This window comes from Bubalus bubalis, chromosome 8, assembly GCF_019923935.1.
Source record: "Bubalus bubalis isolate 160015118507 breed Murrah chromosome 8, NDDB_SH_1, whole genome shotgun sequence".
Taxonomy (NCBI): domain Eukaryota; kingdom Metazoa; phylum Chordata; class Mammalia; order Artiodactyla; family Bovidae; genus Bubalus; species Bubalus bubalis.
In genome coordinates this window covers 105,682,686-105,801,115 of record NC_059164.1, presented here as the reverse complement: position 1 = coordinate 105,801,115, position 118,430 = coordinate 105,682,686, and the positions used below count along the sequence as shown (strand labels likewise).

Here is a 118,430-nt window from a genome sequence, read left to right as displayed (position 1 = left end):
GAATGGATCTCAAGAAACCTGCCTTCACGTCCCAGTCCCCGCCCTGCCCGTTACCCTGCTGGGCACAGACCCGTTGGCAGTAATAGGTTGGGGCTAGCTGACATCTGCTTCCTGGAGCAGAGGGCTGGGGAGACGGGATGAAGGCCAGCTCTGGAAAACCAGAGTCAGATACAAGCCATGAGCCGGGTGCCAGGACCGTGAGCTCACATCACTCCCGGCATCCACACACGCACACCTGAATGAACCATCAAATGCGGGGGTGAGACACGTCCAGAAATCTGCGCTCTTCCTCAAAGGGGGCAGATGGCCGAACGGCAGGGCCGGCAGAGCCTCCTTCCGAAGGATGCCGCCCGTGCCAGCCGATAGGCTTACTGGGAGACTCTTTCCTGGACGGCCGACACAGCCTCCTGTATACTTCTGTGATCCAAGCCCGGTGACAGGGTGACTGGGGAACGGTACAGGAGGTCACCTGACGATGGGAGAGGCAAGTTTCAGTAAGCGGGTGACCCTGTTCACCCCTCCCTTGCACTCCTTGACCTGCAGGTCCAGGAAATGCTGCTTGCCTGGAAAGAAATCACTAACCTCCTCCTGGCTATTTGGGGGAGGAGCTTCTGTGTTCCTGGCTAACTGAGAAGCCATCCCCAACTCTGTGAGTTTGGATGGGGCAGGTGGTTGTGGTTGGGCCTGCCTTAGGGGAGCAGCTAGAGCCGAAAGGACCAACTGGCTGGCACTGACTACCACAACTCTAACTTCCTCACCAGACACCTGCCTGATGCCCTGTGCCTAGGAGATAAATCTTCATGGGAAACCAGGAATCCCTTCATGTTTTTTTTCTTATTACAAAAGTATATTTAAAAATTATGGAAAAAAGGCAAATAATTCCACCATCCAATGACAATTCTTCTTCATATTTTTAAAGATGGTATTCAAATTCTTTCCCTACAGAGGTGTGGGCAGGTAGGGTGCGAGTGTATGACCAAATATTGAAATCCAGGCTTACATGCTGTCCTCCTTTCTGGGCTCTCCTGGTGACTCAGATGGTAAAGAATCCGCCTGCAATGTGGGACACCTAGGTCTGATTCCTGGGTTGGGAAGATCCCCTGGAGAAGGGAATGGTTACCCACTCCAGTATGTATAGCCTGGAGAATTCCATGGACAGAGGAGCTTGGCGGGCTACAGTCCATAGGGATGCAAAGAGTCGGATACAACTGAGTGACTCACACTTTGCTCCTTATCATATCAGAATAAGAGGTCTGGTGCCTTTGATGCCAACAGGCTCTGAGATAAAACAGTGAGGTTTTATCAGGGGCCCTGGACCAACTCTTGTCTACTCTCACGAGACCCTGGCACATCACCATCATGCAGGGAAGCATCTGCCTGCAGGAGGGAGGTTGTAGCACTCCTGGTTTGCAGAAAGCTCCCAGAGGATGAAGACTGATGAGAGAAGGGAGGAGAGGGTGGCCATGCAGGACCTGGGGATGGAGGGGATGGAGGACTGGGGAGAGAAGCCAGAGGAGAGAAGAGGAGAGGGCTCCCCAAAGATAAGGAAGTGAAGTGAAAGTCACTCAGTTGTGTCTGACTCTTTGCGACCCCATGGACTATACAGAGCAGAAGGCAATGGCACCCCACTCCAGTACTCTTGCCTGGAAAATCCCATGGACGGAGGAGCCTGGTGGGCTGCAGTCCATGGGGTCACTAGGAGTCGGACACGACTGCGCGATTTCACTTTCACTTTTCGCTTTCATGCATCGGAGAAGGAAATGGCAACCCACTCCAGTGTTCTTGCCTGGAGAATCCCAGGGACGGGGGAGCCTGGTGGGCTGCCGTCTATGGGGTCGCACAGAGTCAGACACGACTGAAGTGACTTAGCAGCAGTAGCAGCAGCAGGACTATACAGTCCATGGAATTCTCCAGGCCAGAACACTGGAGTTGGTAGCCTTTGCCTTCTCCAGGGCATCTTCCCAACCCAGGGATCGAACCTAGGTCTCCTGCATTGCAGGTAGATTCTTTACCAGTTGAACAACCTGCTGCTACTGCTGCTAAGTCGCTTCAGTCGTGTCCGACTCTGTGCGACCCCATAGACGGCAGCCCACCAGGCTCCCCCGTCTCTGGGATTCTCCAGGCAAGAACACTGGAGTGGGTTGCCATTTTCTTCTCCAATGCATAAAAGTGAAAAGTGAAAGTGAGGTCGCGCAGTCGTGTCCGACTCTTCGTGATCCCATGGACTGCAGCCCACCAGGCTCCTCCGTCTATTGGATTTTCCAGGCAAGAGTACTGGAGTGGGGTGCCATTGCCTTCTCCAACTGAACCACCAGGGAAGCCCAAAGAAGCCCAAAGATTAGGAAGTCATTTCTAAATCTCCAGCCTGCCAGGTGGGATGAGGGGACAGTTTGGTCTCCTTCAGGAAGCTTGTTCCTGTTCTCCACCCCTCCACTGAAAAGAATAGTACAGACAAAGGCGTGTGCAAGTGGGAAGGGAAGACCCAGAGGTGGAGGGCGCCTTCCCTCCTCCGGCACCCAAGGACCGTGCCCTTGGTGCCAGCCTGCGCACCTGCTCTGTGCGGCTCGGACCGGGCCCTCCCGCCCCCACTCCCTCCAGCACTAGCATTATAGGCTGAGTATTACTGGGCAGGTGCTCCTTTCCTCTGTAGCCCTGCTTATCAGCATATCTACACCCCCACCTCACCCCTATCGCTCCCTCCATCTCCTTAGACTGGAAGTCTCAAGGCTTCGGAGATCATTACAGCCCCACACTGCCCCACCCCCAGCAAAGCAGAAAAATGTTCCGCAAGGTGACCCCTCCCCATTCCCAACCGGCATCTGCCCCCTCCCTGGGGGAGCCCATGCTTCCTGCTGTCTCAGGCACCTCCTCTTTTTTTCCTTACTTATTTTCCTTTCAGTTCTTATCCTTCTCGAAAGGTGGTTTTGTCCATCCTTCAGTCTCCAGAGAAGCGTTCTCTCTTTCCTACAGCAAAGGAAGTGAGGGGTCCCTGCCCCGGAAGACCCCCAGGGCGGAGGGTCCCCAGCCTATCTCCACCCACGCCTCTCATCTTTATAAGCAGAAGGTTCCCAAGGAGCAGTGAGGTCTGATGGGTGACTTGGACCTGAGGTTCCACCTGGCAAGTCAGCTCCAGTTTTGTCTCCCACCGGCCGTGGGGCGTCACACACATCTCTCTCTGCTCCATCTTCTCACTTAGGAGAGAGAGACGCTTCAGCCTGCACCCAGGGAACTTGGGGATCTCTTGAATGACTACAGTTCAGGAGATATATCTGAATATATCTCTTTGAAAACAATCAGGAAGAAAAATGGAAACTGTTATATCATAAAATAATTTAACACTGTCTTATCTTTACTCCTGCTCCTCCTGTTGACTCACTCCTGGAGGGAGTCCTGTGATTTCCTCCATCGCCACTCAGTCCCTGCTGCCCAGCCTCTGTGGACGTTCAGGGCTCGCTGGGGTCTCCTCTGCCTGGAAGGGAGGAACTGGAACGGAAGAGGAGGCCCTGGGCTTCTCCAGGAGGAGGGGCAGCCAGGAGACCTGCTGGCTGCAGGGCTGTGGGGTACTAGGCAGAGCAAGAAGTTCTGGGGGCTTTTGAGCCCCTCTGTGGAAGAAGAATCAACTGTCCTTGAGCTGTTATGACTATGCTTTACAGACTCAGCTGTGAGAGCATGTAAGTATCACCCCAATTTTACAGATGAGAAGACTGAGGCACAGAAAGCTCACCTAACTGACCTGCAAGGACAGAAACCCAGGATTCAAACCCAGACCTGCCTGACTGCAGAGCTGGAGGGCTTTGCTTCTCAACTCTCCTGCATCTGAGGTAATTGCTCAGCTGGCTTGTAGGACCCACCTTTGGGCTCTATCCCGGCTCCCAGGTCAGATTCCTGGGCCCCACCCCTCCCCTGGCCCGGTCTCAGCCGCCCTAGCTCACTGATAGGAATGAGCTCCCTCCCCCCGGCTCTGAGGCAGGCTGTGCGCCCCAGGGGCTTTCTCTAGAAAGAGCTCCTCCCCTCCAGGTAAAGTCTCTCTCTCCTGGCAGGGCCCCCAGTCCCCTCCATGCACGTGCACACCCCGCACAGTGCCACGCCAGATCCACTCGTGACCCATCCCTCCTCCTCGTCTCCACTTCAGCTGCCGGCTGCGTCCTAGCCCTGCTCCCTTGAACCACCTCCTCCCCGCGACTGGCTACTGCCCGGAAGGAGAAGACATGGGAGCGCCTCCATCCAAGGCCAGGGGTCTCTGGATCCAACTTCAGAAACTGCTGACCTCCTGGCTGGTGGGACAGCAAGACTGGGATCAGCGTCTGGACGAGATGTACATGCTGCAGCAGAAGAAGTAGGCTTTCCCCCTCTCCCTGAGCCTCAAGCCCTCAGCCCACTTGGGTCAGCCTGCCCTGCCCACCAGAGCACCCCAGAGTTCAGTGCCCACAGCTGGGATGGGCCCATGCATCTGTTATGGAAGCCGAGCTCCTATGTCAGCAGTGGAGGAGGGGTGTGGCATTGGGTCCTGGGAAGGCTGGGGCAGGGTGATGCTTGGGCTCTCACTTACTGAAGGTGGGGGGGTGGGTGCTGGGGACCCAAAGATACCAGACAGGAGAAGCCAGCATGTATGGCAGGGGTGAGTGGGGCAGGGTGGGTGCAGGCTAGTAAGGAACGGGGTGCTGGGGAAGGGTTAAGATCCTGTGGGTTTTAGGACACTCGTTGGGTGAAGAAAGAGTGAGGAGTTACTGTTAATGAAAATGAAATTGATGGCCTGGCAACAGGACAGCTCTGGTTTGTGCAATACCTGGAATGACCAGCTGACTGTGGAAACCAGATGACCCTGAGGAGTCCCAGTGGGGACTCCTAAAGCCCATCTGCGCTTCCCAAGTCTCCTGTGTGCAGGCTGTGCTAGATCTGGAGCAGACAGTGAGGCTTGAGCCTGTCCCTGGCACACCTCTGATGGGACTGGTGACTCCGAGGAGCAGAGCATTTTATGGTCAGCCCTGAGGTCTAGACCCCTGGACGACTAATGGGGGCAGGGACCCATCCTGAAGGCAGGCTTCTCCCTCGGGGTGTTCAGGGGACTTGGCTCCCATCAGAGAGCTGCCCTTAGCAGATCTGATCGGGCAGCCAGGGCTAGAATCACGGGCAGTGGCTTCTCCAGGCTAGAGGCCGGAGTATGGAGGCTGCGTGCAGAGCCTCTGGACTCTGCAGTCCTAGCCCTGGTTGCCCTGAGGTGGGCGGGCTCACATGGAGGATCTGGGTGAGATGGGCAGCAGGCTGGTCCCCACTCCACCCGTTCTCTCTGGAGAGAACTTCAGTGAGGGGCGGACCTGAGCCCTACCTTGAGATCAAAAGCTTCTTCAGATAAAAAGCTTCTTTCCCCTGGCTTGGGGGGACCATTGGAAGAGAGGAACTGGGGGCTAGGGATCATCACAGGAACCGCCCACCATCAGTCTGTTTACCGGCCTTTCACCTCTCCCCTCCTGACCCTCAACCTGCCATCCGTGTGTCCACCTTCAGAGCCAACACATACTTGCCCAGCAGGAACCGGCTTCGGCATTATCTCTTGTCCGGCTCACCCAGGCAGGGAACAGACAAAGATTAACCCGCAGGGGTACCACAGGAGGAGTATCTCCGTGGGGCTCCTCCCACCCACTCTGAGATGCACACACTCAGAGAAGCTCACAGCCACACTCTTGCAGACAGCGCGTTCAGACTCTTGAGTCGAAGGGTGACACTTAAGGAGGGATGGATCCTTCATAGTCCATCTCAGAACTCTCCCTCCCCACAGCAGGAATGTGCATCTGGACAGCCCCCAGGGAGTCAGAACAATAGCTGGCCTCTCTTTCAGCCCCCTCCCAGTCTCTCCGGCTCCTCTCAACTAAAGAGAGCCGGTTCAGCAGGCCTGGGAGCAGGGATGAAACCGGTCAGAAATTCCCTCTCCTCCACCTGCTACTGATTCCCAAGTTCCTGAAACATGGACTCAGCTAGAATGACTTGGCCAGGCCCACCAGGACCACCCATTCCCTCCCCCGGGCCCCCCTCCCTCAGGTACTCTGCTGCTTAGTCAGCTGAGCCAGGAGTCCCCCCACCACTGGTGGGAAGAGGTGGTAATGCCACCCCATGGGGACCCTGAGCTAGGGTCCAGGAGACAACCCTGCAACGTGTCACCACGCATTCCATGTGGCCGCTGTCCGTCCAGGCTGACAAGGACTCTCTTCCTCTCTGCTCTTGGCCTCTCTGCCATTCTGTCTCTGCCTGACTCCCGTTCATCCTCTGCCAGGATTCGAGAGTCTCCTCTGCTTCGGGCAGCCAAGGACAACGACCTGTGTGTCCTGAAGAAACTTCTGCTGGACCGAAACTGTGACTTCCGGCAACGAGGTGGGATCCGAATTAGAAGTGGTGGAGATGGGGCAGAGGCCCCGGCCATGCCCCACAAGGCACTCTGAGGGTTTCTGCCAAGGGGCGGTGGAGCGTGTCTCTGGAAAATGTTGATGTCCCTGTCTCCTCTGCTCCAGGGGCTGTCGGGGAGACGGCACTGCACGTGGCCGCCCTCTATGACAACCTGGAGGCCGCCATGGTGCTGATGGAGGCTGCCCCCGAGCTGGTCAAGGAGCCCGCCATCTGTGAGCCATTTGTAGGTGAGGTGTCTCCATGGTTTTTCAAGGTGGACCCAAGTAGGGGAGAGTCTGAAGTCACCTCTTACAGTGAGCCTCTGAGGGTAGGTCGGGGAAGGAGTGATGGGTGCTCAGGAGTGTGGGAGGAAGGCAGAGATCCTGGTCTTGGCTGTGAGTGTCTGGGACCTGCTTTAGCCATTTGTTATTTCCCTTCAACTCCTTTCACGTTCCGTGAAGAACAGAACTCTCTCTCTTTCATAGCTGCACTAGAGTGATTACCCTTATATGCCATCCGCAGTAGTCAAGAGGCGGAGACAGCTAAGTGGACCTGCCTGAGGGACATCTGGGGCTCAGTCTCACACCATTCTGCTGAGTCAAGGGAGGAAATCCATGCAAGGATGTCAGGGATCTCCTGGAAGCCAGGGGGGATGCCGTGTCTCCGAGAGAGCTGGGAACAGACACCCTGACGGACGGCTCTCTTGTCCAGGTCAGACGGCCCTGCACATAGCGGTCATGAACCGGAACGTGAACCTCGTGAAAGCCCTGCTCGCCCACGGGGCCAGCGTCTCTGCGAGGGCTATAGGCTCCGCCTTCGGCCTCACTCCTCACAACCTCATCTACTTTGGTGAGAGCAGGACCGGGGCTGGGAGGATGAGGCGGGGCACCAGTCAAGGGAGGGTGGGCTGAGGAGGCCCCGTGCCTGGGGAGACTAGGAGGGGTCAGCCCTCATAAGGCCAAAGGCCAGAGCCAAGCCTCCACCCACACCCCAGACCCCCTCCAGCATCCCCGCCTCTGGTCCTGCTGACAAGGGGCCCCAGGCCCAGAGCAGAGACAGGGGAGGGAGTGGCGGTTGCTTGGAGACACCGCCCCTCCCCGCCTGCATCTCAGGCCCGGGCCTCTGCCTCCCCAGGGGAGCACCCTCTGTCCTTTGCCGCCTGCATGGGCAGCGAGGAGATTGTGAGGCTGCTCATTGAGCACGGTGCTGACATCCGGGCCCAGGACTCCCTGGGTAAGAGCTGGGCTGGAGGGGGCGCTGGGAGGCTGGGGGTGGCAGGGAAGAGGGGAGGGGCTGGGACTGCCCTCAGGCCCCCCGGGGGTGGGGGGTGGTCCTGGGGAACAGCAGGGACTCTGGTCCTAGGGGTCACGTGACACCCCATGTCCTCTCCCAGGAAACACAGTGTTGCACATCCTCGTCCTCCAGCCCAACAAAACCTTTGCCTGCCAGATGTACAACCTGCTGCTGTCCTACGACAGGCGAGGGGACCACCTGCAGTCCCTGGACCTCATGCTCAATCACCAGGGCCTCACTCCCTTCAAGCTGGCCGGAGTGGAAGGCAACACTGTGGTGAGGGCCCTCCCCCAGGCCCACGGGGGTCCTTCTCCTGACCCTTCTTCCCAAACTCCCCAAAAGGGTGGTGGCCCCTTACCTCCATCTCCATCACTAAAATCCTCAGCCTTAGGAATTTCTGACTCAGGGGGATTACAGAATCTTACCTGAGAATATCTGCTATGGTAACCCAAAGGTCCATTCCCCTTGCCTGTTCTCTCCTTTCAGATCTTTATAGGATTTGTGGGAAGGAAAGACAGCCCCAAATTAAAGGTTCAAGTCAACAGAGGCTTATCAGTTCCCAGCTGTCCACCAGATTCAAGGAGTAAGCAACCGTGCTGTTGCCTTTGACCTGCTCCTTGCATGCTGACCCCCGTCTCACCCCTGTGTCCACCCAGATGTTCCAACACCTGATGCAGAAGCGAAAGTACATCCAGTGGACGTGCGGGCCGCTGACCTCCACTCTCTACGACCTCACAGAGATCGACTCCTGGGGAGAAGACGTGTCCTTTCTAGAGCTTGTGGTCTCCTCCAAGAAACGGGAGGTATGGACACCACGGAGGATTAGGGGCTGTCAGGAGTCTGTGCAGAGCCTGTCTGTTTACCAAGATCCTCGGCTCCAGAGGCTTCCCTGTAATAGATGGGGGTGAGGATAGATTCCTGGGACTTTGGGAGAAAATGCTGATCAATACCCCTTCCCTAACTCTGCTCTCTCTGCTTAGCTCTGGTCCCTCTGCTTACCTTTCTCATACTAACACTGCATATGAGTTCTCCAGATAGATGTTGCTTCCTATCACTTATTCATCCAGCATACTGAGCTTCTTGCTATGTCCCAGACACTGTACCAAGAACTGAGAATATAGAAACAAACTCAAAAACAGTTCCTTTCAGACAGCTTTGTCAGTTTCCCATCCCTGTTCTCAGTAACTGTTAATAGCCTTCAAGATAAACATTGAGGTCTATACTATGAATGGCACATAATGACGCAATGGTACTTAATGGTTCAACAGAATGGAGGTCCGCTTACATTGGCTTGGATGGACCAGAAAAGATGTCACAGGAGATGTGCTTGAGCTGGGGCTTCTAGAAGGAATTGGGAATCACCAGGCAGATGAGGAAAAAGAGAAATTTCCAGAGAGGGAAAAATGCATGGGTCATTCAGACAGTATTGGATTGGGTGACATGAGGGAAAGGAAAGTTTGAAGATTTATAAAGAGAAGAAAATACTGATGCTTTCTGGAACCTCCAAGATGGTGGCAAAATACAGTTCTTATTGTTTATCTGCCGCCCAACAATTTCCTAGGAACCCTCAAGAGCCACAAAACTCAGATGATCGCTGGTGCTAACAAACAGAGGATCTGGTTTATCAGAGGATCTGATGAACAAAGTGGCTGGTTGCTATGAACTTCTTCAGAGCAGGATTTCTTAGGGATTGGAAGCCCAGCCTTCACCTTCAGTTCTATCGGGCAACCAAGATTTGTTCATTATGATGAAAATAGAGGCTCTCTCACTGGAGCTTCTTCAACCTCCTGCCTTGTTCTGCCCAGCAGGTCTAGAAACGCCTCCCCCACCCCAAACCCATCTCTCTCCTACTCTGTAGGCTCAATGGGAAAAGGTACTTTTTCTGCTTGTGGGTAATCCCTCCAGCTAAACTCTGACCTTGCCTTTTCCTACTTTCTTAGATGCATCATGCCATCTATCATCCTCTTTCAGGAGCATCTTTAATGTCTCATTGGCCACTTAGATCTGAGCATTAACCTACCCAGCTTAGATTATGGCCACACCCGACTCTCCGAGTCCTCTGTTGTTCCTCTCATGTCCGTAATACTTGTAGAGCAAATCTGACTACATGCTTGCTTGAACTTTCCAACTGTTTTCCATTGCATTCAGATAACAAAGTCCAACTCCTTAGCTTGGCATTCATGAGGTACCATGATCTGGCCCTCAGCTACTTCATACAGGATAATCCCTGCACCCTCCAAAAGATTCTGCCACATCCCCCTCATATGCCAATGTCTTCTCACCTCTTCCTGCCTTGGCAACTGCTGCTACTATATAAAAGATCTCGCCTAACTCTCCATTCACTCAACTATCTCAGCCATCTATGTCTCATCCTTCAGAGTCTCTGATGAGCTCAGAGATCCTGGTATTTACTTCTGCCATGGTTTATCTGCAGCACTAGCCTGAGGCACCACATACAGTAGAAACTGACTAGTCATCTGTAAAAGAAATGAATGAAAAGATGAACTGAATGAATGACACTTGTGCTGATCATGACGCTGCCTGCCTGGGACCCTGTGGGGAACCTGGTGCTGCAACGCACTATGTTGGTCATCCCTGCTGCCCTCTTCTTCTATGGCAGGCTCGTCAGATCCTGGAGCAGACCCCAGTGAAGCAGCTGGTGAACTTCAAGTGGAGGAAGTATGGGCGGCCTTACTTCTGCATCCTGGGAGCCTTGTATGTGCTCTATATGATCTGCTTCACCATGTGCTGCATCCACCGCCCTCTCAAGGCCCGTAGTGGCAACCGCACAGATTCCCGAGACATCACCGTATTCCAGCAGAAGCTGCTCCAGGTGACTCTTAGAGGGGATAAGAGGGGCTGTTAGCATGGGGTGATGGCACTGGAAACCAGAGCCATGCTGCCCAGGAAATATGCCACTCCCTTGACTCTGGAAGGGGCAGGCTCCTGATTACCTGGACAGAAATTAGGCGGGAGTTAAGGGGACCAAAGCTGGGGCTTAATGAATACAAGTAGACTTGTCCAGGGAGTGATGGCTTTCTTGTGAACTTTGAAAGAATGCTTAGTTTACCTGTACCTTTGTAAAATCCCTGTTACTCACAAAGGTCTGTAGACCAGAACTTTGTAAATGTGACCTTCAACAGAAGCCTTGTTGTTCTAAAGGGAGGAAGAGTGTGCTCCAGGTCCATTTTCTGAGTCTGCCTGTGAGTAACACAGATGTTCTTCTGACCTTCATTTGCTTCTGAACACAGTCAGTATGAGTGCATTGAAAGTGAGGTATCAGCTGTCTGACCACCTGTCAAATGTGCTGCAGAGGATGCCTAGATTGGGTAGCAGTTAGAAGGAAATAGTCTCTGGGGTCCCTTTTACTCTGGTTAGCTTGCCATTCTGTGAGTCACCTTCAGAGACCTGGGGTAAGGATGGCTGAGTAGAGATGTGGAGTAGATGTCCAGGTCTGCTGTTGAAAGGAGGAGACTCCTTGGTGTAATAGAATGAGCAGGCTCTCATGAGTGCTTCTGGGCATGTACATTCAACACTGGGTTCATTTACTAGGTAACCAAAATTCTTGTCCTAGTGACCTGAAAATACCTAAAAGGGAGTACAGGCATGTGGGCAGAAAGCAAAAGACACAGGAGGAACAATTTTGCCAGGGAAGAGCTCAATGTCTAGAGATTTATGCTCAATGCAGAATGGGTCAGCTAGAGGTATAGCTCAACCTGGACTTGGAGAGGGGCAGTTTGGGGGAGTTAAAGAAAAAATAACCTAAGTTGAGTTAGCTCAAAGGCAGTGGATACTCAAAGAAAGGACAGGGCAAAGAGCCTTATTAAATGCTGAAGTAGGTCAAGTCACTCTAAGCTTTTAGAATTGCCTCTTGGTGTATATACAGTGTGGCCATGTGTCCAGAGCCTCTGACTGTCACAAAGCAGGCTTTGCTGCCTGCAGAACACAAGGCTGAGTGTGGTGGGGCGGCCTTATTCAAGGTGGGCATAGGTGTATTGGGAGGAAGCTGGGTTACCTGCATCTCAAATGGGACATGAAGGTTGTCCTTGGTGTGGAGACCATACACCAGGAAATAAGGACGTGGAAGGGATGGCCAACTGAGATGGGCCAGTGATAATGATGAAGGAAATGGATAAGCATGGGGGTGGCTGGACATTTCCAGTGCTCCTGACTCTGATTCCTCAGATGCATTCTTTGCCAGCCTTCCTTTGTTTCAGGCTGACTGGGGGGGATTTTCTGGATCTAGAATGCAGATCCAGAATGTAGATAGCCTTCTAGCCAAAGAGTTGGGTGATGCTGAGCAACTGACTACCACCAAGGCTCCTTCTTCTTTCTTACCTTCTTCTTACCACCGTGTCTCTTTCTCTCTAGGGGAGGACTAGTTATGTCCCTGTGAATATAATGTTCCTTTGACCCAGATAGTCTAGATAGCCTAAATTATTAGCAGCTACTTCCCCTTGCCTCAGGACTAGATGAAGCATAATTATAGCTAAGTGCTCTAACTTTCTTTCCATCTTCTCTCTTTTTCCTTTCTTTTCCCCCTTCAGCATTTTTACCCTTTTGCTCACTTTGATAAAATCTACATTAGCCCAAATAGAAGACTCATGACTTTCAAATATTCTTTTCTTGGTTGGGTAGGTGGGGCTTAAGAAAGCAGCTGTGAGCAGTTTGAATAGGGAAGAGCATCAGGGAAAGTCTGTGTTTTTTCGGCATGAGCCCTTGGGCCTTGGTCCTGAGTTGATGGGGCCCATATGTTCCTCTTAGTAGGAAGTCAATCGGGATTAGATCAGGAGCTCCCAAATTTATCACCATGACTTGAAAGATTCTGCTTTCATGATGCACCACATTTATTGAATAATATGGAATTCTTTTTTCCTACATTTCTATTACTTGAGAGTCTTAGAAATATGAAAATGTACCATCATAGGGTCTTGATTAGTGCAGTTGTTGCCATATTAATTAGCCTACAGAGCTTTCTCTTAGATAAATGAGTACTTTTATATTAAATTTTATTAATAAATCTGGACACACAGAGCTCTCAGTCACTGTAGGATTTTATCTGTGGGTCTCATGGGATCTAGAAAAGTCACTGGACTCCACGACAGTAGCCCAGAGCACCATCGCAAAACACTGGAAAGGAAAGAAAATACTCCTTTATTTATACAAGGTGGCATAAACTAGGCAAAAGCAGTCATAGGAAAGGGGGGCGTTTGGGAGATATTTTAAGAAATGTCTTCACTCTAGGATGCTTCATTGCTCAGCCATAAACGTTATGCCATTTCCAGACTTCCCAAGAACTCTCTTAATTAATGCGTTAATTTCTTGTCTTCATTCAATGTTTACTTGGTTTAGGCAGAACAAAGTGCATTATAATCCTAGTTGTCCTAGACTGCCAAGTGAGCAGAAAGTTCGAAGTCTGGGATTAGGTGCCTTAGATTTAAGCCCTAACTCTAAAACCAAATAGCTGTTTGACTTGAGCAGATCCTATGTCTTGCTAGATCAGTAGTTTTTTAACCAAGACTACTTATTAGGGCTTCTTTGGTGGCTCAGTGCTAAAGAAACTGCCTGTCAGTGTAGGAGATGCAGGTTTGATCCCTGGGTTGGGATGATCCCCTGGAGAAGGAAATGGCAACCCACTCCAGTATTTTTCCCTAGGAAATCCCATGGACAGAGGAGTCTGATGGGCTACAGTCCCTGGGGTCACAAAGAGTTGGACACAGCTTAGTGACTAAACAACAACATCGACAAATTAGAAACATGGAAATCTGGTAAAAAAAAAAAAAAAAAAATTATGGATCCCTAAGCTGCCCCATACCTGAGGCATCAGAATGTCTGAAATGGTGGCCCCCGGCAATGGTATTTTAAAGAAATTCCTTGATTGATCCTCATACTCAGCTTGGCTTGAGATCTGCTAAGCTTTCTAAGGTGAAACCGATCACTCTGATTATTTAGACCCCTGATTTGCTGTTCAGCAAGAGGGTATTGATCTCCCATCATCAGATTTCCTTTCTGTGTTTTGATGATTTTCCTTGATCTCTCCAATGCCCTTTGCTTCAAATTACTTTGCTAATTCATTCATTAGACAAACCTCTACTGAGAGCCTAAGCGTGCCCCAAGCATTTATTGTAGGTATTGGAAACTCAACCTGGTCTGAGCAAAACACACTTCACCTCTGCCTTTTGGCATTTGCAGACTGATTGACATTAATTAAATGAATAGATATTTCAATGCAAACTGTGATTGTTACAATTCACATGAGTTTTGCTTATGATCAGAAGACAGGATGCTGAGAGACTCCTTGAAGGAGGAAATGGCAACCCACTACAGTATTCTTGCCTGGAAATTTCTGTGGACAGAGGAGCCTGGCAGGCTACAGTCCATGGAGTCACAAAGAGTCAGACACAACTGAGCATGCGTGCACTGATGAATTCAAGGTGGAAAGTGAACTCTAGGCAGAGACAATGCATATACAAAGGCCCTGGGGCAGGAAGAGCCTTGTGAATGTCTAGGAACTGAAAGAAGACTGGCTAGAATAGAGGGAGCTGGGGCAGGAGCCTCCAGATTAGGTTGTCCGGGCAGATCTTTCCCAAATCATGTAGGACATTGCTGGCCATCCCAAGGATTTTGCTTTTTATCCTAAAATTAATGAGAGGCTCAGGATTTTAAACAGGGGAAACACTTGATAATATTTTTGTTTCAGAAAAATGTCTCTGTAGAGTGGAGAACAGGTTTGAGGGGGCCAAGGAAGATATGGGGGACCAGCTAAGAGGCTATTACAGTTCAGTGAAGGAAGAGAATAGTGGTGGATAGGCCTCAAGATGTGATGGGGAGACTTGAGAGAGAGGGTTGGCATCAGGGCACTTATCGAGGTAGAATCATCACTACTATATGATGGATGGGATGTAGGTAGTCAGGGAGAGGGCGTGGCAGGAGTGACTCATGGGTTCTTTTTATCTGAAATCATTCTCTACCTGTCATGGTCAGTGAGACTGCTTTTCCTACATGTCGCAATTCCTCACAAACTCCGCTATTCAAAGTGCCATAGTTATTTGAAACCCAGCTGTACACCAGCTCAACACTGTTTTACTTGAGGGTCCTACCCAACTCCCTTTGGAACAAGCACAGCAAATTAAAGAGAAGGCAGAGGTGGGAGAAACAGGGAGCCCGGGAGGTAAAAATAACATCTATTGGGCGCTGGCTTTGAGAACTTGCCATGCATTTTCCGGTGCTTCTGAGTTCTTGTGAAAAAGCAGATTCAGAGAGGAAAGCTGATGTGGGCCCTGAGTTTCTGCGTTTCTGATTCACTGCTGGGTGAGGCTGGTGTTGTGATTCTGTGGACCGCATTTTGGTTGCTAAAGAATTATACTGGGTGAGCCTCATAGATGCCCTCATAAGTAAATGAAATTCTTATAACCATTTTAAAGATGGTGAATCTGAAGTCGTGAGAGTACTTTGGTAAAGATGCTCGGCTAGTAAGGGCAGTACTGGTTGGGGTTCCGGTCTGCTTCACTTCAGAAGCTTCAACTTTAATACAAAGCCAGGTCATTTCTCCCTCCAGAGAAATATGCTGGATTCCAGGTTTCTTCCTCAGAGGGACCCACTGCTTGAGGAACTCCTGTTTCCAGGCTTTGATAGGTAGCCAGTGCCTGCCACACTCACCTGTACCTGGGCACACCTGATATTCCCCCCGCAAGATAAGAGGTGCTGTGCTGGAGTGCAGGAGTGGGGAGTCAGTCAGACGTGGAGTTGCCTCTGACCTCTAGCCACTGAGCTACTGCCTATGCTCCAGTGTTGATCATTGGTTCAGTTCAGTTCAGTTCAGGCGCTCAGTCGTGTCCGACTCTTTGTGACCCCATGCACTGCAGCACACCAAGCTTCCCTGTCCGTCACCAATTCCCAGAGCTTGCTCAAACTCATGTCCATCAAGTCGGTGATGCCATCCAACCATCTCATCCTCTGTCATCCCCTTCTCTTCCCGCCTTCAATTTTTCCCAGCATCAGAGTCTTTTCCAATGAGTCAGTTCTTCACATCAGGTGGCCAAAGTATTGGACTTTCCGCTTCAGCATCAGTCCTTCCAATGAATATTCAGGACTGATCTCCTTTAGGATTGACTGGTTTGATCACCTTACAGTCCAGGGGATTCTGAAGAGTCTTCTCCAGAACCACAGTTCAAAAGCATCAATTCTTCAGCTAGTTGTTGGTCAACGTGGGCCCCAGTTTTTTATGTGATTAACATTTTGGTGGCTAGGGGTAAGTCCTGCTTCTGTGGGAATGGATAAGGATGTCTCCATAGAGAAAAGACATCTGCTGGGTTAATCTTCCTGAGAAAACACAGAGACTAGGACACAAAATAAGCCCCTGGAAGGTAGACTTATAAGGTAACCATGAGATCTTCCTCCCTTTTTGGCCTAGTGGTTCTCACGTGGGGATCTGTAGTAGAAATATTTACATCTTAAAAAAAAAAAGATGCTTGATTCTTGTACCAAAATAGAGTCTCCAGGGTTGGCCCAGGCATATGTGTTGCGACAAAGCTTCCCAGCTGATTCTTGTATGTATGTATGTATATGTGTATGTGTGTATATGTATATGTATGTGTGTGTGAATGTATGTGTATGTGTGTGTGTGTCTGAATATTTGTGTATATGTATGTGTATGTGTGTGTGTGTGAATGTATGTGTATGTGTGTGTGTGTGTGAATATATGTGTATGTGTGTGTGTGTATGTATGTATTTTGGCTGCACTGAGTATTCGTTGTGGCACTCGGGCTTTTCTAGTTTTGCAGTGAGCAGGTGTGGGCTTAGTAGTTGTAGCGCGTGTGCTTGGTCGCAGTTGCTTAGTTCCCCAACCAGGGATCCAACCTGGACTCCCTGCATTGGGAGCATGGAGTCTCATCCATTAGATCACAAGTACCACCGCCCCCCCCTCCCCCACCAACCAGCTGATTCTGATGGGCAACCTGGTTAGGAATCCCCGCACAGTTTAGAGGATGAGAGAAATGATTGTATGAATGATGACCAAGCAGGTCTCTTTCTGGGAGCTTCACTGCTCTGCAAGAATCTTGGGGAGAAGGAGAGGGTCTCAGATGTGGTCTGACAACTGTCTCCAGTGCCTTCCCCCTCCTAGTGGTTGCACTTACTCCCCACCCTTCCCCACAGTGGTACCTGGGCCCTGCTAGGCCCACCCTTCTCTGGGCATTTCCTTCAAGACAATGAGCTCAACCAGCTGGTGAGCAGGACACTCTCTGTAAGCCAATTCTTAACAAAGTAAGGCCGGTCAGCCTCCAAGGGGCTCTGGCCATTGACAACTTCTGAAATTCTAAGCCATACAAAGAAGTTAAGAACTCTAGTCATTGTTGAAAGACGCTTATTTTTTAAAGGAGCTGGGGGGGGTAGGATTTTCTCAGTGCATCATTAACTAGCCTACTTAGGTGACCTTGAGCTAGGAATCTGGAAATTCCAGGTGAGCCCAGTTCGTCATCATCCTTTCTCCATTTACCTCCCTGCTCACGCTTCCTGGTTGCCCTCTGCCTCCCTCCAGCTCTTAGATCATGCTCAGCAAGCCCCTGTCTGTTTACCTGCTTCCTTCTCGCCTTCCTTCCTTGTGAATGCAGCATCCACTGTGTGTGCATTGTGGATAAAAAGGAGTTAGAGGTCCCTGCTTTAAGGGAGCTCTAAGATTCTGGGTGCGACAGAAAATGTCCAGATAACTGCAGTGTGCTGGGGAAGGGCTGTGACCAGAGACTGGCATCGTGTTCCTGCAGGGAGACAGCTGATCTGGACAGAGGGGCAGGGAAGGAGACCCAGGAGGAATGCCGTGACCTGGATCTTAAGGTTAATAGTGAACCAGAAAACCCTGCTAGAGGAAGGCATTCTAAGAATAGGGCACAGTTCATATGGAGACCTGTCTTACCAGTTGAGGACCCTAGTAATCAACATGGCTGGAGCTGACACAGAATATGGGGAACCAGGGCAGGAACCAGACCAGCAAAGCCATTGTGCTGAGTCTTATATTTTAAAAATAGAGGAAAAAGAAGAATAAAATATAAGACTTTTTTTTCTATTTTTTGACCTCACCTGATGGCATGTGGGATCTTGACTCCCAGACCAGGGATTGAACCTGCGCCCCCTGCAATCGAAGTGTGGAGTCTCAACCACTAAACTAGCAGCGAAGTCCCTCATCTCACAAAGCACAGTTCTAACTAAAAGAACACATGTGCAACCCCAGCAAGGGTTCTGGGCATCACGCTTGGTAGTCTGAATATTTTTCATTCCTGTTTCACAGTGAGCACTTCTAAGTAAAGAATACATGCCCATGACTTAAAAAATCCAGTGGCAGGTATAATGAAGACCACCAGCACACTGGCCTGCCCACCTCACTCATGCCTTACTTCTTGGAGGCAACCAGTTGTTACCTCTTTAGGCTCTTGGTCCCTGTTGTTACCTCTGTACCACTGAATAATACACTTCTATCTCTATTCATTAACTAAATTTAGACATTAGCTATTGAATTTCTACTATGATACAGATTTAGAGAATACTCATCACTCCCATCTCCCCTCCTCATTTTTATCCCAAAGACATGCTGGAACTAGGAAAGGTATTAAGCAGAGAAACCAGGTCGTGATATATGCATTTGAAAAGGTCAGTGCAAAAACAAGGTAAGGAGTGGGTTGAATGAGCGGGCAGTGGGTACAGGGTGCCACGGGTTTGCTTTAAGGCAGTGGTGCTATGGATTGAGAGCCAGGGGAGCATTTGAGAGAATTTGGGAGGCTAAATGAACAGGACTTCAGTAAAGTGAATTTACAGTTAATTTTGCTAAACATACCCTTGGTCCCCAAACCTTTTCATAAGAACCACAAATCTAGAGAGCTACAGATGGGTCTTTCCTTGTAGATAGGAAATCTTGAATGAAATCCCCAAAGAATAAAATTCTAAAAAATTCAAAGAAAAACTTATTACCACTTTGAGTTTAGAGTTTAATTCTAGAAGTGCAAGGGTGGTTGATGAAAAGGGGATTCTGATTGTCAGTTTAACAGACCTCAGAAAGTCATTCATTATAATTCAGTCCCCTTGTCCATGTTTAAAACACTAAAACCTTTCTCCACTTTTAAAAGAGTATCTCTTCCAAACAAGAGCCATATTACACATGAATGTGAAATACTAGAATTTATCTTGAAATCAAAGAAAAGGAAAATGTTTTAAAAGTTCACTACTATCATTATTTTTCAGCTTTACTGACATATAATTGACAATTGATATTGTAAGGTATTTAAAGTGTTCATCACAGGGATTTGATATACATTTCATTGTGAAAGGATTCCTATCATCTATTAACACATTCATCACCTCACATATTTATTTATTTTTATGAGAATAATTAAGTTCTGCTCTCCTAGCAAATTTCAGTTGTATAATGCAGTGTAATTAACTATTAGTCACCTTGTTTTACCATCAGACCTTATTCCCCTTATAGATGAAATTTTGTATCCTGTTACCAATCTCTCCTTATTTTATCTGTGCACCCAGCCCTTGGCAACCACTTTTCTACTCTCTTTTTCTAGGAGTTTGCCTTTTTTTTTTTTTTTATTCCACATGTAAGTGATATCATGCAGTACTTGTCTTAATCTGATGGGCTTATTTCACTTAGCTTAATGCCATCAAGTCATCCATATTGTTACAAATGACAAGATTTCCTCTTTTCTCATAGGTGAATAATATTCTGGTGTGTGTATGTATATATATACACACATATATATGTGTACCTGTATGTATACGTATGTATGTGTGTGTATGCATGCGTGCTAAGTCACTTCAGTCGTGTTGGACTCTTTGAGACCCTATGGACTGTAGCCCACCAGGCTCCTCTGTCCATGGGATTCTCCAGGCAGGAATACTGGAGTGGGTTGCCATTTCCTACTCCAGGGGATCTTCACAATCCAGGGATCAAATCTGCATCTCTCATGTCTCCTGCATTGGTAGGCGGGTTCTTGTCCACTCGCACCATCTGGGAAGCCCATGTGTATGTGTGTGTAATATATATATCACATCTCTATCCATTATTGATTGATGGACTCTTAGGTTGTTCCTAGAGCTTTGCTACTGTGACTAATGTTTTGCAATTTACACAGAAGTGCAGATATCTCTTCCAGATTCTGTTTTCGTTTCCTTTATTTTTTTATTTATTTTTAATTGGAGAATAATTGTTTTATGATGCAGTTCCTTTGGATACATACCTAGAAGCTGGATCATGTAGTAATTCCATTTTAACTTTTTGAGGGGCCACCCTTCTGTTTTCTATGGTGGCTGCACAAATTTATGTAGTGCACAATAGTGTGCAAGGATTCCTTCTTCTCTGCATCCTTGTCAACAATTGTGATTTCTTGTCTTTGTAATATTGGCCATCCTAGTCAGTCTGAGGTGATATTTCACTGTGGCTTTGATTTGCGTTTTCCTGATGATTAGCAATGCAGAGTATCTTTTCTGTACCTTTGGCATACAAATGCCAGCCCTTTGTATGTCTTCTCTGGAAAAAAGTCTGTTCAGGTGCTCTGTCTAGCTTTTAATCAGATTGTTTGGGTTTTTTGCTACTGAGTTGTATGAACTGCTATTCTTTTCATTGCAACTTTCACACATGCATGCTACCCTTTGTTTTCCAGAGAAAGCAATTTTATTAAAAAAAAAAAACAACCTTATGAAAGGGTCTGTGCGGTGGTCTTGGAGAGCAGCAAGGAAGGGGGCTTTCAGGAGAGTGTGGTGCTCTGCAGGCTACTTTAAGTGACAGAGAGATGGAGACAGCTACTTTAGGGCAGCCAGACACCAAGCGCGTGTGTGTGTCCAGTCGCTGAGTCATGTCCCACTCTTGCAACCACATGGACTGTAGCCCACCAGGCTCCTCTGTCCATGGGATTTTTCCAGGCAAGAATACTGTCGTGCGTTGCCATTTCCTCCTTCAGAGGATTTTCCCAACCAAGGTATCAAACCCACATTTCCCGGGTCTCCTGTATTGCAGGTCGATTCCTTACCAATGAGCCACCAGGGAAACCCCAAACCAAGTGGAACAGAGGCCAAAGCTTGGCATCTCTGGACACCTCTGTTACTAGTGAACTTGAGCAGGGGAACTCCTGCTCAGAAAGGAATCTGTTGAACAAGCAAAGCGGTGCTCATGAAGGGCAGACCCAGGAGGCGTAGATGGTAAACAAAACTGTCCCTCAGATCAGATCAGATCAGATCAGTCGCTCAGTCGTGTCCGACTCTTTGCGACCCCTTGAATTGCAGCTCGCCAGGCCTCCCTGTCCATCACCAACTCCCAGAGTTCACTGAGACTCACGTCCATCGAGTCAGTGATGCGATCCAGCCATCTCATCCTCTGTTGTCCCCTCTCCTCCTGCCCCCAATCCCTCCCAGCATCAGAGTCTTTTCCAATGAGTCAACTCTTCACATGAGGTGGCCAAAGTACTGGAGTTTCAGCTTTAGCATCATTCCTTCCAAAGAAATCCCAGGGCTGATCTCCTTCAGAATAGACTGGTTGGATCCCCTTGCAGTCCAAGGGACTCTCAAGAGTCTTCTCCAACACCACAGTTCAAAAGCATCAATTCTTCAGTGCTCAGCCTTCTTCACGGTCCAACTCTCACATCCATACATGACCACAGGAAAAACCATAGCCTTGACTAGACGAACCTTTGTTGGAAAAGTAATGTCTCTTCAAACTGTCCCTAGTATTCTTCATTTTTTACATTTTCATCCCGAGGAAGAGAGTTGATACCATTCTCCTGCTGTCCTCTAGGGGTGCTCTAATCACCACAAAGCTCCTGGCCAACAGGTATCCTCTTCCTCTTAGTAGAGCCAAAGAAAAATTTGGTGGTAATTTTCCAGCTATATGCAACCAAGGTCCTAGATTCCCTGGTGGTTCAGATGATAATAAAGAGTCTGCCCACAGTGTGGGAGACTCGAGTTCGACCCCTGGGTTGGGAAGATCCCCCGGAGAAGGAAATAGCAACCCACTCCAGTATTCTTGCCTGGAAATTCCCAAGGATGGAGGAGCCTGGTTGGCTATAGTCCATAGGGTTGCAAAGAGTCAGACAAAACTGAGCAACTTCACTTTCACGTTCATGCAACTAAGGTCCAAAGTTTTCTTAAAAATTGTGTATAGACACATATATGGCACAGATGCCATTATTTTATTTCTATATCTAGTGTTATTTTGTCCCTAAAATTAACAAACTTATTATTTATCCTACTCTCTGATTCTCGAAAGGAGTTTGCCTGTTTCACAGTGAAAGACATGCAACAGGAACATTAAGATAAAGAAAAAGAACAAGATCTATGATCTGAATCTTTGGATGGAGGAGAGGGTATTCAAAGACAGTTGCTAGAGCTGGAGATTAAAAAAAAAAAAGACCTCTGAGCTTCCTTGAGAGCAAAGCAAAAGGGAAACCACTCACTATATGATAAAATAAAATTGTCCAGTTTCTCAAGAGAAGTAAACATCAGAAAAGTTGGCAGGACATCAGTTCTTTAAGGTACAGCAACAGCAAAAGAACTGAACTCTAGTCACAGATGGTTAGAGAATGTTGTTTACTAAAGGTACACAGTCACCAATTCCTTTCCTGCTCTTCCCTGGTCCCATATGATTTATCTGAAACATTTCTACCATCTCTTAGTAACTCTGGTTCTACTCTTCCCTAAAGACTATATCCTTGACTTCTTCTGAGCTGACACACACCCTCTTAGAGGCCACAGGATATTTGATGGGTGCCTTCTTTATACCCTAGAGCACCTCCTGAGGTGGTGATTTAGTTGCTAAGTTGTATCTGATTCTTGTGACCCAAACCCCCGCCCGCCCCACATTGACTGCAGCTGTCCAGGCTGATCTGTCGATGGAATTCTTCAAGCAAGAGTACTGGAGTGGGTTGCCATTTCCTTCTCCAGGGAGTTTTCCTGACCCAAGGATCGAACCCAGGTCTCCTGCACTGCAGGCAGATTCTTTACTGACTGAGCCACCAGGGAAGCCATGAGCACCTCCTACTACGTAGCATCTCTTCCTGTTTCAAAAGTTATGCCTCTCACTGGACCAGTGAGTACACTACTGAAGTAGCCCATAGAGGTTCCGTTTATCAGTAGAACAGAGATGACTGGTGATTCTCATGCCTAACGAGGGATCCCATCCTCTTCAGTGGAGATCATCCCTAGGGACTCTCAAGTCCTGTCTTGTGTGCACAATTCAAAGACATGATCTTGGAGAACAGAATTCCCAAAAGTCTGAGGGGAACTTTTGGGAGTGTGTGTTGAAATTATTTGTATAATTTCATCTGGAGGTTATATATACATGATCAGTTTTCCAGAAAGAGGGCCTGTGGTCTTCATGATATTCTCAGATGGGCTCATAACTTCAAAAAAGTTAAGGAGCATTATTGTAGAATTTGATTGCTGCATCTGGGTAACACTGCAAGGTTTTAACTTTGAAGTAAGGTGTGCGGAGGAGGATGGTTTTTATTCATGTTGACCTTAGGCCTATACCTTTGACACTTAACATCCAGGATAAGATCAAGTTCTTCCTTAGAATTGAAAACCATAGAGTGTCTCTAGCCCTTTTCTCTGGAGAAGGAAATGGCAACCCACTCCGGTGTTCTTGCCTGGAGAATCCCAGGGACGGGGGAGCCTGGTGGTCTGCCGTCTATGGGGTCGCACAGAGTCGGACACAACTGAAGCGAGTTAGCAAGCAAGCAAGCCCTTTTCTATATTGCCAAAGCATAATAAAACCACAATGAATTTACCTATGGGGCTTCCCAGGTGGCGCTAGTGGTAAAGAACCCACCAGGAGATATAAGAGATATGTTTGATCCCTGGATCAGAAAGATCCCCTGGAGGAGGGCATGGCAACCCACTCCAGTATTCTTGCCTGGAGAATCCCATAGGCAGAGGAGCCTGGTGGGCTACAGTCCATGGGGTCACAAAGAGTCAGACACGACTCAAGTGACTTAACACAAAGCATGGATATATCTATAGTGCTCTGTGGCTTATAATACGTCCAAATACATCATCTGATTTGGTCTTCACAAAAACCCTAGGAGGTAACCATTATAGTCTCCATTTTACAGACGAGACATCCCAAGCTCAGGGAGTTTTAGTGACTGATTTAAGGTCTCACTGGAGCTAGAAGGTTCTGGGTCCATCCCAGAACCCGAGTTCTGTGGTGTGTTTATATTCTACCTGTGGTGAACCACAGCAAGGTTGGAAAAGCTGGCCTTTCAGCATAGCTGAACCCAGCCCAAGCCACTAATAACTCTTCCTGTTACTTTAACTTTCTTAACCTTATGCACTTAAATGTGACCTCAGCCCCTCAGTACACACATCATCGTAAGTTATAACTCAACAGCATAAGAAGTGAGATGTTAGGTGGTAACTCAAGTTGTTAGCATATGGAACATATATATTGTATTGGGTTGGCCAGAAAGTTCATTCAGATTTCCCGTAAGATGGTATGGAAAAACCCAGATGTATTTTTGGCCAACCCAGTATATTGCATCTTGGTTTACTTAGACTCATGCCCTGGTCACAGACTGAGCTGCCATGACAAATACAGTGGGGGTGGGTGGTGATGGTGGTGGTAAGGGGCGCTCTTATTCATCTTGGATAGAGTTGAGTTGCTTTAGACCACTTACTCAAAAAGATTTGCCTCTCAGTCCATCAGAAAGCACTTCTGACCCTGAATGTCTCACCACAGGAGGCCTACGTGACTCAGCAGGATAAAATCCGGCTGGTGGGGGAGCTGATGACGGTCATCGGGTCAGCAATCATCCTATTCCTAGAGGTGAGGTGCAGCTCAGCCCTCAGACTGAAGTCGTTTATCTTTTTTTTTTTTTTTAACACCAAAAACATTTTGTATTGAGATATAGCCAATTAACAATGTTGTAGTTTCAGGTGAACAGTGAAGGGACTCAGCCATACATAGACATGTATCCATTCTTCCCCAAACTCCCCTCCCATCCAGGCTGGCACATAACCTTGAGCAGAGTTCCCTGTGCTGTCCAGTAGATTCCCATTGGTTAGCCACTCTAAACACAGCAGTGCATTCATGACCTTCCTGAAGTCCCCAACCACCCCTCCACCCCCAGTGACCATGAGTTTGTTTTCTGAGTCTGTGAATCTCTTTCTGTTTTGCAAGTAAGTTCATTTGTATCATTTCTTTTTCAATTCCACATATAAGGGCTGTCATATGATAGTTCTCCTTCTCCATCTGACTCACTTTACTCAGAATGACACTCTCTAGGTCCATCCATGTTGCCACAAATGGCCTCATTTCATTCTTTATAATGGCTGAGTAATATTCCATTGTGTGTGTATATATATATATACACCGCATCTTCTTTATCCATTCCTCTGTTGACAGACATTTAGGTTGCTTCCATGTCTTGGCCATTGTAAACAGTGCTGCAATGAACAATGAGGTACATGTATCCCTTCAGATCCTGTTGTTCTCTGGATATATGCCCAGGAGTGGGATTGAGGGTCATATGGTAGTTCCGTTTTTGGTTTTTTAAGGAACCTCCATACTATTCTCCACAGTGGCTGGACCAGTTTACATTCCCACCAGCAGTGCAGGAGGGTTCCCTTCTTTCCATACGCTCTCCAGCATTCACTGTTTGTGGATTTTTTGATGATAGCCATTCTGATCAGTGTGAGATTATATCTCATTGTAGTTTTGATTTGAATTTCTCTAATAGCTAGCTATGTTGAACATCTTTTCATGTGCCTATTGTCCTCTTTAGAGAAATGTCTATTCAGGTCTTCTGCCCATTTTTTGAGTGAGTTGTTTGTTTTGATGCTCCTGCTGCTGCTGCTAAGTCGCTTCAGTCATGTCCAACTCTATGTGACCCCATAGACAGCAGCCCACCAGGCTCCTCTGTCCCTGGGATTCTCCAGGCAAGAATGCTGGAGTAGGTTGCCATTTCCTTCTCCAATGCATGCATGCATGCTAAGTTGCTTCAGTCGTGTCCGACTCTGTGCGACCCTATGGACAGCAGCCCTCCAGGCACCTCTGTCCACAGGATTCTCAAGGCAAGAATACTGGAGTGGGTTACCATTTCCTTCTCCATTTTGATGCTACTAAGTGTCATAAGCTGATTGTAAATTTTCAAGACCAATCCCTTATCAATCACATCATTTGCAAATATTTCCTCCCAATCTATGGATTGTCTTTTTGTTTTTTGTCCCCTTTTCTCTGCAAACGTTTTTGAGTTTAAGTAGGTCCCACCTGTTTATTTTTGCTTTTATTTCCATTATTCTGGGAAATGGATTTAAAAAGATGTTTCTGTGATTTATTGAACTGAAGTCTACAGTTTTCCTCCCCCATCCGGTCTTTTTCCAGATCCCAGATATCTTCAGGGTCGGTTTTTCCCGCTATTTTGGACAAACTGTCCTCGGGGGGCCATTCCATGTCATCACGTGAGTGTTCTTCCTTCTGGCCCTCTGCCTTCCCTTGCCAGAAACATTTCAGGTCTCCCTATCCCTCTCTGGGACTCTTGCTTCCAGGGACTTTTCTCCTCTGGGTTTGTGTGTGTGACTGTGTATGTGTTTAGGTGGTTGAGTGGTGGGTTCCGGGCAAGTCAGCACCACGCTAGAAGGGACCTAGAATATTCCCAGCCCCTCCTCTCATTAGCCCCCTCCCCTCTCTCCCCCCAGCATCACCTATTCCTTCCTGGTGTTGGTGACCATGGTGATGCGGCTCACCAACACCAGCGGGGAGGTGGTACCCATGTCCTTCGCCCTGGTGCTGGGCTGGTGCAGCGTCATGTACTTTGCGCGAGGATTCCAGATGCTGGGCCCCTTCACCATCATGATCCAGAAGGTCGGTGCTTTCTCCACTTTCTCTTGCTTTCAGACATCAGACTTTTCCCAGACCAAGGGAGGGAGTGGGAGCAAAAATTTAAAAAAAAAAAAAAAAGTGCTTTCCCCAAAGTTTCTCCTACTTTCAGACATTGGACTTTTCCCAGACCAAGGGAGGGAGTAGGAGCAACAACAACAACAAAAAAATGAGGCTCCTACTAGATCTGATGGAACTCTGGTGACTTCCGATCTAGCAGCAGTAGCTGCTGAGAGGCAGGTGGAGACATGGTCCCCCACCCTCCCTCCCCTCTCTGTTCTCTGTAGATGATTTTTGGAGACCTGTTGCGTTTCTGCTGGCTGATGGCTGTGGTTATTGTGGGATTCGCCTCAGGTGAGAACGTCACTCTCTTCTCCTCCAGAGCGTGGGATTCAGTTCTCCAGAAGGTTCTCTCTCACTCTTGCTCTCACTTGTTTCTCATTTGCACTCCCTTTTGCTTTTTTTTTTCCTCCTAGTGGAAAGTGAATTGAAAAACCTGCTCATATGCTCAGGATCAGGGTCACTCAGGTTGGCCTAGAGCATGAACTCATGTGCTCTAAAGCTCTGGTCAATCATGTTTATGTTGACTAACTGCCCTGCAGCATCTTTAAAGGAGAGATAAAGAAAGGGCTTTGAAGAGAGACAGATACGAAACAGGAAAGACAGGCCAGTTGTGAAAGGTGCCATAGGCAAACAGTTCAGTATTTAATTCTTCTATATTGACACTTCAGAAGAATAAATGAAAAGCATTCAATAACACATCAAGTGCCCCCCTTTTTTTTTCATTTATGTAGTCAAAATTTAAAGAAAAGAAAGGAATTTGGAGAAGGAGGTACAACAAAAGGGTTTGGAGGGTTTGAAGAATGAGAGAGGAAAACAGAACAGTTGTGAAGAGAGGCTTGAAGCACAACAGCCAGTCGGGACCCAGTCATGGCCCAAGGAGCAGGGAGAGGGTTCCAGGGAAAGGAGGAGAGGAAACATCCAGAGCAGGGTAGGTGAGACAGAGCAGAGGGAGGGAGAGCACAAGTGAACAGGAGAAGAAAGTTCTTCGGAGAAGGCAGAGAGAGGAAGGAAGAGCAAACATTGGTGCCTCTAATCCAGTTCTCCATGTCTGCGGCTGAACCTCTGGAAGGCAGGTGGATGTACAGGGTGACGTGTGAGGACCCCAACCCCGGGCTCTTAGTACAAAGGATGCCATTCCTTCTTAGGCATTTCCTTGCTTAATGGGGGTTCCCAGAAAACAGTAGACGGAAAAACTACACCAAGATGGGAACTCTGAGAGGGTAAAACTTGGTCTGTCCGTTTGGAGGATTCCTCATGTTCCCTTCCTCCCCACCCTCATCTATATTATGCAGAATGAGGGGATGTAGCAGAGCCATTTTCTACAGATCTCCCAAAGCATCTGTTCTTGGTTCTTGCAAAACCATGCTTTGTCATAGACCCTAGCTCTGCTCTTGGGGTCACCTTATTTAGATTTCCATTCCCCACACAGGGATGAGGCTTTCAGAGGTTCTGATGCTGTAGTAAAGTTTCCAGGATACCTAATACTATCCAGTAGTCTACACATCACATTTTTTGCAATGGTCCAAGAACACTCAGGAAATCTCAGAGTAATGGGTGACTATCTAGAGAACACTGAGATTTTTTTTTCCTAGGTTCTTTTCTTTTAGACTTTTCATGTGCTCAGTTCTTTAAAGCTGTTGGAGATTTCATGCATTCTTGTAACAATTTGCCTTTTAAATATTTGGTTCTAAAAATGTAAAATCCAGGTAGGTGACATATACTATATATATCTATTGATAGATAGATGATAGATGTTAGCTAAATTCTGAGTATTGCCATTATCCAGAGTGATAAACTTGGTCATAGTTTCAGGGTTATAGTCTCAGGTCATAGTCTCAGGGTTAGCCAAGTTCCCAGGGAAAATGTGACTTATATGATATGTATAATTTACACATCTACATTTGTGTGTGTGTGTGTGTGTGCATGTATGTGGCCTTCCCAGGTGGTAAAGAATCCACCTGCCAATGTAGGAGACATGGGTTCTATCCTTGGGTGGGGAAGATCCTCTGGAGTAGGAAATGGCAACCCACTCCAGTATTCTTGCCTGGGAAATTCCATGAACATAGGAGCCTGGCCTGGCATGCATGCATGTGTGTGTGTTTAATTGTATGGAGATATATATTGGAGGTAGAATGAATACTGACCAGGCCCAGGCTTATGGTGATAACTCCCTGTTTCCTGATCTCCATGCCCTCTTCCTGGGCGGAGCAGCGTTCTATATCATTTTCCAGACAGAGGACCCATCCGCTCTGGGGGAATTCTATGACTATCCCATGGCATTGTTCAGCACCTTTGAGCTTTTCCTCACCATCATCGATGGGCCCGCCAACTATCATGTGGACTTGCCCTTCATGTACAGCATCGTCTACTTTGCCTTCGCCATCATCGCCACACTGCTTATGATCAACCTGTTGGTCGCCATGATGGGCGACACACACTGGCGGGTGGCCCACGAACAGGACGAGCTCTGGAGGGCCCAGGTGAGTTTGTTAGTGTTAGTCTTACTGAGGGACAGGGGACAGAGAGAAAAATCAAAGTGGGATCTGTCAGGGTAGATGGCTCTTAGGAGTGTTATGGAACAACCCAATGCAGATGGTCATCTCAACAGAGGAATTTTTGAATAGATGGAGGAGAAGAAGTTGATAGGCTGGTAGCATAGGGTTAGGATCAACACCCAGGAACTGTGTGTTGACCACAGGAGCAGGGTAGATTCAGGAGTCATCCTTGACTCCAGAGGCAACTAGAAACTTTCTTCTTATGTATTCTATACTCTGATTTCTCTTCAGATCATATAAATCTTTCACCTTTTAACTTTCTTGTCCTTATCTGTTCTAGCTTTTCATTTGAACCTTATCTTGTATTTGCTTTTATAACTGTTCTTCTATTATCTTTTCTTTATATCACCATAGCCTAATTAAATCTTAGAGTTGGCAGTGTCTTTAGTGGTCTTCTAGTTGAGCTCCTACCCAGTGTATACTCATATACTCATTCATTGGTCAGAGGGTAATTCAGTGTCTACTTTAATGCTAAATAATCATCGAAAAAGCAAGAGAGTTCCAGAAAAACATCCATTTCTGCTTTATTGACCATGCCAAAGCCTTTGACTATGTGGATCACAATCAACTGGAAAATTCTGAAAGAGATGGGAATACCAGACCACCTGACCTGCCTCTTGAGAAACCTATATGCAGGTCAGGAAGCAACAGTTAGAACTGGACATGGAACAACAGACTGGTTCCAAACAGGAAAAGGAGTTCGTCAAGGCTGTATATTGTTACCCTGCTTATTTAACTTATATGCAGAGTACATCATGAGAAACGCTGGGCTGGAAGAAGCACAAGCTGGAATCAAGATTGCTGGGAGAAATATCAATAACCTCAGATATGCAGATGACACCACCCTTATGGCAGAAAGTGATGAGGAACTAAAAAGCCTCTTGATGAAAGTGAAAGTGGAGAGTGAAAAAGTTGGCTTAAAGCTCAACATTCAGAAAACGAAGATCATGGCATCTGGCCCCATCACGTCATGGGAAATAGATGGGGAAACAGTGGAAACAGTGTCAGACTTTATTTTGGGGGGCTCCAAAATCACTGCAGATGGTGACTGCAGCCATGAAATTAAAAGACGCTTACTCCTTGGAAGGAAGGTTATGACCAACCTAGATAGCATATTGAAAAGCAGAGACATTACTTTGCCAACAAAGGTCCGTCTAGTCAAGGCTGTGGTTTTTCCTGTGGTCATGTATGGATGTGAGAGTTGGACTGTGAAGAAAGCTGAGCACCGAAGAATTGATGCTTTTGAACTGTGGTGTTGGAGAAGACTCTTGAGAGTCCCTTGGACTGCAAGGAGATCCAACCAGTCCATCCTAAAGGAGATCAGCCCTGGGTGTTCTTTGGAGCTGAAACTCCAGTACTTTGGCCACCTCATGCAAAGAGTTGAGTCATTGGAAAAGACTCTGATGCTGGGAGGGATTGGGGGCAGGAGGAGAAGGGGACGACAGAGGATGCCAACTCTGGATGGCATCACCGACTCGATGCGTGTGAGTTTGAGTGACCTCTGGGAGCTGGTGATGGACAGGGAGGCCCAGTGTGCTGCAATTCATGGGGTCACAAAGAGTCGGACACGACTGAGCGACTGAACTGAACTGAACTGAATTGAAGACCTTATTATCATGTGGATTTGGGTAGAGGTTGGGAGGAGAGAGCTTTTTCATATTTCAAAAGTTTTTGTTATTAGAAAAGTCCATACTGTATTTAGCTGAAACCTATCTTTCTATAAGATAGAAAAACTGGGCCACCCTTTGACCCCCGTTTTTTCCTCTTATATAATGCACAACACATTCTCCCTTCTGTGTGCCATTAAAATATTTGAAGAGAGCCATTGTTTGTCCCCTCGGACTTTCCATTCATTAGCACTAATTATTTGGAGGCTTCTTCTGTGCTGGAAAATATCTGGGATCTGGCGGCACAAGCAAGATGATGTAGTCTGTGCCCTCATGGGGCTTACAGGCCAGTTGGAAAGACAGACATTAAAACTTCATAGAAAGCCATGTAATTAGAAGAGCAAATGTGTTGTAGAGAAATGAAGATGCTAAGAACAAGAGGCAAGAGAAGAGTTGGACTGGAAAGTTAGAAAGTTCTTTCCTGATAGACTAACATTTAAGATGAGCCTCTAAACATGGGTAATAATTCATCAATTATGAAGAATAAAGGGGTACTTCCTGGGTGGTCCAGTAGCTAAGACTCTGTGATCCCAATGTAGAGGGCCAGGGTTAGATACCCGGTCAGGGGACTAGATCCCACACACCAAAACTAAAACCTAGTGCAGTCAAATAAATATTTTTTAAAAAAGAAGAATAAGGGGAGGGAATGGGAGTTAGGATTTTTATCCATTGGGACACTTGGCTATGGGGACAGAAAACCAAACTCAAATAGACGGGAAAAAAGACAGTGGGAAGACGTGTTGATCCTCATAACTGGAACGTTTAAGATCTCCATCTCATCCATTACATGAGTTTCTCTGCTGTTCTCTTTTGTCCTGACTCCTCTAAGTCAGTCTCTTGCATCATGTTGCTGAGATAGCTTACAGAAGCTCTAAACTGACAAAGGAGTGAGCAGATACACCCATTCCAGTGGCCCCACTCTTTTTATTTATTCTTTTTCTTTTTTGCTGCACTGGATTTTTGTCCTGGCATGGGGGCTTCCTCTAGTTGTGGTGCATGGGGGCCTCTTTAGTTGCCAGAGCAAGGGTTCTAGAGCTCCAAGGCACAGTAGTTGCAGTGTCCTTAGCTGTTCTGCAGCATGCGGGATCTTACTTTCCTGACCAGGGATCCAACCTGAGTCTCCTGCACTGGAAAGCAGATTCTCAACCACTGGACCACCAGGAAAGTCTCAAGGGGCCCCATTCTTACTGTATTCTGGGTGACTCCTGATGCTGTGGATCTGTAGCCTTGAAAAGAGCATCACCTTCTGTCCACTGGACCCATTTCATTGCAACAAGTTTGGTCATAGGTGGATCCTTCCATTTAAGGTTAAGGCCAAGGATTGGAGAACTGGTGGTGGTGGTAGAGTTTGGGGGAGAATAGATGAACCAACCAGGACTGTGTGAGGTCCAGTCTGTTCTAACTGATGGACTGACAGCAGAGAAGAAGCAATTTTCTAAACATCAGATGGGCTCTGTTCCCAGAAGAAGATGGGGAAGCTGAATGATGGCGCAGGAAGAAATAATAAGTGTCCCTTTCAAGATAAAAAGAAAGCACTATCTAGGGAAAGGAAATAGAATGATTGAAAGCCCTGAGGGTGGGGGGAACTTGGCACAACTCAGGAGCAGAGAGAAGACCAAAAGAATCGTGGAGTGCTGAGAAAGACGGGAGCAGAAGATGAAGTAGAGAACTAAGTTATTTTAGGGATTCCTAGTTCGTTCCATCAATCAAGCTTCCTGGACCCAATCCATCCTGATGACCCTCTGTTCAGACCTAGATCCTGGCCCTTTCAAAGCTAGAACAATCTTGATGTGATTGGAGGAAAGCAACATAAAGAGGGATCATCCCTTTTCTGGCTTTGAACACTAAACTATAAATAGCACCTAATATGGAGTCAGGATTTTTGTAAATATGCAGTTGGCTCTTATCAAATATGCAATTGGCTCATGATCAAATAGAACCCTCACTTTGTTACATGATTGATTTGACTAAGCCCCTTTACCAGGTTTTCCTGTGCTTAACACTGACACTTTAGTCCTATAAATGTAGGACCTTGCATTGGGTTTACTTAAACTTCACGTTAGTGGTTTTTGACCAGCATTCCAATCTGGTAAGATCATTTTTATATTGCTTTGTCATCGTGCCTATTACATATCCCTCCCAGTTTTGTGTCACAGGCATATTTGATATTCTTGTCTTATGTTTCATCTAAGTTATTAATGAGGGCTGGGTAAAGGACAGGACACATGCCATGCCACTAGAATTTTCCTCGCCAAGTTTGGAGTCATTAACCCACTCTTTTCCTTCTTAGGATATGGGTGTATTTTTAATTTCACTGCAGATTTCCTCAACATCAGCAGTTATCATTTCATCCCCAAGATCACAGAAATTCTATTTAATCATTTTATTTAAATCCAAATAATTGGTCTATGGCTTTCCTATGAAAAAGGAAAAGATATTAGTTTGGAGAGGATGGCTCATTTTCCATGAATCTGAATGGTAATGCAGGGGTCACTGTTTTATTCAAAACTCTCATAAAATAGTCTCTCCTTTTGCGGTGAGTGATGAGGAAGGCAGTAGCATAGAGCCTCACAGGGCAAGGGGGTGGATGGTGGCTGTCACGCATCCCTTCTGATCTGGTGCCCTTCTTCCCCTCTGGGTTCCTTCTGTCAATAGCCCCAGGGTCCGCTCAGCCTCATGGCTCTTTCTGGGTTCTTCCCCGGTCTCTCGTCTCCTCCTAGGTTGTGGCCACCACGGTGATGCTGGAGAGGAAGATGCCTCGCACCCTGTGGCCGCGCTCTGGCATCTGTGGGTACAAGTACGGGATGGGGGACCGCTGGTTCCTGCGGTGAGTGACCATGGAGACCTGTGGACTGTCCACCCGTGTGAGGCTGTGGGAGCCAGGGGGCCCGGTTCTGCATGTATGACCCTCCTCTCCATTCTCGGGATGCCAAATTGGACCCGGAGGGGAAGTCATCAGACTCTGAAGTGAGGCTGTGTTAGCCTGTTTTGGGGGAGGGGTGCGGAGAGGTAGCGCCAGCCGTGAAGTCTGAAGGGCAGTGACGTGTGAACCGTGGTGAACACGTATCCACGCTCCACTGTGGGCATGCGCTCCTCAAACGGGTCTAGTCTTGTTCCCACCCGACCCCCACGTCCAGTAGATTTTTGTTGTTGTTTATTTTTTTCTGGCTGTGCTGGGTCTTCATTGCTGATGGGCTTTCCTCTAGTTGCGGCAAGCAGGGGGCTACTCTAGTGCAAGGGCTTCTCGCTGCGGGGGCGTCTCTTGTTTCGCAGCACGGGCTCTAGGGTGTGTGGGCTTCAGTAGCTCCAGCCCCGGCCTCTAGAGCACAGGCTCAGTAGTTGTGGCACACGGGCTTCCTTGTTCCGTGGCACGGGGGATTCTTCCCGGACCAGGGATCAAACCCATGTCTCCTGTGTTGGCCGGCGGATTCTTTACTGCTAAGCCAGCGAGGAAGCCCTCTAGTGTATTCTTAGAGCTTCTAGTCTAGCCTGCAAGCTAAGCTGCTTCTTCATACCCTACCTTCAACCTCCTGACGTGGCTTGCCTCTCTCGTTTATTACCTGACTTGCATCTCCTCATCCTTATGACACACTTATCTTTTGATTGGCTGCTTTCTTTTTTTTTTAATTTAATTTTATTTTATTTTTAAACTTTACATAATTGTATTAGTTTTGCCAAATATCAAAATGAATCCACCACAGGTATACATGTGTTCCCCATCCTGAACCCTCCTCCCTCCTTCCTCCCCATTCCATCCCTCTGGGTCGTCCCAGTGCACCAGCCCCAAGCATCCAGCTTTCATACTCACCCACATTCCTCCCATCATCACCACCACCACCTCCCCCGCCCCTGCCCACACACACACACACACACACACACACACACACACACAGGCCCTGCTACCCTCCAAATCCGGAAGGCGCAGCACTTCCGGTCTCTCTCCCAGTTTATCCTCCACTTCCCTTCATTTGATCCTAGCAGGTCTTCCGGCTTCAACGCTGCTCGCTTCCTCCCGCTCTGCTCTCATTGCCGGTTCCCACCTGTGCCGTGTTCACTTTGGCTTCTCCTCATGGCCCGGTCTCTCCCCAGATCAGCTGAGCCTTTCTCCTTTTTCACCTCTTCAGAGTTGAGACCAACCAAGATCAGAATACTTTGCGAGCACGTCGCTACGTGGAAGCTTTCAAGGGCTCAGACAAGGAGGAAGGACAAGGGCATCCCCCTGAGAAACGGCCCTCGGTGACTGAAAGCGGGCTTCTAGCCCGAGCCTCCCTGGCCCTCCCGACCCCTTCCCTGTCCAGGACCACCTCTCGAAGCAGCGGCAGTCACCGAGGCTGGGAGATCATTCGTCGCAACACCCTGGGACACGTGAATCTCGGACTGGACCTTGGGGAGGGGGATGGAGAGGATCGGGTTTATCATTTATGATCAGGACCCTTGTTACTCTCGTCCTGACTCCAGGTGGGCCTGGGTGAAGGCAGAGAGAGAGAGACACTGCTTGTGAAGCATCCGCCCTTCCTGCCTGTTAACCCTGTGAGGGGTAGACAGAAGAATTCTCCCAGGCCATCCATACCTCACCCATCACCTCAGCATTCCCAGGAATGAGTACCTTCTGGCTTCTTGGAAGTCCCACATCTTGGGAAAAGGGGTATCTGTTCAAGCAGAGTTAGGCTTGGCAACTAAAGATACCAGGTAGGGATGCTTGGCCAAAGGCTGGGTCATCATCTCGTTTTCTGCCCCATGAGGCGCTAGACTGTGAGCTGTGACGTCTCCCAGGGCTTCAGGAAGCACGAGTTGGGCATGGCCCTGAGGTTGTAAGCCTCACCTCTTCCTGTACCTCGTAGGACCCTCTCCCCACCTCACAGCCAAACCCACACTAGAAAACTGCAAGAAGAAAGGTTATTTATCCTCCCTTTATTAAAAAAAAATGTATTATGATATGCAGAACATAAAATTTACCATTTTAAGCATTTTTTAGCTGTACCATTCAGTGGTATTAAGTACATTCACATTGTTGGGCAACCATCACCACTATTCATCCGGGGAATTTTTTAAACCGAAAATCGTATACCCATTAAACACGAACTCCCCATCATTCCTTCCACATGGTCCCTGAAACCAATATCCTACTTTCTGTCTATGATTTTAAGTTTTCTAGTTACCTCGTATAAGTGGAATTATCCAACATTAGTCCCATTGTGCCTGACTTATTTGATGTAGCATAAGGTTTTCAAGATTCACCCATGCTATAGTGTGAGTCAGAATTTCATTCCTTTGAAAGGCAAATATAATAACATCTCATTGTATGTTTAGATCACTTTGTGTTTATCCATCCCTCCACTGATGGACAGTTGGGTTGTTCCACCTTTGGCTGTTGTCATACCGCAGTGAACATTGGTGTACAATTATCTTTCCAAGTTCCTGCTTTCAGTTTCTTTGGATACTGAAAACTTCCAAACTTCCATTGATCATCTAAGGATCAAATGAAGGGAAGTGGAGGGACGTGGAGGATAAACTGGCATAGAGACCCAAAGGGCTGCACATTCAGGATTTGGAGCAGCAGGGCTTGTGTGGGGGTGTGATGGTGGGAGGAATGTGGGTGAGTAGGAAAGAGAAAACAGCCAATTAAAAGATAAGTGAAAGCAGTTTTGTGAAACTTCTAGCAGTTCTCTGGAACTGGAATGGCTAGATCTAATGGCACGTCTTTATTAAATTTTTTGAGGGACTGCCATCCTGTTGCCGGCAGCAGCTGTACTGGTTTACATTTCCTGAAGCAATGCACAGAATTCCAATTTCTCCACATCCTCACCAATGTGATTTTCTGATTTATTTTTTTAATTTATAGTAGCCATCCTTTTGATTAGGCAATGGTATCTCTTTGTGGTTTTGTGCATTTCCCCAATGATTAACAGGGCTTCCCCGATAGCTCAGTTGGTAAAGAATCCACCTGCCATGCAGGAGACCCCAGTTCGATTCCTGGGTTGGGAAGATCCTCTGGAGAAGGGATAGGCTACCCACTCCGGTATTCTTGGGCTTTCCTGGTGGCTCAGCTGGTAAAGAATCCACCTGCCATGCCAGAGACTGGGTTCTATCCCTGGGTTGGGAAGATCCCCTGGAGAAAGGAAAGGCTACCCCCTCCAGTATTCTGGCCTGGAGAATTCCATGGACTATATAGTCCATGGGGTCGCAAAGAGCTGGACATGACTGAGTGACTTTCACTTTCACTTTCAATAAGTAACAACACTGAGCATCTTTTCAGTGCTCACTGGCATTTGTATATCTTTTTTTCTTGGAGAAATGCTTTTTCAAGTCCTTTGTCCACTTTGTTCTGGGGGTTTGAGGGTTGGTGTTTTTCAGTTGTCTTATCCTTGTTTTTTGAGACTTAGAGTCTAAAGTGTATCTCATTTGCATCCTGGTGTGTTTTGAAATATGGGTGGTAAAGTATTCCTTTCTCTGCATGGATGGCCCCATCAATTATTTTATGGGACCATCCCTGGCTTGTCGCTCAGGTTGCCTGTTAGCAGCTGTTCATCCTTTTGTCTGGAAGTAGCAGGCTTCCAGCTATGTTTCCTGCAACAGCTCCCCTCTGACCCCAGCTCCGTTGCCCCTGCACCGAGGTGTGGGGTGGACAGCAATCATAGGGCATGGGCCATCCCTTTCCAGGAAGGAGATTGGAAACTAGGTGTCTGGGGTACCCATCACAGCCTCGCTTCTGTCTCCAGCCCTTCTCATCCCAGCCCTGTCAACACCCTCACCACAAAGCCGTAGCAACTTTTTAAGAGGGCTGTGATCTGAAAGAGCAAAAAGGTAAGTGGGATTTGTGAAACTGCCCCTAGGTTCATCCAGATACACACGCAAGGCCCAGGTGAGTGTGGAATGGTGAGGGATAACCCTCTCACACACACACACACAGAGGTTCACAGGTGGTATAGTTTCTAAATGTGCTCAGTCAGCGTGATTGCGCCTATCTCCATTGACAATGGAAGCTCCCCCTCTCCTGCGTAAAACTAAACTCCCATCTGTATTCCAGATACAGTTTTCTTTCTGTCTCCTCAGGCAGCTCTGTCCACCACTGTATCCTGTAACTCCTCTCATTATTCTAACTTCAACCTCTCTCTCTCCCCAAGCGATGCTAGTCAGCAAATAACTGTGCTCTGCTCTTTCCTATCCTCAAAGAGATTGTAATTGCCTTCCTTCGCCTTCCAATTTCTCCTTTCGACTCCTGCACTATCTTTTTACTCCCTTTTCGGGGCCAAACTTCTTAAAAGGAGACTGTTGTCTGCTGAACTCACACTGAGTCCCCACCCCATTGTGGTTTGACCTTGCCCATCCAGCTACTGACAGGACTCTCATCAAGGTCATCTCCCCATAGCTGACCCTGCTGAAGCATCTGAGTCTTGTGCAAACTCTGTAGGGCTCAGTACCACTGGACCACTCACCCCCTCTCAGCATGCCCCTAGTGCCATGCTCGCCTCCCACTCTGCCTGCTTCTCTTCTCCCCATCTCTTAAATAGTTTTGGTCCATGAAGCTCTCTGTTTTCCTCACCACCTGGGAAGTTCCTGCTGCCTCCGTGGATGATATTGACACACACGTTTGTGATTCAAGACTTCTTATCTTGGCTTTGGTTCTGTCTCCTGAGCTCCAGGAGACAGCTCAGATGCCTCTGTATTAGACAGCTCTACCTGGATATTTTACAGATATCTGGAACTCGACATGTCCCAAACTGAACAGCTTTTCTTCCTCACCAAACCTGCTCCTCCACCAGCATTTCTAATCAAATAAAAGCAGGTGAAATTGCCTAAGCCCCAAACCTAGGCATCTTCCTCCGCACACCCATATCAACTCTCATTTGCAGTCAGTCTCAGGTCTGGTGGATTCTACTCCCTAAAACATCTCATTTGAAAAAGAATAACTTTTGAGTAGATGATACATCCCATGGCCTGAGATTCAAAGAGCACATAAGATATACAGAGAAAAAAGCATTCCTGCCTCTATTCCAGCCCCTCAGGTATCCACCTCCTTAGGGACATTCAGTAGTAAGTTAGTTCTTTATCCTTCCAAAAATACTTTATGTATGTCCAAGCCTACCTATGTATGGGCTTTCCTGCTGGCTCAGAAGGTAAAGAATCTGCCTGCAAAACTTGGGTTTGATCCTTGGGTTGGGAAGATCCCCTAGAGAAGGGAATGGCCACCCACTCCAGTATTCTTATGTATGCTGCTGCTGCTAAGTCACTTCAGTCGTGTCTGTGTGCCCCCATGGTACCCCACTCCAGTACTCTTGCCTAGAAAATCCCATGGACAGAGGAGCCTGGTAGGCTGCAGTCCATGAGGTCGCTAAGAGTCGGACACGACTGAGCGACTTCACTTTCACTTTTCACTTTCATGCAACCCACTCCAGTGTTCTTGCCTGGAGAATCCCAGGGACGGGGGAGCCTGGTGGGCTGCTGTCTATACATGCCTTTAAAAACACGTGCAATATAGTACAATGTAGTAAAAAGAACAGTTCTTGCTTTTTTCACTTCTTTGAAGACTGTTGCACTTGTCTCTACCCTTTTGCTAATCTTCCGAAACAGGCCTCTATGGTCTCCCCACTGCCTTCCAGGAGTGGGTTCCTGTAATCTTGTTTTTTTCCCACTGTAGTCTTGGTTTTTTCCACTCCACCATCCACACTGGAGCTACATTGATCTTTCTCAGATGCAAGTCCTGCCTAACCTGTGGTCTGGAAGCCCTTCCCTGAGCTGACACCTGGCAACCTCCCTAGCCTCTTAACCCTTGTCTTCTCTGGGCCTCTCTTTCATCATGATAATCATTATTGGTTCCTCCTCTTTTTTCCTCCTTTTCAGCATTCACAGTTTCTGGATCTTTCTACCTCTCTGCACCCATCCTCCCTTCCATCTTTGGAACTTCTGCTCCTCCTATGAGTCTCAACAATTGTATATTGTGTTTGTGTGTGTGTGTGTGTTGGTGGGCAGGGGGTGAGCATGGGGGACTGGCCCATAGGCTAGATTGGAGTCTACCTGTTCAATTTCCAAGCCACATATATTTTCTTTTTATTATACATCCTGAACTTTGGGTGCTCACTTTTTTAAACATCTGTTTTCCTTAACAGACTGTAAGCTCCACGGAGGATAATGTGATGCCCATATTATTAAGTATTGTGTTCCCAATGCTTGGCATAATTTCTGGCACAATGTAGTGTGTAATAAATAGTCATTAATCAAATCTATGAATGAGTGACCTGTTTTTATTCTAAGTTCTTCTATGGACATATTTCAGGTATTTCTTTCACCTGTTAAAGGTAGTAGAGAGAAAAATACTGGCCTTTGTGTAGGATTGTAATAGTTAAAGACATCATAGGGGTGGAAGCACATTGCAAAGGATAAAAAAAAAATGCTTATGTCAGTCATCACTGGGAAATTTTCTCTGCTTATATATGCTTTTGTGTGTTCAAGAGACAGACAGAGAGAAAGGGAGTGGGGGTAAGGAGAGGATGTGGAATATTATGAAGAAGGAGAAAAAGAGGGAAGGATTCCAGAAGCAACACTCTGAGGCAAAGGTTGGGAAACCTGAGGCATGTGGTACCCACTGTAAGAAGTACTCAAGGCATGAGATTCTTGAGATTCTACATCTATGGGATTCTATTCTACGAGCTTCTGCATCTACCTGTGGGAGTCCTACTATGACATGAAAAAAGAAAGACACCCAGGCATTGCTGTGCAGCAAGATAGATGCGGTAAGAGAATCCCCTGGGTGCTGGAGGGTTAAAGGAGTGTTTTAGAGCCAACATGACGGGGGTGAAGCTGCCAGGCTCATGGGCTACAGAGACCACAGACACTGGACGAGCTGGGGGACAGAGGAGAGGAAATACCGGGGTCCCTGCTTTGGGAAACCTTCTACTACTACAACTACTAAGTCGCTTCAGTTGTATCCGACTCTGTGCGACCACACAGACAACAGCCCACCAGGCTCCCCCGTCCCTGGGATTCTCCAGGCAAGAACACTGGAGTGGGTTGCCATTTCCTTCTCCAATGCATGAAAGTAAAGAGTGAAAGTGAAGTCGCTCAGTCGTGTCCGACTCTTAGAGATTCCATGGACTGCAGTCCACCAGGCTCCTCTGTCCATGGGATTTTCTAGGCAAGAGTACTGGAGTGGGGTGCCATCGCCTTCTCCATTGGGAAGTCTTCCGGTCCCCCCATAAACACTTACCATGTCCCTCCTTCTCTCCCCCTGCCCTGAATAGAGAAGCGGAACAGTCTGGCTCCCGTGTACCTGACCTGCCAGAGGCGGGCAGCTTATGGGAGGACATGTAGCTCTGGATTCCAAAAACGTATCACCTCTCAGCTGTTTGCTAAGTATTTGATTGACAGGGTTCTGAGTTCTGGTGACATGGTGGCACAACCCTGAGGAAGGACAGTGCCTGCAGCCAGAGAAGAGTGGGTAGGGTCCAGGCTTCCCACCCCCATGCTGGGCTGCCTCTGTGGGCCCTGTGAGCACAGATCAGAGGCACAGGGGGCAGCACACAAGGCCCCTCCTGCCTCGAGATCACTCCACGAAGTTGGAGAAAATGCCTTGACTTTGGCATGGGAGCTAGCATCATTGACCTCTTTGGGCTGGGCCCACCTGTTTCTGTTCAGTTCAGTTCAGTCACTCAGTCGTATCCGACTCTTTGCAACCCCGTGGACTGCAGCACGCTAGGCCTGCCTGTCCATCACCAATTCCCGGAGTTTACTCAAACTCATGCCCATCGAGTTGGTGATGCCAACCAACCATCTCATCCTCTGTCGTCCCCTTCTCCTCCTGCCCTCAACCTTTCCCAGCATCAGGGTCTTTTCAAATGAGTCAGCTCTTCATATCAGGTGGCCAAAGTTTTGGAGTTTCAGCTTCAACATATCCAATGAACATTCATGACTGATTTCCTTTAGGATAGACTAATTGGATTTCCTTGCAGTCCAAGGGACTCTCAAGAGTCTTCTCCAACACCACAGTTCAGAAGCATCAGTTCTTCGGTACTCAGCTTTCTTCACAGTCCAACTCTCACATCTATACATGACTACTGGAAAAACAATAGCCTTGACAGACCTTTGTTGACAAAGTAATGTCTCTGCTTTTTAATATGTTGTCTAGGGTGGTCATAACTTTCCTTCCAAGGAGTGTCTTTTAATTTCATGGCTGTAGTCACCATCTGCAGTTTCTTAAGGCTAAAAAAAAAATAGGACAATGTGCCAGGAAAGAACTCCTTTGACACACTGAGTGGTGTCACATCAATGGGAGTTTAGGTCAAGGGGCCCCTCTCTCTGCCCCCAGGAGGGCAGCCAAGAGGGAGCCGCCTGGGCGGGACTGGACACACTTGTCTCCCATGGCCTGCACCACTTCCCTGTTGTCTGTGGCATCGAGGAGCTGGCTGTGGGGCCAGGGCGGGGCTGTGCGAGGCCAGGCTGCCATCCAGGGTGGGGCCCAGGGTGGGGGTCCCACTCACCTGTGCAGTGTGGCAGGCATCTGAGGAGGGGTCTGCCACGTGCACACAGGTGCCAGTGTTTGCTTTTCTTCCTCCTGCTTGTTGCTTGCCTGACCCCTTCCTGATCAAGCGCTGGAGTTGACTTGAGTGGGACCAGCACAAGTTTCCTCTAAGAAACACCACCTCTGCCGCCTCCCTGCCCCCCACCACCTCCGCCTCCATTGACCAGGGCTGGCCTGCCTTGGGTTCTGAGCTAACCTAGGGCCACTCCACTGTCCTCTGCCGACTTCCTCATCCCCACTGGAGAGCCAGAGCCCCTTCAGGGTGATGGGTGCAGGTCAAAACCCAGTCTCAGGGGCCCACTCCACCATGGGGCTAGCTGATGGCTTCTTTATTGACTTTAATTTTGGGCTGTGCTCGGTCTTCACCGTTGCACAAGGGCTTTCTCTAGTTGCAGTGGGTTGGCTTGTCATTGCAATGCTTCCCTTTTTTGGCCCCTGGGGCTCTAGAACACAGGCTCTGTAGTTGTGGTGCATGGGCTTTGTTGCCCAATGGCATGTGGAATCTTCCCGGACCAGGCATCGAAACCCATGTCCCCTGCATTGGCAGGAGGATTCTTAACCACTGGACCACCAGGGAAGTTCTGCTGATGGCTTCTGACTTGTCTGCCTGCCATGATGGGGACCATGACACAGCAGCACACACGTGGAGGCACGAGCATTTCAGTAATGGAGGCAGCCATGATCGCACTATCTTTGCCTCCCTAGGCCTACGTCTCTTTCAGGCCTTCGCTCTTCATCTCTCTCTGGTCAAGGCCCCCAGATTCAGAAATAAGAAGGTAAGGGAGCCACACAGATGCTTCAGAGAGTGGTATGAAGCTGACCTCTGACCCAGGCCTTACGGACTGTTTCCTGCCCCTGGCCCCAGTGGGTGACTATGGTGGATGTCTAGTTTCTCCTCCCAGGGACTCTCAGGCTTCCACCACCCTGGTCTCACAGGTCTGGAGGAAACAGCTGCCAAGTGGTCCTCCTTTTCCCAGAAGTCTCTGCCTTTCATCTTCTCTCTCCCACCGAGTGTGAATCTGGTAGGCAAAACGGGGGTGGCTCCCAGGCCCCATGACTTTGGTCAGCTGTCAGCACCCCCGGTCCCAGGCTCACAACTGGCAGGCTGCACGCATGCCACACCCTTCCTTCCTCCCAGCTGCTGCCCACTGCCCACCTTCTGTGGGTCCGTCACCCTCTGAGGGGGCTCATTCATGTCCGACTCTTTGCAACCTCTTAGACTGTAGCCCTCCAGGCTCCTCTCTCCATGGAATTCTCCAAGCAAGAATACTGGAGTGGGTTGCCATTTCCTTCTCCAGGGGATCTTCCTGACCCAGGGATCAAACTCAGGTCTCCCACATTGCTGGCACATTCTGACCCCCAGGGAAGCCCCTCTGGGGGAGCAGAGGCTGTTTCCTCTGTGTTTGGCTGGGGTCTGATGTACCCTACTCACACACTCAGTCCCCTGGCAACTTTCCTTGTTCCCCTGTCACCTCTGGCCCTGTCTCTTGCACACTGAGCCCAACACTAGCCTTTGGGGCCTGAGAAATGAAATAGTTTGCAATTTCCTTGGTACCAGTCACTGTCTATAAAACAGTCCAACATATACTCGAGTGGGGCGAGAGAAGAGCATGGTGTAATTTAACCTCTTCCTCCGAGGATCTGCAAGCAATAAGCAGGGCATGGCCAGGTCAAGAGATGGTTTTAATTCAGTGCACTTCTTTGCAAGAAAGGCATGAAGAAGAAAACATGGGCTGGGACTTGCCTGACAGCGTGAGGATGGATACAGAGAGAAGAAAAGGGAGAATATGACATTGGAGTTGAGCTTCAAGCCATAAGCTAGAGTTTAAGAATCAGATAATTCCTAATGTGATAGAGTTTAAGATCAGATAACTCCTAATGTGATGTGAGAGTTGGACTATAAAGAAAGCTGAGTGCCATAAATGGATGCTTTTGAACTGTGGTGTTGAAGACTCTTGAGAGTCCCTTGGACTGCAAGGAAATCCAACCAGTCCATCCTAAAGGAAATCAGTCATGAATATTCATTGGAAGGACTGATGTTGCAGCTGAAACTCCAATACTTTGGCCACTTGGTGCGAAGAACTGACTCATTGGAAAAGACCCTGATGCTGGGAAAGATTGAAGGCAGGAGGAGAAGGAGATGACAGAGGATGAGATGGTTGGATGGCATCACTGACTCAATGGACATGAGTTTGAGCAAGCTCCGGGAGTTGGTGATGGACAGGGAAGACTGGTGCGCTGCAGTCCATGGGGTCTCGAAGAGTCGGACACGACTGAGCAACTGAACTGACTGAATTCTTAACGTACGGCATCTTCCTGAACTGGGGCAGGATTGACATGGTTACAGAGATGGTGAGGGAATGCCACAGACCCTAATTCCTCCCTATGTAGTTCATCGGTGAGCAAGAGAGTTTGAGGCAATCAGTCTCTCTTTAGAAGTATTCTATTTATTTATTTTGACTATCCTGGGAGGCACGTGGAATCTTAGCTCCCCAACTGAGGATTGAATGCACTCTTAACCACAGGACTGCCAGGGAGGGCCTGATTACACAGTCTCTTGGGAGGAGAAGGGATGAGGTTCATCGGATGAATGATACAGAAAGCTCACTGTGTGGGGGAAACAGGCAGCAATTGGCTGGGCTCTGATCCCAGGAGGGAATGTGGCCACAGAAGGGTAAGCTGGTCACCGAAAGGGCTCCAGGACACAGAGACAACAGCAGATGAGAGGAGTGAGAGGATAAAAATAGAGGCTGTGACTGTACATTTGCCTCTGGCCAGGCATCCCCCACGGCTGCCCCGCTGAGTCTCCTAACCTGTTAGCTGCTGCTGTTCCTCTACAGAAGGTCACAAAAGCCCAGAGGGGCATCCCTGACAGTAAACAGTTCATCCACCCGCCACCTGCCATGGTGGGCACAACCTTGGCCACAGACCACACACCAGCCCCTCCAATGTGCACTCCTACGCGCACTCCAACGGCAGCCCAGGGCTCTGTGGTTTCCTGCACTCCGGCTCCTGTGCAAAGATTTCCAGGACAGCCCGGACTGCCTGCTGGTTTCTGGACTTTTTCCTGTGGCTTGGGGATGCATCAGATTTAGCTCTTGGAGCTGGAAATCAGCCTGTCCTAGAGAAGTGGGGAGGGGCCAGGGAGGGAACCAGTGGCCTGAGAACTGCCCCCAGGGCAGCCTGCTGATGCTAGACTGATGCCCCCTGGCCTGTGAACTGATTGTATCAGGAGCTCACTGGATACTCTGCCAGGGCCTCTAGCGGACGCCAAACTGGGAGGAGATTGCCAATAAAATGTGCCCCTGAAGGACTGCTGGGAAGGCTACCATTCTCGGTAAAGGAAAGGGTTTGGCTTTAGGCTTGGGTTTTCTACTGCTCTTTTTTAAAAATTGTTATTGGAATACAGTTGATTTACAATGTTGTATTAGTTTCTGCTGAACAGCAAAGTGAATCAGTTATACGTATACATGTGTGCGTGCCTCGTCACTTGTCGTCTTTGACTCTTTGCCACCCCGTGGACTGTAGTCTGCCAGTCTGGATCCCCTCTCACATGTGCTGATGCAGAGCCCATGGCCACCCTCTACGGGTGGGGCCGGTGGGGCTCTACCCACTCAGGGCACTAGGTCCTTGAAGCCTAGGCATTTGGGCAGGGGAATGGAGGAAGGTGAGGTGGTGAAAGTCATTTTCTCTGTTTTCTAGTTCTTCTTACAGCTGTGGCCTGACCAGGGGACCTGCCTACAGAGGGTCAGAATTGCTCAAGAGCCGTCTGTCTAGACAAGGCACTGTTTGGCTTCCATCCATCCACAGTAGCCGCTGGCTACCTCCGGGCCCCTGGTCTGGCCTCTCCCTCTTTCTCTTAGCCTCCCACTGCACCCTGCCCCACCCCCACCCCGGGTCACTCAAGTATTTGCCTTAGAATCTTCCCAGTTCCTAGTGCCCCTGCCAGGCGCTGCCCTGAAGTCCCTAAGGGGAGCCCCACCCCCTCTCCTGACTGCCTCTCCATCAAGGGGTGAAGAGGAGGCCCAGAGCTCCCTCCCCACGGGTCAGGCCTGCCTTTCGGATGGGGTCTTCAGGCACTGGTCCCCAGGGCCCTCCCTCCATACCTGTCCCGACTCAGGCAACAGAGTGCCCGCCTGCTCCCACTGTTCCTCCCTCGTCTTCAATGCAGTCCCTACTTTTATAACCAGTCTGGCATTTCGCTTGGTTTTTCTGACAGATGGAGAAGGAAATGGCAACCCACTCCAATCCTCTTGCCTAAAAATTCCATGGATGGAGGAACCTGGTGGGCCACAGTCCATGGGGTTGCAAAGAGTTGGACATGATGGAACAACTTCACTTTCATGAAAGTCAAAAGATACAGGTGGTAGGGTGTTTGGGTGCGTGATCAAGCTAAACAAATAGAATCTGAGCATTCTTATCATCACCGTGTTTGCTGTTTCCCTGGGTTTGCTTTTGGGTGGGGAGAGAAAGAGACCAAAAAGTGCAGGTGGGGACAAGTTGGGGGAAGATTGCCAATAAAATGTGCCCCTGAAGGACTGCGGGAAAAGGCTACCGTTTCTGGTAAAGGAAAGGGTTTTGCTTTAGGCTTGGGTTTTTTATTGTCTTTTTTTAAAATTTTTATTGAAATATAGTTGATTTACAGTGTTGTGTTCGTTTCTGTTGTACAGCAAAGTGAATCAGCTATACATGTGTGTGTGCTCCGTCGCTTGTCGTGTACAACTTGGTGACCCCGTGGACTGCACCCTGCCAGGCTCCTCTGTCCATGGGATTCTCCAGGCAAGAATACTGGAGTGTGTCGCCATGCCCTCCCCCAGAGGATCTTCCCAACCCAGGGATCCAGCTTGCGACTCTTGTGGCTCCTGCATTGAAGGCAGATTCTTTACCCACTGAACCACCTGGGAAGCCCATAGATATACATATATCCACTGTTTTTTAGATTCTTTTCCCATGTAGGTCATTACAGAGTATTGAGTAGAGTTCCCTGTGCTATACAGTAGGTTCTTATTCATTATCTATTTTATACGTAGTAGCAACTTTCCTGGTGGCTCAGATGATAAAGCGTCTGCCTACAATGCGGGAGACCTGGGTTCAATCCCTGGGTCGGGAAGATCTCCTGGAGAAGGAAATGGCAACCCACTCTAGTACTCTTGCCTGGAAAATCCCATGGATGGAGGAGCCTGGTAGGCTACAGTCCATGGGGTGACAAAGAGTTGGACAGGACTGAGTGACTTCACTCACTCACTCAGTGTGTATGTGTCAATCTCAATCACTCATGGGCTTGGGTTTTTAATAGCAATGATCTGATCAGAGATATTGGCTAGATACCACCTTTTGGGCCCCAAACAAGTGCTGTTTCCTCGAAACTTATTGGTTTCGTGGCTCCTTTTCCCATACACCCTGAGCCCAGCATCTCTGGGACTCTGCCCAGAGCAGAGAGGTCAGAAGAACCATACACCTGGCCCCCAGCCCCACCTCTGGCTGTCCACAGCCCTGGGAGTCCTGGAGTTGGGAGAGCTTCACCTTCTCCCCGCTCAAGACCACAGAATCCTGCCACAGATCAGGCTAAGGGTGATCAGAAGCCATGTGTCCCCATGTTCTGCCTCCCTCTCCTCTCTGCTCTCTGCTCAGTGGAGCATCTGGCCCTGAGATTCAGAGTCAGATCTCACCTGAGACACAAGAGCCTTTTCTGAAAAGGGGTCCCTTCTGACTTCTATTCTCTCTGCATGTGGAAGTTGAGAGGGGTTTCCTGGGGCAGCAGAGAGGTTTGAAAGGAACAGGAGATCTTAAAAACTCAAGTGCTTAGTTTTGCAGATCAGGACACTAAAAAGGTTAAGTGACTTGGCCAAGGTCCCACCGTGATTTCTGGTCGAACAGGAGCTGGAGCACAGCAGTTCTGATTACACATCAGTTTCTCTTTCAGAAGCCAGGCATTCTCGGGCACATTTGGAAGGTCGTTTGCGAGAGGCACACACTTCAGTGGCTTCATTCCTGGGTGACTTCTGGGTCTGCAGGCAGGGTACCTCTGATCAGGTAAAGTGGGTGAGAACAGATAGAGGGAGATGACAGAGCAGAGGGGTCTGGCTGTGGAGGGCAGAGGCCTTGGGGTCTGGATAAGAAGAGAGGGAGGAAAAAAAGGCTCCAGGAAACCAGGCCAGCAGGACTAGAGGCATTGCTCCAGGAAGGCTCTAGACACACTTCTGCATCCTTCTCAGTTTCCAGAGGAGCCACACTGTGACTATGAGTCCTGACTCCAGCCTGCAGAGACCTCCAGAGAGAGCTGGGTTTGGGTCAGAGCTCTGCAGGGCTCCCTCTAAAGCTCCAGACCTCTTACAAACCATGAGAGCCAGAAACTACTTCTCCCCAAACTAGCACCCACTTCCTGGATGGGTGGTTTAGGAAACAAGACATTCAGAATCACTGAGGGGCAGGAGGAGGTTGCAAATCAGGTGAGAACTTTCAAGACTGAACAATCTTCCTGCAGAGGTGGGCAGGAAGGAAGAGAACTGACCCATGCTGGAGGGAAATAGAAAGGAGAGGAGAGCAGGCTTATGTCCATGTCGCTACCTATGCTTTTTGGGCACCTTCTGCAAAGGGGTGAGAGTCCAGGAGGATTAATGCCTGTGAATTTTTAAATCTATGATTTCAAGGAAGCCAGGAAACAGACATATCAGTTCAGTTCAGTCCAGTCACTCAGTTGCGTCCAACTCTTTGCTACCCCATGGACTGCAGCACGCCAGGCCTCCCTGTTCATCATCAACCCCTGGAGCTTGCTCAAAATCATGTCCATTGAGTCAGTGATGCCACCCAACCACTTCATCCTCTGTCGTCCCCTTCTCCTCCTGCCCTAAGTCTTTCCCAGCATCAGGGTCTTTTCCAATGAGGCAGTTCTTCGCAGCAGGTGGCCAAAGTATTGGAGTTTCAGCTTCAGCATCAGGGACATGTGCACATGTGCACACATAAACGACTATTGTGAAACATTGCTATGACATATTGATTTAGTTAATGTATAACACGGGCTTCCCAGGTGGTGCTAGTGGTAAAGAATCTGCCTACCAATGCAGGAGACCTGGGTTTGATCCCTGGAAGAGGGCATGCCACCCACTCCAGTATTCTTGCCTGGAGAATCCCCATGGACAGAGAAGCCTGGTGGGGTACTGTCCATAGGGTTGCAAAGAGTCAGATATCACTGAAGAGACTTAGTTCACACGCATACACGCACACACGCAAGCATGTAAAACATGTCCTGCAGAAACGTGTCATAATGTGCACATTCCTATCTGGGAAGGTGGGACCAGCTGCAAGTCCTTCCCCAGGTCCCTACAAGAGAGCAGATGGTCAGCAGGTCCTACATGATGACCCCATGTTATGAGCACGCAGATGGCTCTGAGGAGGGAGGGGTTGTGAGAGGGACAGGCAAAGAGATGGAGCCGCAATCAGCAACTGGAATGAAAAGAGAGCACCAGGGATTAAGGTCACTAAGTAGGGAAAAGTGCATGAGGGCTCTGCCGCAATTCAGACCCCTTAACCTGTGGAGGCCAAAGTGGCCGTGTGTACACACTGAAGCCCACTTGATTCACTTTTCTTCAGAATCACAGGATGTTTGAATTGAAAAGGACCTTGGAGGGTTATTAGCACAAACTCCCATCCAGGCAGCCAGAGAGATTCAGCACTAGAGCCCGGCTCACCTGGTTCTCAGTTAAGACACCAGATCTGAACACCATCCTGGCCTGGGTGGAGTTTCTGACGTGTGTGCGTGTGTGTGTGTGTATGTGTTCACCTGCTGACATATCATCTGCTGCCGGTTTTATGAGCTGGCACACAGGGGGGCTTGTGAACCCAGTGACTGGAACAAACTCCAAGCTGAGTGAGCGGTGGCTTTGATCTCCATGCCCCAGCCCGGCTCCATCCTCGCAGCCTCTTGGTCTGCCCTGCCAGCCTCCCGCTTGACAACTCAGCTAAGGAGACGCCCCTGAAAGGACTCAGGGGGCAAGGATGCGCTGACGCAGTAAGCTGGACGGGGAAACAAACACAGGGGCAGAGGTCGAGAGAAAGAGAAAGAAACCCAGGGTCCCACAGAGAGATCACTCAGGGTCACGGCCACAGACACACACACCCCATAGCATCCACCACAACCCCCACCCCCCCACACACACACAAGCACACAAACCCCACACTCACCAGCACAGAGATGGAGACAGCAGACCCAATTGCAGAAAGAACAGGAGCAGCAAGAGAGGGAAAACCAGACGGAAACACGGAAAATAAAATGCTATGTAGACATTTTGGGGCCCTAAATCAGTTGTTCTCAAGGGAACATGACTTTGCTTCCTGCCGGGGGAGGGGGGGCCTCAGGCAATGCCTAGAGACGCTCTTGAGGGTCACAGCTCAGCAGAGCGGGTTCTGCTGTCGGCCCGTGCATGGACCCTATGACATGCGGGACAGCCCCCACACTAAAGGACTAGTTGTTCCAAAATATCAGTCGTGCCAGTCTGAGGACCCGTGTGCCCAAGAGAGAACCCCATACCCACGTTGCCCATGCTCCCACTCAGGTCAGGTCAGGGCCGGGCCACAGCCTTCCACACCTGTTTAGAGTCTGTTCTGGAGTCCCATTGGCCCTGGTGACCCTACAGAGTTGGCACTGGGTGGCGGGAGGTGAGAAAGGAAAGAAAAGTTGGTAACTGCAGCCACGTCTTCCTGCAACCCCCCCCAACCCCGCCCCCACTCCATCCCATGAGACAAATACCTCAACGCCTTATCGTGAATGAGGGTCTCTGCCTGCAGCCTGGTGGGACAGAGAAGGTGGGTGGGTCAGCAGGCAGGCAAACACTGGCTTAATGGGCACAAAGGTCTGGGGTTCAAGGTTTGGGTTCCAGCGTCTTCCCCCGCCACCCAGCCTGAAACTGCTGACCCCGGGGTGGGTGGGGAACTCAACTAATCAGCTGTACTGTTTGCTCAGGCACCGCCGCCTGGCGCAACTGCTTTCTCTCGAGATTTGAGGGTGGCCCTCCTCCAGTCCTCTCCATGGAGACACCCCAGACCTGCACCCGAGCTTGCCTTCTCCCCTACACGTAGCATGCGTGTGCACACACAGTGCACACACACACACACACACACACACACACACACTCTTTGCTGCTCCCTCCAGCTCTCTGAATCAGAGACAGGTAAGGAAAGACTCCAAAGCCTGGGAGGGATCCACACATACCTCTCCGTCTCCGAGCCTGCCACCCATGCCCCAGGCCACTGGGTCCTGGCTCGCTGTGGGCTGGGCTGAGGCCAGGGCCTCCGTTCCTCTTCTGTGGGAAGAGGATCTTCCCAGGGCACTCAGCTTGCTCTGGTCAGAGTTCTGGCAGGACCAAGGGAGGCTGGGCTTCCTGTCACCACTCTCCAGTGCGACTGTGCAGGTCCCTTCCTTCTGGAACATTCTTTGCCAGCTGTGGTCGGAAAGAAAGACAGGGGGCTCCAGCGTCAGGGGAGTGGGCTTGAATCTGGCCTTGGCTATAAAGTTGGCTCTATGACCTTGGGGAACTTACTTTACCACTTTGAGCTTTTTTTTTTTTTTTTTTTTCCTTTGGAAAAATGCAGATGCTAATGCTTGCCTCACAGGTCTGATGTGAGGTGATGTGGGAAGACTTGGTTAAGGGCCCCTGCCAGGCAGTAGTGGGTAAATAAATGCTGTCTCCACTGGAGGCTGCCAGGGAAAATATTTGCGACATAATTATCCTAAAAAAAATGTTTGCTGTTTATCTGAAACTCAAATTGAATCAACCATCCTGTCTTCTACTTGGCAACCCACTCCTTGCGAGTGTGCTAAGTCGTTTCAGTCGTGTCCAGCTCTTTGCCACCCCATGGACTGTAGCCTGCCAGGCTCCTCTGTCCATGGGATTCTCCAGGCAAGAGGACTGGAGTGGGTAGCCATTCCCTTCTTGAGGGGATCTTACCAACACAGGGATCGAACCCAAGTTGCCTGCGTTGCAGGCAGATTCTTTACCGCTGAGCCATCAGTGTGGTGCTGGGCACAGTCTCTAGAATTCTGGAGTAGGGATCTGAGAACTGTGTTCAGGGGGCCACACACAGTCTAGGGGTGCCATTTTATGCTCTAGTTTGTGAGTTCAGAATGGATTTTTCACCTCTTAAGGGCTATAAACGCAAGCAAAGAAGAATGTATATCAGATGCTGTATGCCCGTGTGCAGCTTGCAAAGGCCAGAATATTTGCATTTACTATCTGGCCTTTTATAGGAGAAGTTGCTGACCCACAGTTGCTGAGGGGGCTGAGAGTTTTCAATATTTATGCACCTGTTGTGGGCCAGGGGAGAGACGAAGCAAAATCACACCTGCGGGGCAGAGAGGTCCAGAGACACCCTGCGAGGAAGGTGGGCATCCTGGCCCTTCAGACCCAGCGCCCTGCCCAGCTCTGCCCCCTTCTCCCACACTGACTGGAATACCTGAGACTCAACTGACCGGTCCAGGCCTTTCTATAAAAGATTGCCAGGTGTCCCAAAGTCCAGGGAGTCCTGTCCCTTCTCTCAGAAGGCCTCCCCTCCCTGGACTGGCTGTGGGGAAGCTGAGAGAGGGAGCTTTCCCAGGCCCCCACAGCTGCTGGCCTGTCTCTTTAAATCGCAGGTAATTTGGGAGGAGTGAGGGAGTGTCTTCAGGGCTCCTGCGTCTCCCAGGAGGAGAGATCCTGCCCAGGGAGCTTAGTGGCGGAGTCCCAGCTCTGCCAAGTGTAACAAACTCCTCCGAGGGAGGCCTCTTGTGTCTGGCTGCTTACACCTCGGGGAGACTCCGCCGGGCCTGGAAGGCCCCAAGACGGCACCTCTCCGGGAAGAGGGCGGGCTGGCCCTTGGGGCTGCCCATGTGGCCCCCAGGCTGAGTCCAGGTGGGGTCTGGCCTTGGCCCCAGCCCCCCAGGGAGCTGGCCCTCTGCTCCATGGGGTTGCCACTGCCCAAGGAGAAGGGGCACATTCTCTGCCTGTGGAGGAAGCTCTGCAGATGGTTCCAGAGGCAGGAGCCATGGGCCCAGAGGCGGGATGAACAGAACCTGCTGCAGCAGAGGAGGTAAGCCTCAGAGCTGCTGCCCCCACCCCTCCCTTCCTCCACCCCCCCACAGGAGCTCCCCCTCCCCTTGAGGGCACCTCTGCTGGGAAGACCTTTCTTCCAGGGCTGGCCCCTCTGGAGCATTTTGTCTCAAGAGTCTGGGCCTGTGGGGTTAGCGCCAGGAGAAAAGGGAAGGGGCTGGCATGGGTAACACAGGTGCTCCCTATGTTTAAGAGCCCATCAATTAGGCAGCCTTTCTCGTAAGTACTTTCCTGGAGCCCAGACAACTTGTCAGGCTGTGGAAGGATTAGGGCATCACAGACCTGCACCCCAGAGGTGCTGCTGCTGTGTGAGTGTGTATTCAGTTGTTCAGTCGTGTCTGACTCTTTGGGACCCCCTGGACTGTAGCCGCCAGGCTCCTCTGTCCACAGGATTCTCCCGGCAAGAATACTGGAGTGGGTTGCTGTGCCCTCCTCTAGGGGATCTTCCCGACCCTGGAAATAGAACCCAAGTCTCCTGTGCCTCCTGCATTGCAGGTGGGTTGTTTACAGCTGAGCCACCGGGGAGGCCCAGAGGTGGTGCTGGGTTAGGACAATTCTTTACATCTCTACTCCCTGCTCCTAGAACAGTCTCTTGGGCAGAAACACACAGTACATATATGTGCCCATGTGGGAATGAATCAATGAATGGGTCAGGGAGGGAATGCAGACATCAGTAACCACAAAAAAAGGCAAAATATGATAATCATTCTTGTGCATTTATCGCATCAGCCATTGATGGAGTCCGAGTCTTGGAGTGGGGGAGTCGGAGAGGGGTGCTGTTTGTGAAGACGACAAAGCTGGGACTCAGCCCTGGAATTTATAACCCTCCATTGCAGGAGAGGGCCATGGGCAATGGGCCAAAATACCAGGTGCTTAGAATTCGCTGCCGAAGGCAGGCTGAGGAATTTGAGAGGCTCTAGAGTTTGAGCCCGAAGTACATCTCACTTAAGGCTTCCAGCCCCTGAAAACTGCCCCAGACTCATGCGATGGTCCCCCCCACCTCCATCGGTGCTCAGGGCTAGGAGTTGGGAGGAGGTAGGAGGAAGCTTGAGGTCATCCCTGTGTGTGGTTTCTCCTCCAGAACCTCTGCGGGTCTCCCCACCCAGGGCCGGCAGACTAGCAGGAAGTCCTCCTCCTGGGACTTTCCTGGGTCCCTAAGAGGCAGATAATACGTCTGTTCACAAGGGAAAGTCCAAAGCGTGTGTGTCTGAGGGTCTCTCTCCATCTCAAAGTGCGGGGGCCTGCCTGAGCCTGACTGGGAGGCTGGGGGTTAGCTGGAATTCCTGTTGTTTCCCTTCCTCTTGCTCAAGGATTCAGGGCTGGGGAGTGTACTCCGTTTTTTTCTTTTTTTTTTTGAGGTCTGGCTCCCCGGCTCTCACAGCTGCCGCCCACCTCTCTCCCCCTGGGCCTGGGAGAGTGGGGGCTGAGCACATGTTTGGCTGATGACATCTTGAGGCAACAGAACGTTATTGTTGTTGGAGACTGGGACCATCAGTGGTTCCACTCATCCCCGTCCAGTCTCGGGACCCTGGGGCTGGGGGAGCTGGGCAGGAGCACAGAGAGGCCCCTGGGGCTTGGAAGTCATGGCGGAGGCAGAGGGGAGGACCTGGGCTGGAGCCAGGGCTGCTCCCCGGTATCTTCTCTGTCCCTATGTCTTAGCAACGTCTTATGGGCCTTCTCTCACAGCCTTGGGCTAGGAAAGCCTGATTCACCACTCAGAGGGCTACTCTCCCCTCTTCCTGATGTCCCCTGTCAGATTTCACAGTTTTCTGGATCCTCTTTTTCCGGGACACCAGGGCCCTGGAACCTTGATTCCCCTACTGGGTGGCTACTCCCCGGAAGGACCTTAAAGTGTCGGAAGGGGAGTGTCCAAAGCAGTGTGATCACTCAGCTTTAAGGGGAAATCTGTGGGCGGCTGGACATACATGCGCTGACCATGTAAGTGAGGACAACATGGCCAGGTGAGCAGGGCTGTTACCACCCCCCACCCCCGGGAATGAGGCAGACCCAGAGTGGGGGCTCCGGGTGGGGTGGAGGGACTTCAGGAGAAGGGAGGCGCTCAAGTCTCTCCAGGAACATAGGGGAACCCAGCATTCTTCTCTCTCAGGTTGACTTTTCTTGGGTCTTCATTGCCTTTGCCTCCGCTTAAACCCGTGTTGGTGGGATCCAAGTTGAACCATCATCTTTCTCTCATTTCCTCTGTATCATCTCGGGGCTTTGTGTATGTGTGTGCGTACTAAGCTGCTCAGCCGTGTCTGACTCTTTGCGACCCTGTAGACTGTAGACCGCCAGGCTCCTCTGTCCATGGGATTCTCTAGGCAAGAATACCAGAGTCGGTTGCCATGCCGTCCTCCAGGGGATCTTCCTGACCCGTCTTAATTCCTGAGATGCGATGTACTAGGTGTGGACTATAAAACGCTCAGCTAAGTTTGCGAAGAATGAACGTGACGCGTTCTCTGCTCTCCAGAAGCTCACGTTCTTAGGGGCCAAGCACACCGGTCGACATCAACTTGGGTTAAAAGTGAGCTTGGCGACTGTGCTAAGAAGGCTGTGAACAAGTAGCATGGGAGCCTTGAGGAGGACAGTGCAGGCCCCGATTCTGATTGGTGTGGACTGTGCTGGGCAGCTTCCCGGGTCTGCCTAAACGTGATCCTCACCCTGAGCCCCTTGCTGGCAGGCTCATCCTCCCGGTAGTTGGCAGGAGGCAGTGAGCACCAGGGATTCTTTTCTGTTTAGATAGATCCCTGTATTAGTACCTGTGGGCTGGCATGGCATGCCTGTCAGAAGTGAGGGCTGGGACCTTGGATCGCCCTGGAACTTCCTGCTTCAGTAAACACGTGCAGGTCCATGCATCTTGTACTTGAAAGATGCAGCTTGGGCACTTAGAAGGGCAGCAAGGTCCGGAATTAGCCACTTTCCTGAGCTTTGGCTTCTTCATCCCATTGCCCAGAACCTGAGCTGGAGGGAGGTTGCCCCAGGTAGCCAGTGCACACCTCCCCCCCTCTGTGGTCACCACTCTAGCTGCTCCCTGCAACCTCACCCCAACACAAGAAAAATTGGGAAGAGCCAGAGAACTAGAAGAACCACATAATTGAGTAGTGAGAGCCTTGGGGCTAGGTTCTTGGCCAAGCATTCCATCTTGAACTCTGTCTGATCTTCTGGATCTAGCTTGTCTTCCTTTGCAGAAAAATAAGGGAATTATTCATCCCGTGTCACAGGGTTGTAAGGAGCAAACGTGATCGTATGTGAGATGCTGCTTTGGAAGCTGAAAAGCACATTTAACACCTGGGACCACTGTGATTGAAAAGAACACAAGAACAGTCAAAAGGCAGCTTCCATTGACAGCAGGAGTTAGAGGGACTGTGAACTCCCTCCCATCAGAGCTGGAGCCATCCAAGAACCAGACTCTGAGCCCCAAGGGGTGTGTGTGACATGCTTCTCTGAGAGGGGTTGGTGGAGAAACCAGTGGGACCCACACGCATGGATCCACCTCCCATGCCTCCTCTGACCCCTCTTCAGATCCTGATGAACATGGAGAATAGGAACAGGGAAATGACCAGAGGAGTCCCAATGCTGCCTCCGACTTCTTTGAACAGACCACCGCAGGGCTCCAGGCCTCTTTCTCCATATGGACAGATTAGACTGGGTTTCCAGGGCTTTCTAAAATTCAGATTTGAATTCTTCCCTAGACACGCTTGATCCTGCCCATTTCCCAGCAACCAAATGCAAAACTTCACACGTGCAGGTCCACACACGCGAGTGTACACACATAGACGTGTACACATCCACAAGAACGTGAAGCAAGAGGATGGGGTGGAGGAAACAGGTAGAGAAGACAAGTGGCAGATCCTTGGGGCCGGAGGGAACCTCAAGGTGATCAATGACTTGTTTGCTCTGTAAAAAGTGTGCTAGGGTTTATGCCAGAAATCCTATAGCAGTGTTTCTACTAGTCCAGTATTGAACTAGACTGTTCAATTTTATAATAGTCAAGCAAAATAAGACATTCTAAATTCTGGAAACAACTTTCACATTTTTATCATTTCAGATCTTCTAATTTCTTTCATTGTCTTTTATTAATTAATCTGCAGGTGCTTAAAAGGCTTCATTTTTTGTTTCTTAGTTGCGCATTTAATGATTTGTAAGAAAACATGGACGGAATTTCTCATTCTATTTAATGTGAAAAATCCCTTCTTAAAAAATAGATTATGAACACTTACACATTGAGGTCCAGAGAAGGCAATGGCACCCCACTCCAGTACTCTTGCCTGGAGAATCCCATGGGCAGAGGAGGCTGCAGTCCATGGGGTCGCTAAGAGTCGGACACAACTGAGCGACTTCACTTTCACTTTTCACTTTCATGCATTGGAGAAGGAAATGGCAACCCACTCCAGTGTTCTTGCCTGGAGAATCCCAGGGACGGCGGAGCCTGGTGGGCTGCCGTCTATGGGGTCACACAGAGTTGGACACGACTGAAGTGACTTAGCAGCAGTATACATTGAGATCAGGGCTTCTCTGCCTTGACCCTTTTGACATGTTGGGCAGATAATTCTCTGTTACAAGAGGCTGCCTTGTTTAAGAAGCTTAGCAGCACCCCTGCCCTCTGCCAAATGTCTCCAGACTCTGCCAAATCCTTTGGAAGGAGGCAGGGAGTTATCTCTGGTTAAGGTGTGTGCGCTCAGTTGTATCCAGCTCTTTGCGACCTCATGGACTGTAGCCCACCAGGCTCCTCTGTCCATGGGATTCTCCAGGCGAGAATACTGGAGTGGGTTACCATTTCCTCCTCTAGGAGATCTTCCCCACACAAGGACCTAACCCACATCTTTTGCATCTCCTGCATTGGCAGAGATGCCAATTGGAGATGCATTGGCAGGAGGATTCTTTACCACAGAGCCACCTGGGAAAGACCACTGCTCTAAATCACTGTTTGTAAATAAGAGATTCTGGTAGTAAAGTTACGCCTGCTTCTAAATAAAATGAAACTGTCCCTTGGAACAGAGTGAGTATAATTTAACCATTAAAATCAGAAGACATTTTGGCAGTATCTCCTCTTCTTCGTGCCCTAGGGAGATGTCTGGTGAAGATGTGTAGATTTTACTCCAGATCTAAACTTCTGTGTTGGGTTTCTTTGGAACAAACTATTTATTTACCAGGCACAAGAATCTTTGGATGGGTCTGCTATTTTCACTTTCATGCATTGGAGAAGGAAATGGCAACCCACTCCAGTGTTCTTGCCTGGAGAATTCCAGGGACAGGGGGAGCCTGGGTGAACTGCCATCTATGGGGTCGCACAGAGTCGGACACGACTGAAGTGACTTAGTAGCAGCAGCAGCTCTTTTTTATGGGGTTCGTCTTTTTTATGGGGTGTAAGTGTAGGCAGCTGTTTGGGAGGAGTTCTCCCTTACGAAAATGGCAACCCACTCCAGTATTCTTGCCTGGAGAACCCCATGGACAGAGGAGCCTGGCGGGCTACAGTTCATGGGATCGCAAGTGTCGGACACGACTTAGTGCTCTCCCAGGATATTAGCAAGGGCTTTCTTGGCCTCCCCCTTGTGGCCATGTGATGCTATTGCAAGTCACGCCTCTGCCTGACTCCCTGGGAACCATGCAGACTCTACCCTCCCTTCTTGCTGGATCCTCGAGTTTGCCACCTAGAGGAGACCAGGTCTCTACGAACCTCGCTGGTTTGGGTCATAAGCCTTTTCTTCATCCAGAGTGTGATCTGATTGAGGTTCCCAAATAAAATACAAAACAGAGTTAAATGTGAATTTCAGATAAACAATGAATAGATTGTCAGTTTCAGTTTGCCCTAAATATTGCACGGACATACTTATCTTAAAAACTTATTTGGGGGGAATTCCCTGGCAGTCCAGGGGTTAGGCCTCTGTGCTTTCACTGCCGAGGGCCCAGGTTTGATCCCTGGTTGGGGAACTAAGATAACAATTGGCCACATGGCACAGCCAAGAAAAACACAAGAACTTATTTGTTGTGTATCTAAAATTCAACTCTGAGCATCCCCATGTTTTTAGTTTGTAAATCTAGCCATCCCAGTTCAAATGGTAGCTTCCTGCCCTTACCAGGCCACTAGGGCAGGCAGCGGAGGCCAGAAACAGAACGTGTGGGGACTGGAGGTTTGAGAGGGACATTTATGGTCATCAGAGATATGTCAGAGAACCAAGAGTGGTGTCTTTGGGGCTGCCACTGACTGGCCTCCCCACTTATGTCCTAGGAAGCAGGGAGTGGACTCTGAACTCAGGTTAGAAGCCCCTTTGGACCCATTTCTAGCTTCGCCATTAACCCTTGGCCAAACAGGGCACAGAACTAGTAGCAAAACAAAGCAACAACAACAAAAAGTAGAAGCTAACCGGAGGAGGGCAGAGAAAGGATAAAATTTGAGAAAGTGGCTGGCCTCTGACCTCCAAGTGCCCTTAGAAGAGAAAGAGACAGATACTAATCACAGCACCCGAGGTAAAAGTAAGGCCAGAGGAGAGGGCGGAAAACTTCCTGCCGTGTGTGTGTGTGTGTGTGTGTGTGTGTGTTGGGGAATAGTGCTTACTCTCAAATATCTATAAAAGAGGAATTTGCACAAATTGTTGGAAAAGGTAATGGTGGTGGGAGGGGTGGTGATGGTGGTGGGGGTGATGGGCTGATGGGGATGATGGGCTGATCATGGTGATGGTGGTGGAGGTGATGGTGGTGGTGAGGGTCATGGTGGTGGTGGGGGTGATGGGCTGATGGGGGTGATGGTGGGGGGGTGGTGGGCTGGGGGTGTTGATGGTGGGGGGGGTGATGGTGGTGGTGAGGGTCATGGTGGTGATGGGGGTGATGGGCTGGGGGTGGTGGTGGTGGGGGTCATGGTGGTGGGGGTGATGGGCTGATGGGGGTGATGGGCTGATGGGGGGGTGGTGGGCTGGGGGTGGTGGTGGGGGTGGTGGTGGTGGTGGGGGTCATGGTGGTGGTGGGGGTGATGGGCTGATGGGGGTGATGGTAGGGGGGTGATGGGCTGGGGGTGGTGATGGTGGGGGGTGATGGTGGTGATGGGGGTCGTGGTGGTGGGGGTGATGGGCTGGGGGTGGTGATGGTGGTGGTGGGGGTCATGGTGGTGGCGGGGGTCATGGTGGTGGTGGGGGTGATGGTGGTGGGGGTGGTGATGGTGGTGGGGGTCATGGTCATGGTCGGGTGATGGGGTAAGGGTGGAGGGTGTGGGGGTGATGGTGGCTGGGGTGATAGGGGTGATGAGGAAAGTGGTGGGAGGTGCTGCAAACTTGTTTTGCAGCTGTGTGAGCACACCAAGCATGCTATTTTTTACTTAGATTATATGTTTGCCTAAGGTTGGCTTAGGGGGTGGCTGATGGAGCTAATAAAGGGGGGACAGTAAAGCCAAACCACCTTCTGGCATTGCTACAGTTCATTCCTTCTACAGAGAGTGGTAATGAGCCTCTGCCATCACGCCGGGCATATTCCCAGGCACTGGGAGCGCAGCATAGAGAGTAACTAGGGTGGGGTGGGGGCTAGACTCCAGGTGAAAAGGAGAGAGACAGCACAGCCACGGGGGCGGGGAATGGTGTGCCCTGGGGTGCTGAGGCCGAACTGCTGGGTGTCAGGGGCCAGCAGGAGGAAGAAAGCATGGAAAAATAGTTGCACAAAGTCCGGAGAGGACTTCTGAGTTTCTTCTCCTTGGGCATTTAAGGTCACACAAGACTTCTGTAAATGATGCTTGCATTTGCTGTTTAGAGAGAATGTCTTGGGAGCATCCAGAAGGATGGATTGGGGGTAAATAGGGTATAGGGAAACTAGTCAGAAGAAGATTTTACTAATCTTGGCCCAGAGAATGAGGATATGGATTAATAGGGATCAGTGGGAATGAGGAGGCAGGGACTGAGTGGGGAGAGCCGTTGAATTGACAGGTGGCTGCCCCTACAGCTGATTCGGGGGCCTGGGGCCAGCATTTGGGGAGACAGAAAAGCCATGCTCTCTCCTCTCCCAATCACCCCTCCACCCCAAGTTCTTGGAGTCAGTTTCCTGCTACTATGGCCTTTTTGGTGGATGAGCTCCTGTTCACATAACTGACCCTCTGTGGATAAATAGTGTTATTTCATTCACTCCTGTAGAAGGACCAAGTAGCTCTGGGCCAGCAGGGAAAAGTAAATAAAGGGACCCCATGTGTCTCAGTTGGAGTCAGTTTTGATCTTTCAAAAAGTGTGCAGTTCATTGTAGGCATAAAACTGGAAAGTCAGAGATGATTTGCCTAAAACAGAGATACAGACAGGAAGCAGGGAGAGACTATAACTTGACACAGGGGCCAGAGGAAAGAAAGGACCCATGGCTGCTTTTGGACTGAGCCCCAAAGATGCCATCATAGGGAAGAAAGTGCCAGAATCAAGGGGCTTTCCTGAGGAAGGGGAGCATCACACAACAGGAGAAATACCCGCCAGCCTCTGCATGTCGGCCACCTCCGTAAAGATAAGGGAGGCATTTCTTCATACCCTCAGTCCATGAAAATAAGGCTTATCTTGGAGGGTAACCTCAGGACTTCAAGGGAAGCTGCAAAGGGGTTGCTCCAGTGGCCAAATAGGTCAGGAGGTAAACAAGCATTTAGCTGAAACTCCTTCCTCTCCACCTGATGTGCAAAGATCACATACACACACACACACACACACACACACACACAGGACAGGAAAGCTGTCTTGACACTTAACACACACAAACTATGGAAAGTCGTCTTGGATTTAGCTCATGGAAACTATGGAAAAGTTGTCTTGGATTTAGCTCACACAGACTATGAAAAAGTTGCCTTCGATTTAACTCACGCAAACTATGAAAAAGTTGCCTTGGATTAACCACTTGGTCAGAGAAAGCGAGCTGAGCACTCAGGCAGCCCCTCCCCTGATAGAGGCCCCACCTCTCTGGATGAGGGACCTCCGGGTTCGGGGTTCATTGCCACTGAAGTGTGAGACTGAGCAAAGCCGCCCACCTTTCTTCCCAACCGGGCCCGCTCCCCTCCCTTATAGGATCTGGGAGTCTCCGCTCTTGCTAGCCGCCAAAGAGAACGACATCCAGGCTCTGAGCAAGCTGCTCAAGTATGAGGCCTGTGATGTCCACCAGAAAGGTAAGGAGAGTTTCCGGCTGGGTCAGCCCTGTGCCCATGGCCCTCCTCCCCCTCCTCCTGCTGGTATAGCCCAGGGCCTTCTGCTGTGGGCCCCCAATTCTCTATGGGCCCCCTTCCCCTGCTCCAGAGAGGCCACGTGACTCTGCTTTTTGTCAATGCCAGGAGCCATGGGGGAGACGGCATTGCACGTAGCCGCCCTCTATGACAACCTGGAGGCCGCCACGGTGCTGATGGAGGCTGCCCCGGAGCTGGTCAAGGAGCCCATGACATCTGAGCTGTATGAAGGTGAGGGGCTGAGGGTCTGGGATGGAGGGAAGCATGACCTTGGTGGTGGACCTGGAAAATCCCATGGATGGAGGAACCTGGTAGGCTGCAGTCCATGGGGTTGCTAAGAGTCAGACACGACTGAGTGACTTCACGTTCACTTTTCACTTTTATGCATTGGAGAAGGAAATGGCAACCCACTCCAGTGTTCTTGCCTGGAGAATCCCAGGGATTGGGGAGCCTGGTGGGCTGCCATCTATGGGGTCGCACAGAGTCGGACACGACTGAAGTGACTTAGCAGCAGCAGCAGCAGCAGTCTGGGGAAACCAAGAGGGAATCTGGGCCCCCTTCTCTTCACCTCCCTCTTCTGTCTGTTCTTCCTCGGCATTCTCGGTGCCCCTTGTTTGAGCACTAACCTCTGAAATGGAGAGACCTAGGGTAGGAAGGATTCCCTTGTCATTCAGTAGGTAAAGAATCTGCCTGCAATGCAGGAGACCCATGTTTGATTCCTGGATCGGGAAGCTCCCCTAGAGAAGGAAACGGCAACCCACTCCAGTCTTCTTGCCTGGAGAATCCCATGGACAGAGGAGCCTGGTGCGCTACAGTGCATGGGGTTGCAAGAGTCAGACACGACTTGGTGACTAAACCACTAAAGTAGGAAGAGGCAGGCAGCACCGGGGGCCCCTGGGAGTCCCACCAGGCCCGCTCCCCCCCTCCGCCCCCCATCTCATCCTCCCCCAGAAAGGCTGACCTGGTAGAGACAGGAGGGTCCCCCTGCAGGATTCTGTGAAGATAGGAGGGACACCTGGCTGGATCCTGGGGCAGAGCCCAAGCCAAGAGCTCTCTTGTCCAGGTCAGACGGCCCTGCACATAGCGGTCATGAACCGGAACGTGAACCTCGTGAAAGCCCTGCTCGCCCAAGGGGCCAGCGTCTCTGCGAGGGCTATAGGCTCCGCCTTCCGCCTCACTCCTCACAACCTCATCTACTTTGGTGAGAGCAGGACCGGGGCTGGGAGGATGAGGCGGGGCACCAGTCAAGGGAGGGTGGGCTGAGGAGGCCCCGTGCCTGGGGAGACTAGGAGGGGTCGGCCCTCATAAGGCCAAAGGCCAGAGCCAAGCCTCCACCCACATCCCAGGCCGCCTCCAGCATCCCCGCCTCTGGTCCTGCTGACAAGGGGCCCTAGGCCCAGAGCGGAGACAGGGGAGGGAGTGGCGGTTGCTTGGAGACACCACCCCTCCCCGCCTGCATCTCAGGCCCGGGCCTCTGCCTCCCCAGGGGAGCACCCTCTGTCCTTTGCCGCCTGCATGGGCAGCGAGGAGATTGTGAGGCTGCTCATTGAGCACGGTGCTGACATCCGGGCCCAGGACTCCCTGGGTAAGAGCTGGGCTGGAGGGGGCGCTGGGAGGCTGGGGGTGGCAGGGAAGAGGGGAGGGGCTGGGACTGCCCTCAGGCCCCCCGGGGGTGGGGGGTGGTCCTGGGGAACAGCAGGGACTCTGGTCCTAGGGGTCACGTGACACCCCGTGTCCTCTCCCAGGAAACACAGTGTTGCACATCCTCGTCCTCCAGCCCAACAAAACCTTTGCCTGCCAGATGTACAACCTGCTGCTGTCCTACGACAGGCAAGGGGACCACCTGCAGTCCCTGGACCTCATGCTCAATCACCAGGGCCTCACCCCCTTCAAGCTGGCCGGAGTGGAAGGCAACACTGTGGTGAGGGCCCTCCCCCAGGCCCACGGGGGTCCTTCTCCTGACCCTTCTTCTTACACTTCTGGCCCTTTGAGGAAGTAGATGTGAATGGTCCTCCCTGATGCTGAGGCCCTATTTTCAGCTTCGATTGGAATTTCCTTCTCTGCCCCTGTGTCGCATCTTCTTTCTCTCCCACTTTCTCTGCCCCGAGTCGTTAGGGGCTGCAAGGGTCTAGATCCCGTCCCCAGGGTGGTCTGTAACGCCCATGTTCCCCTGCCCTGCCCCCTTGCACCTCCTCTTTCCAAGCTCTAGAGGTAGTTATGGGGGGAGAGGATGAACTAAGAGGCTGATATGGAGAAGGGTTCTTTTGTCCACAAGGCTGCGGTCTTTGAGTGAAGAGCGAGCCCCCTTTCAGGGGTGCAGCGGTCCTTCTGGGCAAGCGTCCCATCCACACCCCAGGACGGTCCCCTTGGCTTGCTTCTCCTCACTCGCTTGCTCCCCCATCCCCAACTTTAGATGTTCCAGAACCTGGTGCAGAAGCAGAAGTACATCCAGTGGACATGTGGACCGCTGACTTCCACTCTCTATGACCTCACGGAAATCGACTCCTCAGGGGAGGAGCTATCCCTGCTGGAACTTATCGTCACCTCCAAGAAGCGGGAGGTACGGTGGGTGGGTGGGTCGGGGGGGCTGGTCCTCAGGCTAGGGAGCCACTAGGGACGGGAAGCAGGGGCTCTGAGCTGCTTGCTGCCTTCTCTTTCTGCTGCAGGCTCGCCAGATCCTAGACCAGACGCCAGTGAAGGAGCTGGTGACCCTCAAGTGGAAGAGATATGGGCGGCCGTACTTCTGCATGCTGGCAGCCATGTACCTGCTGTACATCGTCTGCTTCACCATGTGCTGTGTGTACCGCCCCCTCAAGCCCAGGACTGACAATGAAACTGACCCCCGGGACAACACCATCTGGGAGCAGAAGCTACTTCAGGTGACCCCCAAGGACTAGCAGAGCTTTGGGGTGGCGGGTATCCAGCCCTCTGCCATTTTTCAGACATGTGTCACATTCCTAGCTCACCACCTACGTTTCTCTCCTTGCCCAGATCTCAACTACATAGGCACAAACTCAAAGACATGCACACGGAAACATACCGGTGCTCTAAGAGCAGAGTTTGAGAGAGCCACACCCCACAGGTTGAAAAGAATCTGAGCGACTGGTGTCCCTAGACAAGGAGGCGGGCTTGCACCCAAGGGTGGGTAGGGCAGATGGAGGGAAGCCCTGAGTCCTCTGACCATGCCGCTCCTTGCAGGAGGCCTATGTGACCCACCAGGACCACCTCCGACTGGTGGGGGAGCTGGTGAGCGTCTTTGGAGCTGTCGTCATCCTGTTCATAGAGGTGAGAGCAGTGGGGATCTGGGGGTGAGCTGTGTGCCCCAGGGATCCAGTCAGAGCTTCAGTTTACAAGTGCTTGGTGTCTTCCCGGCCTCTCCCCAGATTACAGACATCTTCCGAGTGGGGCTCAGTCGCGTCTTCGGACAGACCATCCTTGGAGGACCATTCCACGTCCTCTTGTGAGTCTATTTTCCTCTCACCCCCTACCCCTTTCTCACTAAGACTCCAGTTTAACTCCCTGGATCCCTGGCCTCTGGAGAACCCCAGCTCCTGAGGCCTCGCTGTGATGTGTGTGTGACCCTGTGTATGGAGCTTGAAGCTGAGTGTGTGGGAGCACTTCCATCACCCCCTCACTCTTGGATCCTCAGGATCACCCCAGTCTCCCTCTCATGGCCCCCTCCCCACTCTCCCCCCAGCATCACCTATTCCTGCATGGTGCTGGTGACCATGGTGATGCGGCTCACCAACACCAGCGGGGAGGTGGTACCCATGTCCTTCGCCCTGGTGCTGGGCTGGTGCAGCGTCATGTACTTTGCGCGAGGATTCCAGATGCTGGGCCCCTTCACCATCATGATCCAGAAGGTCAGTGCCTCCTCCCAAACGTTCTATAGAAAGGTCCCAGAGCAGGGGCTGCAAACATTTCTGAAAAGCATCAGATCAGAGAGACCTCAGGCTTGCAGTGGTGCTTTAGTCTATAAGTCATGTCTGACTCTTTGCGACCCCATGGACTATAGCCTGCCAGGCTCCTCTGATCATGGGATTTCCCAGGCAAGAACACTGGAGTGGGTTGCCATTTCCTTCTCCAGGGAATCCTCCCTACCAGGCTTGCAAGGCCAACATGTATATAATCTCTTTGATTTTCTTCTTCTCTTCCCCCTTTTAAATTTTTTTTCAATCATCTAAAAAATGTAAAATTCTCACTCAAGGGCCATACCAAAATTGATTCAGTAGATTTGGCCGGCAGGCCATAATTGGCCAGCCCCTCCCCTATGCTAGAGGGCAGAGCTGTTGGACTTCTCAGGGTTAGACCTCATAGAGGCTATAAGGGGCGGTTGCTCAAAAGACTGGTGTGCAGCTGGTCTCCCTTCTCTTCCTTCCCTCTAGATGATTTTTGGCGATCTGATGAGATTCTGCTGGCTGATGGCCGTGGTCATCCTGGGCTTTGCCTCGGGTAAATCATCTGAGATAGGGGCCTTGGGCTGGAGGAAACCAGAAAGCACAGGATGCCTCTAGATAAACCTGGGGGGAGAGGCGGGCAGGAGGGAAGGCAGAGGCAGGAGGAGGCCACGGTGTCGGAGGATGGGATGTGTTAAGGGGGAGAGCTGCTCTTGGGATCAGGAGGGTGAATCATATGGAAAATAGGGGAATGTAAGAACCCACAGGACGGAGTGATGGAGGGCTGGGATGGTGACACTGGAGAGGAAGCAGACAGGATCGAAGTGGGCAGCAGAGAGTGGGCTAAGGTTTAATCACATGGAACTCTCACCCCTTTGGGTGAGAGCAGCCTTCTTTATCATCTTCCAGACAGAGGACCCCAATGAGCTGGGCCATTTCTACAGTTACCCCATGGCGCTGTTCAGCACCTTTGAGCTGTTCCTCACCATCATCGACGGCCCCGCCAACTACGACGTGGATCTGCCCTTCATGTACAGCATCACCTACGCTGCCTTCGCCATCATCGCTGCTTTGCTCATGCTCAACCTCCTCATTGCTATGATGGGTGACACTCACTGGCGTGTAGCCCATGAGCGGGATGAGCTCTGGAGAGCACAGGTGAGCGCCCTCGTGGCCGGGAGGGTTAGTGCAAGTCATTCTCTTCCTGCCAAGGGCCAGGCCAAACTCAGAAGCAGGATATTTCACCTCCCCTCCCTCCCACCACCCCGCCCCAGTATATCTGGAGGGTTATTGCACAGGCGAAATGGATGCAAAGTGTACAGAACTGGATCAGCAATACAATCAAGCAATCCTGGAACAGCTGGAAAGAATTCCTGTTTTCTCAAAAAAGTCAAATCTGTCTTTTCTAGAATCATCAGTAAGAAATGAACCTCAGGAGTAGCGACAGTGGGCTTCCCAGGTGGTGCTAGTGGTAAAGAACCTGACTGCCAATGCAGGAGACACAAGAGATGCGGGTTGGGTTTCTGGGTCAGGAAGATCCCCTGGAGGAGGGAACGCAACCCATTCCAGTATTCTTGCCTGGAGAATCCCATGGACAGAAGAGCCTGAAGGGCTATACAGTCCATGGGGTTGCAAACAGGAGGACACAACTGAACCAACTTAGCACACAAGCACAGTAGCTACAACTGCATTCATGAACTTTTGTTACTGAATAAAAACTGAAGTATCAACTTTTGGGCAATATTTAAGTCTTCAAAATTTGACCCAGAAAAACTGGATGTGTTAAAAATAATGCCACACAAACTCCCTATAGTCACAGAAACTATCTTCAGTCAGATAATTGTGATGGGGTCAAAAGCACGAATTAACCGGATCAAATCATCATTTTAAAATGTTCTTACAAAAGAATTTATCTCAACAAAAATAATTTCAGCAACATAAATGGGAAATCCTCCAACTAGATGGCATTTAACTGTGTTGTGTAGAAAGTAGAGTTAAAAAAAAAACCCTAAGCTGGCGACATAGGGTTTGCTCATGAAAATATTTCTTCAATGTAAATGTATTGGTAGGAAATTTCTCCGCAGGATGTTTGTGTTTCTAAGTAGCCTTTACATCTGTAGGGTCAAAATATTTTGTAGCCCCGAGGACCCTTGCTCTTTGCTCTGCCCACCTTCCTGATCCTCAGAGCGAGGTCTCCCCACCTGCTGCAGGACTGGCCTGGCCTGGACGCCAGGTCATTGGGTGAGCATCGTGGGGCTCAAGACCCATCACTCTCTCCTGCAGAAAAGCAGTGACGAAGCTGACGCCACCAACCTCTGCTCAGCAGTGTGGTCCCCTCTGGGAAACCATGAGTTTCCCAGCTGTTGCTACACTGTGGTCCCTCTGCCCAGAGTCTTCTCCACTCTTCCAGTGGCCTGCACTCCATCTCTGGTTTCATCCTCTTCTGTCCACCCCCCACACCCACAGGTGGTAGCCACCACTGTGATGCTAGAGAAGAAGCTGCCGCGTTGCCTGTGGCCTCGCTCGGGGATCTGCGGGCACAAGTTTGGGCTGGGGGACCGCTGGTTCCTGCGGTGAGTGACAGCATGGGCTGGCAGGCTTGTTGTACAGGCCTGTGCGCTCCCTGGGCTTCCAGTCTCACTGGGGGAAGGGAAATTGCCAGGTGCCAGGGGTGGAGAGCGGCCCTGAAAGCATCCACATTGTTCCTGGACCGAGCTCTGTGTTGCTTCCCAAAGCCTGGCATCCCCTGTGCCCACTCAGGTTGCAGACAAGGAGAAAGGCCACCAGCAGGAGGGCTGGACGAGGCCCAGAGACGAGGGCTGGTCCAAGGTCAGCCATTCCATCACCTCCTCTGTACTCCCCCTCCCCCAACAGGGTGGAAGAGAAACAGGATATCAACCAGCAGCGTGTCCGGCGCTATGCCCAGGCCTTCTGCCATCCAGGCTCAGAGGACGACACGGAAAGACTGTGGCTGGGTGGCCCCTTCGGCACCCACCTGTCGCTTCTTACCCCCTCAGTGTCTCGAAGTACCTCCCGCAGCAGCATCAACTGGGAGAGGCTGCGGCAAGGGACCCTGAAGAGAGAGCTGAGGGGGGTGGTCAACAAGGCTCTGGAGGACGGGGAGGGCTGGGAGTACCAGATCTGAGCTCTCTTCCCGCCTCCCGCCTCCCACCAAAGTCCAGATCTCTCACCTGCCAGGTCAGGGGCGGGGTGGGGGGGGGGTAGAAGAGAATAGAGGGGAAACCGAGGAGCAGGCTCACACCTCACCCCAAGCACAGGGCCCAGCGCGAATAGGGACCCAGCTTCACCCACCCTGGCCTTACCGCCCTGTCTGAGCAAAGCACTTTACAAAAGGCCGGGATGCCACCTCGGGCACCAGCCTCCATCCAGGGTCACAGCTGCAGACAGCCGCGGAGGTTCGGGAGGTGTACCGAGCAGATGGGTACTGCTGGGAGGGTGTGGGGTGTGATACCGCCTTCCACCTTCCAATAAAGTCACTTCCTGTTCGCCTCTCCTCTCCTCCTGCAGCCTTCTCTGTGGTGGGGTCTCCCACCCCTTCCATTCAGACCACAGGGCCTCACCACTACTCCGATGTGCAAAATCCCTTCTTTCCCTTTAATGTGGGGAGGGCAGTGGAGGACCAGGCAGGGCGGTGCCCCAAGGGTTGGGTTTAGTGTGTGGCTGGCGGGCGTGGAGCCGGGCTCACATCTCCCTTGGCCCCCCTGGGACCCTCATCCAGGACTTGGTTACAGGCATCCTCATGTCGTAGCTTCCCGCCCAGACCTCAGACCTCCACGGGGCCCGGCGGCCTCAAGTGCTGCTGCAGGAGCTGAATGTGGTGTAACAGCTTCTTCTGGTGGCCGGCCAGGGTGACCCCCAGGGCGGGCAGGTCTCTAGAGGGGGACAGAGGGGAAAAAAAATCGGGGCCCGTGTCTCCAAGACCCCAGGCCCCACCCCTGGCCCTGGGCCGAGGCTCCCCTCCCAGACCCTCCCGGCTTACTCCAGGCTGAGCTGAGCCACATCACCGAAGGTGCAGAGGCCAGACTGGGAGAAGTTGTCCTGGTAGCACTCCAGGCCAATGGCCGAGAGCCAGGCCTGAGGGGAGTCCAGAGACGGAAAGTCCAGGGCTACAGGATTCAGCAGGGCCTGGGAAGGTCTGGGAGGGAGGGGCAGGCAGGTCAAAGTCTCCTCTTCACCCTTGTCCCCTCTCCTCAGTTTCCTTTGTGGGTCTGCATCAACCCTCCCTGGCTCTCCCGGGCTCTAACGCCAAAGCTCCAGACCTGTCCCCGGGGCTCCCGCCAGCCTGCAGAGTGTCTGGCTTGCGGATCATCTTGTCAAATGCGGCCACCAGCTGGTCAAAGTGAGGTCGCTGGGTACGATCCTTCTGCCAAGTGTCCAGCATAAGCAGGTGCAGTCCAGGTGGACAGCCTGGAGGCGGGGGCAGCCGGAATTCCTGCTCTATTGCATTTAGCACCTGGGGATTAGAGGAAGAAGATGGTGCTTAGAGGCTATTGCTAGTGGAAAGGAATGTATCGTTAGGTAAGTATGAGGTTGGAAAGGAACTATGAGACCCATGAGATTTTAGAACATGAATGTATTCCAGGATGGAGGGCTTAGAATGTTTGAGTCTGTGAGGCTGGGTCGGACGGACAGGGGTGGGGAATCATCACTGTCCAGGTCATGAGCTCACCTCCTGGTCACTCATGTCCCAGTAGGGCCGCTCTCCATAACTCATTACTTCCCACATCACTATCCCGAAGCTCCAGACATCACTGGATGTTGTATGTTTCCCGTGTGCGATGACCTCTGGGGCCGCCCAGCGAAGCATACAACTTGGGCCCTGAGGGGTAGGGTTGAAAGTAACAATAGCAATAATCAGAGCAGTGGTCCTAGTTACTGATCAACTACTACGTGCTCAGATGTGTATCAGGGGTTTCACAGCAAGCATCTCGTTTAATCCCGTAATGACCCTGTATCACGGATGGCATTGTCTGCATTTTGCAGGTACAGAGGCTGAGACATAGAGAAATACAAACTTGTGCAAAGTCACAGAGCTTGAAGGTGGTGTGTGGATTGGTACCCAGGGATTCTGACACTGGTCAGCATTAGGGAAGGGCAGGAAGTGGTTCTAGGAGGACTCCCCTCTCTCCCTCAGTGTCCTCAGTCCATTCCTGATGTCCAGCTCTGCCCCTTCGCCCGGGGTTTGCTCCACCACCCAGGTGAGCTCCGCCCCTTCAGACTCTAAGGTACGCCACCTGAGGCATCCACCGCCCTTGGTCCCAGCTTGTCCTCCGGCAACCCCCTCCCCCGCCCCTGAGAGGCCGGGCCCCCGGGGCTGTGCTCTCACCTGAGGACTGCGGCCGAGACGAGCCACTTTGCACTCCAGGTGGCTGTTCACCAGCACGCTGTGGGCAGAGAGTGCGCGGTGCACGTAGCCGAAGCTGGATAGGTACTGCATAGCAGCGGCCACACCCCGCTGCATGGCCACCAACTGCAGGCTGCTGAACTGGCCCTCCCGCTGCTAGGGGACGGTGGGGGGTACAGAGGTCAGCAAAAGCAGGGGGGGTACCTAGACACATCACACAGACACACTGGCACCCAAGGGCAAGGGCCATTTGGAATCAGAATCGCCTGAGAATGAAGGCTGAAGACCCCAGAGGCAGGGGCAGGAGGGAGCTGAGGGATGGAGCTGTGGGTCCCGGACAGCTAAGAACTGCCCACTTTCCCGGCCCAAGCCTCCCCCCCCAGCACCGCCTCACCACCAGCCTGACTGACCCTCAAGAAGCTGTCCAGGGGGCCCAGCTCCATGAGTTCCGTCAGCACCATGAAGGGCCGACTCCTGGTGACCACGCCTTCCAGCCGCAAGATATTGGGGTGCTGAAACTGGCCCAGCATGGCAGCCTGACCGAGAAAGGCCATCTGCAAACTCTCGGCGCCTCCGGTCCACAGGGCCTGGATGGCCACGGCCTGCTCCCGCCGTCCCCGGGGCTGCAGACGGCCCCGGCGCACCTCCCCGAAGGACCCTGCGGGAGCAGGTGCAGGCTGAGGGGGATCCCCAGGAAGGACTCAAGGTGTACTACCCTGTTCAGAAGGGACCCTCCTGGGACCCCCTTCCATGCCCTCCTCTGCCCCCATGCAGTACCTGCCCCAATGACCTCCTCGATCTTGATGTATGTGGGGTCGACCTCCCGGGCAAATTCTCGGATGGCCTGACAGGGGTCCTCGTAGGTGGAGGGATCGATGTAGTACTTCACCCCGAGCCCTGCAGGCGTAGGGGTGGTCCATGAAGAGGGGACGTGTTCACACACCCCAGGCTTGCTCTCTCACTTCCAAAGACGGCGCCAAGGAGCTGCCCGCAACCCGGGGGGCCGGGCCCCGCCTGGGGGTACCCCTGGACAGTTCTCAGCTGTCCCAGACTCACTGCTCCATTCCTCCGCCCCCTCCTGCCCCACTTCTGGGGTCTTCATCCTTCTCAAGCCGTTCTGATTCCAACTCCCGCGCCCCCCACTTCCCGGCCCCACCCCCACCTGGGCTGCTGTACTGCTGCAGTTGTTCCATGTAGCCGGTTCCACGCCGCTTCCTGGGGCACAAAAACCACAGTCCTGCAATCACACTCCCATCTGTCCCCTCCCCAGTCCACCCCGCAGAGGCCAAGGTCCTGCCAGGGCTCGGGGGCGGGAGACAGCCAGACCCAGGGGCTGGGGGCTGCTGGGGGTAGAGGATGCTGGTGGGGGTTTCCCTGGGGAACTCCAGGGCTGTTAGGACTTGGGGCCGTGTGGCGGGAGTGGTACCTGGCCGTGGCGGGGAGGGCCTCACCTCTGGAAGACGAGAGCCAGCACGGTGATGGCCGCCAGCAGAAGGAAGGCCAGCGCCCCCAGGATGGACCCAACCACCAAGGAAAGCCTCTCAGGAAGTTGAGCGGACAGCTCGCCTGGAGAACCAGCCACCCAGGGGCACAGGTGAGTAAGATCTCACATGCCGGAGCATCCTTCCCTCATGCAACCACCTACCTGCACCGCCCCCCACCCCACCATGGAACTGAAGATCAAGGGGCAGACACTCATCTGGCCTGGAGGGTCGGGGTGAAGGTTCAAGGTCTGGATGGGCCCCAAGCCCCTCCTCACCATCCCTTTGGGCTGCCCCCACCCCACCCAGGCCTCCCCTCACCTTGAGGCAGCGTCTGGAAGTAGACCTTGCCCCCATAGGGGCCGTGGCCTGCGGCTGTCCGCGCCCGCACCTGGAAGCCATAGATGTGGCCGGGGCTCAGCTTGGTCACGGTGGCTGTGTTGGTCTCGCTGGTCAGGGTGAAGGAGTGGGATTCATCTTCTGCCTGGAGAGGGGTGACAGCCACTCACTCCCTGCCGGCTGTGGGGTCCTGTTCCCCCCTGCCTGCCTCCCACATTCCTCACTCCCCTGCTGCAGGGTCCTGAGGCACCCCTCCAGTCCCCCCACCTCTCGCCCCACTGTGGGGCCCCTGGAACCTCCCACCAGCCCCACCAGGGGCGCCCTCTGCTCCCTACCTGGTCATAGTAGCGGAGCTGATAGTCCAGGATGTTTCCGTTGGTCTGGTCAGGCTGTGGCCAGGACACAGTTATGCTGTTGGAGGCGCGACTCACCTGGTGCACGGCAGGGACTGCGGAGGGAACTGGCGTGGGGGTGACATTAGTGGGGTTTCCACGGGCTGGAGAGCAGGAGTGGGGCACGGGGGCATTCTAAGGAGGAGACTGGAAGCTTGGGGTGGCTGAGGCTCACCTGCGTGGCTGGTGCTTACATTGATGGCTGCAGCCTGGGGAGGGTCAGGGCTGAGCTCCGACACCCCGTTGACAGCTTGCACCTCCAGGATGTAGGGTACGTGTGGCCGTAGCCCCCCGATGAGCACGCGGCTCTCGGTCAAGCCCCTCTGGCGGGGGTCGAAATGCACCTCGTCCCTACAGCGGCGACAAGGGCCCTGGCCCCCGGCCCCTCCACACTCCTTGCACACCACGTTGAAGAGCAGGTCCCCGCGGCCCCCAAGCTCCCGAGGCAGGCGCCAGTGCAGCATGAGGGCGGAGCCCTGCACCTCGAACCACAGCTCCTGGGGGGCTGACGGGGGGCCTGGGGAGACCGCGCGCGTGAGGCGGACAAGGGCCAGGGAGTAGGGAGTTGTGGGGTGGAGGTGATGGGGGAAGGAAAAAGGAAGGAGACAGCGGAGGGAGGAACCAAGGTGGGCCGGGAGGGGAGCAGCAGGGAAAGGTGGTGGGGAAGGAAAGCAAGGACAGAGGAGGAAAAAGTCACTGCAAATGCCAACCAGCCACCCCATGTGCCCTCAGGATCACCCTCTCCTGGCCCCACTGCATCCCGATTCCATCCCTGGGGTGGGTTGGGAACTCACCAGTGCAGGGAGCCTCTGCGGGGTCTGAACTGGCCCGGAAGAAGCCCTCCAGGCAGGGGCACACAGGGGCCGCAGGGGCCAGGGCGTGGCTGCGGGCAGGGCATGGTGAGCAGGGGGCATTCCCAGCCAAGGCTTTGTAGGACCCCCGAGGGCAGGCTAAGGGGCAGAGGAGGGAGTGGCCTCAGGTCCACTCTCCATCCTGAGCACCCCCAACACTGGCACTGCCATTCCCCCAGGCCTGCTGTTCCTCCCGAGATCTGCCTCTCCTCCTCACCCCTCTCCTCCCTCTCTGACTCCTTTGGGCAGACCCTGACACGACTTCTGCCATTTTTCTGGGGGCAGAATTACATTTCCATTGATGGAAAAAGTCCTGTGTGGTGGGGGCTGCAGCAGGCCAGGCACTAGAGGCCTGCCTTCACAACCTCCGTCTGCAGAGGCCGCCTGCAGCCTGCACTCACAGCAGAATCACCCTGTTCGGTTGTACCCAATGCCTCCCAGGACGATCCTGGCCATGGGATGATCCATCCCTAGCTAGACAGCAAATACAGACAAAGGGCCCCATCCCACCACAGCCCAGGAGTTCAATGCCTTTCATCGCCATCCCTTCAGAGGCCTGTAGCCCTGGGAGCCCCAGCAAGTGCTGTGGAATTCTCCAGAATGTTCCAGAAGTTTCAGATGAGTGGATGAAAGCAAGCCTGGGTGCTTTAGGAAATAAATCCGGAGAAAACAAGGGTCCTTTCCTAAAACAGCTTATTGTTGACCTTTGTGTGTGTCCGGCGGGGGGGGGGGGGTTGGGTACAAAATGAAGTGTGGACCCGTTCAGGAGCGATCTCAAGTGCAAGGGAGCGGGGGTCTCACCTTGGCAGGCCTTGTCTCCCCGCGCAGGCTGGTGCCCTGGCTGGCAGCGGCAGCCCCCGACGGCAACCATCCACTTGCCCTCCCCGTTGCAGTGCAGCCTGGGGGGGCTGCCCGCTGCCTGGCCCCCTGCTCCATCCTCCTCCGGCTCCGCGTGTGCCACACAGGTGCCCACGGCCGCCACCAGGGAGGCGCCCCCGGCCCCACTGGCCTGCGTCTCAGGAAAGGAGGCGAAGGCGCGGAGCACAGAGGGGCAGGCGTAGGAGAAGAGCTTGACCGCCACGAGGGCCAGGCAGGCCCCCGTGTCCTGGAAAGCCACGTAGAAGCCGCGCTGGGTTAAGGGCCCGAAGCTCCGCTCCTTGACGTTCAGCTGCAGCCCCGCCCTTTGCCCGGCCCGCGGGGGGCCCACCGCCCAGGCCGAGGAGGCAGGAAAACTCTCATCCGCGGCTATCGTGTCCACCTTGGTCCAGCGTTTGAGGTGCCAGGACGAGATGCTGTCAGGGCCGTCGGGCTCCTCGGCCTGGCGGTAGTAAAGCGTGAAGGTCTCCCGGCAGGTGCCCCCCGCCACGCCCAGGCTGGAGCAGGCCCGCACTGAGAAGTGCAGTCGGATGTGCGCCCGCTGGGCCCCTCGCCGCTCCACAAAGTGTGTCTGCAGCCAGTTGTCCTGCCCCGGGCCCGGAGCGGCCCCGGCCACGTGGCATGCCTCGAAGGTCCGAGTCAGGCGTCGCTGGTCGTCCAGAACGCTCACTTCGTCCCACTGCAGGGAGGAACCACAGAGGTGCGGTTAGCGGCTTCTGGGTCCGTAGAGAGCAGGGAGGCGGGGCATATCCCTTCCAGCCCATCTTAGAATTAAGCACATGCAAAGCCACTGAAGATGCCTAGAAGTCCTGTTCCTCTGGAGGGCAGACCTCTTAGCCCAGCCATCTCCACTGAGGGTTTCCTCCCCAGAATCACGGAGCTTCTGATTGGAGCATGGGGAGGGGCGGCCGGCTCAGAATGCAAGAGTGATACTCACCCCACCTGGTGGGTAGGTGAGCCAGCCAATCTCAGATGTCTCTCCAGTGGTGTCCAGCAACACCTCTGCCCAGAGACAAGAAGGGACACTCAGTGGCCAGGCCTTCAGCCGGCAGGGCTAAGCCCACCCCAGCCCCATTGGGAAGAGAATTTTCCTCCCAGATTCATTTAACTGACCAACAGGAGCCTGATTGTCTCTTGGGAGCCCTTCTCTGAAACTTTCCCCATCCCTTTTCCTCTCTTGATGTCTCACTCTTTTCTGAATCTTTCCTACTTCCCACATGTGCTGGGTCTCTACTGGCAGGTGGGACTTCTTCCGTCTCCCCTCCCTGCTTACCTTCCAGAGCCAGGACTGAGGAGGACACCAGGGCTAGAACCCACAGGCTGCCGACCATGCCCGCCGCTCTGCTCCCTGACAGGGCAGCCCCCTCAGCAGCCATGAGGCATCTTCAGGGCTCCCACCATGGCCCTGACACCACCCTGCTCCCAAGTGGGGCTGCTGCTTTGCAAGGCTGGAGTCTGCAGCCAAGCCTGCTTCCAGATACAAAGGAAAGAAGAGGCCAGTGAGAAGTAACCACATTGCTTCACAGTTGGTACAGCCTCCAAAACCTGGCCCTGGGTCTCCCCCTGAAGCTCTCAAAGTGCCCCAGCACCAACCACGGGTGGGGCCAGCAGGAAGCCGAATCTCTCCTGACCTGTGTTGAGTCCACCATCTTGGGGGACCATGTGCCCAGTCGGTCTACCTCCTACACTGTGCAGGCGACACATCTCTGAGCATCTGTTGCTCATGGCCCTCCCTGATCCAGGTGGCACAGTGATAAAGAATCTGCCTGCAAGGCAGGAGACGCGGGTTTGATTCCTGGGTCAGCAAGATCCCCCAGAGAAGGAAATGGCAACCCATGCCAGTATTCTTGCCTGGGAAATCTCCATGGACAGAGGAGCCTGGTGGGCTACAGTCCATGGGGTTGCAAAAAAGTTGGACATGACTGAGCTAGACAACAAAAGAACTTAGAGCACAGGGTAGCTCTGAGCCAGTTGTACCCCTTTTCTTCTGGAAGGAGCTATTCAAGTTCTTTCTCTTCATTTATTCTCCTCTCTTCCTCCTAAGGCCGCCCTGTATAGAAAAAGTCAGAAGATGCTTCTCATTAAAAGCAGGGGAGTTACAAGCTACTCCTTCCCTGGGGGGACATGCGGTCCCCTCTCCCCAACACCTCCCAACCCCCATCAGACTTGGACACTCTAGGACATTTCAGAGAGGCAGTGAAGCGAGAGGGACCGCAGAAGGAGAGCTGTGGGGTATGAAGGGAGGGAGGGTGCAAGAGCAGACACGAAAATGAACAAAAGCAGAAAGATTCTGCCTGTTAAAGCAGCCAGGATAGAGAAGGGACAGAGCTATTTAGGTCCTCTCTCTCCAAGCGGCATGTTTTTTCTCTGGCTTACAGAAAAATAAATGCATGCCCTTATATGTATATAAAGATGCTCCCTACTTACTCATAATGAAAGGGAGGCATGTCATTTGTTCTATGAAATTAACAATGCCTGAGTAGGAGGTGGTGTGAGAAATAGGCTCTCTTGTATTCGCTGTGGGTTCGAGTTGGTGTATACTCTTGTGGGCTTGAGTTGGTGTATACTCTTATGGGTTCGAGTTGGTGTATACTCTTAGAAGGACCATTGGTGACGTCTATCTAGCAGGTTCACGTCTAAGAATTTGTCCTTCAGGTATCTATACCTGGATTCCTTTGCACAGATGTTCGAACAAGAATATTTATTGCATCATTGTTGGTAAGGGAAAATACAGCAAAGTAACTGTTCATCAATAGAAAGATGACTAAAAAAACTATGGCACAGCTTCCAAAAGGAATAAGGGCTAGTGTTTATGTACTGATATGGAAATAATGTCCAAGTGAAAGTACATAGTCCATTGCAGAGTCATATACAGTATGCTCCTGATTGGTAACCTAAGAAGGCCCTACATATATAATACGTAGGTTTATAAAGGGGTTTCCCAGATGGCACTAGTGGTAAAGAACCCATCTGCTAATATAGGAGATGCAGGTTCAGTCCCTGGGTTGGGAAGATCCCCTGGAGGAGGGCATGGCAACCCACTCCAGTAGTCTTGCCTAGAGAATCCAATGGACAGGGAAGGCAAGTGGGCTATGGTTGCAAAGAGTTAGACATGACTGAAGTGACTTAGCATACACACATGTATGTAAGGATCTTAAAGAAAGGCAGACAAAAGCTGGGAAGAAAGGGAGAGGGAAAGCATGAGGAATAATGCAAGAAGCATTTACTCTCATATCCTCTTTATTTTTTTTCTTGTCCTTCTTCAGTTTTTACAAATTTACTTTTAATTGGAGGATAATTCCTTTACAATATTGTGCTGATTTCTGCCTGAATGAATCAGCCATAAGTAGACACATGTACTCTCCCTCTAGAAACCACCCCATCCCACCCCTCTAGCTTGTCACAGAGTACCATGTCAAAAAATGGTACTGATGAACCTGTTTGCAGGGCAGGAATAGAGATGCAGACATAGAGAACAGACTTTGGACACACAGGGGTAAGGAGAGGGTGGGAGGAAGCACTGAAGCATACACATTACCATATGTAAAATAGATAGCTAATGGGAAGTTGCTATATAAATCTTTAGTTTTTACAGTTTAAAATCTTGGGACTTCCCTGGCGGTCCAGTGCTTAAGACTCCTTGGTCCCAATTCAGGGGGTGTGGGTTTGATCCCTGGTGGGGGAACTAAGATCCCACATGCCAAAGGAAATGGCCATAAATAAATTGATTAATTAAGAAAAAACTATTAATGATAAAAATCTTGCATGCATATTATTTTTCAGTGAAATCTTCAAAATTTCAAATCTGTAAATAATAACTGTTTAATGAAAAGTGGAAGTGTTAGTTGCCCAGTCGAGTCCGACTCTTTGTGACCCCATGACTATAGCCTGCCAGGCTCCTCTGCCCGTGGAATTCTCCAGGCAAGAATACTGGAGTAGGTTGCCATTCCTTTCTCCAAGGCATCTTCCCTGACCCAGAGATTGAACCCCGGTCTCCCATATTGCACAGAGATTCTTTACCATCTGAGCCACCAGGGAAGCCCTGCTGCTGCTGCTGCTGCTAAGTGGCTTCAGTCGTGTCCGACTCTGTGACCCCATAGATGGCAGCCCACCAGGCTCCCCTGTCCCTGGGATTCTCCAGGCAAGAACACTGGAGTGGGTTGCCATTTCCTTCTCCAATTATTACCTAAAAATAATAACTGTTCAGTAAAATGAGTCAAAATAGTGTTCATGCCCTCAAAATGGTTTGTCAGGACTATGTGATAAGCTATGTTTTTATATAAAACATTCTCCAGCCTTTAGAAGCACAACGCTGCAGCTCACAAACACAGGACCAAGAGCCGTGGCTGCCTCCAGGGTCACGGTGAAGGAAAACGGGCTCAGACCTTTCTTTGCTCATTGGTCTAAGGTCAGTTGGTCTAAGGTGAGCTCTCTCTCTTCCTGTGACTGAGTCTCAAAAGCCCGTGAGTTGCATGGACAAGAGAAGTAGAGGCCATTGATTTCTCTTGAGAAGAAAACAAGAGGCACGTTGCTCAAAAGATCGAGAGCAAAAATAAAAGCCAATTGGAAGTTGGAACCAAAAAAATTACACATTTACAACGAAACTGAGACCAAACTACTAAACGACATTTTACTTTGACAAAGGTGAAAATCATGATTTGATTCCTACCAGTCTCATTTTTTTCAGTTAATGCTGGGTATGCCATAGGCTGAAGCCTTCAGCGTTATCTCCAGGTGATTTTCATGAAAAGACACCATTTGTGCATCTGCATGGCCTGACATGAGTGGATGTCTGCCAAGTGGCCACTAAAATTTACCTTTCAGGCCTCTAGAACACCATATGAGAAATAAAGAGTTCAGTTTATGGCATATGGAGACAAGTAAGGAGCATCTGGAAATTTCCACCTTGTATACCTTGGACTTACACAATATTATATGTCAATTGTATCTCAGTATGGCTCAGATGGTAAAGTGTCTGCCTGCAATGCAGGAGACCTGGGTTTGATCCCTGGGTCAGAAAGATCCCCTGGAGAAGGAAATGGCAACCCACTCCAGTACTCTTGCCTAGAAAATTCCATGGATGGAGGAGGCTGGTGGGCTACAGTCTATGGGGTCGCAAAGAGTCAGACATGACTGAGCGACTTCACTTTCTTAAAGCTGGGGTGGGGGTGGGGAAGAATCATTTCCATATGGGAGAAGGCAATGGCACCCCACTCCAGTACTCTTGCCTGGAGAGTCCCATGGACGGAGGAGCCTGGTGGGCTGCAGTCCATGGGGTCACGAAGAGTCAGACACGACTGAGCGACTTCCCTTTCACTTTTCACTTTCATGCATTGGAGAAGGAAATGGCAACCCACTCCAGTGTTCTTGCCTGGAGAATCCCAGGGACGGGGAAGCCTGGTGGGCTGCCGTCTATGGGGTCGCACAGAGCCGGACACGACTGAAGTGACTTAGCAGCAGTAGCAGCAAATTATTACTAAGAAGCAGAAGTTCCTTGCAAATACTGTCCCAAATGCTACAAAAATCATTCACAGATTATATTAATGTTTCAAAGAAGAACCAGGAGATGGTAAAGTAAAAAGCATGGTCCCATCAACAATGGCTGTTTAATGATAGTTTCTGTATTTCAGTCCTCTTACATAATCCAAACATAAAACTAATAAATGACAATTTTGCACCAAAAAAAAAAAAGAATTTAAAAAATACAATGCCTGCTTAAGAAATGTCCTAAAGTAATTTAATTCATGTTGTGGTTACACCACCACCCCACCCCCAATCTTAATGGCTAAAGTTGAAGACATGCTTCACACACTAGAGCAGACCAGACTCTGTCCCACTCTCTGTCACAGAGTCTTTAGGAAAGCTGTTATCAAGAACTGAAAATGCCAGCAAGACGTCTTTAAACAGTGAAGGCTATTATACCATTCGGCCAGCAGATATTCTTTAAAATAGCCTCTTTCAGTCAGAACACGGATGGAATCTGGAATCTGTACAAAGAAGAAACTATAAGCACCGTGCCTTCTTAAACTTATAGCTAGACAAATAATCATGGAGAAGGAATAATGAACATTTTGGATATGTCCCAGGGAATTTTTGGAGAGACAGCGAAACATGAGAGAAAAAGATGCACACTGCCAATCACATCAGCTGTGAAACATGGAACATACTAGAAGATGAATGGCCAAGCATTTGCTTTGATGACCCACAATACAAGTAAATGGCTTGTGGCTACAATAGGGTGTCTGCATAGCTTTAGTATGCATCTAGATGACAACATGAAGCTGGCCTCTCTCCAGAAGATCCAGAAAAGAACAGAAGCAATTATAAAACATGCTAAAGCCACTCAGTTGCTAATGTCAAGAGAAATCAGGAAAAAACAAAAACAAAACAATGAAGTGGAGACATCACATGTAGATTGCCGCAAGTAATTTTTTGAAATGTTACAAAGAACAAAGGTATTCATTAAAAAGAAATGGTTGAGGACTTGCAAGTACCCAGAAGTGTACTTTTGCTGTTTGATGAGGACCTCTGTTAGGTTCGGATCCAGAAGACGGATGGTTATAAATAAGTTTCTTCAGAAAAAAATTGTTGCTGAGTGAGACTAGGAAGTTAGGTCAACTCTTATGTATCCAACCAATCAGATAAATCCAAGTCTTATTTTTTAATGTATAAAAAGAAACTGAGTCTATCTCTATGGCAAGGATAAAAATAAGGATAGAGGTAACATTATCAAGATATGGAGAAACTGCTGTCAACTAATTCCTGCCACTGCAGATTCTTTTGAAACAAGATTCAAAGGCAGAAATGTAAGTGACAAGAACACGCAGCTCCATCACATGCCTGGAATACGAAACAGGCAGGACTTAGAACTTCATGTTCAAAGGTGCCTTCAATGGCTGAGGACAAGGACATCTTTCAGCATTTGGTCCAGGAGGGTGCCCTGGGAGCAGCCGATCACATCCAGGCTGCCACACAGAGGGAGACAGGCCTCCGTAAGATCAGGTCCCGTCATTCTCTTCCCTTCAACCTGTTTGAGATTTCTCTGTCTTCTCCAGCTCAGGAGAGGAATCGGTCAGGGTTTAGAAATCCTCTAACCTCTGAAAAAGCAGAAGACTTATCTCCATCAGGAAAACATTCACATTTCAGATGTGTACTGGCTTTAAAAATAAAAACAGCAGGAGCAGCAGGAATGTGGATGTAAAATGATAGCTCAGAAAATGAGACTGATTAGACCAAGTTTCTTGTGATAAAAATTGCATTCCATGACCAGATCCTTTTTTTTTGTCTCAGCTCCTTTTCTGGTTATACCATTTTCTATCTTTTGGATACAGTAGGAACACTATAGCCACAAGCTTGCTACATTTTTTTTAGTTTACAAAAAACACGGCAGTTTCGTAACATCGGGATTGTATTTTGTTTTCACAAACTGGCAAAGATTAAAGATGTGTAGAGTCTTAGCTTATAAATCATAGCTTACTAGAGTTGTTTTCTATAAAAATGAAAGATTTAAAAATACATGAGTAAACCTGTAAGAATTTAAAAAGTTAACTGTGCTCACATTAAAATGCTAAATGTGAAAATTTATGAACAAACCAAGCTGACTTAAATAGAATTTATGCACCTGGATTCATAAAGCAAATTTGTAAAAATTAAGTAATATAAGGCCAATGAGCTTGGAGGAAGGTATGGCAAATGATATATCGGGCCATTAAAACTGGTTACTGTAGGAGGCAGAAATGGAGGATGGGAGTGTGGGGGGCTCTTATGAACTGTCTCTTATACATACTTGAATTGTTTTTCTTGTTACAATGAGCATATCTTATTTCTATAATTAAAGCAAAATCTCACAGTTAGAATCTAAACAAAAAAGGAAAATATTTATAAAACCTCGATTAGTATAACATCTTTACAGGTTATCTCCCCGCCTTTGGCCTTTAAGTTTCAAAATATCTAGAAATTTTCAGATATCTGGTGAAAGCAGATCTAGAGAGGCAGTAGGATCTGGGAACGAATGAGCGAAAGGATGTCAACAATAAAAGCAAAATAACTTTTATCCCTTTAAGCTTCTCTCCCAAGAAATTGAAACTGTCCCATGATAATGCCATGTCTGTCAGTGATGCCAAGCACTGATGACATCAGCGATGTCTCAGTGATGTCAAGGCCTGCAACTTCAAAGAGAAAGAGAGGCTCAGAACACACGCGGGGCATGAACAGTGAACCCAGGGAGGCAGAGCAGCCTGCCTGCCAGCAGGGTGAGACGAGGTCCTGAGGGCAAAGAGGCCAATGGTTTTAAGTGGCTGGTGTGTCTTCTGCGGTTGCTGAGCTGGTCTGCACACCTGTTAGTCGCAGGGCCGGCGTGGGAGGGCTCAGCACCACGGGCCCTGTCCTCTGTCCTGTTCTGCAGCTGTTAAACGCCCAGGAAATTCCAGGATAATCCTTGCTCAGCTTACTACTGCAGCCTTTGCCCTTAATCTCCACCTTGGATATGGGCTCGGTAGCTGTCTCTCCGAGCTCCGGCCACCCGCCTTGAAAAGGATCCCGGTGGCCTTTAAGGAGACATCTAGAGCTCACAGTGAGGAGGTGGCTTTCCTCCGGTGCCTCTAGCCCCTGCCGCCCGGGGCTGGAGAAACTGATGCATGGATTACCTAGCAGAGGACAGTGCTGGGTCCCCGGAGGCCTGCAGCCCCAGAGAATGTCCCCCAGAGCACGTAGATGCAGAGAAATGTGCCTCCCACTCCCTGGCTGGCTGTGGAGCTGGGGGAGGATTTTAAGATGCAGGCAGTGTCTGGGTCTAGCCAGACAGCCACTTAGAATGAGCCACTCAGGCTTGTACCATGCCGGGGCGGGGGCGGGGGGAGGGTGGCGAGGGGACACGCGTGGCCCCGGGAAAAGGGCATGAAGGAGGGTGTTGGGGCCATTGGTACATATGCAGGAGAGATGAGTAAGTGGAAGATGGTGGAAGAAAGCCCATGAGTGCCAGGACCAGTGCCTGTGAGCGCAAGTGTGAGAGTGTGTAATGGAGTGTATATGAGGTGAGATGGGTGTGGAGCAGGAGAGTACGTGCTAGGTGTGTGTGTGTGTGTGTGACAGCAAGCACATCCCTGAGGATCCCAAGTGGTCCTCATGCTGGTGGCAGACACCCATGAGCCCTACCCTCTCACCCTGGGTCTGTCCCTGCTCCGCCCCTAGTCAGGGTCTCAACTGTGTTTTGTCCCAGGAGCTGCTTCTGTGGAAACACCTGGACTAGGAGAGGAAGGTAAAAGGGGAGCGAGGAGAAAGAGAAACCTCAGGCTCAAAGCCCCCCCAGACTTCAGCATCCCCTTTCCACCTAGTGAGGAGTGCGCTGGGGACCCAGGGCCCAGGGCCCAGGTCTGGAGACAGTGATTAGCAGGGAGGGGAAGGAGGGGTGGTCCTACCCTTCCCACACTCAGCCCAACACAGCCTGTTGCTCCCTTGCACTCTGATGAGAGCGGCCAGTGCTGGCCATCTTCTTGCGCCCCTCGTGAACCAATAGACTCTGAAGGAGTCCTCTTCCCTAGGCCACTAGGTGGGTACATAGGAGCCCTCACTCTGGTCTTTCTGCACCAAAAATGTGCAGTGCCCTGAATAAGCCCAGCCGCCCTTCTGAACAGTACCTGGCAAATCTGAGCACCCCAGCGCCCATGACTTGGGCAGTTGCCCTTTGCTGCCCATGTCCCACGGCTCCTTTCCCACTGAACCAGCATCTCCCCTTTCTAGCGCCTGAGTCAAGTTGCCCAGGCGGGCGCAGGGCCCGGGGTTAACTGATTGGCAACAGGCCCAGCCGCTTCTCTCCCTGGGCACTGCCAGGGACATTACAACATCAGCTAGGCTGGGCCCCTGCCAGCTCCCCCAGGGATGGGAGGAGAGAGGGTGCCAGACAGCCAAGATTGGTGGGTGCGGGTGCTGGGCAGGCAGGGCCACGCACCCAGATGTAAAGCGAGGGGGTGGAGTCCGGGAGCAGCGAGCAGTGACTTTGGTTGCAAGTTGGGGTTCAGGGCTGGGGAGCAGGAACCCAGCCTTCCCTCCACTCCAGGGCTCCTGGGTGGTGAGGGCCGTGGGGGGCAGGATAGGCTGCGGGGAGCTGGGGGCAGGTGCCCGTTCAACCTCCATGCTCCTCCCAGCTCCACTGGGATTGGAGAGATGCCATCGGAGTCAGAGGGGGTGGGCAAGCCTCTTCAGAAGGCTGGGAGCCGCCTCCTCCAGGACCCCTAACTCAGGACCCCCGATGTCAGAACCAACCAAGTGCCTCTAGAAACACAGTGGGGGACAGCAGCAGCAGGGTTATGGGGGTGTCACTACGGCTGGGCACAGGCAGGGGTGGGGTGGGGTGGGAGCTAGGTGGGCCAGTTACGCACCCATCACAAACCTCGCTCTCGCGTGGGGTGGGGGATACTCAGCGCTCCCGCCAGGAGGACCCTGGGATCTGTAGAGGCCCTGTCCGGAGGGGCCCTCGACTTCTGCATCCCTGTCCCCCGGGACGCCGGCCCCCGCCCCCCAACGCCGCCTGCAACCCCCAGGCTCACCTTCGCGCCGGCTGCAGGCTCCGCAGGTCTGCGCCCTCCCCGAGGCCCCGCACTGGAGCCGCGGCTCTGGGCGCTCTCCCGGCGCCTTCCGGGTCTCCGCTCGGGCGCGGGGACCCCCACCCCTCTCGGCGGCCAGGATCCACACGGCGCCGAGCGTCTCAGGGCTGCGAGGCGGCCGGGGGGCGGCGGCCGGCGGCAAGGGCTGCTCCGGAGGCGGGGCGCCGGGGATGGTACGGAGCCCGCGTCGCGCTCGTCGTAGCCGCGCTGGGTCGCGGGGCTCGCCGCCCGCTGCTCTGAGCCCGAGCGGCGGCTGGAGCGAGCGCAGCCCGGCCCGCCCCCTCCGCGTCCCTCCCAGCCCCGCCCGCCCCTCTCCGGCCCCTCCGGCCGCCCTCCCTCTCCCCTCTTCCGGGGCTCCCAGCCCGCCCTCCCGGGCCTCGGCAGCGAGTGCGCGGCCCGGGCGCGCGGGGGAGAGCGGGGTGGCGGCGCAGGGCTCGCCCGGGGCCCTCCCGTGCGCCCGGCCGGTGGACGTGGGCGCGGAGGATGAAAACCGGCCGGGCCTGGAACAGGCGGTCGGGAGCTGGGTGTTAAGACCCCGGGGCGGGCGTGCGGGCTCCGGCTGCCGAAGAGCAACGCAACTGGTACCCAGGGCAGGGCAGGGGCCCCCTCGCCCCCTCGCCTCCCCTGCTCTTCTGCTTCAACTCTAGGAACTAAACCCACTGTTTTAGTTCCCACTCAGATTTGAATTAAGGTGGGCGTGAGCTGAGAAAAAGAGAAGAAAGTGGGTGGAGGGAAAGACAAACTGAGAATCTGGAGGGTGCGGGGGCGGGCGCGGGGTGGGGAGCGCTGGATCGGCAGGCAGGGCTGACAGTGGCTCTGATTGAGCCTTCTTCTGGGCGCCGGTGACCCCGGGTCTTGCTCGGCGTTGGGGCTTCTGACTCCACTCTCCCTCCCTCCATCCTCCCCCCAGGGCAGGGAAGCCTGGGTCTGGAAGGGGAGGTCCTGAAGTCGCTGCCAGGCGCTTACACGGCCGGGGCAAGTCGCTGCACCTCTGGGTGCCTCCTCCCTGGTCCGCTCCCTAGAGAGAGCCTCCCCACGCAATGAGAGGCCGTGGGAGGTCCTCGTTGCGGGTGCCTGGAAACGTTGAGGAACCGAGGAGGGCACCGCGAGGAAAAAAATGTTCGTGCCCATCGGTAGCCTCCTCTCAAACCCGGGATGGGATTGGGGGGAGGCGGGGGTCCATTGTTCCTGTCCTCACAAGCCAAAGCCGAGGTCCTCCAGCGAAGTGTTGCTACCACCTGCTGGCTCGTTCAAAGAACACAAGCGTCAGGGGGAGTCTAGCCTCCCCCGCCTCAACTCTTCTTCTTATTACCCCGTCCTTCGCCAGTCGCCTATTCCCCGTTTATTCAAGACCCCTTTATTAAAGCACTAGCTGCAAATGGGCTGGTCAAAACTGGTACTCAAGGAGCCTTCAGAAACGCAGGAAAATTGTGAAAGAGGTCTGTGAGCCAACAAGTACAATAGGCAGAACAATGAAACTCTTCAGGACGCACCTGGGAGAAACAGGCTTTAATGAACTGGGTGAATGAGTGAGAGAGAGAGAAAGATAAAGGCGGCTGAACAAGTGTTTGCTGGGCAAGGGGCTTGTTCACTTGCAGTATCTGAGTCAATTAACAAGCCCAATGCTGTTGAGGGATTCTGCGTTTGAACATCCAGACAGTAAGTCCCCTTACACTGGTGAGTTTATCTGTTTCCTCTCTTTGCTCTGAAACTCTGTGGCCTTTATTTCCAAATCAGTTCTCTCCAAGGCCTTGAGAGACTTTTGTGAAGAAACTTACCTTCACATGCTGTGCAATATTACATAACTCATGATCCTAGATACAGTAATAATTTGATTGTCAGATAGTTATGGGTATCTTGGAAACTTAAAAAGGCAGATGATTAAATTATGTTAAAAATAAAAGTATCAATCAAACCAAAACATAGAAGTAACTTTAAAAAGCCCAGAAATTCCAGTAGTGATTTGCAATCCATCGTGTATTAACATTATAGCAAAAGTATCTCTATTCTATTCCTTTCTATTGTCTGGCATAGCTCATTGTTTATACTGCCTGTTAGTTGCCTGTAATGTGAAATTAAGTTTTTGTTATTTGAGGTTTATGTAATTAGTTATTTTTCTTTTGTTAATAAAGCATGAGAGGCATTCAGATTTCAAAGAAAGCTTCATTGTACCCTGGAGGCAAAGAGGTTTAATTCTGTGATGACAATTCGCCCTGTATCATAGTCTCCTATGTGTTATCAAACTGCATTTTAAAAGCAGGTGGATGGCATACAAGGTATGGTTAAGTCGTGCTGCCGCCTGCAGCTATTAGAAAGAAAAGTAATAAATTCTTTAAGTTGGACATAAATCCTTTCTAAAATATATATTCAGTGCCTTGCCTGGCACACATTAGGTGCTTAGAAGTATTTTAGTATAAGTGAATAAAAAATAATAGTATTTAAATTTGCTCCATCTGGAAGGCCAGGACCTAGTAAAGTCTGTGGCTGACAGAATTCAGTATCTTGGGACACAATCATCTACAATGTAAGTGAGGTGAAAGTCACTCAGTTGTGTCTGACTTTGCGACCCCATGCAGTCCATGGAATTCTCCAGGCCAGAATACTGGAGTGGGTAGCCTGTCCCTTCTCCAGGGGATCTTCCTGACCCAGGAATTGAACCTGGGTCTCCTGCATTGCAGGTGGCTTCTTCACCAACTGGAGAAGGAAATGGCAACCCACTCCAGTACTCTTGCCTAGAAAAATCCCATGGATGGAGAAGGCTGGTGGGCTACATATAGTCCATGGGGTCACAAAGAGTCGGACACGACTGAGTGACTTCACTTTCTATCAGGGAAGCCCTCTACAACGTAAATTTGGAGCCAAAAGAAGGTCCTGAGTAGAAGGTAGTTTGAGATGGTTTTTTGGTCAGTTCTGCTTGTTTGTTTGTTTTTTCCTGTTTTAGCCTCCTTCTTGGGTTTTTCTCTCTCCCACTCTCTCTCTACCACTCCCCAAGGATGTGCAGTTTTCTCCTTTTATATTTCCCTTCAGAATGGCTAGTGTAAGCTGATGTTATTATAAACAAAGAGCTGTGTAAGTCATTTCAGTGATAATAATTCTCGTGAAAAGCAATAAAGGAATTTGCTGAGCCCCTGGACCTCTTATCCAAGACAGGTGTTACATTGCTCCAGACACACAAGCTCACAGGGTCTCTGGCTCCCCTGAACTTCAGGCCTCTGGGGGCAGTCTTCCCAAAAGCTGGAGTCTGATCTCCAAGCATTTTGTCCAATAAAAATGTCAAAAACTCAATTAATTTATACCTTGGGTTTTTTTTATGTTTAGAAACTTCTAGAGTAAACCTGCAGGACTGGTTTGTTTGAAAGACGAATCTAGTTTCAATTGATTTGTACACCAATGGTGATTGATAACCAAATGCTCATTGGATGTGAGTGATCTTCAAAGTTTACCCATCAGAGTCTTACACTTTGACATCACTTTAACTGAAAAATAATAAAAAGACATTCAGGTGTTAGTGCACAGAAAAAAGAGAAAGGCTCTTCTTTCCTGATAGGCTGGGTGATCAGTTAGAGATTGGTGTCAGCTGCATGTCAGGGGAAGTTGTACAGCTGTGCTTTAGACAAACCGAGGAATCTGGGGGTGCTATGGAAGCCCCAGGTCAATGAGACTTAGGTTTCTGCTCCTCCATCTTTAGGGGGCTTCCAGGTGTCTCAAGTGGTTAAAGAATCTGCCTACCAATGCAGGAGACACAGGCAGGAGATGTGAGTTCAATCCCCAGGTCGGGAAGATCCCCTGGAGGAGGAAATGGCAACCCACTCCAGTATTCTTGCCTGGAAAATCCCATGAACAGAGGAGCCTGGCATGCTGCAGACTATGGGGTCACAAAGAGTCGGACATGACTGAGCAACTGAATGACCCACACGCATTTGTTCTCAGGTTATTGGCCCCTCAGCCAGAGTTCCAGTTATGTCTATTAGTTTCAGTCAAGAAATAGAAGATGGGCACAGAATAAAGGGCATAGTTTCAGCTGAGTTAAGACTCTTTAAAGATCCTTTCTGGGCATTCCACCCACTGACTTCTTGTGTATTATTATCCAGGGAGTGTACGTGTACCAAATAAAATTAAAGATCTATTAGTGAGGGAGGAGAAGGGGATGCATGGTAGACCAGCAACCAGCAGTTGCCATCACAAATGAGCTGATATGATCACAATTACCTACTTTTCCGGTAATCTATGAAGAGGACAGCTTTCCGTAAGACATTCTTGAAGCCCCATCCTTCCAAAGCACAATCTTTGATACATACTTTTAATGTTCAAAGATGACTTCTAGGAAGTTAATGGAGTGAATGGAATGCTAGGCTCCTCTTCTTGCTAAAATAAATATGACACCATCTCAAAAGAAATGTCCTCTGCAGTTACTCAGATTTACATCCAGTTAAGGGATTTCCCTGGGTGTCCAATGGTTAGATCTCTGTGCTTCCACTGCAGGAGGCATGGGTTCGATTTCTGCTTAGGAAACTAAGATCCCACATCACATATACCGAATGATGTGGCCAAAAAAGATAGTAGTTGAAGTTGAAAACATCTCAGATTTTAATAAGAATTAGGCAGTCCCCATGTGCAGGACAGGGTTTACAAGTGCACCACACCGCTCTGTCCCTTCCCTTGCATGGGCTGTGTTCTTCTCCCTTTGGATCCAGATAAGATGCAGTGATCAGCAACCTGGAGCAGATGGTCCCACTGTCGACTCTTCCAGCCAAACTCAGTCTTGTCCTCTAACTCTGGTCCTAGATTGTTTTCTGAAAACATCCTCATCCCCCCAGATAGGAAGGGTGACCTGTGTTGCTTCAGAACCTGCCTATAGCTCTGGATGTGGCTGGGGCATTTTCTGGTTCTCAAGATGTTCCCTTGTCTTAGACCATAGCTCTTTCTCCATACATGGGCTTCCCTGATACCTCAGCTGGTAAAGAATCCACCTGCAATGCAGGAGTCCCTGGTTCAGTTCCTGGATCAAGAAGATCCACTGGAGAAGGGATAGGGTACCCTCTTCAGTATTCTGGCCTGGAGAATTTACAGTCCATGGCGTCGCAAGGAGTCAGACACAACTGAACGACTTTCACTTTCCTTCTCTCTCCATACATACGGGATTCTGGAATCATCACACCAGACCTTTAAGCACCGGTAACAGTGGGAGCCGGAGAAGGTGATGGCACCCCACTCCAGTACTCTTGCCTGGAAAATCCCATGGACGGAGGAGCCTGGTAGGCTGCAGTCCACGGGGTTGCGAAGCGTCAGACCCGACTGAGCTCTTCACTTTCACTTTTCACTTTCACACATTGGAGAAGGAAATGGCAACCCACTCCAGTGTTCTTGCCTGGAGAATCCCAGGGATGGGGAAGCCTGGTGGGCTGCCGTCTATGGGGTCGCACAGAGTCGGACACGACTGAAGCGACTTAGCAGCAGCAGCAGCAACAATGGGAGCAAGTCAGTGTTAAGAACAAGTAAACAACAAAACTTGAGATATTTTAAAAATCTGAGGCAAAATGAAAAAGGAGTAATGATGTAAGAGTTTAAAGAAAAAGTTTTCACTTTATATTCTTAGTGAGTTAAAAGCAGATACAGAACCTATTTTTAAAGGTTGGGATGAAAAGGGAGTGTGAAAAAAAAAAAAAGAAAGAAAGGCACAATAGCTGAAATAACATCTCAGTCATGCAGAAAAAAAAGAAAAATTACTTAAAACTCCAGAAAACAAGCTAGTGAAATATAACATGAAGCTAGGAAGACATGCCATGTGAGACATAGTTCTCTTTTAAATAACAGAGAAGGTAAGATGTCTGAAAAATACAAGAGGGAATTCTACCCTTAAAATGACAATAATGCCAGAATGAGAAGACAGATCAAAAACACAAGAGAAAGAAAAAGACTAATGTAACAAAACTTATTTTAGTATCTGGCACATGCTAAGTTCTTAATGAGTATTTATGACAGAGTTGAATTAACTTCAAAGAGTCATGAGACTGAAAGAGATTTTGCCATCTTTTAAGCAAAACTAATGGGCAGAAGTCAATACCAAGATATATTCTGGTAAAAGTTTTTCAGTGAGTACCTTATAAATTTATACACAGAATTCATTTCTAACAAGAGTCAAAGTTAAGATACATTCATATTTCTTTTCTGGGGCATTGATTAATGAGAAGGTCCATAGTTGTAGCATAATACCTTCAGAGTGTTCAGAAGAAAAGGATAAAACACAATTGGTCATCTTCTAAAAAGCCATTTCCAACTCTTCTCCTTAGCTACCTGAAATGTAGAGGCTGAAAATCTTCAGTAATTGCCCTCCTAGTCTTTCTTACAGTTAGGAGCAGATTCCCAAACTGAATTCTGCTTCATGAAAAGGAACTGGGGGCACTTCTGAGAAAGCCTTTGAATTTCGGATAAAAAGACAAAGATCTGGCCAATGTGGCCCTTTCCCCTCTGTCTTGCTTTGAAATCATTCCTTGGACATTGGCCTGGTTTCCTACCAAATGCCACACACACACACACACACACAACTCCCCAAAACAAAAAATAACTTAGTGACTGAAAACAACTCAAAGGTATTATCTTATAGTTCTGGAGGCCAGAGGTCTGAAATAGGTGTAGCTGGGTTTAAAAAAGAAAAAAAAATCAAGATGTAGGCAGGTCTGTGTTCCTTTTGGAGGCACTGTTTCCTTGCCTTTTCTAGTGCCATTTCTAGATATGACTGCATTCCATAACTCATATCGTTCTCTATCTTTATAGCCAGCAATGTTGGGCTGTGTTTTCATTGACTCTCTACGCTCTCCCTCTTCCACTTATAATCACGGATTATATTGGATCCACCCAGATAATTCTTTCTATCTCCAGGTAGGAATTAGCAACCTTGATTCCCTGTTGCCAAGGATTAGGATGTGGATATCTTTGGGGACTTTTATTCTGGTACCGCAGACATGACGGCTGTAGCAACGGCGTCCACACTGGCAGCTGAGCCAAAGTCAAAACCACAAACACTTCTTGTTACACAAAATAAAATAAACGCCTATAATTGTGATTTTTATCACCTGCAACTTCGTACTTTATTGAATATAGACTCAAGTATTATATCCCCAGCTAAGGAACTATTCTTTTCAAGAGGCAAAATGAGGTCAATTCTCAAATCTGGAAATTCTTGGAACATTTACTACTCAAGTCTGTTTTCCAGCAAGACATACAGCAAGTGTACTCTGAACAATTAAGAGATGAATAAGCAATTGCATTCTTCATTAGGGAAACTGTGATTGAGGAAAAAGTGGTTATAATCATTGAAACTAAAATTGTAGGATAAATAACATACAAAACAAAGTACAAACTTGCAAATCACTAAGCAATAAGAAGAGGAACATTAGGTAATTGAGAGTAATTATGTGGAAAATTCTGAAAGAGATGGGAATACCAGACCACCTGACCTGCCTCTTGAGAAACCTATATGCAGGTCAGGAAGCAACAGTCAGAACTGGACATGGAACAACAGACTGGTTCCAAATAGGAAAAGGAGGACGTCAAGGCTGTATATTGTCACCCTGCTTATTTAATTTATATGCAGAGTACATCATGAGAAACGCTGGGCTGGAAGAAGCACAAGCTGGAATCAAGATTGCCAGGAGAAATATCAATAATCTCAGATATGCAGATGACACCACCCTTATGGCAGAAAGTGAAGAGGAAATAAAAAGCCTCTCGATGAAGGTGAAAAAGGAGAGTGAAAAAGTTAGCTTAAAGCTCAACATTCAGAAAACTAAGATCATGGCATCTGGTCCCATCAGTTCATGGGAAATAGATGGGGAAACAGTGGAAACAGTGGCAGACTTTATTTTGGGGGGCTCCAAAATCACTGCAGATGGTGAGTGCAGCCATGAAATTAAAAGACACTTGCTCCTTGGAAGGAAAGTTATGACCAACCTAGATAGCATATTCAAAAGCAGAGACATTACTTTGCCAACAAAGGTCTGTCTAGTCAAGGCTATGGTTTTTCCAGTGGTCATGTATGGATGTGACAGTTGGACTGTGAAGAAGGCTGAGCGCCAAAGAATTGATGCTTTTGAAGTGTGGTGTTGGGGAAGACTCTTGAGAGTCCCCTGGACTGCAAGGAGCTCCAATCAGTCCATCCTAAAGGAGATCAGTCCTGGGTGTTCATTGGAAGGCCTGATGCTAAAGCTGAAACTCCAATACTTTGGCCACCTCATGAGAAGAGTTGACTCATGGAAAAGACTCTGATGCTGGGAGGGATTGGGGGCAGGAAGAGAAGGGGACGACAGAGGATGAGATGGCTGGATGGCATCACTGACTCGATGGACGTGAGTCTGGGTGAACTCCGGGAGTTGGTGATGGACAGGGAGGCCTGGCGTGCTGCGATTCATGGGGTCGCAAAGAGTTGGACATGACTGAGCGACTGAACTGAACTGAACTGATGGGAACAAAAGTAAAATAGTCAATTTAAATGTAAAAAGAAAAATTTCTGAAATGAGATTTTTAAACTCCAGATTAACATAATCCAAAGTATAAAAGGGAAATAGCAAAAATGGGCATGTCTTCAGTGTTCACTTCCTTGACGTCATCAAAGGAAGTCAATTATTGTTGACATAATTAGTTAAAAAGAATTTTAATATTTTAAGATAATCATGTAAGATTACCTTTATAATAGAGTGTTAACCTACAAACCATCGATAAAAGCTAAAAGTAAATCGACACCAAGGAAATCAATACATCTTTGCAAAGGTGAAATATACAAAAGATAAGAAGCAAGCATTAAAATAGAGAAAACATAATTAAAATGACAGATGTCAAACCAAATACAATGTCCTAATAAGCATAATATTCTAGAACAATCTCTACGGTAAATCAGTGGAATAAGTACATTGTGAAATTTCTTCGTGTAGTAAGTAACAAAAAGTCTCTTTCACGTTTTGTAATATACTTCAATGAATTGCTGTCTTTTGCATTTCTGGAAATGTTTATATATATAAATAGATGGTACTTGGGGGGCCCTTGGCCCCAGGTGGCACTAGTGGTAAAGAATCTGCCTGCAAAGTGGGAAACCCAGGTTTGATCCCTGGGTCAGGAAGATCCCCTGAGTAAGGCAGGGCAACCCACTCCAGTATTTTTGCCTGGAGGATCCCATAGACAGAGGAGCCTGGGCTATAGTCCATAGGGTCGCAAAGAGTTGGACAAGACTGCAGTGACTTAGCAGGCATGCATGGCCCTTTAATTTCTCAAATAGAAATGGAGCCATCAGTAACAGTACAAAATAATACTGTTAAAATTAAATACATAATTTTGAAATATTTAAAACTTGGAATTTAAATGTACACAGATTCTTTCCCACCCCAGCCCGCACAGAGAAGGGGAACATTGCTGTCCTTCTTGTTGCCCACCTCTCCTCTTCCTCTACCCTTCTCTTTCCCTGCACCTTCACAACCCAAAGAGAAATACCAAATGATGTCAACTTATCTGCAAAATTTATTAGGCTCTTACAAGCAATAATTTCAAACTTCATCTGAGGCTTTATGTAGCTAAAGCAATAATCATGAAAAAGGATAAAGCTTAGAAATGAGCTCACTTTTTATTTATTATAAACCCAACAGAAAGGGGGAGAGGGAAAAGGGGGAGATGATTTAAAAAATCATGGAATAGTTATATTCAAATTCAACAAAAATAGAGGCTTAAGACTTTAATCACTTTCAATGAAAACATGAGATTGTTTCCATACTGGAAAATAGAGTCCATTTCCTAACTGGATTATATTCATTCACTTCATTCAAAATAGATTAATGAAGTAGAGACATTTGACAGATCACATAAAATGTTTAATAAAACTAGTGTAAATTACAGAAATTTACCATGTTAACACTCATCAGCTTCCCCTTCCATCAACTTCCTCTTTCTCCCCTCCCATGAATGTTTCAATTGCCTAGAAGGGCCTTTTCTAACACTGCTCTTCAAAATGAGGTAATTACTAATTCTATTATGGGCAAGGTGGGCTTTACTAATTGTTAGATAATTAGGTTCTTTCTCCTTATAATTTTGTTCTGTGTTTTTATGAGAATTAATGTTTGGTCTTGTGAACTGTGCTTTTCTGAATCACTACTACCTATTGGATACTGGAAGAAAAATCAAAGTGGCACATTTATGACTCATTTTGTTTGCAAGATGAAGTGGAGGGTGGATTTAGTGCTACCCTGTATTATTCTGTTGACGACCCCAGAGTAAAGTAAATAACTCAGCATATCTCCCCAAAGAAATGTTAGATATCAGATTAATTTAATGCAGTCTATGTAAGAGGAACAGAAAAATGAGATATCAATGCTACATTCCTTGGTGGGGAAAGGTAATATTTACCGTTGCTCAGACTAATCTTTCAACTTAGAGAGATTTTTTTTCTCTCTCTTTTGTCATCTAGATAACTCCTATTTATTCTTAAAAGTCTCAGCTTTGAGCTGAATGTAAATGTAAAAAATGGAAAAAATATTTGCAAATTAAATATTTGATGTGTTTATTATCCATATTATATAAAGGACTCCTCAAACTCAACGACAAAAACCCAACAGTCCAATTCAAAAATGGGCAAAGGACTTGTACAGACATTTATCCAAAGAAGATATACAAATGTCCAATAAGCACATGAAAAAAATATTCATTATCATTCATTATTAGGGAAATGCAAATAAAAACAACAATCAGATACCACTTCATATTTCCTAAGATGGCTATAATTTTAAAAATGAAAAATAGAAAGTGTTGCTTGAGGAGAAATTGGACTGCTTGTGTATTGCTGGTAGGGAATGTAAAATGATATAGCAGCTGTGGCAAACAATTTTGTGATTTTATAAAAAGTGACATGTAGAACTACCACATGCCCCAGCAATTTAACTTCTAAGAATATATCCCCCAAAATTGAAAGCAGGAACTAGAATAGATATTTGCACACCAATGTTCATAGCAGCATTATTCACAATAGCTAAAAGGTTGGAACAATTCCAGTGTCCATCAACTAATGAACAGATAAACAAAACGTGGTATACGCATATAATGAAATATTGCTCAACCAGTGAAGAGAATGACTCTGTGATATATGCTACATGGATGGACCTTGGAAACATTAAGCCAGTTATAGAAGGACAAATACTGTACAGTTTTTTGTTGTTCAGTTGCTCAGTCGTGTCTGACTCTTTGCAGCCCCATGGACTGCAGCACACCAGGCTTCCCTGTCCTTCCCCATCTCCTGGAACTTGCTCAGACTCATGCCACTGAGTCAGTGATGCCATCCAACCATCTCATCCTCTGTTGTCCCCTTCTCCTCCAGTTTTTTGAGGTAGCTAGAAAAAGCAAATTCATAGAGACAGAAAATAAAACAGAGGCTGCCAGGGGCTCGGAGAGAGGGAGGGAGAATTATTGCTTAATGGGTAGGGAGTTTTGTTGGGGAAAATGAACAAGTTTTAGATATAGATAGCGGTGATGGTTACATAGCACGGTGCATGTATTTAATGCTACTGAATTGTGATTAAAACGATAAATGTGAAGTTACATATATTTTATAACAATATAACAACCTTAGCTCACAGATGGTTGGTTTAGGGAAAACTTCTGAAATCCTATTATTTTCACACACTGATGATTATGCTTTTTCTACCATCACATTATCCTGGTTTGTAAATATGTATTTATTTGTGGGGGGTTTAAGGAATGCTTTTCTCTTCCCTGGGACTGTATGACCCATAATGATTTCCCTGTCAGGTTTGCTTATCTCCAGTGGTGTCTAGCTCATTGAAATAATTTGGTGTAAAAATTTTTATTGAATTATTTTTTCTAGTATTATGGAAGAAAACTAAAATACAATCTTGAGTACCACATGCTTTGCAATTATCTAAATCTTTTCTAGCCATGACATTTATAAAGCTGACTAATTTTAATAGGTCTTTTAAAAATATAATTTAGCAAATGTGGCATGACTAGGCCACACAGAAACACCGAGAAACAAGTCCAATTATTCTATTGTTACATCACATAATTATTCATGATCAAATTATAGGTTGTAGAAAGTGTGATTATTCCTAATGCTCTCTGAGACACATCATTTTCTTTAATTTGAACTTGATAGGGATTGAGTGATTTAGGAAGGGGTATGGCCACACATTTTGATTTTAGGCGATTCATCTGAAGACTGAGAACCGTGGTAAATAAACAAAGTTTACTCTGAAAATACACATATTTTGTTGTTGTTCAGTCGCTAAGTTGTGTCCAACTCTTCGACTCCATGAACTGCAGCTGGCCAGGCTTCCCTGTCCTTCACTATCTCCCTGAGTTTGCTTAAACTCATGTTCATTGAGTCTGTAATGGCATCCAACCATCTCATCCTCTTTCACCCTCTTCTCTTGTCCTCAATCTTTCCCAGCATCAGGGTCTTTTCCAGTGAGTCGGTTCTGCATCAGGTGGTCAAAGTATTGAAGCTTCAGTTTCAACACCAGTCCTTCCAATGAATATTCAGGACTAATTTCCTTTAGAATTGACTGGTTTGATCACTTTGCTGTGCAAGAGAGTCTCGCGAGTCTTCTCCAGCACCACAGTTTGAAAGCATCGATTCTTTTGTGCTCAGCCTTCTTTATGGTCTAACTCTCACATCCATACATGGCTACTGGAAAAACCATACCTTTGACTATACAGACCTTTGTTGGCAAAGGGATGTCTCTGCTTTTTAATACACTGTCTAGGTTTAAATTAACAGCGTGGGAAGTATTATGGATATATACACCTAATAACTTGCAAAAAACTTTTCAAGCAGTTTTTAACTGTTCAAGGGATAAACAACAAAGAAAAGTGAGACTTGTTCTGATTTTTTTTCTTTTCTCTTTTGACTAGAGTTTAAGATTTAAGAATAGTTTCTTTGCTGGATGCTTTAGATTCTGAATACCTGGCAGAATATTGACAAACATTCTGTAAGCATATTTAAAAATCAAATCTCCTTCTAGTCAAATGCTTTTTTCTCTTTTTTTAGTAGTAATGATAATGCTGGTGAGGCTGGTAGATTCAGTGCTGCTTAAAATGGGGAATTTCTCTAGTTCACATTAACTATATTGAAGTTATTTTACTGTGCGCCTATTCTTTCTTAATCTGCTTTGTTATTAAGAAGTGCATTCTCTGGTTGTGCCGCTTAGTCTGTTTTTCCAAATAGAAACAATTTCATGTTTTTGTAAATAAATGATTAAGACTGTTTCTGTTGGGGCTCTAATAAGTTTGTGTATGCTTATGATGTATGTCTTTCTCCATGATCTAGGGTTTTCCCATCTGCTAAATGCCATTGAATAGTTTCACAAAAAGGCTGCTGAGAAACTGGTTGGCAGAGAAACAACATTCAAGCAATAGAAGTTAGTATAATATGATAGAGAATGTTTGGGGGTTTTTTTCCTCTTGGCAGCTGGTTTGAAAATTCTCTTTGGGGAAAGTTTTGTTTTGTTGTGTTTGGAGGAAATGTGTTGGTGAGCTACTTGGGGGAAGAGCAACTGCATCGTGTATACTCAGATACAGCAAATTGCTCCCAAGCTGCGTTCTGAATCCAATTCTTACATCAGGGCGGCTGTCACTTTGAATTTTTTGGCTGAAGGCTAAGCGTCAAAGAATTGATGTTTTCAAACTGTGGTGCTAGAGAAGACTCTTGAGAGTCCCTTGGATAGCAAGGAGATCCAACCAGTCAATTCTAAAGGAAATCAACCCTGGCTATTCGTTGGAAGGACTGATGCTGAAGCTCCAAGACTTTGGCCACTTGATGCGAAGAGCCAACTCATTGGAAAAGACCCTGGTGGTGGGAAAGACTGAGGGCAGGAGGAGAAGGGGGCGACAGAGGATGAGATGATAGGCTGGCGTCATTGACTCAATGGACAAGAGTTTGAGCAAACTCCTGGAAATAGTGAAGGGCAGGGAAGCATGGCATGCTGCAGTCCTTGAGATTGCAGAGTTGGACATGACTTAACAACTGAACAACAGCAACAATTATATGCTTATGTAAATTCGGGTATAGCAGCAGGAGCAGGGCTAAATTGCTTTACATAATAAAGGGGTGAGTGTTTAGGGGGTTGTATTTAATTACTTCTAAAATAGCAATTAGGTGGAAATTTCATGATACCACACTTTCTTCTCAATAAAATGTACTGGTCAAGGATGCAGCTGTCAGAAACGCTACTTCCTGTTTCTGGGGTTATCGGTCTGAGGCAGGGCAGGGGGTGCCAGTGGGTGGATAATGACAGCAGAGGTGTTGGTGGTGGCCTCACAGCTCTATCTCCTCAGATTCCTGTTCTACCAAAAGGCGGATGTATCATGGTAATAAAGGCTACTGTCCCTGGGGCAGGACACTTACGTTTTTTTCCCAGGAGTCTTATGGGGAAATCCCTTAACAATTTTTTTTTTTTTAATTTTAATGCCCTGAGGCACATGGGCTCTTAGTTCCTGGGCCAGGGATTGATCCAGCACCCTCTCCATCGGAAGCACAGAGTCTTAACCACTGGACGGCCCAGGGATGTCCTAACAATTATTTTTGTCTTGTTTAAGATATTAAAGAATAATTTTATTTCTAATTTACTAATGAAGCAAAAGTGTAAGCAAACCAGGTCCCTTAAGAAAGCATTGGCAGATAAGGCTTATTGCTCTCAGTACAAGCAGACATGTATCTTTAAAAAAGGATGCAAAGACCCCTGAGTTACCTTTCTTTAGATAATGGTCATATCTGTTAATACCCGTGTTCCTTTTCCCTAAAATGTAAAAATCACCATATAACTTTGCCTGGAAGGCCACTTGAAGACTTTAATGTGCACTCTGAGATAAAAGGAGGAGGATCTGGGGAAATAAAAAAGAGACGGTAAAACCGAAGGGAGAGAATTCAGAGGGGAGGGACCATGTGCTGAGTTTGCAACTCATCATGTTTGCAACTAGATATAACCTGTGTCACCTCCTGTGAAGAAGCTTAATAGACAGCTTAATACCACAGGCACAGTGGTAAAAAATCTGCCTGCCAATGCAGGAGATTCAGGAGACCTGGGTCAGGAAGATTCCCTGGAGGAGGCAATGGCAACCCACTCCAATATTCTTGCCTGGAAAATCCCATGGACAGAGGAGCCTGATGGGCTACAGTCCAAAGGGTTGCACTGAGTTAGACACAACGGAGCATGCACACAACAACAAAATTCTTTATCTGTGGTCTCTTTTTTTGTTCAGTCACTAAGTCATGTCTGACTCTTTGTGACGGTATGGACTGCAACAAGCCAGGCTTCTCTGTCCTTCACTATCTCCTGGAATTTGTTCAAATTCATGTCCATTGAGTTGGTGATGCCATTTTACTGACCTGATATAAATGAATAGAAGGATCTTGGGAAACACATTTTTTAAAAGAGGAAGATGAGAAAAATAACAACACCCCAGTCTCTGAATTATTCCTTTGAGAGGTGCTAGCCATCAACCAGGAATACCCATTTAAGGCTTTTGTTGTTTAGTCACTGTCATATCCAACTCTTTTGCAATGCCATGGACTGTAGCCTACTGGATTCCTCTGTCCATGGGATTTCCCACTGGAATGGGTTGCCATTTCCATTTCCAGGGGATCTTCCCAACCCAGGAACTGAACCCACATCTTCTGCATTGCAGGTGGATTCTTTACCACTGAGCCACCTGGAAAGCCCATTTAGGAGTTTCCCTGAGTAAGAAAGAAACTTCTACCAGGGATGTGCCATTATCAAGTTTAGAGTTTGCCTGTTACAGCCAGGAATGTTATCCTAACTGATATACTCTGCTTGTCTATGGAGAAATTAGCAATTGTTCATGTGTATGCCAGAGTCCAAGGATCAGAGAAGACAGTTATCTTATTGTTAGCGTATGGAGCAGTGGTTTGAGTGGGACGTGCTTGAAAACCAACATGTCAGCCCCTATTCCAGAGCTCTTCCTCTCATGAGTATGTTGCAGGGAAGGAAGGAAAAGAAAGCATTGAATAACCCAAAACGTGGCTGCCTCAGTCCTTGCTTCTATAGCTGGTCATGAGGTCTAAACGAATAGTCATTGCACCCTTCTTATACACTCCCCACTCAATTCTACTTTCACTTTACCCTCCACCAGCACTTTAGCAAGACAGAGTTCTTTTTTGGTTGGATGAATCACACCTTCATTCCCAGGGGATCTGAGCCTGTAGGGTCCTGGATGCTGCAGCTTCCACTGTCTATGAGTACTGGACAGAGAAACACTAGAGGCACTCCAGTGTTGCTTTGGGTTCTAGGCACAGTCCTGGTCAACGTCATTATGTAACAACCCCCAGACTTCTCTTTGGTCATGGGGACCATTCACTCAAGCTAACACAGGGACCACTTTATGAATATATGTCAAAATATGTACCCATTACTGCTTAACTTTCACCCTCATGCTTTTCATCTTTTTTTATATGCTTGTTTACTTTTTGGAGGGCCAACATTTTTCAATTTTTCTCCTGAAATTTTCATTTAAGTAAAAGTTTTTCACTTCTAATGACTCTCTCTTGTTGATTTTTTTTTCTGTTTTATCCTTTTGTTAACCAGTGGACATAATATATGCTCAAATATTTCTGAAAAGAAATAAAAGAGACTTGGATTTCAGTTAAGGTCCTAGTCTTTGCCCTTGATGTAAGAAATTTTGAGATATGGAGACGTCATTGTGGCTTATACATAATTTGGTTTGTACTTAATGCTAACTAAAGCAGCCTGTCTTATGGCCCAATAAACATACCTTATGCATCTACTTTAATGTTAAAGGAAAGATTGTCACTCATCCAGTTTTACAAAGAGTTGTGTTGCGATCCACTGCAGTCACTCACCAGCAGTGTGCCTTGAGGGAAATTCAGGCTCGGAGAAACAGGATGAAGCATTCTCTGCTTTGAATTTATAGACTCTGGCTCCTACATAGTTAAGATGCATATCTAATGAAGAATTTCAGTGATCTCAGATTCTTGCTTCTTCCCATACTTGGAAAAACACTAAAATCATTCACTTGAGATATCTATTCTTTGCGATCAGCAGTAATCTTTTACCAGGATGTATATTAGACTATGGATTGTTATGGTTTAGTCACTAAGTTGTGTCTGATTCTTTTGCGACACTATGGACTGTATTCCACTAGGCTCCTCTGTCCTTAGGATTTCCCAGGCAAGAATACTGGAATGGGTTTCCATTTCCTTCTCCAGGGGACCTTCTTGACCCAGGGATCAGACTCATGTCTCTTGCACTGGCAGGTGGATTCTTTACATCTGAATAACCTGGGAAGTCCCAGAATATGGGTATTTACAGCCAAAGGATTTCACGTATATACTGGCTCTTTCCCTACCTCTTTGGAGCAGCCCCTTCAGAGCTGCTAAGAGGCTGTTTCCCAAACTGTAGTCCTCAGTTTAGCTTGAATAAAACTCTCTTCCTAAGAAGGCAATGGCACCCCACTCCAGTACTTTTGCCTAGAAAATCTCATGGACAGAGGAGCCTGGTAGGCTGCAGTCCATGGGGTTGCTAGAGTCGGACGAGACTGAGAGACTTCACTTTCACTTTTCACTTTCATGCATTGGAGAAGGAAATGGCAACCCACTCCAGTGTTCTTGCCTGGAGAATCCCAGGGACGGGGGAGCCTGGTGGGCTGCCGTCTATGGGGTCGCACAGAGTCAGACACGACTGAAGCGACTTAGCAGCAGCAGCAGCAGCAGCAAAACTCTCTTCTGTTCTTATTATAGAGTGTTTGTTGGATGTTTGTGCAAACAGCCTGAATTATCTCTGTCTCCTCTGGAGTTAATATTCTGTTTTGACTTGGTCTTTTCCTTTATGTCCTTCAGTCCATGGGGTCACAAAAAGTCGGACATAACTGACTAACACTTTCCCTTGCCTTTATGTTACTACATAAGTAAGAGTAATTGATAACACCTGTGACACAATCCCCCAGTTCTTAGTGTTTTAACCCTGTAGACGTTTGTGTGTGTCTGCTTAGTTCCCTCTTCATGTAATGTCCAAGGCATATCTTCCCGGTCGGGAAGCTCACCTGGACAGCTCTTCTAATGAAAGATGATTCTGAGACCCAGGACATGGCCACATAAACCTTCCCACTGATGTCACAACAGTGAGAGAGGAGGACCACATGTGGGAGATTTGATGTTTGGGACCAAGCCTGGAAATGGCACGTTTCTGCTCACACTCCATATTCAGAATTAGTTGGCTGGCTGGATCTGGAGGCAAGGGATCTGGGAAACATTATTTTCCTATACTTCCAAGAGGTTAATAAAATGATATGATAAATCTATAGCATAGTCATTGCCACAGCTGTTTTTCTTGGAAAACCAAGTATCTACTGATACTGAGCACACAGACGCACACGCTGATACTCCATCATCCAATCATGTTCATGAAATAAGCATAAGTGACCTGTAACTGACAACATTTCTCCTGATAGTGTGGTCTTTCCCCTGCACGAGAAGATTGACTGCACATGCTCTTTGTGGGTGTGGTATGTGGACTACCAGGCTTTACTGTAAGATAAGCAAGCTGGCAACCTCTTCTCTTGAAGTCATTGCCCCTCTTTTAAGTTTGATTAAACTTAAGTTTAATTCCTCTGATAGGTATTTTTCCAGCTTTATGTTACAGACATTTTCCTTAAACACATTCATATGTGCAGAGGTCTGAAAGGAGGCTCTGACTCAGCAGTCATTGAGTATACAGCTTTGACACCAATTGTCTTGTATTAAGTTCTTTCTCAAGCTCTGACTACCTCCATCCCTGTGGACTTTAAGGATGGACTTAAGTCCATCCGTGTGGACTCTGTCCACAGCTGCTGTGGTTCTGCCTCAGCTGTGACTTGCTCCTTTACCTGTGCTGAACTGTGTCTCTCTTTACTCTCATATCTCAATTTGGCTGTAGCCATCTTTGCTCTTAGGCTTCCCAGGTGGAACTCATGGTAAAGAACCCACCTGCCAATGCAGGAGATGTAAGAGACATGGGTTTGATCCCTGAGTTGGGAAGATCCCTTGGAGGAAGGCATGGCAACCAACTCCAGTATTCTTGCTGGGAGAATCCCATGGACAGAGGAACCTGGAGAGCTACAGTCCAGGGAGTCACATAGAGTTGGACAAGACTGAAGCAACTTAGCATGCATGCATATCTTTGATTTTTCACAAACTCATAAAATCTTGATTTGCTAGTATTTTCCTTATATTTCCAGTATTCAGCAAGCATATTAATTTCTTCTCTTTTATGCTCATTACCAAAACTTATATTTCAATAGCTTGTTGCTCTTTTCGGGGTGTGGAGTGCAAAAAAATATTTTGTTCAAACTGTTATCTTGTGTGCTCATTTCTTAAACTGTAGTTTAGGAAATCTAAAAGTGCTCATTTCCTCAACTGTAAAATGGTCTAGGTATCAGTCTTATAAAGATTAAACATATACTTTGTACATGTCTGGGCTTCCCTGGTGGCACTTGTGGTAAAGAATCCACCTGCCAATGCAGGAGATGTAAGAGACACAGGTTTGATCCCTGGATTGGGAAGATCCCCTGGAGGAGGGCGTGACAAGTCACTCCAGTATTATTGCCTGGAAAATCCCATGGACAGAGGAGCCTGGTGGGCTACAGTCTGCTGCTGCTGCTAAGTTGCCTCAGTCATGTCTGACTCTGTGCATCCCCATAGACGGCAGCCCACCAGGCTCCCCGGGCCCTGGACTACGGTCTATAGGATCACAAAGAGTCGAACACGGCTGAAGTGACTTAGCATTAACATTAGCGTTCATACATGTCCACGACAATCTAAATATGCAGTTAATTTTAAAAATAATGAATTTTTTAAAAAATTAAACGTACCAGATAGCTGCCTTTCAGAATCATTATGAGGATTAAAGGAGACACTATATGTAAAATTACACAGAGGTGACTTCAGGGGGAGTGGATTATGTGACCCCAAAATATACTACTTTGTCATGTGGATTGTTATGAGCTGATGACAAGCAAGGCCTCACAGACTCAGGAAGAGGTATATTTGTTTGTTTTCCTTTCCACTTATTGCCTAAAAGAATTTAGATAGAGGGCCTGTAGCAGGAAGAGAGCTAGTATAAGAGAGAGCTTTTTTATTGGTTGTGCTGGGCTGGGCTTCTCTCTAGTTGAAGTGCACGTGTTCCTCTTTGTGAGGGGCTTCTCTTGTTTCAGAGCACAAGCTCTAGGGTACATGGGCTTCGGAAGTCATCACTCGCAGGCTCTAGAGCACAGGCTTAATAGTTGTGGCCCAAGGACTTAGTTGCTCCACGGCGTGTGGGATCTTCCCAGACCAGGGATCAAACCTGGGTCTCCTGCATCGGCAGGTGGATTCTTTATCACTGAGCCACCAGGGAAGCCCCAGGGCTAACTTTTTAGATCAGAAAGACTTAGCTGCAGAGCATAGCAAACTTCTGCTCTCCCCATCTCCCTAAATTGTCTTCCTCCCCTTTGAAGTCCCCAAACCCTTACCCTCTTCTTCTTTGCTCAGAATGGCATGTAAACTTCAGTTGCCTGTTTTAGAGCCTCCTATCTTTGGGATTCCCATATGTATGAAATTTATTTTTTTCTTCTGTTGATCTGTCTGATGCCAATTTAATTGCTAGACCAGCTAAAGAACCTAGAATAGAAGAAGGGAAAAGATTTCCTTCCCTATGTGGTATTTATGTAGTATTTAAGTGTTAAGTGTTGTTGCACTCTCTCTTTCTAATCCAGGCCTCTTGAATGCAAGAGTGATCTGAACCCCCAGGCCCTAGTGAGGACACAGGGGAAGGAACCACATCACATGGGCAGAATCTTAGCTTTAGGCAAGTGGTCTGATTGACCCATTACTGTAGAAGATCAAAGAGACCAGCAAAGAATTGGCCTCGGGAAATTTATTTCCCCTGGCCTAAGCATTCACATTTCCTTTTAATTACAGATTTATCTGAACATCTGTGTGTGAGCAATTTATCCACAAGACTGCCATTGTCTCCTCCCTGTACACCATCCCTGTGGCTAAGTGATTTTCTGTTCCCCACCCCCACCGAAGCTTTTTATGAATACCTTCTGAGTGCTGAGAGGGCATGTTTCTGGTTCCGGTTTACTCAAAAGCTCTGAGGGTTTTGGTAATGAGTTGGCAGGAAGGAAGGGACAGAGCTTTGAAAATGTTAGGTAGGTAGAATAGGGAAAAGGAGTCCAAAACGGCGGTGGCTAAAAGACAAGGGAAAAGCCCGAGAAAATAGAACAAAAGAAGGTCCGAGGACCTGAGTGAGGACCTCAGGTAAAACAAACAACACTCCTGGCTGGCCCAATTTACATAGGACAGGCCCAGGGGGAGATAAACATATAAAAAGAGGAGCCAAAGCTAGCTCTCTCTCTCTCTCTGTCTCTCCTCCACGCGCTGGGGTGCTCTTCTCTTCATGTCTTTGGATCGACGTGCCCTCACGCCTCAAAGATGGATTTTCCTGCTATCTTCTAAATAAAATAGAGCTGTAACACTGAGCTGTAACACTGATTTGTCTAAGCTATAACATGGTCCTTTTGAGATCTGAGAGCTATAACACGGTCTGTCCAAGATCCGAGAGCTGTGACATGCCGAGGGGGCTTTAATGTCCGTCACTCCAAATCTTTGTTGTGATGAGACAAAGAACCGAGGAACATACACTCGCATGACAAAAAGAATAAAGAGGAAAGAACTAGCTTAATAAACATGGAGGGTATTTAAAAGGATAGCTGTGAGTATGAAAATGTGAATGTTATGATTATTAGAAAGCTAGGTCCGGAAATCAGAGGACAAAGAGAACATGGGTTGAACAAGTAAACCAATTGTCCAGGTATGCCTCCGCCTTGACTTTTTCTATACGTTCAGGATCTTTGGGATGAAACATTGGCTACACGGAACATCTTACGTTAGCAGATTGATTCTCTTCTTTTCTTTTCCATCTGTTCTTCCTGTCCTGGAGTGCACCCTCGTCTGTTAAAGGCAGCCATTGTTTTGCACTGAGATTCAGCTCTGTAACATGTCTGATGATGAATCACTGGCACCAGACCCTCCAGCAGTCCTTGTGTTCCTCTGTGTTTCCTACATCTGTGCCCTGAAATTAACTGTGAGCACCATCCATGTGTTGTCTTATACAGTCAATGAGCAAGTGTCTAAAACAAAGATGTCCTTTCTGAGTTTACATCAGTCAGGTTATGCATTCTTCTGCTGGTAAGAGATGTTAAATCATCCTGGCTTAAAAAAAAAAAACAAAAAACAGTTTTTAAAAAATTTGCATAAGAGAAGTCCAGAGGGAGGCAGCCTAGAGCTGGTAAAAAGGCTGTGGGGTGAGGTTTTTGGCAAGAAAGACATTTCTCTTTCACATAAAAGCATGAAGGTAAGTAGTTCAGGGCAGTTGTAGAAGCTGCATGATAATCTGTGACCCAGAATGACTTTCTGCTTTGCACTTCCTACATCAGCAATCCTCAACCTTTTAAGCACCAGGGACCAGTTTCATGGGAGACAATTTTTTCATGGATGGAGTTGGGGGGATGGTTTGGGGATGATTCAAGTGTGTTACATTTATTGTGTACTTTATTTTTATTATTATTATGTCAGTTTTAGCTCAGCTCATCAGACATTAGATCTCTGAGGCTGGGGACCTAGAGTACTAATAGCCTACGATTGAGTGAAAGGCATCCCGCTGACATGCCAAGGAGCAGAACAGAGGGAAGGGAACAAATGGTCATATTGACTTCCTTTCAGGACTTTTAGTGAAAGCTGCACACAACTGGCCCTTACATCTCATCACCAGGGCTCCATCACTTGATTATCACTTGATTATGCCTTGTTATAAGCAAATCTGGAAAAGAGAATTTTTATTTCCAGTTTCCATGTACCCAACTAAACTTAATTGTGGTTTATGAGAGTAGAAGAAGTAGAGAGCAGATATTGGGAGACAATTAGCAGTTTCTGTCAAAATAGAGTATTTTACTTGGTAGAGAACATGGATAAATAAATAAAGGATATGATAAAGTCAACCACTTTAAGGAGAACAGAATTTTAATCCCAGGAAATCAATAAAAATTAAACAAGAGAGTAATTGCAATTATAGCTGCATGACTTTGCAGTAGACAATTACTTATGAAGTCATAATAATATAAACACCATTTTAATTTTCATCTTTCAGAGTCCACTTACAGATATGGCACAACATACCTGATTATGCTACCAGATGGAATGTAAGTGATATCAACCTTGACAATGTCGGAGTAAAATTATAGATGATAAATTAAGTGCATGGGAGGAAGAAAAAGAAACAAAGGTTTAGGATATCAGTGTCATCATATTATAAAGTGAGCAATGCATTTTTAAAGGATAAAGGAATAAAGATGAAAGGATGTGTGAAGTGTGAATATCGCTTAGAGGTACAAAAGTAATTAATAGACTTTATATAAATGGTGATATAATTATGTGGGAGTTTTGGGCTTAATTAGGAGAAGGAGTAAGGGACCTAAGTGCTCATCTATTAAAACTCTACCACGCTGCCTGGAGGAGGGGGCTGAGGGGGGGATGGAGCGGGAAGCTGGGCCTAGCAGATGTAAACTTGTATATATAGGGTGGATAAACAAGGTCCTACTATAGAGCACAGAGAACTACATTCAATATCCTATGATAAACCATAATGGAAAAGAATATTAAAAATGTATAAATGTATCTACATATGTATAAGAGGATCACTTTGCTGTACAGCAGAAATTAACACATTGTAAATCAACTACTGTCTTCCCAGGTGGCACAGTGGGTAAAGAATCTGCCTGCAATACAGGAGACACGGATTTGATCTGTGGGTCGGGAAGGTGCCCTGAAGGAGGAAATGGCAACCCACTCCATTATTCTTGCTTGGAGAATCCCATAGACAGAGGATCCTGGCGGACTATAGTCCATAGGGTTGCACAGAGTCAGACATGACTGAAGCAACTAAGCACAAATCAACTATACTTCAATAAAAATATATTGATGAAAAAGACTCTACCACCACACACTAATTGGCTCTCTCTTCCCAGTGGGGGGTATCCCATGTTTAATATGCTGCAGGGAGAGCTTCTCTCAGGCTGTCGGGGGAGCTTCTATTATGGACTTAGAAGGTAGCTAACAGGATGTCACATGTGGAATGATAATATCAAAGGTATACACTGGAGGAATAGATGAATGCGCACAGAAATGAATTGTAATCCTTTCCCCCAAAATGTTTTTATTTATTTGTTTGGCTGCACAGGGTCTTAGCTGCCATATGCTGGGATCCTTGATCTTCGTTGGGTCATGAAGAATCTTCAGTTGCAGCATGTGAACTCTCCCCAGGCAGGGGACCCAGGTTAGATCCCTGATCAGGGAACTAGATCCCATGGGCTGCAACTAAGAATTTACGGTCCTCGATACAGGAGGATTTCTATTGCTCCAAGAGATGCATCAGATTAACCCACTATGATACAGTAAACCATTCAAACCACCTGTACTGAGTGACCTTCTTCTCCCTTCTCCCAAGTAAAAGGCTATGCAGGCTTAAGAATATCTCCCCAGAGCCTGTGACAATTACAATTTTCATGATCAAATTTTAAATTCATAAATTGGCACTCTAACTTATAGAGCAACCTTTTCCTTGAACTCAAATAAATCAAAAGAGGCTGATCTGCCTTTTCTATGTGGGTCCAAGTGGATGAGCCTGTGAAGCCACAAATGCAGCTTGGGCTGTGATCGCTTCACTAAGGTGAGTGGCATCAAGAGAACGCCTTCGGTGGTCAGCACAGCAGATGGCTGACGGTGTCCCAATCTCCTTATTTGCCTTCCTCTCAACTCCTTAATGTGTTTTTTAAAAGGAGTTAAGCCTTAGTCTCAAAAACTGGGGAATATGGGCTTCATGAAGTTGTCTTCTGCCCTTGATCCCTTTGCTTGGGCTTCTTGGACATTCTGTGATTCTCCTTATGCTTCTTTGTATCCAAAGCTTCCTTCCAAACAGGAATGTTGTTCTTTCCTTACACTCCTGTTTCAACTATCCCTCATATTAGGTTCTCGAGTCCTGCTTTTTCATTCCATGAGCACACAGGTTCAAATCCTGTCTCTACCCAGCTAGGAGTGTTCAGTGAGGAAAACTATTTATCAACTTTAGAACTCATTATTTCCATCCATAAACATAATGAGTTGACTTTAATGAGCTATGAGGACCTCCTGTGGTGGGAATTAATGGGGATTAATTAAGCTATGGACTCAGGGATGGACTGGAAAGATTCACCAAGACCGACAGTTCCCAAGGTAATCAACCAAAGAGATGATTTCATTTCAACGTAAATATAATCCAAGAGTTTGAAAATGATAGTAATCATTTTATTTATTTAGTCTAGGGACAATAGGTAATGCTTTGTAATAATTTCCTGTGTTAAGAGCCAAGAGCCCTCCCTCTTCTAAGCCCTGCTGACCAGGACCACTCCTTTAATGATAGTCTCATAATCACTCATCCTCCCAAGGCCTCTTTTAACTACATGCTTGTGTTCGCTATGCTGCCTTCGTTGGAAACTGCTCCCGAGGCCTGGCTCTCTGTGGTCAATGTCACTCACACCAGCTCCATCCTTCTTCTCTTCTTCCTCTTTTCCTTCCCATACTTCTCCATACCTCTCCATCCCTCCCTTCCCCCTTGTGCCTTTCCTTCCCTTTCCCTTACCCCTCATCCCTTTCTATCTTTGTCTGGCACATGCAGGCTGCATTTTATCTACTTGTATGCATCTCAGAAGTTACTGACTTATTTATCTATATTCAGTGCATCTTATGAACACTGCCAACGTCTCCAGCGACTTGCCTCTAAGTTTCTTTATCCTCTTTATTTGCTTTCTTGTGTCTATAACAGATTCTAACATTCTTATAAGGTAGATCTGTAACACATATAAATGTTAGGTACACGCCAAATGTAAATAACATGCCATAGGCACATTATAAATATTTTTTAATTCCTTGTTTCTTGCTTTTTCATTACATTGAAAAATTTGAAGTCTAGACTTGTTGCACAGTGCCAGCTTCTTTCTTTAATCTTTATCTTCTTACTTTAACTTTCCTTAGGCTTGAGACATTGTTAGGAAGAAATACTTGAGTTCACCTGACCTGGACAAGCTTCTGCTGTTAATGAAAATACCAAGTTGGGGCTTCTTCTTAATGTTTTTTTTCCTCCTCGGAGAAGGCAATGGCAACCCACTCCAGTACTCTTGCCTGGAAAATCCCATGGACAGAGGAGTCTGGTAGGCTGCAGTCCATGGGGTTGCTAAGAGTCGGACACGACGGAGCGACTTCATTTTCATTTTTCACTTTCATGCATTGAAGAAGGAAATGGCAACCCACTCCAGTGTTCTTGCCTGGAGAATCCCAGGGATGGGGGAGCCTGGTGGGCTGCCATCTCTGGGGTCGCACAGAGTCCGACACGACTGAAGCGACTTAGCAGCAGCAGCATATAATTATAGTTTCATTAAACTGAGGTGTAATGGCCACACCTAGAGCTTTTATGAAACATACAGAAGCGAACACTCTCTCTTGGGTGTGTGTGTGTTTCCTGTATGGTGACACAGCCTCCCGAGCCTGCAAAGCCTGCCTCAGCTACTTCACCAAGGACCTGAGGGATGGTTTGGAGGCAAACTGGAGGAGGAAGACCTTATCACTAACATCTTATTGATCTCTTTATTAATCCATTAGCGGGACCACGCCTCACCTTGACTGCTTACCTTTCAAAAATCCCAAGGGAAAGATGGAGCTTTACTCCTCCAAAGACCCTAGCAACGTAGGAACTCCTAGGTGACTCCAATCAGTCCTTTTGCTTCCATCAAGCAATGGGTCATATTCAACATAATATTTATGCCTTTATGGGTGGAGAGATATTACAATTAGATATATTTCCGATAGATACTTTAATGAGCAAGGCTTCACAGACATACTCAGATACAATGCCCATTGTTTGTTTTACCACTGTGATCAAATAAAGTACTGACATTTTTAGGAGACCTCTAGCTTATGGAGAAAAAAAAAATTGGAGGAAGGTTCTTTATCACAGTGTATATCCCTCAGCCCTTTTTGAGCCCTGAGTAGATCTTATACTGACTTCTGGCTGCATCTTATGCCTCATTAGATCAGCTGGTATTCCTCAGAAAATTTTCCCAGAAATTTTGTTTTCTCTCCTTTGTGTAACCCTGACCGTATGTTTTTTCCTAAATTCTGCACAAACATGTAATGAGTATCTTCTGTGTAGAGTTGTGTGTATGTGTATGTGTGTGTGTGTGTGTGTTTGCCTGCATTGTTTTATTATAAGCGGCTCTAAAAGCAATTTGTTTCCCTTGCTGTGTTCTTAGAATCTTGCTTTATTCTTAGAATCATAGGATTAGAATCATTCAAAGAGTAGGCCTGTATTTACTTAATAACATGTTTAAATGAACTGCCTGTGCAGAGATAGAGGTCATTTAACCTAATCTTTCATCCACTGGCTGTTGATTCCTTGTTCTGAAGGAGGGTCTGAGGGTATTTACTGACCATTCAGCCCAGGGGCAGAATGTTATCTATAATAATGTCTGGCATATGATGATATACTCAGGAAATGTTTATTATGATTTTTAATTTTATTTTATACTTTGATTCAACTTACCTTAGATTTTTCTTCTCTTTCTCATACCCCTTGATCCCATCACAACTTTTCCTGACGTATTTGGCTTCATTTAGAGGCCCTTGGTTCACGGAGTCATCTGGGAATCCTGAAATTCTCAGTTTCTATGAAATCCCAGGTGTCTTTCACATATCTGAATTTCTTAAGCCTGCCAATATCCATGCTAACAGAAAACCCAGTTCTGTTGTCCTTTGTCTCCTAAACAGTCTTGTGAAGAGGAAAATTAAAAAAATATTTCATCTCTTTGCTCTGATCTGAGCTTTTTCTTGTTTCCGTCTCCATGAGGGAAGCAAAACCAGCCACTCAGCCTGCTGTGCACCCCACCATGCGATGAGCTCTGGAGCCAGGCTGCCTGGCTTGCTCTCTCGGCTCTGCTGCTACTGACAAGTGCTCAGTTGTGTCCGACTCTTTGGAACCCCATGGACTGTAGCCCACTAGGCTCTTATGTCCTTGGGATTTTTTCAGGCAAGAATACTGGAGTGAGTTGCCATTTCCTTCTCCAGAGGATCTCCCCAACTCAGGGATCAAACCGGGTCTCTTGTGTCTGCTGCATTGGCAGGCAGATTCTTACCATTAGCACCAACTGGGAAGCCCTGGTCTCGTGGCTCAACTATCTGCTAATCTCGTGACCATGGGCAGAATTATCTAACTCATTTGTGCCTGGGCTTTCTTATCTGTGGAGAGGGAGCTGCTGTTGTTCAGTCACTAAATCGTGTCTGACTGTCTCTTTGCAACCCCATGGACTACATCATGCCAGGCTTCCCTCTCCTTCACTATCTCTTGGAGCTTGCTCAAACTCATATCCATTGAGTCACTGATGCCATCCAACCATCTCATCCTTTGTCACCCCCTTCTCCTCCTACCTTCAACCTTTCCCAGCATCGGGGTCTTTTCTACTGAGTCAGCTCTTCGCATCAGGTGACAAAAATATTGGAACTTCAGCATCAATCCTTCCAATGAATATTCAGGGTTGACTTCCTTTAGAATTGACTGTACATGAGATTTCCCAGGCAAGAGCACTGAAGTGGGTTGCCATGCCCTCCTCCCAGGAATCAAACCTGGGTCTCGTAACTCTCCTGCATAGGCAGGCAGGTTCTTTACTACTAGTTCCACCTGGGAAGCCCCAGAGAGGGGGCTGATGGATAATGAAATCACCTGCAGCATAGGGCCTTTGTCAGGATTGAGTTGTTAAATATTTCAACACTGAGAACAGTGCCGGAGGAAGAGTAAGCACCAATAGCTCTTAGGGGGAAATGAGTACCTGTCTGCACAGCAGCGTTGTGAGTCTCTGCCCTGTGATGAGGAATGATGTAGACGATGCAACACAGGAGCTTTGCAGTCGGTCAGCACTAGGTGGAGCCCAAGTGTTGAAGGTGTGGTGTGACCTGGGGCAGATGAGTTAGTCTCTCTAAGCCTCCATGTCCTTATCTGTTAAATGGGACAAATGCCAGCGACCAGCCAGGGTGGTGGAACTTTACCTTAAGGAGGACAAGATGTGAAAACAAGTCAATGGCACCTGGACACAGCAAATATTCAAAACATATTACCTGTCAGAAAAAAGAAATTGCCCATTCCCTATATCTTTTTGCTTAGTTAGTGTTGGTTGCTCAGCCATATCCAACTTTTCTCTACCCCATGGACTGTAGCCTGCCAGGCTCCTCTGTCCATGGGATTCTCCAGGCAAGAATACTGGAGTGGGTAGCCATTCCCTTCTCTAGAGGATCTTCCCAACCCAGGGATTGAACCCAGATCTCCTGCATCACAAGCAGATTCTTTACCACCTGAGCGACAGGGAAGTTCTTGTATTTCTTTGAAAGTCAAAGTGAAAGTTGCTTAGTCGTGTTTGATTCTTTTCAACCCCAGGGAATTCTTTAGGCCAGAACACTGGAGTGGATAGCCTTTCCCTTCTCCAAGGGGTCTTCCTAACCCAGGGATCGAACCCAGGTCTCCCACATTGCAGGCAGATTCTTTACCAGCTGAGACACAAGGGAAGCCCCCATATCTCTTTAGTTCACTAATTTTTTAAACTTGTTTTGGGAATTTATCATTTGTTTTCAATTGGCACATGAAGCTTTTTTTTTTTTTAATGACTCTTTTTTAAAAGTCTTTATTGAATTTGTTACAATACTGCTTCTGTTTTATGTTTTGGTCAGGAGGCATGTGGGGTCTTCGTTCCCTGACCAGGGATTGAACCTTCACCTCCTGCATGGCAGGCGAAGTCTTAACCACTGGGCCACCACGGAAGTCTCCTTTATGACACTTTCTTAAAGTAACTCCTTACTTTCCTGGAACTTTTCCAAACTGCTGTCTCAACTTCCCTCAGTAAAAGATAACAGAATTCTAATCTAGTGTATACCCTTCAATAGAGCACAGCAAGATTTTAAAGGGAGATATGAATGAAGCTTTCCCACATCTTCACTGCTGTTAGTAATTTCAAGAATAAACATACCTGACAGGTCAAATAATTGTTGCTATTGATATGACTCACTGCAGGTCTTGCATTTGGAATCTTAGGGTGTGTGTACAAAAGTGTGTGTGTGTGTTTGAGTGTAGCCATTGACTTCTCCCCTCTTGAACTTGACTTTCCTGCGTTGAAGCACCTTGCTCTGGGAGTGACAGCAACTAGACACCCCAGTTCTCATTCTGATTTTCCCTCGAATGGTCTCCTTCTTGCCACCTGCTCAAGAGTCTCCACTATCCCAGTTAACCACACCCAGAGCTCAGGACACCACCCTTTCTCCTTGGCTGCTTTGACTTGCTTCTTATTAGCCAACCTACTGGCAGCACCCAATCTCATCCCTGTGGTGTTCACATTACACAGTTGGTATCTGCTCTGTTGCTCATATTGTTTTTTTCCCTCAGCTTATTTCTAGATTCACATCCTTGTCCTATGGAGTCCTCCTCTTTTGATACTGTGCCTCCAACTTTTCTCTCCCATTCAGAGCTCCCCCAGGTCAGCAATCATAAGAGGTGGGGGGGTGGTGGTGGGACTGACCATACTTTGGGCCATTTTTAGCACTGTTCCTCTGCTCCTCAATATTGGAAGTGTTTGCTCTTTATGTCCTCAGTGCTCCTGAAGTCTATAGCTTAGCATCCTCGGTTGACCCATTTTCACAACCAGAGATGACTGAGTAACCGATCTGTGTTCTTTTCTCTACTCTCCCCTCTGGCATTCATTAATGAGCTTGATCTGCCTACTGAATCATCTCTCAAAGTCTTAGATCTTACACCACTTGGGCCAAACACTGAATGCCTTCATCTTACCAGAGAGTTCTCTCTCTACATCTTTTCCATCAGCATTTCCAATATTCCATGTATTTCTCCCAGTGAAATGAAATATTTTTGGCTCTATGCTCTACCAGGAAATAAACCTTTTCCAAATGCAAATTTCTGAGCCCAGGTGAAACAAAGCCAGCTATTTGGAAGCCATTAGCTACTTCCTGCCCAGTAAGGGCTGAGGAGCTGGAGGTGGGGCGTGGGATCAGCCACATTAGTCATCTCTTACAGTAAACAATGAATTGAGTGAGTGAAAGTTGCTCAGTCGGTGTCCAACTCTTGGTGACTCCACGGACTGCAGCCCGCCAGGCTCCTCTGTCCATGGAATTCTCCAGGCAAGAATACTGGAGTGGGTTGCCATTCCCTTCTCCAAGGGATCTTCCTGACTCAGGGATTGACCTTGTGTCTACTGTGGCTTTTGCATTGCTGGCAGATTCTTTACCGCTGAGCCATATGAATGAAGGGGAAGCCCAGTGAATTAGGAAGTGAATAAAAGAAAGTAGGATTGGCCCCAGATAGCTAGATGAAACAAATGATCTTCCCAAACTTGTGAAGTCCGTGCTAAGTTGCTTCAGTTGTGTAAAACTCTATGTGACTGTATGGACTGTAGCCCGCCAGGCTCTTCTGTCCATGGGGATTCTCCAGGCAAGAATGCTCGAGTGGATAGCTATGCCCTCCTCAGAGTATCTTCCCAACCCAGGGATCAAACCTGGATCTTTTATGTCTCCTGCATTGGCAGGCAGGTTTTTTGTTTTTTAACCAGTAGGGTCACCTGGGAAGCCCCCTTCCCGTACATAGAAGATCGCTAAATCTCTTCAAGTGAGAGATTTGACTTTTCTTAATTAAGAGTAATCTTTTAATATTCAGATAACCTGCCCCATGCTGCAAACTTGTATATAGCCTTACTCCTCCCCCGCCTCCTCAGATCAGCCCTCTCGGGGTCACCTGAGATACTGTCTCTTGGGCTGGAGTCCTAACATTTCCACCCAATAAAACCTCTCACTCTTAGGTTGTGTGTATTTTTTTAGTCAACATCTCCCTTTCCTGGATCATTCACTCACGCTGTTCTTTGTCTTTCACATGTTTGTCC

General features: G+C 48.6%; 3 protein-coding genes and 1 long non-coding RNA gene across 13 annotated transcripts; 2 read left to right on the top strand and 2 right to left on the bottom strand.

Moving 5' to 3' along the window:
• Positions 1 to 3,677: 3,677 nt before the first annotated feature.
• On the top strand, positions 3,678 to 36,121 carry TRPV5 (transient receptor potential cation channel subfamily V member 5). Of its 2 annotated transcripts, XM_045166473.1 has the most exons (16): positions 3,678 to 3,821; positions 4,133 to 4,336; positions 6,269 to 6,366; positions 6,504 to 6,626; positions 7,090 to 7,227; positions 7,513 to 7,611; positions 7,772 to 7,947; positions 8,328 to 8,474; positions 10,292 to 10,504; positions 24,395 to 24,481; positions 26,039 to 26,115; positions 26,353 to 26,518; positions 26,821 to 26,887; positions 28,808 to 29,076; positions 33,539 to 33,645; positions 34,943 to 36,121. In XM_045166473.1, the coding sequence occupies exons 2-16, from the start codon at positions 4,209 to 4,211 to the stop codon at positions 35,241 to 35,243; spliced, it is 2,196 nt and encodes a 731-aa protein (XP_045022408.1). In that variant the 5' UTR covers positions 3,678 to 3,821; positions 4,133 to 4,208; the 3' UTR covers positions 35,244 to 36,121. The 2 variants fall into 2 exon arrangements, with proteins under 2 accessions (XP_045022408.1, XP_045022409.1); XM_045166474.1 differs by lacking the exon at positions 3,678 to 3,821 and having other exon boundaries at positions 4,001 to 4,336.
• A 16,216-nt stretch (positions 36,122 to 52,337) lies between these two features.
• TRPV6 (transient receptor potential cation channel subfamily V member 6) lies at positions 52,338 to 69,980 on the top strand. Of its 4 annotated transcripts, none has more exons than XM_006051545.4 (15): positions 52,340 to 53,394; positions 62,423 to 62,520; positions 62,683 to 62,805; positions 63,638 to 63,775; positions 64,061 to 64,159; positions 64,320 to 64,495; positions 64,988 to 65,134; positions 65,241 to 65,453; positions 65,773 to 65,859; positions 65,958 to 66,034; positions 66,272 to 66,437; positions 66,960 to 67,026; positions 67,360 to 67,628; positions 68,937 to 69,043; positions 69,345 to 69,980. In XM_006051545.4, exons 1-15 carry the CDS (start codon positions 53,267 to 53,269, stop codon positions 69,613 to 69,615), a joined length of 2,166 nt encoding a protein of 721 aa, XP_006051607.3. In that variant the 5' UTR covers positions 52,340 to 53,266; the 3' UTR covers positions 69,616 to 69,980. The 4 variants fall into 4 exon arrangements, with proteins under 4 accessions (XP_006051608.3, XP_006051607.3, XP_044802932.2 ...); XM_044946997.2 differs by lacking the exon at positions 52,340 to 53,394 and adding an exon at positions 53,869 to 53,909; XM_025291720.3 differs by lacking the exon at positions 52,340 to 53,394 and adding an exon at positions 53,964 to 55,375.
• Positions 69,981 to 70,064: 84 nt separating this feature from the next.
• EPHB6 (EPH receptor B6) lies at positions 70,065 to 86,616 on the bottom strand. 4 transcript variants are annotated; one of them, XM_025291717.2, is made up of 18 exons: positions 86,319 to 86,616; positions 77,752 to 77,824; positions 77,048 to 77,241; positions 76,712 to 76,776; positions 75,700 to 76,453; positions 74,842 to 74,997; positions 74,223 to 74,564; positions 73,991 to 74,115; positions 73,638 to 73,800; positions 73,287 to 73,401; positions 72,998 to 73,050; positions 72,613 to 72,732; positions 72,246 to 72,493; positions 71,818 to 71,991; positions 71,161 to 71,310; positions 70,751 to 70,944; positions 70,471 to 70,626; positions 70,065 to 70,363 (listed from the first exon to the last, which is right to left on the bottom strand). In XM_025291717.2, exons 3-18 carry the CDS (start codon positions 77,148 to 77,150, stop codon positions 70,255 to 70,257), a joined length of 3,027 nt encoding a protein of 1,008 aa, XP_025147502.1. In that variant the 5' UTR covers positions 77,151 to 77,241; positions 77,752 to 77,824; positions 86,319 to 86,616; the 3' UTR covers positions 70,065 to 70,254. The 4 variants fall into 4 exon arrangements, with proteins under 4 accessions (XP_025147502.1, XP_025147504.1, XP_006051606.1 ...); XM_025291719.2 differs by lacking the exon at positions 77,752 to 77,824 and having other exon boundaries at positions 77,048 to 77,244; XM_006051544.3 differs by lacking the exon at positions 77,752 to 77,824.
• A 21,348-nt stretch (positions 86,617 to 107,964) lies between these two features.
• Positions 107,965 to 115,899, bottom strand: LOC123334908. 3 transcript variants are annotated; one of them, XR_006553108.2, is made up of 5 exons: positions 115,846 to 115,899; positions 115,326 to 115,542; positions 114,047 to 114,271; positions 113,136 to 113,269; positions 107,965 to 108,630 (listed from the first exon to the last, which is right to left on the bottom strand). It is a non-coding gene; the product is annotated as an uncharacterized LOC123334908 (long non-coding RNA). The 3 variants fall into 3 exon arrangements; XR_006553106.2 differs by lacking the exon at positions 115,846 to 115,899 and having other exon boundaries at positions 115,326 to 115,768; XR_006553107.2 differs by lacking the exons at positions 115,326 to 115,542; positions 115,846 to 115,899 and adding an exon at positions 114,928 to 114,987.
• Between the last annotated feature and the right edge of the window lie 2,531 nt (positions 115,900 to 118,430).

Excerpts from the sequence above, each read along its gene's own strand:
- TRPV6 (XM_006051545.4), top strand. The coding sequence starts at position 53,267 with ATGGGGTTGCCACTGCCCAAGGAGAAGGGGCACATTCTCTGCCTGTGG. Across the intron at positions 65,454-65,772 it reads GGGAGCAGAAGCTACTTCAG|GAGGCCTATGTGACCCACCA; the intron begins GTGACCCCCAAG and ends CGCTCCTTGCAG. Across the intron at positions 66,035-66,271 it reads GGACCATTCCACGTCCTCTT|CATCACCTATTCCTGCATGG; the intron begins GTGAGTCTATTT and ends CTCTCCCCCCAG.
- EPHB6 (XM_025291717.2), bottom strand. The coding sequence starts at position 77,150 with ATGGCTGCTGAGGGGGCTGCCCTGTCAGGGAGCAGAGCGGCGGGCATG. Across the intron at positions 76,454-76,711 it reads TCACCTACCCACCAGGTGGG|TGGGACGAAGTGAGCGTTCT; the intron begins GTGAGTATCACT and ends TCCTCCCTGCAG. Across the intron at positions 72,494-72,612 it reads CGAGGAGGTCATTGGGGCAG|GGTCCTTCGGGGAGGTGCGC; the intron begins GTACTGCATGGG and ends CTGCTCCCGCAG.
- TRPV5 (XM_045166473.1), top strand. The coding sequence starts at position 4,209 with ATGGGAGCGCCTCCATCCAAGGCCAGGGGTCTCTGGATCCAACTTCAG. Across the intron at positions 7,948-8,327 it reads GAGTGGAAGGCAACACTGTG|ATGTTCCAACACCTGATGCA; the intron begins GTGAGGGCCCTC and ends GTGTCCACCCAG. Across the intron at positions 8,475-10,291 it reads TCTCCTCCAAGAAACGGGAG|GCTCGTCAGATCCTGGAGCA; the intron begins GTATGGACACCA and ends CTTCTATGGCAG.